Genomic DNA, 124825 nt, shown 5'->3' on the forward strand with positions numbered 1-124825 from the left:
TATGTAGATAGCCTACAACTACTAGATCTTATTATTAGATCTGTCATAAGACTAAACATTATCATAATACCCCATCATAGTTGTTTCAAAAGACTCATAAGATTGTTAGAAACATTAAGACATCCAGATAAGTGTCGTAAGTAAATCTTTAAAGTGGCAGCGATCCATACTTTTTATTTACGCCGTTCCCTTTTCTCCGTCTCGTCAGTCAATGCTGATATTTCTAACATTTTTAACATCATTTCATAGACACCTTGAATCTTCTGACATCGATTTATTTCAACGCATAAACCTTGTATGACATGAAAACTCTGATTTCCATGGTATGGAAATTGTGTTTGATTATGCGAAAACTTAAGAAAACATATAGTTTATGCAAGATTTCAGTTTGGAAATTTCATGTTTACAAGGTTTTACAGAGTTCGTAAACCTAGGCCTTCCCCGATTCCTAGTGGTTTACGCAGCGGGAACTTCCTGAAGCCTAACGTTTCTGCACCATTTCTGCTTTACTGAAACTAGTATCCACCCCAAAACTTTGCAGGGTTTCCGCACATATTAGGCAAGACGTTTATAGGGCTCAGGGCGGATGTGACCGGTCGACAGGGGATGCTTACTCCTCCTAGGCACCTGATCCCACCTCTGGTATATCCAGGGGTCCTTGTTTACCCAGCTCTCTATTTTGTATTGCTTGTAGGAGTTATGAGATTGATCACTGTTCGTTATCTTCGACATTCACTGAAACTACTTCACAACCTATATATAAGCAGTGCGGGATTAACAGTCTAGTTTACGGTCACCATTTCACGAATTATATGTCGTTATAACAACCTAGTTTGCCATAACAATTTATCATTATGTCAAATGCTGTCTCATTTATTTCATGCCGATTCTTCGGCCGTTCTTGGCACACTAATTTTGACTACGGATAACCCCGTCTACCTGATCAAGAGATAGGGCTCACGGCGGGTGTGACCGGTCGACAAGGGAGGCTTATTCCTCCTAGGCACCTGATCCCACATATCGTATATTCAGGAGTCTGTGTTTGCCCAATTCTTTATTTTGCTTATAGGAGTTATGAGATTGATCACTGTTTGTTATCTTCACTTTTCATTTACCAATGTAACCCTCCAAGATATATAAAGATGGCTTATTGTGGCAAGGTACAGTATAATTGTATCACTCATTGTCTATTGTGTTGATCAACTGTACCGACAAAAATAATTTGGGCTGCAAGTAAGGTTTTTACACATATATCAATATACTTAAATTGTAAAATTCAGAAAGTGGCATGACAATCTTGCAAATTTAAATGCTGATCTAAAGTAGTAAAACAAAACAAAGTTGACATAAAAGCATGAGTATAAACACAACAAAGAAAGGTTTTGAGATTTCAAATTTACTAAACGTTCTATAATTTTTTTTTAGAATTCATATTTGATTTACACCACTCCTTGCATATGTTGTGGCATAGTACGTTTGAAGTTTCTCCCGTCAATATTTGCGTCGGGATCTCAGATTTCAAGCGATGCGTCCAGGATTTTTCTGTGCTCCTGCTTTTTGCATCGGTTTGGTTATGATCAATAACAACCACTTGCATGCCTTGCCAAACGTGACTTCTTTGTTAAAGTATACTCATATAGATAGTGTGCAAATGATGGGGTATATACAATTGTTGATTGAACAGGAGAGATGACCATTTATATATGAACAAGTTATACGGTACCAATTTTGATGCACCAGATCCGCATTTCGACAAATAACGTCTCTTCAGTGATGCTCAACCGAAATCTTTGAAATCCGAAATAACAATGAAGTTTTAGAGCTATTATAGGCAAAAACAGTGTGCCAAAAAAGTGGAGTCAAATTCGTCGAAGGATAAGAGCTATGCGTGAGGGAGATAATCCTTAATTTTGAAATGAATTTCTAAATTTTATAACAGCAATTAAATATACATCCGTATTTTCAAGCTAGTAATGAAGTACTTAGCTACTGGGCTGTAGAGACCCTCGGGGACTAACAGTCCACCAACAGAGGCCTCGACCCAGGGGTCATAATGTAAAACTTATACGGTACCATATATGGGTATCCAAATATTCTTTACTTAGGGCAGATATGTTTGTTTAAGAGTCCATTGCTATCTCGGCGCTTTATATAAAGATAATTCAAATGCAATGTGTATATTTTATTATCCTCTTAAATGTACGTTGATTAAATACGTTAATCAACTGTATCCCATTTTCCATTCTCAATGACCGTATAGCGTGCGATAGGGTGGTGAGAATGCCATCGTCATTGAAAGCAAGTTTTTTCGCTTGCCTGGATGGTCGAGAGGTCTAACGCGCTGGTCACATGCTGATAGGAGATTTGGTGTGTGCGTTAAACCCCAAGAAGGGTCGCAATCGGGTATTCAAATAAAATGAAGTGAAATTTCCAGTCCTTTATATTAATCATTTCTGCACTTGGGGCAGTTATGTTTATTTAAGAGTTCATAATATTAAACCTTATAAACCATACTTCGTGACATGATCGTCCCAATTTCTATCCAAAAGAAAGATTTTATAAATCATTGACATTCTCTTAATGCACATTTTACAAATATTTTTAAAGTATTGGCTTAAATCACAACATTGATTGCGTTTACTATTATAAGGAATCATAATTGTGTATGTATATGCATATTCAATCTAAGTGAAAGATATTACACTGATTTGCAAAAGTTACTGCGTTTTTTAAGTACAAAACATCACGTTGAATAGATATTGTTTCTCCCAAAAAAAAACTGACTGTAACACGCTTCCGTACATTTTCTTTTCAGAACGCAAATCGTTTTTATACCACTGTGTGCTAGCCTTTTAAAATTCATCCGTGGATTTTATGATATAATATTTCAACGTAACAATTTAAAAACCATTGTAAGACAAGACCCCTGTAGCAAACAAGGAAGTTATTTAAAATGACAAACTGTACACGCATGATTAAATTGATGGTGATCCCAGGTTATTAACCACCATTTCGACGTGTTGCCGTGACTTTATAGCGAGTAAGTAAGATGTGTATATGTTAACAAAATTGAATATGTAGCACAATTATCAAACATAACGCGACCTCTATAGATTTAGTTTACATTTACAGTGTGTCCCGGAAGAACATAGGAAGAGGATGAAAACGACTAAAAACGTGTGGATTCTTGTCATATGGCTGTCCCTCACAGTTTTGCAGGGTTTGTTTCCTTTTCATCAATTGTTAAGAATGTTCTAAATTAGTTGACAGTTTTATTTTGTGGCAATGCTCATTCAAGCAGATCATTGACTATTGACCTAAAATGTGGCTATGATGAGGCCAAACAAATCATGAACAACGTCCGGGATCATTTTGTATTGATATCAAATGTACTATAAACGTACTTTTTACGCGCGGTACTTATTTCCACTAAGTCTACGGTTACATAAATCTGCGTTATTTCATTCCTAGTGAACTGAGGTATGTAAGCTAATTTCATAAGAGACATATACAACTCAGTGGAATTTTATACCAGCGGACAAAGCTGAAATGATAGTGCGCGAAATTATGACTTCATGAAATTATATCAGTCTACGATACACTAAAACATATCTAAACATTTACGTTACTATATTTTTTATAGATATGATTGTGTGATTTATTTTGGTAAATTGCAGTGTCATTATCATGAACAAGTGAGGATAACGAACAGTCATCAATCTCATATAGAGAATCAGTACGAAATTAGAAGGGCAAACACGGGCCCCTGTATGCGCTTAAGAGTTGTAAGCATCCTCTGCTGACCAGTCAAACCCACCATGAGATCTATCGAGAAATCCTAAGTCAAAATTATATTAAACAACGGTTTAACAATTGGTATGAAATTTGTCAGACAGCTTTCAATCTATTGGTAAATGCATACCTTCACAAAAAGGACCTGCATATATGAATTTATTTATGCTATGTGAAATGATACAAATGATTAATTATTTAAGAACAGAAACTTTTTAATATTATATCTGCAAATCCAGTAAATAATGTCAAAAGTGCAACCAATATAAGCATTAAAACATTAAAACGATTTAATGAAATAAGTTCAAAGCCATTGTCATTATCATGTAACAAATCTCTCATGCACTCGAAGCTTTCATAGACTTCTAAAAAAATAGGTCCTGTGTCTCCTTTATTAAAACACGATTACTCCATCGGTCATCCAACTATCTATTTTGTATTGCTGATAGGAGTTATGAGATTGATCCCTGTTCGTTCTCTTCGCCTTTCACTACAGACCAGTCTTGTTTTAAAGAATAATTCTTAACCATATGCAAGGTGAAGATAACGAACAGTGATCAATCTCATAACTCCTACAAGCAATACAAAATAGATAGTTGGGCAAACACGGACCCCTGGACACACCAGAGGTGGGATCAGGTGCCTAGGAGGAGTAAGCATCCCCTGTTGACCGGTCACACCCGCCGCGAGCCCCATATCCTGATCAGGTAAACGGAGTTTGTAACTACCTTCACTCGAATAACTTTTTTCACAAACACCAGGCAGGATTTCTGACTGGACATTCTACTGTACATCAACTCTTGGAAACATTCTATTGTCTAAAAAGGTATAGATAATGATAGCCACTGTTATATGCTTTTTGTGATATGTCTAAGGCTTTTGGCATAAGGAGTGTGGCACAAAGGTCTTCTGCATAAACTTAAGCCAACATGCATATAATTTCAGGATTTGTTCTCCAATGTTTTGCAAGTTATTAAAAAACCAAACTTCTTTCCGTTCGATATATAAATAATGGAATTCATCAGGTTCCTGTCCTCGGGCTACTACTGTGTTTTTTTGTTTTGTTCTGTTTTTTTTTTTTTTTTGCTCTATGTAAATGAATACTGTTTAAAATATGAGATCAGTGAGCAAACTTTATACTTCTGATAATTAATTGCAACGATACTCAGATAATGTTATTTCATGGAGCAAACTTTAAGTTTTTGATGTCAGATGGCTAATATATGAAAGGTGAAGATAACAAACAGTGATCAATCTCATAACTCCTATAAGCAATACAAAATAGAGAGTTGGGCAAACACGGACCCTTGGACACACCAGAGGTGGGATCAGGTGCTTAGTAGGAGTAGGTATCCCCTGTTATTACAGTTCAATGCAATAAAAAATAAAGCATATCAATTCGGATATCTTTAATTTTGTTCAACTGATCAGCGACTTTACTGGCATAAAACTCTTCAGAAAGTCCTTTCATTGATTGTTTAAATGGGGCATTAATCCCCGAGTCTACGGATTCCAGACGATCAGTAGAGCTAGCAGGCAGAAACACAACATGAATGTTATATACTAGTATATGAAACCGGAACGTTAGAGTTAGATAGATTTATTTATCCGAAATGAAATTGAATAATTCTGGAATACTTTTTTATTCTAATAGACTTATTTATCCGAAATGAAACTGAATAATTCTGGAATGCTTTTTTATTCTAATTTAACATTAAAATATAAAATGTCTTCCGGATATCCTATCTATTTTTCTAAAATGCATTACGAATGTTTTTATATCAATCCATAACCATTATTAGACATTGCTTATATACTAATAAAGTTAAGCCATACTTTACTATCCGTGTCAAACGTTCTTCTTATTTTCCAGTGGAAATCTCGACACAAAACTCATGGAATTGGTTTGAGGCACAGCAACTATGTAAAGAAAACAATGACAGCCTACCTAAACCTAACACATTCAGTTCATGGACACGGCAACACTGGACAAGTCAATATAGACGATATTCATTTTGGATCAAAATTTTAGGTATCATACCACATTTGCATGAATGTCAGTCAAAGATATGTTTTGATAATCAATGATACTGTGGGTGTTTATTTCTTCTTTTTCTTTCCACGTGAGGAACTAAAAGTTATATCCGAGTTAATATCCACGAAGAAGAAGGTAAACCGAAAAGAACAAAAGAAAACACGACCATCAAATAAAGTTCCCATGAACTTGATCAAAATCTTTATCAAAAACAGATTATGCTACATGTACAGCGTTTGAATGCACATTTCAATTGAAGAAAAGAAAAAAACACCATATTACGCTTTCTTATACAGCTCTAAATCAAACAAAAGCTTGTTATGAAAGACGTAAAGATTCCCATTTAATTTCAATACATTTTTAAATCCCAGGGTGTTACAACGATACCGAACCTGATGATACACAGACTTTCCAGATGGATATTCCATCAGCAGGATTCTGTCAAGAGATTTGTGCAACTGTGAACTCGTCTACATTTGGAATCAAAGTATACATAATTGCTACTTTTTAATTATTTCTATTGTGAAAGAAACATAAGATCATTCTGTTGCACACACACATGCATATATATATATATATATATATATATATATATATATATATATATGAAAGGTGAAGATAACGAACAACGACCATTCCATAACTCCTATAAGCAATACCAAATAGATAGCTGCAAACACTGACACCTGTATATAAACACCATATACATGTGATAATGGCATATTGGGACATAACTATGGGAAGTTAACGATGGGGGAGCTGAAATCATCCCTTTTGTCGTAAAGTTGTATTGTTACATATAGTTTGTCGCTAGTACCTACTGTCATTAAAACATCCAAGTATGAAACAGAAGTGGACGACTCTGTGGTGTCTTTTATTTCGAGTTCATAGAGATATATTACGAATCGATATATGAATGAATTTTTTTTTGTTAATAGACAGAACGTCGTCGATATATCTAAATATCTAAATGTTTAATTGAAGGCCACCACAAAAGATTTTTTTCTTCTCAGAAGTTTTCGAATAAATTCTGCTTCATAGGAAGATGAAAACAGGACATGTATTTTCATCAGATTAACTATTCTCAGTGGCCATATTAAAAAGAACACTCCGCTATCATTCCAATTTTCTTTTCTATTGTTATTCCAGGATTTTTATAGATTGAACATTGGTCGTTACCTTCATTTTTCAAATACCCGTATATATATATATATATATATATATATATATATATATATATATATATATATTAGAAGTTGATTCGGCACAGTTGTAAATAAATATTGAAAATCAGAATGACACATTCCATAAAACAATCATTTACTGCTAGCGCTTTCTCCATGTCTACATGGTTCATCAGGCAGTTCAAATATGTATACAAAAATTGTTTAGTAACGTCTTTGTTATGACGTCAATTAAAGGAGTCCTTTATGACGTCATAATAACGTTAACCGGTAGTGTTTGGTAATTGTCTATTTTGTAAAAATATTATGCTGAATTGTAGTTCAATTGTTCAAATAATTATTTTCTATTAAGGCTTGGATTGAAAAGTTTGATAAAATAGTTCTCTTTGGCTTTGCGAGTTATTTCATTTTCAGTCCACATTTTAAAGAACGGGAACACTTTAAATTTACCACCCCCGCATTCCGCAAAATGTTCACTACATGGGGTGTTCCGCACGCTAGGATCTTTTACTTGTTGTTTGTGCACCCTTACTCGCGCATTAAGTTTGTTCGTTTGTCCTATGTAGTTTTCTCCACAAGTTGGGCAAGTGGCACAGTAAATAAGGTTCTCGGATTTACAGTTCATGTTGGCATTGACTTTCAATATTTTCCCGGATTTAAAAGCAATGGAATCACCCTCTTCTTTGTATGCGGACATCCCGCAGCGTGGGTCACCACATTTTTTGACGTATTTGACCTTATTCAGGGAGAAATTGGCTCGAGTTAGTAGTTTTTTAGGCATGGTGCCTGACGTCGGCTGTCATAGGGATATATATATATATAGTGGGATAAATCTCCGATATAATCTTCTAGAGTGGTCGACGTGGCCTCACGGAGCTACATAAATTGATGATCAGATGGAGTTTAATCACATATCATTTATTTCTCTACAGGTTGTTTCGTAAGGGGATAGTTTCCCCTCACTCGTCAGGAGAAAAATGACATCTAACAAAAAACATCTACATGATTGAGTACATGTTACACAGAAACATACTGGAAAGTTGCTAAGCATGATTACACACTTGATTGAGTAAATAGAAATATATATATATATATATATATATATATATATATATATATATATATATATATAGAATGGCTGCTAATTTTGACTAATTATTACTTAACTTGCATAAGCCCCCCTTTTGAAAATTCTGGATCCGCCACTGCTGAGTTGACTATTCGTACATCTCACTGTAATCACATCCAACTCTCTCGCTGTTATTTTTAATTGATTGTTGATTAATTTTTCTTTTTTATTCATTCCGTGGGGATCTGGGTTAGCATAGGTTGTCAATACCCCTTGCTTGTTGTAAAAGGCAACTAAATCGGGCAGTCCTTCGGATGAGACTATAAAAACCGAGGTCCCGTGTCACAGCAGGTGTGGTACGATAAATATCCCTCCCTGCTCAAAGATCGTAAGCGCCAAGCATAGGCCTAAATTTTGCAGCCCTTTACCGGTAATGGTGACGTCTCCATATGAGTGAAATATTCTCGAGAGGGACGTTAAAGCAATATACAATATAAAACCTTTATTCATTTGTATCAGAAAATTGAATTCCACAATACACAGATTGAATTATTAGTCCATTATTATATACATGTTTCATAGCAGTAATCCATGTAAATTCCTTTTATAGTTCTGTAAGTAAACAGTAATATTTAATATATCTCTTGAAGCAGAAAGAATGCAAATGTTTTGGAAACCTCTTTATGGAGCAACCTGTTTCACAGAACCATTGTAATATGGTACATCAGACTACTGGTAGATTTACAGAACTTGGGAGCATCAATGCTTACACGTTATACGAATCAGGTAAAACAAGTACATACGTGCAAACAAAATCAGAGAGAGAATGAAAAACTGAAGTTAGAGGAAGCAAAGATGATAATGCCATAGTTTTTCTCCGTCTTATAACACCCAATTCCTCAGTCTATCTAATCTGGTCTTTTGGTTGTCAACAGAGACCTGAAGAAAAAGATGTAAATAACCACTGCAAATTGTGTTGTGAAAACTTATTTTGTTGGTCAGTTTTCGCGAATCACAGATTTATTCATTTTTGTTATGATTGAACATCGTTTATGGGTTGCCAGTTGGAAAATGTCCATCCTATTGTATTTTCTCTTAGTGTTGTCGTATATATGTTTGATTTTTTTTAGACGTACAATGTGAACCTAAACATTGTTATTTGCGATGCTGAAATTAACCATAAATTTATTTTTTCTTATTCCAGCACATATTCTGTCATGAATTTTTGACCTTGATTGATTGATTGATGTTTTCCGCCACACTCAACAATTTCTCAGTTATCTGGTGGCGCCCAGTTTTTATTGGTGGAAGAGAGAACCCAGAAACAATGTACCTGGGAAGAGACCACTGACCATCCGAAAGTAAACTGAGAAACTTTCTCACTTACCGGCGCAAACGGGATTCGAACCCGCGCAGACAGTGGTGAGAGGCCGTGTGATTTTGAGCGCGGTGCTCTAACCACTCGGCCAGGGACCTTGAAGTCCTTCAGGGAGGATCTATTTGTCCTATGTGAAATTATGATATTCTTATAGGTTGCAATGTTATGAACAATTTACAATAAGAGTGTGTTTAAGATAGTCCTGTCCTGCCGTGCAAATTCACAAAAACCTGCAAACAAATAGGGAACCTGCTTTTTGACAACCTGGTTCATATATATTCCCTAAGTTATTGAAGTTAGCGTAGCCACTGTATACAAAGGATCTTGTTTTTCATGGTTCGAATCCATTCACACCACACATATAATCATTTACATTGTTTTTTTATTTTGCCTTATCAGCATTTTTTGTATATTTTCAGTAAATAACCTAGTTAGAATGAATGATCATTGCATAGACCCTGAGGTTTACGCAGAAAACATACTATCTAGGTTAAACCAGATGCAATGGGGAAAGTCATCTTCCGCATGCACAAGTTTTCACCGGAGCCATTTTGGAACATCGTTCGGCCTTTTCCGTCAAGCTGAGAAGAAACGAGGAGTTTTCTTCTCGACATGACGGAAAAGACCAAGCAATGTTCCGATTGCAACGGAGCTTAATTATGACGCAACGTTTAATTATAGTTTGAAACCTAAGAGGGTAGCACACAAATGTGGGCTCAGCTGTTTCATGCAAAATTGTCAAGGTAATTTTTTTCAAAATGTTTATGGTCTGTGAAAAACATATTTCTGTGTTCTTAATAAAAATGAATGTTATGGAATTTAATCTATTCATTCATATGTGTTGCAAGATTTATATATTTGGATAAAGGTATCTTGTTGTCAGATTTATATAATTTAATTAAGGTATGAAACTCGCTCGTTATTACACAGACCAAATTGTGTCCACTGTTGAATTTGAAATTTAAGGTCAAGATCAAATACAAGGATGACTCTTAATTCTGAAGTTAAAGGTCAAAGATACAAATATGTCATATCATTACAGTTATAAGACTTATAATGACATATTTGCATGTTTCATGATTGAAAATACACATTGATTTCAAAATAGAAGATTTCTGTTAGAGGCGCATTGTTATGGTTCACGTATTTTTCAACGTAGCAGACTTTGTCATTACAGTCTGATACGGGTTTGTAACTTGTACATGCTTTTCTGCGGAATTAACAATTTCTTTTCTTTAGGATCTCCGGAGTTATGTGAGTTTAAGAAACGATAACTCTGGATAGTGATTGTTTTAAGATATTTCCTAAATTAATGTAATTTTTACTTAATTGGGGATCGAAGTTATTTTTAATATCGGCTTTTGAGTTGTATAATTTTTAGAAATAAATCAAGTGCATTAAAATAAAATAGAAATGCAATAAATGTTAGCATTGTCAATTTGCACCACGTTTGTTTTGGGTTCAATTTATTTTCTTTATTGCTTTATATCTATTCAGTCACAGAATACAAAAATATGTGCAGTGTTTTACTTGTGCATTCAAGATAGTTTTTTTTTCAGATTCAAAGCAATATATTCAGGTGGTCTAAAAGTGATAATGGGAGTTGGGTACACACTTCACAATTATCTCTTCGATCTGGATATCGTCAGTGTAGTCATGCCAAATCGTAGTCGCATATATTCTAACAGTTTCATCCTATAGCTATATACAAAAGAAATTGCAATATGTGAAAAACAATTTATTATATGTGTATGGCCTAAAGATAGCTTTTTGTAAAAATTAAAACCAAATTTTCCACAACATACATATATCAGCAGATGAAAAAAAATCGTTTTGAATTTTTTAATGAATTATAGGGAATGAATGTTGCATAACATGGTATTATAATTGCGTTATGAACGTGTCTATACATATCTGTTACCCGTAATAAACAGTAACTCTAAACTGTCCGAAACCAAATTATTTCGTATAAAATGGTCAGAGAGTTTCTTTCTTAGTACCTCACTCTACATCGTCATAATGGTTGACTTCCTTTTAAAAGATGGATGAAAATATAAATATCTGCAATATTTGTCTATTCATTTTAAACATTCTCGCCTAGCTGAGTAGCTCAGTAGCTTAGCACGTCAACTGATGAGCTGTAGACTGCGTGTTCGAGTCCTGCAGGGGCTTTTAATTTTTCTTAATTTGCTTTCAACTAAAACTGCATTTTTTTTTTACTAAATAAAGTAAATTTTAAAGTTTTCATTTTCAAAATATTGTTGTACATATCCTCCACTTTTCATCTATATCAAAATTTGCTGGTGTAGCATACCTCCTTAAATATTAGTCGTTAGTGTTGGAGTATACATGTGTATATATATTATAACCATGAAACCCACAAGAAATTGAACCATATCGAATAATAGCGATGAACTGCATTACATGTGCACTTGTCTATAAAATCATCAGAAAAATATATGAAATTCATAAGAAAAACATGAAAATCATATAATAAAAGTGATATAAACATATGGTAATCATATCTTTAACATGTGATAAACATATGTTAGAAATATGTTTGAAAACATATCGTAAACTTGAGTGCTAGTTTTATATGTTAAACATATGTTACAATTTCACCTGTATACTGAAAGCAGGGAATTCCCATTCATAAACAACATTGAATAATCGAATTTTTAACAGATTTCGACGTCACAAAGAGAGATGAAACTTCCTGTGTCGCAGTACAATGCCAATCACACCAGCGATTCTGCTTTCAACAATCGGCAAATTGCTCATTGTTGTACAAAGTACATTTGTACTTATCTATATCTACTTACTGATAGTGAAGTTTTATTTTTTTCTTATACCAGATTTCAACGTCACAAAGAGAGACAAAATCTACTGTGTTGCAATACAATGTCACAAACACAAGCAATTCTACTTTGTGCCAGATGCCAATTGCTCTTTGTCCTTCGGAGCGGTTTGTCAGAACTCGGGTAAAAGCTCTAGAATATCACATAAAGGAAACAAAAAAAAGGTTTATTAGAAAGAGATAGATTTCAGCACACGTAATTCATGTATGTATTTACTATGATATTCCTATTTCATTTTCCAATTCGGTAATCTTTATAGGATTTATGAGATTGTTCGTTACCTTCATCCTTTTTCATTAAGTTTCAAAAAGTTATCAGAACTGGACATCATCAATGCAGTTATGTAAGAAGGAAAATTCTTCCTATTTGGCGGGTAATATTTCTCTGAATGACATTGACCAGACGTGCGACAGACTCAACGTAACATTGACTGGCCCATCATGGCTAGGTGTAGCGAAAGAACTCTACATGGGATCTGACCGCGGTAAGTATACAACATCCTGTGATATCAGTAAACTTATTCAGCTGTATTTTAAGCTTAATGTAAGACATACTTAAATGATTGTATGCATATTTATATAAAATCATTACTTTTTAAGACTAGCACTATCATCCTTTAAAAGTTAAGCTAAACCATTTAACGTTAATGCTTTAGATCTACTTCATATTCATTTTATACGTAATTCCTTCAAATTCTTAAAGTAAATGTATAATTTGTTAATAATGAAATATTAACGAATGGAATTATGTCCATTTTCAAAAATGTCCCATTCGAACAGTCGATGTCTTAATCACTATACTTACTTTCTCGGCCTATCAGTTTCATCTACATGCATTCTTATTGCGGATATCGAATATTAACAACCATTACTACAATATCAAATGCGTTATATTTCGTGGTCCGTTTCCCATGTAAGAAATATGCGGGTGAGGCTTCCTTGGAGGCTCAAAGTTTTAGTTTCGTACATGCAATGAAAATCTTCAAATAACTAAAAACTGCAAATAACCCAAAGACACATGGAAGCCAATATGTCCTGGCTGTCGGGCGACTATAGACAAGTTCATAACCTTCCAATGATAGCCATACAGATCTTTCTGACATTTTATCAAAATATCACACGTTCAGAACCCGTATGTGAAAATGTACCGATTACAAATTCAAAGATTCGAAATCTATTAAATGAAAAGGTTGAGATAAATGTTAGATGAACGACAACATCCCAAGGGCTCTAACATACATATAAATGGCACAAATCAACGCCAGTAGCAAGCGAAGATAAAGAACAGTGATCAATTAAAAAAATTATAGAATTAAGAGCAGGACAAACACGGACCGCTGAGGTAAGATCAGGTCCTAAGGAGGATTACTAACATCCGTCAAATTCTATCTTGATCAAGGAAACTGAGCAATCCGTAGTCAAAATCAGTGTGTAAACAACGACCTAACAATTGGTACGAAATACGCCAGATAGGTTGCACTAGCAAACAAGACCACCATAGAATTTGCAAAATACTGACTCCAAACCAAGACTCCTGAAACTTGTGAAATCAGCCTTTTTGTTAGTAGCATGCCTTAATTTAATATTGATCATACGCACAACATTCCTCCGTTCATCGGACCGGTCGAGGTAGCTCAGTGGTAGAGCGTTCGTTATGTGACCAGACGACCGTGAGTTCGAGCCTCGTCAAACCTAAGACGTAAACATAGGTAGTCATTTCTCCTTCGTCAAGCCCTCGATATGTAGAACAAAGGTAAAGATAACGAACAGTGATCAATCTCATAACTCCTATAAGCAATATAAAATAGATAGTTGGGCAAACACGGACCCCTGGGAATACCAGAGGTGAGATCAGGTGTCTACGACGAGTAAGTATCATCTGTCGACCGGTCACAACCGTGAATAACGGGTCTTTGGGATATAACCTTAAAACGGACGTCCTGCGTTGGCACGTTAAGAACCCTCATTGCTACGGCAATGAGTGCTAAGCATATGTCTAGATATTTGAGGTACTTCACCTACAGCTGGTGACGTCTCAATATGGGTGACAAACATCACATGCAGGCGTCAATGGAACATTGATACCTGAATGGTAAGTTGATGACGTAGTCATCCCATTTGTCATCAAGCTGAACTGTCAGTCTGCTGCCATCAAAGTAGAATAAAACATTCAAATATGAAGCACAAATGGACGACTCTGTAGTGTCTTTAATTTCGGGTTCACTAGGACACATCAAATCAACACACACATGACTATGAGGATCGTCAATAGATAAAATGTCGTTGATATATACAATTATATAAACGTGGATTGGAAGGTCATAGCAAGATATTTTTTTCACGTACCCGGTTGAAGCTTTTGAATAATTTCTGCCTCGTAAGAATATAAAAACAAGTCATGTATTAAAGCAGTTTTTTAAACATTCGTCAGTTTTCCATTTATGGAAGGAGGATAGACAAAAGTGAAATTTTGCATACTTATTTTACTCGTATTATCAAAACGTAACTCTACTATAAATTCAATAATATGAAATATCCTCTTCCATCAGCACTAATTTATTTGATATATAAAATGTTATACTTTAAAGACTGTTTAGATGACAATCTTATCTTGACATACAACATGTTTGTTCCATCTCTGGTGTGTCCAGGGGTCCGTGGTTGCCCAACTATCTATTTGTATTGCTTATAGGAGTTATGAGATTGATCACTTTTCGTTATCTACACCTTGCATATGATTCATTTTGAAAATAAACATGTTTCTTCATGTACATCGTACATCTGTTTTAACTGTATTTTATTTACCAATTATCAGGTGTGCCTGTCAAAACAGAAGAGATGAAATCATTTTTACAGTGTGTTAAATGCCAAGGTGACTATTGTGGGTACTTTGTCAACTGTACAGAAAGATTAGATACTGTTTACTGTGAAAAGGTATGCTCTTTTACGGTTGCATTTCTCTAACAGACATGATTTATCTATTCTTTGAATGGAATAAGAATATATGTATTAAGAGTAAATCCGCCAGAAAACCATGCAAAATACCACAAATCGTCCAAAAGTGTAGTCGCAAGACAAGAATTTTTCGTTGCTTAATATTTTCTTCATAGGTGTTAAAGTCAAAATATCGTCCTAAAATTGCCCAATCTCGCAACTGTTTTTAGTAACAGCTCATTTGCATAATTAGCAATTCATAACAAATTCATGGGGAATATATGCAAAACGTGGTTGACTGAAATGATTTATTACATTGCATTTATTTGAAATTCCGTTTTTGTTATAAAAATGTGTTATCAACAGCACAATAAATGCTGTAAAAATGAAATCTGGTGATTATATTATTTTTATGAGGCCTCTAGATAGACTTACATCAATAATTTAATAATTTCTCTCAAAAACAGGTAAAAAAAGATGAAAATAAAAACATTCTTTAGACTAATCCTAGTTCCAACATATGTAAATATTGAGCTTGGAAAATAATATCTACATGGCGAAAATTGAATTAGAAACACTATATATAGTTAAAATTTAGTATGTTTTGATTATTAAAGATAAGTGTAAAACTAATGTTTCCTTTGCTAATTATGTTGCTGAAAACATGTTTTTTAAAATCTTATATATTTTTCACATAAAAATATAATTGATTTTTGGATTTTGTAAAGCGCTGGTTTGAAAAATCTACAAAAATGTATTATTGAGATTTTAGCATTGTTATCTCCCCTTGTTAGGACTCTTCAATATTTTCTTGTGAAAAGGTGGTAGTACAAACGATACAAATCTCGATATTGCATGTTATTTTTCAAATTCCTGGAGTTGTTGTAGAACATCGAAAGTGAAAATGGATTGTTAAAGATAGGTGAGTGTTTTCCGAAAGAACCCACAACTCATTTAAGACGCTCAAACAGGTCTAGAAATTTTGGCGACACAGCATTGTGTGTTTACAGTACCAAAATGCAATATTTACGATAGACATTTAGACACTCAGCCTACTTGTTTAAAACTTAGTATTTGCCAAAAGCATCGTGATGAGTTTGGTATTTACTGGAGAGTCAACAAATTAACATGCCAATGTGAAGGTCATTCCAAAACCAGTAAGGCGAAAACGAGCAGAGGTACACAGCCTATTTTAAAACTGGTTGTGGCATGATGTCACTTTTTAAGAATTGATTACCCATTTATGTTTTGCACATTTAATTTTGAATTGTCAGTTTATATAACTTTGAAATACGTTGACAAATTATAAATATAATTGTAGTCAATGAATCAATGTAAATTCAACAATTTTGAAGAATAAAAAAATCTAAGATATCACTTGAAATTTAAAAGCCAAACTTACTAATTGTATCAGTAATATTAAATATATTATTATAAAAGTACTATTTGAAAACTTTATTTCCCAGCTTGCAATCGAAAACAATTGACCCTGTCAATGTGAGGCACAGTCATTGTACAAAATTGCCAATTTTTAAGACTTGTCTGCCCTTTGTATTATATTGTTCCCGAGGGTCTATACAACCCAGTAGCTAACTACAGACCCTGAAACGTGCTACTACACCAGTTACACGGCACGGTTCGGTACGCTTTATGAACGGTACGGTTCGTTTTCTGAACGGTACCGTTCGTTTCTTGAACGGTACGGTTCGTTTCTTGCACGGTACGGTTTGCTAAAATAGCTGCACGCTTTGTGAACGGTTTGCACGTTTTATTAATGAGTTGCGCGTGACCTGAACGCTTTGACTTCGTATAAATTGTACGTTTCGATAGTTTGCTTTCACTCGATCGATCTTATTCGGCTCTTTGATTATCGGCTGCAAGATTTGTGGTTGTGTTAGAATGTGCACATGGGGAAATGAGACGTTATTTTTGATTGCTTCGATGGAATAATTCCATATCGATAACGTACATCAAAGTTATGAATAAAAGTTTTTAGAATTTGCTCAAGTCTAAGTCTTAATGGTTGTTATTACGTTTCAATTTGTTTTTCATTTCTCATCAGACATTTATTAATTTACGATTTTATAAAAAGTTGTTACATGAACTGCTCCCCGACAGGGGCGTGCGTAAGTGTAAAAACAAAGCGTATTAAGTTTCCGGATATAAATTACAGTGCATAAATTGGAAAAGTTTTTAAGAAGAAGTGAATTTTGTTTTGAATACACTAAAGTCGCAAATGACACAATGATTATTTTCTGCATTTATTGTGATTTATCATCGGCATTATGAAAGATCCAGGATATCTGCACGTGAAGTTTGTACGTCCTTTTTTGTCAGCATTCAGTAATTCATAATTAATAATGTTAGATATCTGTTGCATTTGTCTTTGAATCAAATAAAATGATGATAATACATATATATTCCTATCCTTTATCACGCGAAGTCCGATTTTCATTTCCCTGACTTTATTTTTGATCACTGAAAATCAGCTTCGTGATGTTTGAGGATAATGCTTCGAATAGCCAGCGATAGTCTACGACCCCCTTTCCCATCGGGCGCCATTGTGAAAATAATATACTGTGGCTGAAAAAGTGGGTCACGTGACATAAATTGCACGCTTTCTGCACGGTACGGTACGCTTTCGGGCTTTTGGGGGCGGGGTCTGCATAATATTATCCTGCACGCTTTCTGCACGGTACGGTACGCTTTTTGAACGATACGGTTCGTTTTTTGAACGGGACGGTACGTTTCTTGAACGGTACGGTTCATTTTTTGCACGGTACGGTACGTTTCTTGAACGGTACGGTTCGTTTCTTGCACAGAACGGTTCGGTTCGTTTTTAAGGTGTAGTAGCACGTTTCAGGGTCTGTACGTCGTTAATAGCTTGAAAATATGGATGTATATGTAATTGCTCTAATAAAATTTAGAAATTCATTTCAAATTAACGATTATCTCCCTCATGCATATTTCTTATCCTTAGACGAATTTGACTCCACATTTTGGCACTCTGTTTTTCCCTAAAATAGCTCTTACAAGTTCATTGTTATTTCGGATTTCCAACATTTCGGTTGAGCATCACTGAAGAGACATTATTTGTCGAAGTGTGCATCTGGTGCATCAAAACTGGTACTTTATAAGTTTTACATTATGACCCCTGGGTCGAGGCCTCTGCTGGTGGACTGTTAGTCCCCGTAGGTCTCTACAGCCCAGTACTTCGTTACTAGCTTGAAAATACGGATTTATATCTAATTGCTGCGATAAAATTTTGAAATTCATTTCAAAATTAAGGAGTATCCCCCTCTTGCATAGCTCGTATCCTAAGACGAATTTGACTCCACCTTTCGGCACTCCGTTTTCCCCTTAAATAGCTCTCAGAAGTTTATTGTATTTCGGAATTCAAAAAATTTTGGTTGAGCACATTATTTGTCGAAATGCACATCTGGTGCATCAAAATTGGTACCGTATAAGTTTAACATGTTCTTGTATGTTTAATACTGACTAATGTTGCTTTTGGAAGACCATTGTCATTTGTAACTATGAAATTCATTGAATGAAGTATGAATTTAATTTTAGTCCAATAACCAAAATGTATATGTAGATGTTTGTGAAAGAAAAGGCATTATTTAAATCCTTAATATCTCCTTTGATTTTTAAATGCTAAGCTCAATAATATGCTTTAATGATGTTTAGTAGTCTATTTTGACATAAGTGTAAAACAGAATTATTTCCTATCCTGCCCTTGAAAGATTTAACCCTTCCAATATGTATTTTTTCTTCATTTATGAAAGATAGGCATATTGCTAATTTTTAAAAGTTCTCTGCCCTTTGATGTGTTGTACGTTTCATTATGACTTATGTCATTTTGGAAGGCTATTGTCAGTTGTAACTATGAAATTCATTTCATGATGTTTAACTTTCATTTCAGTTTGATATCATAAATGTACACATAACATTTTTGAATACTTTTAATTAAAAAAGGCATTATCTGCAGCCTAATAACTTATTTGATTTTTAAAAGGCAAGCGCAATAATATGCTCTAATGATGTTTAAGAGTATATTTCGACAGTGTAAAAAAAAATTCCTAGCCTGCTCTTGGAAGATTTCATCCTTCAAATATGTATTTTTCTTCATTTCTGAGAAATTGGTAATACCCCAATTTTTAAGAGTTGTCTGTTGATATATTGCATGTTTGAGTATGGCTTGTATCAATTTTGAAAGGCTATTGTCTGACGTTGTTATGTAAATCATTTCATGATGTTTAAATTTAATTTTGGCTTAAAAACATAAATATACATATCACCTTTTTGAAGATTTTTTTTTAAAACAGGCATTATCTAAACCCTAATATCTCATATGATTTCCAAATGCCAAGCTCAATAATATGCTTTAATGATGTTTAGTAGTCATGTTGACATTAGTATGAAAATTGATTATTTCCTAGTCTGCTCTTGAAAGATTTGACCATTCAAATCCGTGCTTTTTCTTCATATCTGATTTTAGAAGTTGTCTGCCCTTTGATGTGTTTCGTGTTTGATTATAATTTATGCCGGTTTTGGAAGAGGAGTGTTTGTTGTAACTTTGAAATACTTTTCAAACAAATAAATCTAATTTTTTAGTGAAATAAATTTTCCTGGATTTTTACATATAATATTGATAAAAAATATACAAAATACAGATGGCGCTGCGTATGGCGGCCATGTTGAAAATAGCAATTTTAGGGGGAATTTTTTCAATTACTATTTTGAATGCCTACCTACCCACAAAATTTTAATCAAGATGTGGTAACCTACGATTTGGATAGTATTGCATGAATGTTTGCTAGACAGGCTCTAAAATACCGAGAAAATAAGCACCACCTTCAAATTTACCTAGTCTGTGAACCCTTCTCAAACAGGAAAAATCAAGCTTCAGATTGGATGCTAGAAATTGATGGACATTTAGTTACTAGTCTTTGTGTATACCTTATCTATCTTAACTGGCGATCGAGGCGTCCATGCAATCATTTGATGCTTACCGCGTAATCCAGCTCGATAGGGAAATGGTTTTGGCTTTTTCACAATAATAGTAGTAAATTTTGCATACAATTACATAAATCATAATAGAAAAATAGTAGGTTTTTAATAATTATTATTGATTGTTGAATATACTTTACACGGACATCGATTTTATGCTAAACAGATTAATTATGAGTAAATACATTGTACGTTAATGAAATCTTGTTTACACTCAGTTGAAAATTTATAAGCATAATTTTCCCCTCGAAACATGGCGACAAAACTTCAACTTATCGGAAGAGAAAATAGCCGCTATAAGGTATCTTTCTTGTAAGGTGTATTATGGTTGGAATTGGGATCCAGAGGAAGAACAAATTCTTCGTCTAGACCAGTTTTGGAACTGTCGGAAAATAGGAATGTCCTGTTTGTGTAGGCCATGCGTTATGGACGAGTCACACAGACAACTTTGGTAGGCAGAGAATTCTGGTGTGCGGTCCAGAAAAACTAATTCAAACAGAATAAAACTCTCTAAGCTGTTTTGGAATATATACATGTAGTCATCATGGGACATGGGACGATGATAGGTACATCAGCTGTACATAGCTAGAAAATCTACCGCAGTACGCAGGAGCTCCCGTCAGAAATTGTATGTTTTGGCAGTCAAACATCGTTGGATACTGGATACCCGACGAACAAAGGCAGTCAAATGGATACAAAAAAAATTCTGCTTAAGTTTTCAATGGCTAACGTTCCCATTTATATAAAATACATTTATCAAGCATTAGTTTTTGCGTTTAATTCATTAGATTTAATTATAAACATTTCGATTAACCGGCACAAGAAAAATCACTACCATGAATTTTTCAATCATACAAAATTGTACAGGTAATGCAGGTAACACAGATAACATCCTTTGTATTTGGGACGGCGGTATATACAAGCTAGTAGGGTTCCCTCGGGCTCGGGGCTTCACACTTAAATTAGCTCCGCCCCTCACTTAACTTACCCGAGGAAAACCGACCGGTTGAAAACCTCGGCCTTAAAGAGAAAAGAAATTTTAAAGAAATAACACGAGATTTTTTTGTTTCGAAGAAAAAAATTCATATTAGTGATGATATAGAATTTACTTTGTGTTTAGACTCCATTACTGGTGTCCACTTTTGCTTCATACTTAGATATTTTATTGAAAATAGATATTAACGGCAAACTAACAACTCAACTTTGTGACAATTGGGATAATTTCAGCTTCTATATCGTCAATTTTCCATATTCATGTAGCAATATTACATTATCACCAGCATATAGTGTTTATATCTCTCATCTGATTCGATATTCAAGAGTTTGTTCTGTGTATGATCAGTTTTTAAATCAAGGCAGACTACTGACAAAGAAGTTGATGGTGCAGGGGTTTCAACAGTCTCGTTTAAAGTCAGCATTACACACATTATATGGTCGTTATAACGATCTAGTTTGCCAATACAACCTATCATTGGATCAAATTCTGTCTGACGTTTTTCATACCGATTGTTAAGCCGTTCTTGGCACACTGACTTTGACAACGGATAAATCCGTTTTCTTGATCAAGATATAGGGCTCACGGCGGGTATGACCAGTCTTATTACAATAGTTATAACGCTATTTTTTGAAAACCACGGACGCGAAATTTTAAACCAATATAAACCTTAAAGTTTTCGCTTCAACACATACTTGTAATTATACCATTTAGATGCTAGTGCTTAAGTTATTGTTAATTTCGTGAATTTTAGGGTTTCAGTACTGCAACTATAAAACCTGCCACAGCCATAGACAAACATGGAACAACCTGGTCCGTTTCACTGACTTCCGATATATCCACACAAACTTCAGAATCTCTCACAGCATCAAGCAAACCTGGAACAACACAGTCTGTTACATATACTTCAGATGCATTCAAGCATACTCCAGAGACTTCTACTAGTAAACAAGGTATAAACAGTATGCAATTCATTATAGCTGTATGTTTGTAGAGTATTGAATGTATATGAAATGTGAAGATAACGAACAGTGATCAATATCATAACTCCTAAAAGCAATACAAAAGAGAGTTAGGCAAACACGGACCCCTTAACACACCAGAGGTGGGATCAGGTGCCTGGGAGGAGTAAACATACCCTGTCGACCGGTCACACCCACCATGAGCCCTATATCTTGCTCAGGTATACGGAGTTATCCAGGGTTGAAATTAGTGTGCCAAGAACGGCCTAACAATCGGTATGAAACACGTAGGACATCATTTGAGCCTTAAGAAATATTTCTATTTGATTCCTTAAAGGTAATAAATAATGTTCTACTTTTTCATGTTCTTTTTAAACACAGAAACATAATGTAGCCAAGTATAATCCCAAATAAGGTTAGGTAGAATGTCATTTTCTATTTTGCGTAAATATTCGACTCTTAGTTCAAACTTTTTATCGGGAATATGTGTTTTAGTATTACATCTTTCCATGACGCTTAACTAAATTCATTCTTTCTGATAAAGAAAAGGTCAAGGTATTTGTAAGAACAGGCCATCTGATAAGGAATAGGAGAGTGAATGTGAACGGGCATTTCTCTGACAGAAGTTGTTTATTCTCGTATATGACAATACCCATACCTACAACGCGCACTGTTGTGGTATTGGTGTTTCCTCTTTTCCTCCCCTTCGCATGTAAATTAAATCAAATCAAGAGTTAGCTATTGGTTGAAAAATGTTTATTGATTAAAGGTTTGATTAACACTTACCATAAAATATATACAAACATAAAAGATAATTGCATTTAAACATCTTTCCAAAATGGTCATGCAACAGAAAATATACAACACATATAACACAATGTTGTAAAATGTGATTTGTTCATTCCAAGTGTAATATTGAAACGGGATGGCGTCGAACTCTGTAAGCCTGATAAAAGCTCATAAAATAAGCACCCTCGAAATATTACAGATTTCGTCATGTTTCAAAGTTTGTAAGCCCTTTTCTCCTTAGCCAAAGCCAGCAAATGACAAAAAAGATGTATTTAGAATAATCATAGATTTATTCTATATAAAATGTCTACATTCATTCAATCTTGGAGATGAGTCTAGGTGAGACGCTTGACTAGATTGTTCAAAGTTATAAGGTGTACTTTCTGAATGTACACTTAACCTAAGTACCTTTATAGGGCAATGTAAAATGTAAATTCAATACACAGTCATGAACAATATGATATCCTGAAAAGGTGACAAATGCGCTGACTAATTCTTCCATCGATAAAAGTGTATAATATATTTTTAAAAGGTGCAGAATCTGAATGAAGGTGCAGGTAACCTATATTGATATTTTATTAGCTGCAATGATGTAGCCCTCTCCGATTTATTTTCTTTGGGGGGGGGGGTCTACAACTCCTTAGAATCTTCGTAATGGTGCAAATGCGGGGGTGATTCACTCCCGCAACATTTTTTATCATTCTAAACATTTGCTGACTTTCTTTACGTAAATGAAATGATATTCTGTGTTTCTTAGTCAATATATAAATTTACAACCCGCAACTTACGATTTGTGAGGCTCTATTCTACCGTTTTCAACAATTTAGATATATTCCAATTTCTCGATTCATATTTGTGCGCCATGTTTGATGTACTGAAGTTTCAACTTCCGATTGTCAATTTATTTGCATATGCCATATAAGGTAGTATTTATATCAATGGACAAGCATGGAGGCGAAAGCTATTTCGTCGAAATTAAAAAGGTTTAGATTTAATATCAAGTTAAAAAACGAACAGCAGAGTGTAAATTATTTCTGCAACAATATGATTTCCCTTTATTTGTCGGTGTTGTTCGAGTAACTACATTTTCATGCAGATTGTCAATGTTTAGGTTTTTTAGTAGATCAACCTACGAGATATCGCGATAACAAGAATGGCGGAGCAGACGAAGAATTTTGCATGCTGTACATGGTGTTTAATGAAAAACAACTTTATTAGAAATGCCCAAGCACAAAGTTGGTACTCCTTTTGGTATAAACAACATTTGGGACTAATACACGGAGCTTATCATCGGTGAATCATAAAATTATTTTGCACCATTACGGAGATCCTATGAAATTGTAGCCCTACCCCGAAAATGTTAGAATTAAAAAAATGAGAGGCTACATTATTGCAGCTAATATTTTATCTACATACTCTGTCCTTAAAGTGTAGAATCAGAGTGTAAATTCCTATACTAATCTATATTCTGGGAAAGGGGATAAAAGTGCTGTGTATCCTCAATGTCTCCTTCTACGAAGTGATGAAGGTGTTGCTTTAAGGTGATTCTTGGGTGATGCAGACATGATGCATAAGGTGAATCTCTAAGAAACATAAATGAACTTTAAGCTCAATATATAATAAGCTTAAGGTTATATAAATAGGTGTACGATATGCACCTCTGCCGCATTGATACTAATATATACTAGTACGTTGTTAGAAATATATATCTGTAGCTTTTAGGCATCATGTGACCGCAATTCATGAAGTAAAAATAGCCATGTGCAGAGTAAACAGTGCAACTATGTTCAGACAAAACAGGTGATATAGATTCTGTACAATATCTAACTTCGCCAAGACAATTAAATGTGTTTTAGACACTTCTTTCTCCTGTCCAGTATACTCTTATTGCATAAGATGTAATTAAAACTGAGTTTCTGGAAGTTGAAGGTGCTTAGTACGTATATTTATGAAGTTCGTAGAAGTATTTAGCTGTCTGGGGTTGTGTAACTTAGCAACTCTTTAAGCTCTTGTAGACTGAAGTTGTAAAATAGTTGAAAGGAAGCTCCAATAGTGTTATCATATTTGTTAGCTAATGTAAATGAATGTATTCTAATTGTATCTGTACAGTACTGTACTAAAGTATTCACAGTATATAAACATCGAAGTGTCACTCAACAAATTGTTATGTAGAGTTACTGTAGTAATGTATATTATAATACACGTATCAACACTTCGCGAAAGTTACGTCCCTTGTCCGCCATCTCCCGGATACAAATCGTATTTCCCTACGTTGGCCTTTGTAATTTTCCTATCTGTAGCTTTGACATCTGTTATTTTTCCATCAATTGCAGTCAACTACAATATGCCCCAGATTGGGGCAACCCATTCATTTGTATGAAAACTTGGTAATTGGCTAAAATTCAAAGTAATAACATCTTACATTCGGTAAGGTAAAGAAGGAAAACTTGGTTTTTCACCGATTGACCTTTGGCTGAACCCTCAAAGGGACGTAACTCGCGGCGAAGTGTTGATAGGTGTATAGTATTATCACAAATGCTACAAAGTCCTTATGATGCATACACAGCTGCACGTATCTTGTAAACAGATTAAACATGAACTTTGTAAAAAAAAAAAAAAAAAAAAAAGGTGGGATGAATTCCAACACCGAATATATTACGACTTGTATAATAAAGAACCTACAAATTACGCAATTTGATTATCTAACCAGGGGAAAAGGAGAGGATATGGCATGTCAAACGCTGCAATATTTTATCTTTTCCATTTGTATTGTATAATTTTCCATTTGTATTCTATATTTTCCATTTGCATTGTATAATTTTTTATATGCGTTGTATAATTTCCATTTGTATTCTATATGTTCCATGTGTATTGCATAAATTTTCATTTGTATTATATAATTCCCATTTGTATTGTATAATTTTTCATTTGTATTCTATATTTTCCAATTATATTGTATAATTTTTCATTTGTATTCTATCCCAGGAATTGTTTATTTTGATTTGTTACGAAGGATTTCATTAGTTAACGTTGCTTTGAGAGTTGTTCACTGATGTACCACAATTGTAAACGTACTTAGAGCTCAGGGCCGTAGCAATGACGGTTCTTTATCGTGCCAACGCCTGTACCGACACGGAATATATGTTTTTAAGGTCATATCGGAAAGACTCGTGATTCTCACTTTTGAATGACGAGTGTTTAGCAAAGGAGCAATCACTGCCTTTGTTTATGTCTAAGGTTTGATGCGGCAATGACAGGAGCGGTTCTCGAACTCACAACCTCCCGCCCACAAACCAAGCGATATATCACTGACCTACCGCGACCAGGTCCATCGAGGACTAGTTATTTTTAAAAATACGTAGCTAGCTCTAACAATGACGACCCCCCCCCCCCCAACATGATCATTTTTTTAATAGAACTGTCCAGAAAAGCAAGTACATTTTGTTTAGTCAGAATTCAGTAGATTCGGTCTTTGCGTCCCCACCAATTGTTAACATCGAGTTTGGTTTGTTACAACTATTCAATGGATTAATCTTTTAAAAGTTATTGTTTATCGAATTTGGTAATGCGCGAGATGTTGAAGAGGTCAAGTTCAGTAGCCACTTTTCGCAGGAATGTACCGTATTTGCTAAATGTAATGGCATAACCCCCTTCCAATTATTATATCGCTTTTATGAGCCTGATGTGATCATCATATTCAAACTAGTCATGTGTTTAACCACTGGCTGATCTAGATAATTCTGAACGAAAGGATGCAATAAACTGTTGGATGTTTGGGGACTTAGTGTGTCCAGGGCAAAGCCTTGGTGGTAGTGGTGATGGTGGTGGGGGTGGGGTTGCAGGGAGAGGGTGAAGTCCCATGAAACAAGTGCGTTTTGACAAAATAAAACGCACATGTATACTTTTTTTCGACATTTCTATACAAAATAAACAAAATATCACATTTGTGAAGGGAGGGGGTCTCCCGGCAAAAGATTTGTCATTGCTTCATGTATGTTCAACTAGTCCTATATGGAACAGGTCGCGGTAGTTCAGTGATATACCCTTTGGTTCGTAACCGTGAGGTCGCATGTTCGAGTTCTACTCGTGTCATGGCTGCATCAAACCTTAGACGTAAATATAGTTAATACTTCCCCATACGCATGGCTATTTAAAATTAAGAATCACGGGTCTTTCGGATAATGTTACCTTAAAAGCAGACATCCTGTGTTGCGACAGGCGTTGGCACGTTAAAGAACCCCCACTGCTACGCCACTGTGCGCCGAGCATAGTAAGTATATTTGTGGTACGTCACCTACAGCTGGTGACGGCTAAATATAAGTGGGAGTTAAACTAATGAAATCCTTCGTAACAAATCAAAATAAACAACCCCTCGGATACAATACAAATGAAAGATTTTGCAATGCAAATGGAAATTAACAATGCAAACGAAAAAAATATATAATACAAATGGAAAATATTGAATACAAATGGAATATCATACAATACAAATGGAAAATATAGAATACAAATGGAATATCATACAATACAAATGGAAAATATAGAATACAAATGGAAAATTGTACAATACAAATAGAAAATTATAGAATACATATGGAAAATATAGAATGCAAATGGAATATTATACAATACAAATGGAAAAGATCAAATATTGCAACATTTGACATGCCATAGGAGGGTACATTAATCTTGCATTGAATCAGAAACGTCCATACCAAATCATATTGTTTTTCTGGAGATGGTATCATACCAATTGACGCTATCTGCCCTCGAATTAAAACACACTAACATGATCAAATGAATAGGGCTTTCTAAGAGTTATTCAAGATCACAACAAATTTACAATATATACTATCCTATTAGCATGACTCGATTGAAAAATGAAACTTAACAATTATCATTCGTCAGCATAAAATCATTAACTATCTAAATTAAATTTTCAACACCAGTTTGTAATGTAAATATACACTTGGTGATCCATGGTTTCTGACAATAGGTTTTTTTATTACTGCATTTTTAGCTTGAATTTCTGACATGAAACGCTTTGAACTATAGACGTCATTTTTGTATGAGTTAGTTCAAGCCAATAGGAATAGAAAGCACTTCGTTGTCGACTCTTTAAATTCGGGAAATTCTGCTTTCAATTTCTGCAGAGCAGCCGCTGGTCCATATTTCGCATTACAGTTCCCAATCTTGACTCGTTCCACGGGAGAGTAAATCGCATATGAACCCATTTTTTGCTTGAAGTTGGACTTGAGGATTTTTATAATACTTTTCAACTATATTCTTATATCGATCTTGGTAACAAACACGCTGCCAACAGACCGTTTGGATTTGGTTAAAAACCACCAAGTTTTAGGCATCTTAAGATTGATATGTTGACGTGTTCTCGGTGAATCAGAAATAAAACTCTACTGCTCTACACCTCTACTACTATAGTGTTTCAAATATATTTTAATATATCTTTGTAAGCATCAGATCTATATAAATAAATTTCTACAGTTAACAGTTATCAATATACGGGAGAAAAATTGGCTGACCAACCGCCTTTGAAAATTTTGTAATTGTAATTTCTGCAGATTTTTCTTACCCATAAAATTCCTTAATATATGGACAACCGCAAAATACTCGTTACAGGGTAATAAAAGTAGAGTGTGCTTCACTAAAAATCTGGTTTTGCCAGAAATGACACTTTTTAATGATTTACTCAAAAATTGACATATTCAGGATGATCGACATCGTGGCCATAGGAATACCACAGTGAAAAGTTAATTTTTCAACAAAAGAATTAACATCAAATATTAATTAAAACACCCCCTCCCACCACCATCACCAAGTCAGCAATGAATGAAAGTATCAAAACAATGTGGATTTAGTTGTTAAGATCCTGGCTACAGTAACTACAAAAGTGGTTCAACGATTTACATTTCTTTTCGCTCTCAGTTCTTTATCATTTACAAGAAAGTATTTACATAAAGCATTCTTTACAATTAGTACATATAACATAATGATTTTAAGTAATAATGCTATATACCTGTATATTTCAGACTCCAGTAACACCTTAAGTATAATTCTCCCCGTGGTGGTGACTGTCGTTTTGATTGGATGTTTTGCTACAGCAGCAGTTTTCTATATACGGTAGTTTTATAATACATACGATGTACTTTATGAATTTCGTTTACTTCAGCTTTTGTTTTACAATCATGCATGCATATATATAGATATATATATATGCACCTCACAAAACAGGAAAGACTCATTTTCAAATTATTCATAGATTTGATATAAATATCTAATAGAAATACCATATCCTAATTCACAGGAGAAAGAGAGGACTAAGAAATCAAAATAACATACAGCTGGATTCCAACGACACAGACAACAACTATACTGACATTGATATTGATGTGAAGAATAAGAATTATTTTGTCCTCGAAACAAATTATAGCAGTTCACATGTCCAGACGGATGAAAGTAACCCTTACAAGGACATTTCAGAGGGAATATATGACCATCTTAGAGACAAAGAATCGAGGAAAAGAAATGAAAAGGATGGTAAAGCCAACGACAGTAACCTGTATAAGGAAACAGATGGGGGACTCTATGACCATTTACGCGACATGGAATTTGGAAAATCCACAGAGGAAAATGACTATGATCACGCACCGCCCGCTCCAGAACAAGACTATTCTGCTCAAGGCAGAATGAATGAACACACTTTTAACACTGAGTACGATCATTCCATGTCGTTCTATGATTACAAACAACATGATCAAGTTATTGAAGAGACAGATGGTGGATATGCTAAAACTGTTAATGTGTCATAAGAGAGGGATGGGTCGTCAGAGCACAATGTAAAGCACTATGTAAATAGAGAAAGTTCTTAAGACAAAAATACTCGCACCCTGGTGTTTGCTGTTTAGCCAAAGACTTTAATGTATTTATCACATGGCGATAGTATAATTGAACGCATTCTAACATGTATCATCCTTGTTAAAATCATTATATGATATAGTTAAGTTTCATTGTATTTGGCCTATACAAATTGACGTCATTCGATTGAATAATATCAGTCACTTGCGACATTTTAATCAAGTATGAATGACGTTATCTATGAAAGCTAAAATGTATGGTTACTAGGGCCCAAATTTAACAAGGTCACTCAACCAAAGGCTATAGGTCAACTATACATATGAAGCAAGGTTACTGAATGTAACATTACACCTTTTATATATGCAAGTTTCATCTAAGTAAAATATAAGTAATACAGTTATAAGTACATGTAACATAATATATAAATAGTATATATGTGAAAGCAATGGAACCTGCGCGCAAAACATAATTTGGTCTCTTATTCAGAAAATGAATGTCCATTGCGCATTTGCTGGAATTTCACATAAACAACATGCCACCATTTGTATGCCAAGTTCCCATTTTTATGTTCAATCATATCAACTTGATCCATTCTTAACATATGATTATTATAATAATGTTGCTTTTATTAACATGAGGTTAACGGTCATTTTCTGAAGGACCTAAACAAGTTACTTGAAAATCTGTAATATCATTTTTGCTTAATAGAGTTAATAAATTCCAGATGCCAATATTTAGATGCTTGTGCCCTTTGTATATTTAGCTATATTTCTTAGAACGTTGAATAAAAACGCATTTTGAAATAGATAGGAACAAGGATTATGTTTCACAAGAGTCAAAGAGACTCCAATACAGAGCTGGTTTATTTGGATCCAACAATGAAAGATCATCACATTTGTAAATTCTTTTTCAAACTCATGAACATCTATAACTAAAACTAGCAAATTCTATATATATTGAGTTGGAGCTCCACAGTGTGAAATTCTTGGTCTCTGTGACAAGAGTTCAGACCCCTAGAATGGGGCTACGTGGATCATATAGTGAAAATAGTTTAACTCATGAAAGTCTCCTTATTTTCATGAAAATGTGAAAATAACGAACAGTGCGACATTTCTGTGATCGATCAGAATATCTAGTAAGCAAATAAATTCATAGTAGTAGCCGCAGCAACCAAAGTTTATGTGATGAAAAAAATGAAAATGTAGAACAGTGATCAATCTCATAATCATTACAGAGAATACAAAATTAAGTGTACAGCATAACAGAAGTGGGGTCATATACCCAGGAGGAGTAAGCATTCCCTGTCGACCGGTCGCACCCGCCGCAATCCCTATATCAGTTGAACGGAGTAATCCGTAGTCAAAATCAATGTTTAAAGAACAAGCACATCAGACAGTATTTCACCCAATAACAATTTGTATTGGTAAATCATATCGTTATGACGAATATAGATTTTAAACGAGACTGTACCATTAACTTATTTGTCATTAGCAGGCCTTCATTTAAAAACTGTTCATGCGCAGAATATGATTTTGTGTATCGTTGTTAGTTTGTTGTTAACATTCATGTTCAATACTACATGTAAGTATGAAGCAGATGTTAAAGATTCTTTGAAGTATTTTATTTCAAGTGCACTGGGATAAAAGATACTTTTTCTTCTCATGTAGAAGATTTTCAATAAATTCTACCTCATCAAAATACAAATGATTTTTTTATTTCACCTTTCATGAGGCAGAATTTGTTCAGATAATAAAGGAGCACAATTCGTGGCCATCTGAATTCCAACATACTGTTGGAAGACTTGATCACACATTGCGAAGACTGCAAAGATATTATTCTCAATGACGAACTCCAGCATCTTTTTAATATCAACTTCAAAGTACTTGTGCGTAGAATAGGTAGTGGTTAACAAAGTAATGTTATTGGATGACAGATCACAAGATACGTATTCAAATAAATAATGATGGTAACCATTTTCTCTATAAACATTTTAATTCCCCTTACCACTCCATCTTGTTCTTGAGGGTAATGATTCTTAAAACACTTACCATCATAATAACAATCCAACCTTAAGTATCCCTTTTTTGAGACAACGAGAAGATCACTGAATCAGGACTCTGTATATTGCATTTCCATACGTATGCAATGAATGTATGTAATGTAGGCAATAAAACTAGTCCACAAAGTAATAACGTGAATGTGATGGGACGTTTTCCAAATACACAAAGACGTAAACGCAGTTATTGACATTGTTCATATAAAATACGTAGTATATACGATGCCACGCTTGATTCAATTTTACCTTCCGTCAACAGGCAATAAGGTCCACACCACAGAGTCGTCCACTTCTGCTTCATACTTAGATATTTTATTGAAAGTAGACATTAACGGCAAACTAACAACTCAACTGTATGACAAACGGGATGATTTCAGCTTCTCCATCGTCAACTTCCCACATCTATGTAGCAATATTCCATTATCACCTGCATATGGTGTTTATATATCTCAACTGATTCGATATGCAAGAGCTTGTTCTGGGTATAGTCAGTTTTTAAATCGAGGTAAGCTACTGACAAACAAGTTGATGGTACAGGGATTTCAACAGTCTCGATTGAAGTCAGCATTTCGCAAATTCTATGGTCGTTATAACGATCTAGTTCGTCAATACAACCTCGCATTGGGTCAAATGCTGTCTGACGTGTTTCATACCGATTGTTAAGCCGTTCTTGGCACACTGATTTGACTGCGGATAACTCCGTTTACCTGATCAGGATATGGGGCTCACGGCGGGTGTGACCGGTCAACAGGGGATGCTTACTCCTCCTAGGCACCTGATCCCACCTCTGGTGTGTCCAGGGGTCCGTGTTTGCCCAACTATCTATTTTGTATTGCTTGTAGGAGTTATGAGATTGATCACTGTTCGTTATCTTCACCTTGCATTCGCACAAAACTTTACTCTATTCCATTGAGAGATTTGAATACGATGTTTGAATAAGCCAATGCCAATCCATACTTGGATTTTTCAACACCAGGATAGAGACTGACTGTTCGTTATCTTCACCTTTCATATCCATTTATGCGCATATCAAATTCATGTGAAAAGTAGTCCATTCATTCACAAAGGTTATATCGTTTTTATAATGCAAGGTGAAGATAACGAACAGTGATCAATCTCATAAAAACCATTATGCTACCTCCAATGAAACTGACAATAATCAGCTTCCGTAGATTTTCTTTTCAGAATGCAATTTTAATTTTACACAACTGCGTGCCAGCCTTTTAAACTTTGTATGTAGATTGTATGGTATAATGCTTCTGTAGTAAACAAGGAAGTTTAATTCAAGTGACAACATTTTACATGCATGGTTGAATTGGCGGTGATACCAGGTTATAAACAATCATACAGACGTGTTCCTGCGATTTTATAGTGAGTATGTACGCTGTGTATATGTTAAACAAGCTAAATTTGTCTCACAATTATCAATCATAATGGGATCTCTATAAATTTTGTTTGTGTTTTAAAAGGTGTACCCCGGAAGAAGATCGAAAGAGAATGAATGCGAATAAAGATGGGGAGATTTTCGTCATATGGTTGTCGCTCACAGTTTTGCATGGTTTGTTTCCTTATTGTATATTGTAAGAGTATTTCAAATTATTCAATACTTATGCATCCAGCATTTTTCCTTCTGCTTTCTGTCGATATCTGACCGACTTGGATCCTGGTAAATAACTATTACTGTTATGTCTTCCATCGGTGAGTATTGCCATTGAAATGTGTAGCTACTGGCAAATCTTTCTTGGTTCTGACAGAGAACCGCTGGTTGCTGATTCGTCTACGAAGGTTTGTTGTTTCTCCTACGTACTGCTTCTGACAAAAATCGCAACTGATGCGATAGATGCAGATTAGTTTGCAGGAAAAGTTTCCCATCATCTTATAACTGCGACTTGTGACAGGACTGCTAAAAACTGTGTCTGAGCTATATTTGCATAATTGACGTCTGAGATCTGAGCATGTTTTGAAACCTCCATTAGGTAAATGGTCATCCAGTTTAGTTCTTACTACCATGTCCTTCTGGTTTCTGGGGCGTCTGAAAGATCGTTTGTTTACATAGAGAATGCGCAGGTATTTACTCAGAATACCGTAGTGACTAATGGAACCCTGTAATTTTGATGTTTTTCTTTGTACTGGAGGAGGGACTGTCGATCCTGTCGTGACCTCTCATCAATTGTAAGCATCATATCCTCTGTTCGTGAAATGGGTTTTGAGGATTTTCCTTGTTCTTGGAGTGGAGCAGATGCGGGTAGCCAAACATTTAGTCCCACATTCAAAAGTGTGGAGTGGATGACAACTAGATGGCATACGGTACAAATGAGAGTCGATGGGTTTAGTGTGGAAATTAAACTCAATTTCACCATTTCTAAATGTGACTGTGGTACCCAAAAAGTGCTATTGGAGGTGGACATTTCCACAGTAGACTTGATGAAATTATGGAAAGAGTTTACCATCTCGATAAAATCGTCCAGGCTTTCTGGACTGTCAACCCACTTCATCTTGATGTCATCTATGAAACGTAGCCAATGAGGGGTTTAACTGGTGAGTAATGTAGAAGTCTATGTTCCAGTCTCCCTATAAAGATGTTGGCATACGATGGTGTCATTTTTGTTTCCATGGATGTGCCCCTTATTTGCAGGTAGTGTTCATCATTGAATGTGAAGTTGTTGAACTTGAGGAGTTGTTCAAGAAACTGAATAAGTGATTTGGATGAAGGACATTGAATTACCCTATTGTTCCAAACCTCTCTACAGGCCTTGATACCCTCATCATGTGGAATGTTAGGGTTAAGTGAAGTAACACACATGGTCACAAGGAGGGTATGGTCTGGCAGACCTGATGAAGGGGTTTTATTAAGGTAATCAGTAGTGTCCTTCAAGTATGACAGTAAATCTTCTACATGCTGACGGAGACGTAAATCAATTAATTGAGAAATTGGGATGTCTGATAGCGCTGACTAAAGGACGGCCTGGCATGTCTTTTGGGGGATTTTAGGCAGTAGATAGAATACTTCTGGTCAACAGTTGTTTGGACAAAGCGCTCCGAAAACAATGTCACCGATCTCGCCCTTATTATACATTTTCTGGAGGGTTTCGCTGATTTTTGTACAGAACTTCGGTGGGGTCAGACTGTAACTTTTTGTAAAAGCGTTCGTCCGTGAGCTGTCTATGAGCCTCTTTTAGGTACTTATCGTTTTCCATGAAAACAACAGTAGAACCTTTGTCTGCCTTTTTGATAACAATATCATCCCGACTTTTCTTATCTTTGCAGTACCGACCTTTCTTTTTTGTTTAGATTGTCCCGGGTTAATTCTGGCTTTGAAAGAAATTTTTTAATTCATGATTTTTATTTTTATCTTACACATGTGCACGTAGTCTGTGGTGTAAATAAGTTTGGTTTTTAGATTTAGTGTAGTTTTAGTGCTAGATGTATTCATATATAGTTTTTGATGTTTTGTTATAATTCTCTGTTACTATTGGTCACATCATGTAATCTTTTCCATTTGTCGTGAAGAAGGGACAGGTCGTCCCGACAATTTGACAATCTGGTTGTTTGCGATGTTGGTCATTATATACAATTAAACATACACTAGTATATGAAACCGGATTTTTAATTTAAATAGATTTCTTTATCCAAAATTATTGGACTATTCTAGGATATATGTACTGTGTTATTCTAGTTTGATATTGTGTTATAAACGTGTTCCAGATTTCTATCTATTGTGTCAGCCCCAATGCTCTAAATGTACGCGCTAAAATGCTTTAAAAAATATTCTAAAGCAATCCATACCCATGATTAAATCTTACTTATATATTAGTAATGGTAATCTGTACTCTACTATGTGTGTTAAACTTTTTCTTATTTTCCAGTGGAATTCTTGTCGGCGCAAAACTCCTGGAATTGGTTTGAGGCACAGCAACTATGTAAAGAAAACAATGACAGCCTACCAAAATCTAACACATTCAGTTCACACACACGGGAACACTGGACAAGCCAATATAGACGATATTCATTTTGGATCAAAATTTTAGGTATCATACCACATTTACCTGAATTCCCGTCAAAAATACGTTTTAATCAATGATACCGTGAAATCATTAATTCCTGTGGCTCTTTAGTTTTTCTTTATCTCTGTATATAAATAAAAACGAGCTAGTATCCACCACGAAAAACTCAAAACGAGAAAAGATATATGCGACCACAAAATTAAATCCCCATGAACATGCGTATTTTCCTTTATGAAAATTTGACTCAAAGAAAACAAATTACGTTACAATGTTTGAATGCAAACTTCGATTGAAGAAAAAATCCCACCGAGATTTCTTATACTACCCTGAATGTTATTAAATCAAAGTTTGTTATGAAAGATGTAAAGATTTCCCTTACCAAATACTATATTCAATACATTTTTAAATCCCAGGTTGTTACAACGATACCAGTCCTAATTATGCACAGAATTTCCAGATGGATATTCTTTCAGCAGGATTCTGTCAAGAGATCTGTGCAACTGTGAACTCGTCTATATTTGGAATCAAAGTATTTATAATTGCTACCGTTTATGTATCTCTATTCTGAACGAACTATAGAACCATTTTGTGGGTACTTGTAAAGTGCAAAACGAAATCGAAACGAAACTTATCAAAACGAAACAAAGGGAAATTTAACGAAAGAGAAGGAAACGAAACTGTGTAACCGAACTCGTTAATAGTAATAAAAAGGATATGGACGGGCATCTCGTGGTCCCTGTAAAAGTTATCACATCTATTCATGTGATTTTTCGGGTTTGACTGATACATCTTTAAGCGGTCCATCGGTTAGCATCAATCATTTTTTGAAGAAGCTGGTGTCTAAGAAAGTTGAAAAGCTGGGAGACATGTAGCATCTTATCTTATCTTTAACTGCTTACGTACGAGTACTTTCAATTATGGAAAAATCATATAGTACCATATTATCGGGGCTGCTCCAGCATTTGAGGCTCCCAGTGCGTCCTTGCACTCGCTTGGGTTCGATTTTACTATTAAAGAGTACACATGTAATTTGAACCCAAGCGATACAACTGCCTGTGGGTCCATGGGGCGAAGCCCTTGGAAGCTCCTGGCATTTTCAGATTTTATCGGGCTTGAAATATGTCTCCTATGTAGTCATTTTCTGTCATTTCTAATTATGTGAAATTATCAAAATGACACATATTTTAAGATTGTTTATTTTTATATCTAAAAAATGCAAGTTCTCCCAATGAAAGTAACTCAATAAAGTAAAGGATCTTGTCATTTATTTCTCTGAGAGTGGGAAAAAATATTGCTTCTTTTATCGGTTTTTTTCCCTGAACTTTACTTTAAATTTGAAGATTTATGGGAAGGGGAGACGCCGGTTGCGCCCCCTTAAATCCACTACTGATTATATGATTACAATTCGGCTAGAAATTATTATTGATATGCAGTAAGTCTAGGAGCAACTCTCTGTATTTCGGATGTTGCTAAAACAAACAACGGAACGGAACACGGAAAATATTTTACGTAATGATGTGAGGGCCTCGTATAGTGACAGGAATCCAGCGTTTTGTAATAATAAAGTAATTTCCTTCTGTTTCGTTAGATTTCCTTTTGTTTCGTTTCAGAGCTATGAGATTCATCACTGCTTGTTATCTTTACCTTTTATACATGTTTCATAACATTGATCCGACCATGAAAATTCGTATTATAGTACTGTAAGTAAAATGTAATGTTTGATATATTTCTTGAAGCAGAAAGAATGCAAATGTTTTGGAAAACTCTTTTTGGGACAACCTCTTTCACAGAACGATTGTAATACGATACCTCAGACTACTGGTGGAATCAGATTTACAGAACATGGAAGCATCAATGCTTACACGTTATACGAATCAGGTAAAACAATACATACGTGCAAACAAAATCAGAGAGAGAATGGAAAATTGAAAATTACGAAAGCCTATTAGCATAATGTAAAAAAAAAATTAATAAATTCACATTCTATTATCTCGTAATTACGACAAAAAATATCATGATTACGACATAATCATCTCGAAATTACGAGAAAAGATCTCGTAATTACGAGAAAATGCTCTCGTAATTACGAGAAAACATATGCATATAAAGCCGAATTGACAACTTATGGATAGTCTTGGAAGCGTTTGATATGGTAAACGGGAAAATGTGCGATGTGAATATATGATTTTATCGAAACGTTATTTTGCCATTTTGGAACATTTTTTAAATGCTCAACTGTTGAAAAGATTACTATTTCCCTCTATGCTGCTTGGTCAGTAAATCAAAATGATCCTATTCAAAGTGTTTGTGACGGTACATAGTGTCGTCCGGTATCGCATAATTTAGTTACAGATAGTTTAGCGTTCCCGCAGGAACGCTAAATACGGTGTACCTATAATTTTCGTTCCGGGTTATAATGTACATTCCCGCCCGCGTAAGTTTAGTTCTGGTCATAACCACAATTTTTGAAATATCAAATGCATATATTTCTTGTGGGTTTTGTTTTGTTTCTTTCACTAGGTTATACAATAATCAAAGCCTAATACATATATCATTAGAGCCGGATTATTTATTATAAGTCTATTTTTGTGTTTTTGAAAAACATAAATTGTCAGATCAACAGGTGTTTATTCTTGTTTTATTATGGAAGTTTGATCTCCAAAGGATTGTAAACTGCAATATGTACCGACACAAACCCTCACCATTATTAAATGTACATGTAGCATCAGGTGTTGATCCACAAATCTCGAGTAGTTTGGATTTTGAAGTTTTACCTTAAAAAAAATTCTTTTACAAATGTAAACTATATACACAAATGTATGCCATTTTTTGCGTTTTTATCGATTAATGTAAAACTTATACAGTACCAATTTTGATGCACCAGATGCGCATTTCGACGAATAATGTCTCTTCAGTGATGCTCAACCGACATGTTTGAAATCCGAAAAGAGCTATGCATGAGGGAGATAATATATTAGAATCACATATCTTTAATGATCAAATCATTCCGTACTGGTTATATAAGATATTGAGAGAGAGAGAGAGAGAGAGAGAGAGAGAGAGAGAGAGAGAGAGAGAGAGAGAGAGAGAGAGAGAGAGAGAGAGAGAGATGGTACTAGTCCTAATACATGCATGCTACTGAGAAAGTAAAAACAAAAGATGCATACACTGTTCGTTATCTTCACTTTTCTTTTCATACACTTAAAGTGCTAGATAATGGTTTGTTAAAATAATGATATTTTCATATTACCTATATTTCAAATTGAAATTTATCAAATTATAAAATGAAACAAGTCAAACATGTAATAATTTAATGAGATTAACAAAAAGGCGATCACGACCTCCATTGAAAATGGTATTGGAATCGTACAAAAATTCCAAATATTTATTCGCATTAAACAATTCGTCATCTAACCACAGCTAGATATTCTCTACAGAAATACCTATAGTTATCTTCCATCCCCACCCAGCCCTACCCCTTTCCATCGATCGCGGCCGGCGACAATATATTACAATGGTCTATTGTCTCCGAATACAGTATGTACCGTGATGCAAAAATTATGCCTTATCTCGGCACATATTATCGTCTGCGACAAAATGTAGTATATGTACCAACAGACAAAATGTACTTAGCATTATGATATTTTAACTTTATTATTAGCTTGTAAAATTTACTTAATTTAATCAATTTATGGTGCAGAAACCTAAAATGATAAATCGTCGTTTTCATTCCTTTATATTTTAAAGGGACTGGTTCACGATTTTTGATAGAAATATTTTTCATTTTTGATGTTAAACATTCGGAATATCACACATTCAATGCTGACAGCCAAAATTTTATCCTTCTGAATGCATGAATGAAAGCAATATTTAGCCTTAGATATGTGTTTTGTAAACAAAGACTCGAGTCTTTTTATGTAAACAAACAAACAAGTGAAATATTAATTTTGTAATATAATGCATTTTAATTTTGCATAGTCTCAAATTCTAACTTTTAGATGACACATTTTACCCCAAAAATGCTTGAAATGTGAAAGATATAATAAACTTAGATCGATATCCATTTCTTTTGAAAATTTCGTAAACAATAGCATACCGCAATCTTTGTTTACAAAACAAAGAATAAACTCTCTAAAATGAGCTTCTGTGATGATATATAACCTTAATTTTCATGTGAAATCTTTATCATTAAAAGTGAAAAACAAAAGTTTGGGTAAAATCGTGAATCAGTCCATTTAAATGCATGAATAAACTTTCACTCATAAAATAACCTTCTAAAATTTCTAATGGTCTTCTTGGCATGCTTTGAATGGAAAATGATTTCTTATATTTAAAACAGCATCCAAAACACACTGACGGAATGAGGAGAGCTCATATAAAGAAATATATGATGTGACCAATATTTATATATTTTCTCGTAATTACGAAATAATTATCTCGTAATTACGAGATAGTGGAAGGTGATTTTTTTTATATATATGATAGTAATAGGCTTTCGTAGAAAATAGAGGAAACAAAGATGACAATGCTATAAGTTTTTTTTCTTCTTGCAGCACCCGTCTTTATGGTGTATTATTGCCCCTTTGGTTGTTAATAGAGCTGAATAAAAACGTTACAAATAGCCAATGCTAATTTTGCTATGAAAATTTATTTGGTAGGGCAATTTTCGAGAATCACACTTTTACCTATTTTTATTATGATTGAACTTTGTTTATGGTTTACCATTTGGAAAGTTTTTTATCCTTGTTCGATCCCATTGTATTTTTTTTTTCTTTTGCTATATAAATGTTTGCTTTTTTCAAAATTAAAACGTGAACCTAATATTTGTTATGAGCGATACTGAAATTAACCATCAATATGTTTTCCTTATCTGAGCACACATATTGGCATGAATTTCGGTCTTGGTGAAAATTCACAACAACCTGCAAAAATTAGGGAACCTGCTTTTTTACACCCTGGTTCATATATATTTCCTCAGTTCTTGAATTAAGTGTAGGTCAGTCACTGTATAGCAAGATTTCTGTTTGTCATGGTTCTAATCCACTTCACACCATAAGTCCCGTGATGATCCGGGTTAGAATAGGTCCTCAGTAATCCTTGCTTGTCGTAAGAGGTGACTAAATAGGCCGGTCCTTCGGATGAGACCTCTAAAACCGAGGTCCCGTGTCACAACAGGTAAAGATAATTAAAGATCCCTCCCTGTTCAAAGGTCATAAGAGCTGATAGGCCAAAATTTACAGCCCTTCACCGGCAATGGTGACCTTCCCATATGAATGAAATATTCACCAGAGGGACGTTAAACAATATCAAATTTATCAATCAATCAACACCTTTCCTGTATAAAAATGTGTATATTGCTCTTCAATAATTTAGTTTCACGCAGAAAATATATAAGCTAGATTAAACCGGAAGCTATGGGGAAAGGCAGTTTGTAGTCTATTGCACATGCACAAGTTTTCACAGGAACCAAGGTGCGTGCGTGCCTGCCTGTGTTGACATAGCAGACTTTCTTCCGACAATAATCATCACATACCGCACCCTTATCTGCGAAATTAATATTTTCTTTTCTGCAGGATTAATATTTTCTTTTCTGCGGGATTTATGTAAATGTTTTATAAAACTCAATCTAGATACAGAGTTATGTGTGGGTAAGGAACAATGAATCTGGGTAGATATTGTTTTGAAATATTTCTTAAATAAACGTAATATGAAAGGTGAAGATAACGAACGGTGATCAATATGTACTTACTTTTATATTGAAGTTATTGTTAAAATCGGTCTTCGAGATGTATAATCTCTAGCATTAAATCAAGCGTATTAATATACAATAAAAATATAGTAAACCTTAGATTTGTCAATTAGTACCGCGTTTGTTTCGGATTCATTTTTTTCCATAAATTACTTTATACCTATGCATTCATTTACAAAACACAAAAAGGCTATGCAATGTTTTAGTTGTGCATTTAAGATATTTTTCAGATTCATACAACTAGCAATATATTTTGAAAGTTGTCTTGAAGTGATAAACTAGGGAGTTGAGTCCAGACAAATGAATACTCTGAACATATATACATTTGTACCATAGCTTGGCGTGTTTTCTTTTGTTAAAAGTGTGGGTTATCTGTACATAGCCCACACTTTTCTTCAAACCCCGCCCACAAACTCGAAAAAACAACATCACTGTCCACTGTATGAAGTTCCTCCAGATCAAAATTGCACATATCAAACACAGATAACTGACTCAGACTAAGTTCTCCAAATAAATATTCGCACTCAATCTCATTTGAAGCTTGAGACAAGATAATATCGTCAATGGTTTCGTCCCAAGACTTTCTATTTCCATATTCTCCTCCATGTGTGCGAACAAGTTGAGAAACACGTGTCAGTAGAAATACGGGTATCATTTCTAAAGATTTTAGAAAAGACCCAGTCACGTGATCGAGTCCGAGAGATAAACTTGTTTTGTGAACAGAGTGAAGTCAATTAGACTTTATGGTTTCGCGCCATATAATTCTTTTTTCTTTTCTTTTTTCGTTTATGTTTCACCGATGTTTTTAAATCAATTGTATATATACATGTATGTAATTGTTTTCCAGTCATTTTAGTCAAAATATGTATTTCAATGAAGAATATCAAATACGATTTTTAAAAGAGTAACTACATGTATCATCATCAATTGAATATGTTGCTAAATTTTTAAACACAGAAATAGACAAATATGGGTTCTTAGAATTTTAATTGTATCTAATTTTAATTTTTTGAAGTAAATACCGGTACTAGAAGTCGGAAAATGAATAAATGTGAAAAAACAAATATCAAAACCAAAAGTCCAAACATTTCTATGCATTCAAAAAAGTTTTTTTTTTTAAATAATCAATGCTCATACCGTTGCATTTTTTGGTGATAGAAAGTCATTTTATAGAAATATATTTTGTACAAAGTGTAATGTAAAGACCAAAAAAAAAATGGCACCATATATTGTAAACAGGCGATCGCGCTCACGAAAGCTATAATAAAATATAATGAATAATAGTAAACTATGGTACAAGTCACTTACCCCATATAATATTGTTGATTATGTTCAGATACCCGATGGTCGTGGTCATAATGACACGAGGGAGCGTAGCTCCCGAGTGTCATTATGACCACGCCCATCGGGTATCTGCACATAACCAACAATATTATATGGGGTAACTACTACGTATACGAGGACTGTTCGATATGTAATGTGTATTGTAAGATTTCATAAAACATTAGACTCAAATAGTGAAATAATAATTTAAATCCCTGAATCCATTTCAGAAATGCGTCACGGTACGCTGATTTAGGTAGACCTCTGAGGCACTGGCTGATGGCTGAGACAAGGGCTTGTCGGGACTTGTAACGACGACCAGATAAGAATTTTTTTTTAAGTTTTGGAAAAAGGAAAAAGTCGCATGGGGTTAGATCTGGAGAATATGCTTGGTGTGGCAAGACGGTAGCCTTCTCCGACTTCAAAATTTGCTTCACAAGCTCAGATGTATGTGATGGAGCATTATCATAAAGTAGACGAACGTGCCTAAATCCTGACACAGGGTGTCGTTTATGATAATATTTCTTGAGCTTTTTTGGTATAACATCTCGGTAATACCGACATGTAACACTTTTGCCCTTCGGCACCGAAATGTGTACGGCTACATCATCACATGAGAAGAATAGGCAATAAAGAACCTTCTTTGTGCTTATGGTTCTTTTGGCCACTACATACCTTCTACCGTGTTTAGTTAACAATATTCCGTTTCCACTTTTTCTTACTGGTTCGAAATAGTGAACCCATGTGTCCTCATCAGTAACAATGTTTGCAAATTATCGTTACATCCAAGGTGAATATAACGAACAGTGATCAATCTCATAACTCCTACAAGCAATACAAAATAGATACTTGGGCAAACACCGACCCCTGGACACACCAGAGGTGGGATCAGGTGCCTAGGAGGAGTAAGCATCCCCTGTTGACCGGTCACACCCGCCGTGAGCTCCATATCCTGATCAGGTAAACGGAGTTATCCGCAGTCAAATCAGTGTACATGTAATTGAATTTGGGAAACATTTTATGGATTTGCTTAACGGTTTGTATTCGTACTCGTTTTGATCATCTGTCTACATATGCGGTATACATCTGGCAGAAATCTTTCGTACTTTCAAATTACGCTTCAAAATGAAATGCACCCGTGATAGCGATATGCCAACAGCTTTGGCAATATCATGAATCCTGTATCTGCCATCTCTTTCAATTATTTCCCTGACTTTTGAGACATTTGTCTTGCCTGTTACAGTCACAGTTTGGTCAGATTTTGCTGCATCTATGACGGACTTTGTGTCAGTTCGAAATTTCTTTCTCCACCTACGAACTGTCTCATAAGATACCTTATCAGACCCATAAACTTCCCCCAATTCAGTACAAATCTGCATTACCGAATGACTGAGTTTTGCGAACTTTTATATCAGCTCTAATTTCTTCAATATTTTCAACCCGTTTCCCAACCATTTTTACAACAGTGGTCAACGATTGGCTCTATTGAAATGACTATAAGTTTAAAACTATGTGGAGCTGAAGACTCTTGTGTGTACCGTTGGAAAGGTATTGGATAGAGCTATTCAAGAGTACCATCATCCAGGAAATCGTGCAAAGTGTTATTGCGCTGTGGTACAATACACATTACATATCGAACAACTCTCGTATATATGGCATATTCCTTATTCCTTCTGTGTAAATTTTTCTTACTATAGCAATTAAAGTATCGTAAGTAAAGACTTCATAACTAACTCTTTATGATGTACAATATGCATACTGTCAGTAGTACATGCACGAGATCTATTAAACATTTTTTCCTATTGAAATATGTGAAAAACAACTTATTGCATTTGTTTGGCCTAAAGATAAGCTTTTTCTAAAGACTAAAACCAAATACTGCCCAATCATTATTTGTGTTTCTTTTGTTACCCTGAATCGATTTTTTCCTATATGTTGGTCCCGTGGGGATCCGGGTTAGAATAGGTCCTCAGTACCCCTTGCTTGCCGTAGAAGGCGACTAAATGGGGCGGTTCTTCGGATGAGACCGCAAAAACTGAGGCCCTTTGTCACAGCAGGTGTGGCACGATAAAGATCCATCCCTGCTCAAAGGCCATAAGCGCCGAGCATAGGCCTAGATTTTGCAGCCCTTCACCGGCAGTGGTGACGTCTCCATATGAGTGAAGTATTCCCGAGAGGGACGTTAAACAATATTCAATCAATCACTCCAATATGTTGCTATAAATGCAATTTTTCACCACATACATAGTAGTATATCAACAACATGAAATGAATTGCTTCAAAAGTTTTAATGGATTAAACGGAATTAATGTTTTATAAAATGTTAATATGATTGCATTTAGAACGTATTTACACATATTTGTAAACCGTAATGATATGTGGTTTATCAAACGTAAACTATCCGAAACCAAGCAATATTATATAAAATGGTCAGAGAGCTTCTCTCCTTAAATACTAGTTAATGTGAGAGCATCCATGTACATACACTGTAACCATGAAACCCGGAAGAAATTGAATCATATCGAATAATAACGATTAGCTCCATTACATGTGCACCTATCTATGTTTACTTACTGAAAGTGAATATTTAACTTTTTTCTTGTGTCAGATTTCAACGTCACAAAGAGAGATGAAATTTCCTGTGTTGCAGTACAATGTCACACATACAACCGATTCTACTTTGTGTCGTTTATCAATTGTTCAGTGCCGTATAGAGCGGTTTGTCAGAACTCAGGTAGAAGCTCTAGAATATCACGTATTGGAAACAAAAACAAATAATTAAAAAAACGTTTGATTAGAAAGAGATAGAGATATCGGAACATGTATTTCCAGCATGTCTTTAGTATCTCATTCCTATTTCATTTTCTAATTTGATAATCTTTATAGGATTTATGAGATTGGTAATTGTTTATTATCTCAATTTTTTCATAAAGTTTCAAACATACATCAGAACTGGACGTCATCAATGGAGATGTGTAAAAAGGAACATTCTTCCTATATGACGGGTAATGTATCTTTGAATGACGTAATATTGACCGGTCCATCATGGCTTGGCGTAGCGAAAGAACTCTGCATAGGATATGACCGCGGTAAGTACAACAACCTGTCGCATAAGTAAACTTATTCAGATTTATTTAAAGCTTATTGTAAGTCATACTTTAATGGTTGTATACATATTTGTTATTTAAGACTAGTAATTTCATTCCTGTCAAACGTTAAGGTCGAACACCTTATATTTACTTCATATTCATTTTATACGTAAATCATTTAATAACTTTTAAAGTGATGACTTAACAACTATGCTGATTAGATGAAAAATTCGTTTGATTTCTTTGTCCAAAAAGAATTCGTCCGGAGTTCATCTCCACTAAGCACGTGGGACTACTTTTCTCTGGAATGCGTCTTCCCCGTTAACGGCTGTTCCAATTTTAGCGCTATTTATAGAACGGGAATTTCCATACATGCATTGTAAACGAAATGTATTCGTTTGATGCTACCAAAAATAAACACAACCAAAGATGTGAATAAAATACAAATTAATTTAAAGAAACAACACACATAGGCCAAGTGATGCAGTGGCGTAGCTTCCATTGAGGCAACCGAGGCAGCTGCCTCGGTAAAAAAAAAAAAAAACACCTTTTACGTTGTCAAAATGTCGATAGCTTCTGGGGGGCGCAGACCCCTGCCTCGGTAATATTCGAACCCAAGCTACGCCGATGTGATGATGTGACAGAACAGTAAACTTGATGGCGTAGGTCACTGACTGGTAGAAGTAGACATATTACGGTATGTATCGTCTGCTTTACGACTTCGATGACATGACGGAGCAAGCAGCCACAGGCACTCGACGTTTTAGATATCTATAATAAAAAAAATGTTTTCCTGTAAACATAATATTCAGGAAGACACTTTTTTATTACTGATATTTAAAACGTCGAGTGCCTGTGCAAGCAGCGACTTTTGATCTGGTAAATATTAATGAAATTGAACTGCGTTATATGGGGCGCAGTCAATGAGGGCAATTTAGATGAAGAGGTGTTGAGCTTTTTACATGATATTGAAATGGAGCCGAGTCGTCGCATTCTACCGTTCCTACGATACAACCAGTGTTCAACCTTGACAAAGGCGAAGATAACAAACAGTGATCAATCTTATAATTCCTACAAGGAATACAAAATAGAGAGTTTGGCAATCACATACCCCTAGATATACCAGAGGTGGGATCAGGTGCCTATGGAAAGCACATATTAGAATGCTAGTATATTTCATCATGAAAACGATGGTATAAATACATTTTTTTATTCATCATAATAAGATTTATAGAATTAACTATAAATCCATTTATTTTAGCCAGACTTAAATATATTTTATTTCTGAGGATTTTTTCGGAAACACTATTCCGGAATCCTACCGGAAATAAGTTGGCAAATAGGATATCATTTCCTTTTATGACGAGGCATTTTCGGGAGAACGGTGAGATAACAGTCGAGACAACATTTTAATTTCCCTTCCCACCCATCCCAAAAAGTTGTAAGAATATGTACTGCGGAAAATGTTTTCAATTTTTCAGCTGAGCTCGATTCTTGGATATAGTGCTGGTTATGGGAAAAGAAACAACTACAATGGAGTGTGTTTGAATAGACTGTCTTGGCAACTTGGGGCCAGATAAAGTACATTTTTGAGTACAGAACACAAGAAGAATGCGCGTCTGGTTCCTGTGATTGGACATTGAATGATTTGATTGGACAATATTGTATGTATTGAATTATTTGGTGACAATTTGATCACATATATATATGATACACTTTGATTGCCGCTCACCGGAATCATAGTCATATGGTTTTTTGTTTAATTGAAAATTGACATTTTAATGATTGATGTTTGGGGTGATTGCAAATCGTCTCATTGCCGTCAACCGGAATGAGAAGATCTGCTAAATTTGTTGCTTGATTTTATGATATAACATTAGGCAATGATGTGTTTTTGGCCTGTACCATTTGGGTGTCAATACACAGGTGTAATTTAGATGGTAAAATTTTACTCATTGCCTAGTTGCCAAGACCAACAACAGCCACAATGGGGAGGGGGTGTTGTTATAAAATACAATAAGTGCAAAAACTAAACTTGTATATAGGTAAACATAATGTTATGTCTTTATTTCCATCCCAGGACAAGGTCACCTTACAAGTACAATGTACACTACAAACTGCTATCATTTTGAAGTTTTGCAAGGCTGGTCTATAATAAAAAGTATATTAGATAATGATTTAATTAAATACATATATATTAGATATTTATCGAAATATAAATAATTGTTCATGTACGAAATACAAAATGGAATACAAATCTTAGTAGTCGGTGACTACAGTTTAAAAATGTCAGCGATCAGCAGGTATCAACATAAACTTTTTTGTCAAAGTGCTCCAATGACAAGGCATTTGAGAATGTTCTTTTGTCCGCCTCCATCTTGGGTCTAATGCGACGACTGCTTTCACGTCGATCAGCATTTCCTCTAGATGAGTGGTAGCGTAGTTAGTTTCAAATGTTTTGATACAATGATAGATGAAGATAGACCCAACGTCTCTTTGACGATAAGCCTTGTATCCTGAAAGTAGAAACTGTATGCATGTAGACTGATACTTCAAATGTTCTTCAATCTGTAAATTTGATGACACTGAAAACTATACACATGAAAGGCGAAGAAAACGAACAGTGATCAATCTCATAACTCCTATAAGCAATAAAAATAGATAGTTGGGCAAACACATCTATACTTACTTTAAGCAGAAAGAAATTACTTAATTAGATGTGAAAGATTTAAGAATCGATCAAGTGAATAAAAAGTCCTTATGCTGAAAAGGGCATTAATGAAACCGAGGCGGTGAGTTACCTTCTGTGGTGGCGTGAGCGATGAGGATATCTCCATCGGCTGGCACTCTCAGTTTACCACTGTCCTCGTCATCACTGTCAGGCTGTACCACTGTATCCTGCTGTAACTCGCCTCGACAACATTGGAGGAAGAATACTTTAGGTTTACCTGTCGTACAAAAGATCAAGGTGCAATAGACTGTCAGCAAATTTGTGATAACTGTATTTCGTTTAGGTCGGGACAGTAAAAAAGAACATATTTATTCCAGCATCAAAATCACCAACTAAGATACGTCTGTGTTTTTCTTTTAAATGTTATTTTCTTGAGCTTAACCCTTACCTTTAAAATTGGACACTTTATCGTTCTTAAAGTAGTCTAAAATTTCTTCGACGGTTATTGTCATTTTCTTGTTTTCTTTGTCAGCAGTTCTCACTCCAAACTACAATAGAACATTTTCTTTATTATAAAAACACATTTTGTTTACAAATTTTTTTCAATATTTAAATATTCAACTTACTGATATTTGACTTTTTTTTTTATCTTTAAAAGGTAATATTTTCCCTCCGTTTCGCTACCCAATATATTTCAATAATACATATTTATAAAGTATATCGTTTAATTAATACCATTAAACAACCAGTAAAAACATTCTATCAATTAAAATACTAACCTGACTTCCGTGGCCCATCAGAAAAAATGTGAAACAGTAATAGGCATTTGCATGATCGTTCAGATGCCTCGAGGTCGATTCCAGTACTTCAGTTAGCTTCCCTTTTGTTGGATCTTTAAGCACATCACATTCAAATTTTAACTTGCTTTCCATGAATCCTTTGATATTATTTACATCAATATCTGCCCCTGTTTGAAATGGTACATAGCATCAGTATTTTTGTTATTATTGTTATTTATTCTGTGCTTGATTTACCACAGATATTTTACAGTATTGATGATTTGACCAACTTTAAGATAACAATTCAAAAGTAAAATCATTGTCCTTATTCAAAGAATGAATTTGATATCAATGTATGTTATGTGCAAAAGTGCACATCATACTAATCAAATGTGAAGCTGTTTATAAAAAGCGTAATCTGAACTAAGGTGTGTTATAAACTTCACAATCAAATTCATTCCATAAAATCAAATTGATTTTTATATGTCTTAGAATTAATTTTAAACAAAAATGTCGAGCATTAATGACGTCATAATCTTGCACATAGCAAGTTATTGAAGAATAAATTGATTTGTTCAGACATTTCGAATTAGGGATAGAGCTAGAATAGGTTGTGTCTGTGAATAAATGTTGCTCAAATCAACCAATCAAACTGCATGTTACAAACGAAATTACATTATTACTTCTGTTGTGCTTATCCTTATATTTGTGAATGAAATACATGTATTGTATAAATGATACTCACAGTCTCTGTCTCTGCTGAAATACACAACGAGAACGTAACCAGTCTGTTTGGGCTTACACTCATAACATCGCCCTTCTGTCGGAATACCTGGTCCTTAGAAAAAATACAAGACAGGCATCAAAATACTATGTTCAAGGTTTATTTTATCATGATGTAATTCATGTATATTAAAGTGAGGACGGAACGGGCAGTAGCAGGAAGGACACAAAGAAATAATCATATGACTGTTCTAAATGATCTTTTAATGGGAATATGTTCTATAGAATGAAAGGTGAAGATAACGAATAGTGATCAAACCCATAACTCCTATAAGCAATACAAAATAAGACAGTTGGGCAAATGCAGATTCCTTGATATACCAGAGGTGGGATCAGGTGCCTAGGAGGAGTAAGCTTCCCCTGTCAACCGGTTACACCCGCTGTGAACCCTATATCTTGATCAGGTAAACGGAGCTATCCGTAGTCAAACTCAGTGTACCAGAAACGGCCTAACAATCGGCATGAAACAAGTCAGACAGCATTTGACCAAATGATAGGTTGTATTGGCAAACTAGACTGTTATGATGACAACATAATTTGCGAAATGCGAACATTGCAACACTTCTGAATTATGCTGTGTACTATTTGCACTGAATTGACCAAGGTTGTTCTAGATGGTTATGTTTGCGCTATATCAAGGGTTTGTTCTGGCCTATAACAATGAACAGGGCAACATTTGACAATAAGCACACCTCTTGTAAAACGCTGAAGTATGTGACTCCTCTGTAGACCGCAGGAGGCAGCATTTTATTTGGCTTCTTTTTTCGATCTCCCCCTCCCTATATGTTCTTCCATATTTTCTCCATTGTCCAGGGTCATTACAAGTTTGCACACAAAATCACCTCCATCCTTTTCAAGTTCCTCATATCTCTTTGTTATCTGCAAAAGACACCCTCATTACTTGCTTACTCCATCAGTGTGAGATTTCTACATTATCGTAGATTAAGGATTTATTACAAACAAAAAACTTAATATATTTCGTGCAACAGCTACAATTGTCATCATCCAGCTTTGTACTTTGTCAAATATTCTTACAGGTTCATCATTCTAAATTCCCTATGTATTGCAGGAGCCATTCACTATTCGCAAAATTAAAAAATCCAGCGATCATTGAAGATTAAAGAAAAAATACTGCCAAACTGCATATAAGTTGAAAGAATATGTTGCAGATAGAAACAAAATTTACTTTTTATCTTAATAAAGTAGAACTTTATCTGAACGTACAATGTGTCTATGCAACACAGGAAAAAATGTTCAAAATCCAACTGATCTAAATGCGTATTGCGGTCACTAAAATATTTCCGAATTTCAAATGATTTGGATTAAGCTAACTCGAGTTACCAATGCAAATCAAAAGATTTGCTACATCCACAAAATCAACGGAAATGACTTGAAACGTGAATTCCGTTAACTTCGAATCAGGGACTCTAAAACATTTAAAAAATGTTTAGATAATCAGAATTATTGCGAGCGTTAATTGAATTGTTGATAGCATTAATTATTCTGCTGAATTGATGCGCGCAATAATTAAGATGGTGCTCTCTTCAAATGAATTAATGATATCAAAAATTGAATTGATGCACGCTACAAATCAATTGAAGAGGACAACAATCCAAAAAATAGTTGAACTCTTTTTCTATTTAATTTAATTATAGCGTGCATCAATTCAATTAATGTGCGCAATATTATTGAATTATTGCTCTCTTCAATCGAATTAATGATTTCATTAATTCAATTGATGTGCGCAATGTGTCTTTTAGAGAGATGAATTATTTGAATAGGGATATCTTCAATTCAATGGAATTATATGATCTCTTTACAAAATTGTTATACATAATTAATTATTATATCTCCAATTAAAGTGACCATCAAATGATTTATACCGAGCTCTAAATTAATTTTTTCGACCAATAATTCCCCCATATTGATGCTCGCATAAATTCAGTTGATGAAAGCAATGATTGAATTGATACGTGCTTCAATTTCAATGAGGAGAGCAGTAATTTATTTGATATGTACTTCAAACTGAATTATTGTGCACAATAATTGAATTGATGTGCGCATCAAATAAACCATTGCACTCATGAGAGGTGAAGACAACGAACAGTGATCAATCTCATAACTCCTATAGGCAATACAAAATAGAGAGTTGGGCAAACAAGGACCCCTGGATACACCAGAGATGGGATCAGGTACCAAGGAAGAGTAAGCATCCCCTGTCATAAATTCAATTCATGTGCTCATCTCTTCAGTTGATAAAAGCAGTACACGTAATTGATTTGGTGCGTGCATCAATTGAAATATTGCGCGCATCATTTGAATTATTGCGCGCATCCCACCTCTGGTGTGTCCAGGGATCCGTGTTTACCCAACTATCTATTTTGTATTGCTTGTAGGAGTTATGAGATTGATCACTGTTCGTTATCTTCACCTTGCATGAAATAGTTTTCCAACAGCCGTGAAATTCGGTAAGTCACTGGTTTAACGTACGGGCAATTATATCACTTGGGTTTGAATTTACTACTCAATAGTACATCATAATTCGAACCCAAACGATATAACTGCTAGTGGTTTAAAGAAACCATGATAATCCTGAAATGATTCTAAATGTCAAACCATTTGTTTTCGCACGGCCATCCAACGTACCCTTCTCAAACGCACTAGTCTTCTATTAACTAAAAACTTTGTTAAACTCTAGACTTTTAAAAATATCTGACAAATTTATAAAAATATGAACAAGACACCCCATTCCTTCAAACCATTTACACACATTTTTAAGGATTTAATAATGTCTACTGACAGACCTCGATGTTTTGTTGACATAGTTCGTTGATTCTTGTGGCGGGTGTTTTCTCCACTTTCTTCTCTGGGGTTGCTTTGTCTTTCCATTCTTCTAAGGCCTCCGCCGCCGCCTTGTCCTTAGCTTAAGTTTTATTACTTCCGATTCCAGTGTATTTAACGTCTCCTAACGTCAAAGTGGCTAAAAATCCCTCCGAATGTGACTCGATTTGAATTAGGATCTGTAAGGATGTGATTCAACTGTATGCTTTCTATCCCTTATTAATATTCATCAATTATTTACATTACTAACAGTGCTTGGTTGAATGTTCGTAAATACATGTATAAGAACAGGCTCTTGCATATCGAATCAGTTGAGAGATATAAACACCATATGCAGTTGATAATGGAATATTGCTACATAAATATGGGAACTTGACGATTGAGAAGCTGAAATCATCCAGTTTGTCATAAACATACTGTACCAAAGAAATAAAGATGTCGCAAAATACAACTACAGTGTACTTTTATAGTTAGTCAACTTTTCAAAGTTTATACTAAAGTAAATAAAAGTTTCCCAGATTTTCCTACATAGTTTGTAAGATATTACGTTACTGAATCTATCAAACCATCACTACCGTATATCAACACTATTCATTTTTATTTACTGGGGGGGGGAGAGAAGGGGGGGGGGGTCAAAGTACTCCCATTAATTATAATTATTATGCTATATGCTAATTTCCATTTATATATTTGTATAATTAGTTACTGGACTGGGATTCTATATAGATACTTCTATAGATAATTGTTTATTTTGCAAGTTTAAACAACAAATTCTTCTACCAAGTTAAATTTCATGTATATTTTTTTTTTCACTGTATTCGATCTATTCAGTCAAAAATAATTGTGAAGATTTCCAGTGTGTTGCCCGCGTTTATTACTCGATGAATCATAATGACATGAATTTACTAAAATCTAGTAAATGTGTGGTAGAGCATCCTTACCCGTCTGAAATAATAAAATGCTTAATTTAATATATTACTATATGCGTTCAGTGGTTTGTTCTTTTTTTTTTTTTTTTAATTTTACGATAAATAATATCAGCTTAATATGTGCAATGAATACACAAACAGGTTTCCATAGTTGGTATTTAACAATTTTAATATTGGAGTATTTCCCTTATGGCCAGCTATAGTTTAGGTTGGTTACAGATTGTTTTTTATGGTTCATCGGTTCGTTTCTTAATTATTGGTCACTTGAGAGTTCTTGGTCAGTGTAAGATTCAGTTTGAATTTAGAAATTGAATTGGGCAGTTGTGTTATACTTTTATTAAAAACTTTGGACATTTGGATTTACAGACTACAATCTAAGAATCAGGTCAGTTACTAATTATGTTATGGATTGTATGCATAGAGTGAGAGTAAGAGTAGTATGATTATTTTATTTCTGTTTATTTCATAATGAGTCATATATATGTTAGTATTAATTGATAATTAAAGCCACTGTACCCGCCCTATGCACCCCATGGGACGAAGTGGATTAATGATGATGAATGATTAATATATAGATATACTCCAGACCAACATGTTACTTAGATCCATCCGGATTCTAATACCACATATTTGGTAAGAGTGTTTTATGTATTGTTTAGGTGGTGTTTGATATGTTTGTCTAGCCATTATGTGTTCTGGACGGGTTCTTAGTTTTAAATGCAGAATATTAAGTAAATTTGATTAATTATGATTTTATATTAATGATGTGATCTTATGAAGAAAAGACAATTCTATTTATGTGATTAATGGAACTTAATATGGAAGTATTTCTTTGTCATGTCTGTCCGTGATTTTATGTCGTGTCATATGTAATGTGTGCATGTTTAATATTTGTTATTACTTGTTCTAGAATCTTTTGGATGATTTATTGGATAACATTTGGATGATCTGTGAATGATGTTATTCTGATTGGTTGTGATGAAATAAACCTTGTGACCGGTATGCTTGTTTGAGTTATCACCCGGTAACAAATGCACAAAATCCTCCAATTAATATGTGTAATTACGGGATCTACTTTAATCCTCATTTTACAGACGGACAGTGACGGACAGTTCATAATCAAAGTAATCCTGGCTTGAATAGCCCGGAAAATAAGCAGTGAATTATATTAAACAGTTTTAAAATTACACACTTCAAATCTTAAATATAAACCCGTCTCTCATTAAAATCCTCTTCTGTTCATCATCCATTTACAATAGCAATTTATGTCATTATAAACATAAAATTAACTGCAAAACAAATGTTTAAAAGCCGTCATTTAGACGATTGTTTCCATTTCATTTATTTGTTTCGATTATTTCCAGAACAAAATTAAACTAAAATTGACCACACTATGAAAGTTTCCCTGTACCATGACAAATTTGTTACAAGGTCAAGTTTCAAGGAAAATTTCAACCAACATCATTGGCGGACAAATCTGGTCCTGTTTTTCCTTGACTAAACTCGTGTAGACTGTCCGAGCAATCTCTACCCAGAGTTGTCGTTCCTTGCTCTCACTTACAAAGGTAGGGTAACCCGTTGAACCTCCTTCGTGCTAGGGATTGGGGCGTGTAATTATCCCCATGAACGAGGAAATCCCAGTAAGCACGAGTCATAAGCTCGCGTTGATTACGTCCCTACCCAAAGTGAGTGTAAGGAACGATAACTCTGTGTAGAGATTGACTGAGGAGTGGACCAATCCACACTAGAGTTCAGAAACGATGCAATTTCTTCACAAAAACACAAAGTTAAGAACGGGTGACCTCCACTAGTCCTAAAGGTTACAGGAAACACGTCTGTAACGACTGCTGAAAATTGCGACTTCATTTACCTGCGTCTGCCTTCAATACCACACTATATGTATATCTTTATATCAACTATACTTAATTGCCATGCATTTATAAAATAGGCCTAAGTGGAAAAATCTGAAAAATTATCCGAATCCCTGCTTAAACATCGTCGACTCCATCAATAGTCCACAAACAATCAGTAATGTATACATGTATACGTACCGCTACCCGGTTTTTCTGTGCTATTTCATGTAGCTGCTGGTAGCTGCTCTTTGGGGTCTTAAATAATGAATCGGATCTCTCTGTCATAGTTCAACGTTTCGCTAAAATATACATAGAAATGATTTTTTCCCATTGATGTCACTTTTTGGGAGTTGAACTATGTTCAATCTCCCTTGGTCATCACGCACTTTTCTGCGTAGTAATTTGTATTGATTTGTATAGTGGTCGTCAACTGTGTCAGCTGATTTACTCCTAGGTAAATCAACATAAACTTTTATAAACATCCGCCATTAAATAATCCATGTAACTTTTCTGAATTAATCTAATTTTGATAATTGACATGTAAGTAAATGCAATGATATTGTATTCAAATCAATTTGAATACAAGATTTCGATCAAATTGATACTGATATACATAGAAAAATAAAAGATAAGGTTGAAAATTGTCGTTTGTAGCTCAGCGTCACCTATAAACATTGATAGGGAAACGAACGACAACTGCACACAAGACCTATTGACACCGTGGCGCGAAATATCGAATATGGTGCGAAACCTCAGAAAATTTACAAGAAATAACTCTACAACATTGTGTATGTGTATATATTTGGGTTTTTTTTAATGTGATATAAAAAATGCTTGATGTTACATGTATATTGAATTAAAACACGTCATTCCCAGTCAACAACTTTCGATCGGGATCGGAATACGAAATAAAATTTCTTATATCCGGTTGCAAAGTGAAACTGCTTCATGCTTCAAGTTATTGAATTACGTAGTAATTGCACGTTACACATTACAGAACTGTTCCTTTTAATAAAGAAAGTCACAAAATAGATACAAAATGAGTGTACCTTATTCATTACTGTTACCGAGCTTTCGTCGGCGAAAATCTCGAAATGGCGTGTTTCACTGCGCTTGATGACGGTAAGGTCCACATTTTCTACGTGAGTATTTTGATATTTGTTTATGAATTTTTTGCGCATACATGGTATGTCTCGGCTAGGAATAATGGAAACTTTCTCACCTATGTATGTAAAGACATATTAATCTCTATTTTTAAAAATGTAGAACACTTTTATCAAATGACAATGTTTGAAAACGCTTAGAGCCCCGATGTCAGAATTTCCTTTTCCAAGACATCAATATGTCAAATTCATTATCCTTTTCGAATAGTATGTACCATATTTTGTACCAGTTATCCATTTTGAATCCCCTATTACAATGGGATTTTGCTGCACTCTGTAATGTTTGAGTGGATGTCATGAGTGTGTGTCAAACAGAAATTTTAAGAGCATGGGATAAGGTGCTGGCATGTATTACTTCACTATCAAAGTTTAACCCAGTTGCCACAATGTTGAATTTATGCTGCAAAAAGGATTGGAAATTGCTCTGGTCAAACACATTGTTTATTTGTCTACAGTTTATTTGTCTACAGATGAAAGAAACATGAGGATTCTCCCTCATAAACTGAAAAAAAATAGTTATGGATCTTGTACATGTATAGTTTATTAATCACTATAGATTTCCAGCATCACAAGTCTGATTCCACTATATGCTTCCCATACTGTCAGGTTCATTCACCCCCTGTTTGAGCCACAGTATAATATCCCAAATACCTTGGCAATGAATAACATTATTTGACTAGTGTTTCATTTTTAGTGGAGTTGCGATGAAGTCGAACTCGGCTTACGATCTGATGAAGTGCCTTTGGGCGGGCACACATCAACATTTCATTTCCGCACCATAGCTCTTGAGCAAATTATAGGATCTCATTCAAACTTAGATGGATTGTCACCCTCAGTAAGATGAGGAAGCCTATCGATTTTGGGGTCACTAGGTCAAAGGCCAAGGTCACAGTGGCTATAAATAGACTGAAATTTGGAGAAAATTTTGTTTTCCGCACCATAGCTCTTGAACGAATCATACGATCTCAATCAAACTTAGATGGTTTGTCACCCTCAGTAAGACCAGGAAGTCTATCGATTCTGGGGTCACTACGTCAAAGGTCAAGGTCACTGGCTATAAATACACTGAAATTTGGAGAAAATTTTGTTTTCCACACCATAGCTCTTGAACGAATTATAGGATCTCAATCAAACTTAGATCGATTGTCACCCTCAGTAAGACAAGAAGCCTATCGATTCCGGGGTCACAAGGTCAAAGTCACAGTGGCTATAAATAGACTGAAATTGGAGAAAATTTTGTTTTCTGCACTATAATTTTTTAACAAATTATAGGATCTCAATTAAACTTAGATGGATTATCGCCCTTGATGAGACAAAGAAGCCCTTAGCCTATTGATTTTGGTCAAGGGTTAAAGGTCAAGGTCAAAGGATTTAAGTCGGCTGAAATTTATGTACGCAAAATTTTGCTCCTTGCTTGATAATTCTTGCAAACTTTTCTGCCGGTTTCCTTTATGCCCATTCCTTGCTCAACTCGGTTTGTGCATCTCCGATGCCGGACGATTTTTAATTTTTTTGCATTTCATTTATTTTGAGATATTATACAATTATTTACCATTCCATTGATCCTCTACAGGACTGTAGTATACTCAGGTGACAGTTTAGCATATTGGACTCTTGAATGTATATATACAGGGGAAAAAACTTCTTCATAACTGCAAGGCATTGATAACCATATTGATTTGAATGTTTGGGCCATAATATGTGGTCACATTTATCATGAGAATATAAAGGGGTGAAATTCTAGAAAACAACAACACACCTTCAGTTACTCGAGGAGCGTTGTGGCCCATGGGCCTTCCATTATCCATGTTTGCTGTTGTAACGCTTTGAAAAACAACAACAGTTGATTTGTATCTAAAATCCTGATAATATTCAGTCATTTATCCCCCTATCCTTCCAGTGCTATCTGTTCTAACTGAATTTCCACAATGTTCAACTCCCATGAGTACTTTCAGTACTTTGATTTGAGTTTGTTTTTATTATCAGTAAAGTTGTATGATAGTGGGCCTATTATCAGTGGCGGATTTAAGGGGGGCACAGCGGGGTTAAGGCGTCCCGAGTAATATTACAAGTAATAACAGCACATTCAAATTAAAGTAAAATTCTTCCAAGCGTCGCATATTTTTAGCAAACAGCGTGTCACATGGGGAAATCCTTCGCTTAACTATTACGTCGTCATACAAGTGACTACATCCGCTAGCCTTTTAGTTGTTTATTACCTCGGCACAGGTGAACGTTACACTCAAATCATTTGCAGTTTGGGCTTGATATGTCAACATTGATACGGTAAATTTAAAAAGTGATACGGATCGGTACAATATCCTCTCAAATATAGCAATTTCCATAATCTCAACTCAAATGTTGGGCATTTCCCACATTCGCAGCCAAATCTTATCTAAACGAGGCAAAATATTATACCTTTCGTATCAAAACCCTAAATCTGCAACTAGTTACCTTTAAGAATATGCCTTGGTCGAAATAAAATATCGTACGTCATCTTTCACCTGTGCCGCGTCGATATGTACACACGTTGGTCACATCGGGGCGATTTCAAGGTCACAAAGTAATATAAAGATTACTTTACAGTTTTTAATGCACAATATATATAAAAATATGAGACATATAGTATCAAAGAAAACTTGGGGGAGGGGGGTCATAAGACAAACAGATTTAAACATAAACAGCTTGAACACTAGTGCCTCGTTCACACGAAGAATTTAATTCGCATTAAACGTAAGTTAATGCGAATTAAATCTGAACCGCGTTCACACGGAGATTTTAATGCGCATTAGTTTACTTCGCATTAAATATTACCGCCGTGTGAACGCTATTTAATTCGAGTTAATTTAATGCGCATTATTTTACTTCGCATCAAATTCGATGCGAAGTAAAATTTAATGCGCATCCGTGTGAACGAGGCATAGATAACGGTAGTAAATAGCGAGAAAACATGACATTTTCCTAGTCTGGTTTGTGTATACGCCGACTCCCCACAAACGTCTGGACTCTTTCTTCTATATTTTTTTACACTCAAAGTGAGGCTTATCGAAATTCTGATAAAGTCACTGATTGGCTAATTAAAACGAGTAATGGCTGCGCCCTGTAGAAGGTAATAATCAGTGTAAACAAAATGTCAAATTTAGTGTATAAAACCTCTTATCGCCGATAAAGATGTTTTTCTAATCTTTCCAAGGGAAACTTCCAAAAGTCGAGCATTTATTTCATATTGTCGTCAAATCTATGGCGATATTTCGAGACCAAAATCGTTATAGGGATAATCTGATCATGTCCTACGGACCCGGTTTTGTGGTGAGAGACACGGATATATTATTCTAACTAGGTGTGGACTCAATTTACCTCTGGGACTGTCACGGGGAAGATTTTTGTACATCATTGCTAACATGGTTTTGAGTTTAGGGGAATAATTGTGGGCGACTGATCTTGATATGAGAGGAGGGTCCCGGGGATTTTTCTCTCAACAGGGCCTACCCAAGTTTTTATTGTTTATTGACCAAGGCCTACCCAAGTAAAATGTCAGCTGTCATAAAATGGTGTCATCAGCTTGTGTCATGATATTATATAATTAAATACTAAGTACTGTACATCATGAATGTAAACATTGATAAAAAAAAAAAAAGCATTACATCTCTTGTAACACCTGAAAATCTTTCTTTGGTGTATTTTATTACGATTAGCAGAGCTAAAACTATGATAAAAGGGGGTATGGCCAGGTTAAACATCAAATTACCACATTGTGATTTCTAGATTTATGTTTACCACATGTACACTAATTAAAATCAGACTTGTATACTTCGTTCTTCTAGGATACACTTTAATATGTAGATAGATTGGTTGATTTTATGTTCTTTAACATCCCTCTTGAGAATATTTCACTCATATGGAGACGTCACCACTGCTGGTGAAGGGTTGCAAAATTTAGGTTTATGCTTGGCGCTTACAGCCTTTGAACAGGGAGGGGTCTTTATCGTGCCACACCTGCTGTGACACGGGACCTCGGTTTTTGCTGTCTCATCCGAAGGACTGCCCCATTTAGTCGCCTCTTACGACAAGCAAGGGATACCGAGGATCTATTCTAACCCGGATTCCCATGGAATTTTTTTATATGTATGTAGAGGATCTGAATATATATACATGTCTAATTTTAATTATATTGTGTGTATATATATATATATATATATATATATATATATATATATATATATATACAAATTTCCTATATACATGTATATCAGCTAAATTCTAATATTCAGCAGCAGTATTTACAATTAAGGAAGATGTGAATCCCCTCCCCCTCCCCCTTGAAAGTGCCCATATTGATGAAAGACTTGACCTACAAATGTAATATGATGTGTTATATTAAAACTATGCTATCTTGGATCCACCCTAGAGTCTCTGGGTTGCAAAATTCACTATTTTGGTACTCCTTTTCCTAAATATGCATTTAATTTTTTTTTTATCAGCAAAATTAAAGAAGTCGTCCTGAATCAAATGATGAAGGCAATAATCGATATAATTTTGGCCCCACCCTTTGGGATCCTGAAATTTACAGTTATGCCAGGTATATGACTACCTGCTCCTTTTAAATATTTATTTAGTTTCAATTGAATATCAATGGCTTTAAAGAAGATGCTATCTAATAACCGTGTTTCGAGTTCCTCCGGAACGCAGTGTTTATTCTATGTTTAGTCACGCCACATCAAAAATGTTCCACAGGGTTACTTCCGGTTTATCGTTGTTTACCAACAGTCGACACTTTGTGTATTAGGCCTAGTAGGGTGCAGATAGCCTTAATTTTGTCGATCATCATGAAATTGAAATACACATGTAATAGTTTGAGGTGTATGCGGTACACATTTCTTTATGAGCATTTGATAAGCTACTATTGATCTACGAAATACAACGAAGGACTTGGTCAAGAACAGAAGAAGACGATGTTGTCGTGTAACTCACACAAGGCCCAGCTGTCTTGTAACAGGAGGGGGAAAGGAAAAGAACGTATTAGACTCAGTGAAACCTGTCAAACAGGTAAAATGAACATTATGACGATATTTTATATATAATTAAACAAAACACAATGTGCACTGCTTCATAAAGCAGACATTAGCCTTAGGTCCAGTATAGTGTAGAGCCTATGTGAAATAGAATTTACGTTACCAAATCAGGGCCAAAATGGGTATAAACATGTAGATCTAACATATATAATTATTGATATAAGACATAAATAATGACAATACACAGTGAAGAGTAATATATAAGCTATAACATTATAGGTATTTGAAATAGCTTTATTATTTAAAGCTAGTTTAGATTGAATTAGACTGAGTTTCTAAGTGCAATGGTATAGCCATAGGTGGGTGAGGATAAAATTATCTACTTGGGTATAGTCAATATGCTGTCTAATTTAAAAATAATTATTTATCAACTAATATTAGTGTCACAATTAAATCTTTGAAGTTCGATTTCTAATGATAGCGTATAAGTTTTACATTATGACCCCTGGGTCGAGGCCTCTGCTGGTGGACTGTTAGTCCCCGAGGGTCTCTACAGCCCAGTAGCTAAGTACTTCGTTATTAGCTTGAAAATACGGATGTATATTTAATTGCTGTTATAAAATTTAGAAATTCATTTCAAAATTAAGGATTATCTCCCTCATGCATAGCTCTTATCCTTGGACGAATTTGGCTTCACTTGTTTGGCACGCTGTTTTTGGCTATATTTAGATCTAAAACTTCAAAGTTATTTCGGATTTCAAACATTTCGGTTGAGCATCACTGAAGAGACATTATTTGTCGAAATGCGCATCTGGTGCATCAAAATTGGTAGCGTATAAGTTTTACATATACTCATGTGATTGGAAGAATTTTTAGCATGACTGTATTGATTATTGTAGTCATTTTATTGACTTTTCACAATCCAGTAGGTATTTGTGATTACTGCTCATATTTATATCATTTAACAAAATATATATCTGATCATGATTAAGGTAATATTATTCCTTTCAGCAAAATAATTCCAATTATGTGCTCATAGACTGGTCCAGCACAATCTCTAGAATAATTGGCCATGTATATGATTATGCTTAATCAAGCTATATACCCTTTTAAAGCTAATTGAAATAGCTATATATAACTATTTTAAATCTTCTATCAAATATATTTCTAAAGCATAAGAATTGAATTTCCAAGTGAAAATATTTCATCCTTGTACTCGAAATAACACACTGTAAACAATAAATGCTTATTAAACTATGTACCTTAGGAAGAATTTTGATTCAAAATTGTCAAATGTTTAGGATTATTACGTTGTTATTAAAGCAACATTTAACCGTTGAGGATCAATAGAATGATATATTGGCAATTATATTCCACATTGTAAAGCCATCATATACTTATCTAAGCTTCGACACACACAAGGTAGTGGACAGTTATCAATACAAAAGAAATTCTCTTTTCATAAAAATTCTTAAAATAGCATATGATCTATAACTAGAATAGTGTTGTGGTTAGTTCAAAGTACATGTATATTGTTATGTGCCATTGCACTTAGAAATTTAATCGAAACTAGCTTAATGAAGCTATTTGAAATAGCTTTATAAAACTATATAGCTAAATATAGAGATTGTGCTGGGCCTGATAGATATAGCAATACAGAGGATATCCCATCATATGCATCAAAAGTTTGAAAAAGGTGAATTGACTTTAATATTTATAAACTAAATTGAAATAAGAAAAAAAAAAGAAGGACCTTTTGTGTTCGTTTAAAACATGTTGGGTAGATTTTGAAGTTGTTTAACTAGGTTTATACATGATATATGTTAAGCGCTCAAATGACTCTTGTGATGAAATATGCATATTTTTTAGATTGATGTCAGAACTCTGAATGCAAGCAAGCTCCCATATGACTACAATGTATAAGGGAAATTAGATATATGTACAATAAATATGGTAAGCTTGATTGATAAAAGTCATGAAAGCTCATACATTCAGTTTTAATATGAATTGCTTCATATATTTTTAGATAAGTTAAAAAAAAAATATACATGTATGTGCAGTGAACAGTATTTTTAACAAATACATAAATTATAATTTCTGCATTTTTTTAAACATCTTTGCTTCTCAAATTGACAAAAATCTATTATCAATATTGTGCCATCTCTACTCTTTTTCAGGTATATGGGAACTGGATAATTGTCCATGCCTTTCACTATTCGGTCTTTCCTATCCCCCTCGTTTCTGTCCAAGCCTTCATAAAGTATGTGGGAAATCAGTCGCCCTTCGGTTTGAATTTATTTCAGCTTACATTTGATGTGAATCGTTCGAAAACTTACATAAATCAATTTATGAATGATTTTGCCGCAAGGGAATACAAAGTGAAACCATTCAATTCCACACTAAAGCAACGATAATCGTCGTCATTTCAAACACTACATCCTTTCGCTATCAAATTGGCCTCCATGATAAACAATGTATTCAGCGCATGCGTCGATAGTTGGTAAAAAGGGTAGTAAAAACCGGGTCGGGCCGGGTCAGATCACCTTCGTAATCCGAATTTTTTAGTTTTCTTCGTTGATATGTCATTGTTTCTTTTGAAACTTACGGAATATATTCTCAATGATACATTTAGTCTTCGCCACAAATTTTAGCACATAATATTACCTATAGGTAAGGAATTCAATGATTGTATGAAATCTGTTTGGTAAAATGGGTAGCGAGACCAAAACACACATTATTGCATATTTTCTGTATAATATGCATCTGCTGCTGAAAACATAGCATTTTTTCAATTCACATAGAGTTGAATTTGATACTTAATGCATTATTTGACCATTTAAATGCCTTTTATCTTAATTATCGGCGATTTTTCCAAACCCGGGCCAAAAGGAAACCGGATGCGGTCGACCCGGGACGGCGTTATTTATTCCGATTTATTAATTAACCAATAATAATGGTCCTAAAAAAATATCACCGACTGATAAATTATGCCTGCTTTATGAATATTTAAATTGAAGATAGAGTTTAAAGAGGATTATATGGAGAGCAATTAATTACTATGGATACCCTGCCTGATTAAAATAAAAAAAAAATAAAAAATGGTAATTTATTCAAAATTAAAAACATTTTAAGCATAATAATTATGATCTGTATAATAATGACTTAAAATATTGTATTTATAGTGCTAGTATTCATTTCTTCCATTAATAAAAGATATATAATTTAAAAATGATGATCTTAAAACGTCAAGATATGAAGTGTGCATAATCATAATATAAAATGATGGTATTATATATCTAATTTTTAAATGAAACAATTAACAATACAGTATATGTACATAAATTTTATTTTCAAAATGGCACTCAAGTAAGTCTGCATATGCTTGTCAAATTTTAAGTTAAATTTGAGGATCATGAAATTGCAATTTTGGTAGGCCTCCCTGCTTTACATCACTATGCATTTAGTTTTTCTTACATGTATGTGGTGGTAGAGAAGAAGATTGTTGAAAATTATTCAATTTTGTGGCAGTTTTTGCCCTGCCTTTAAGGCTCAAGGGATGTAGGAGTCCTGTAATTTATCATTTATGTCCCCTTTGTCCCAAAGATGCTTCATACCAAATTTGAAAGGAATTGGAATGATCATACTTATCAAGAAGTTAAAAATGTTCAATTGTTAACGCACGATGACAGACGACAAGCAATTGCAATGTCACCCGAGACCTAAAAATCGTAGAAACGACTTTTTAAATCGTTTCTACGATTTTCTAAATTGTAGAAACGACTTTTTAAATCGTTTCTACGATTTTCTAAATCGTAGAAACGACTTTCTAAATCGTAGAGACGACTTTTTAAATCGTAGAAACGACTTTTTAAATCGTAGGAACGATTTTCAAAATCGTAGAAACGACTTTCTAAATCGTAGAAATGACTTTCAAAATCGTAGAAACGACTTTCTAAATCGTAGAAATCACTTTCTAAATCGTAGAAACGACTTTCTAAATCGTAAATCGTAGAAACGATTTAATAAATCGTAGAAACGACTTTTTACATCGTTTTTACCATTTTATAAATTGTAGGAACGATTATTTCTATTTTTTCTGCTAGGTTAAATTAACACGAATACGCCGTCGTAAGTAACTTAATGATAGTTAGGTTAAAATTTAAATTAAAAAGATGGTTCTTATGAGGACACCCCCAAGTGGTAAGAACCTTGCAATGTCACGTTTCATGAGATCGTGCACGTGATACCTAACATCCTCATTTTATTCGGAATTTTAATATCTGGCCCGGGTTATCGTATCCGGTTTCCTTTTGGCCCGGGTTTTAATAAATCGTGAATATTAAATATACAAGACTCGCATAGCAAGTGCTACAGCATTTTGGTGATAAATTATCATAATATTTATCTAAATCATGTGTAGTTTCATTGTTATGTCACATAGTTCAATCGTAATCGCAGAAAAATGTGTATTTTTCCTCGCTACCCATTTTACCAACCTGGAATAAACAAACGTTGATTTTTTCACAGTGAAGCAAAATTATGCCGTAATTTTTGTAGCGAAGATCCAATGTATCATCCAGATTATGATTAAGAAGTTTCACACCAAACGAAAATAAAATAACGAAGAAAACAAAAAAAAAATCGGATTACGAAGGTGATCTGACCCGGCCCGGCCCGGTTTTTACTACCCATTTTACCAACTATCGCATGCGTCACTTCATTTTGTAAAACACCTAGAGGCCCAAAAGGGGTGAAATACCTTACTTTAGTCAATCGCATAAAAATCTAACTTTTTCAGTTCATTTTTTATCACACGCATCGTATTTTTGTGAATGGACATATTTTTCTGAATATGAAAATACAGAAAACAATAAAGATAAAAAGGAAGTTGTTACATAAATTATTCTAGGCTAAGTGTTTGGTGGAATGAAAAATAAAAGAAAATGTAAATTAAATGTAATCGCATGTATGGAAAGCCGTAGGGTACCCCCACTATGGAAAGCCGTAGGGTACCCCTACATTATTATTATTTTTCCCTATATAAAATACCAAAATTATAATCTCTTCCAAAAATAAAAATTTCCCCCTATTTGCCCGATATTATTATTATATCGCAGCGATAATAATAATATGTCCCGATTCTCAGATACCAAATTATAATATCATCCCCAAAATCAAAATATTCTTCATTTATGACATTATTATAATTATAAATACTGCCGCAATAATTATAAAAACTGACCCGATTTAAAGTCACACTTTATCTTTATAAATATAATATTTCCACTACAATAATAATTACTGAACATCACCAACAATAATTATCTTTTTTTATTTGAACGCTACAAAATATAATCTGTACTGACAATAATAATTTTGGACCAGCCAAAAAGACAAGATTATCATTGTTGGTGGAAAAGATTTGGACGCTTGAAACAGAAAACGTTTGTCTGAATCGGATTCGCAATAATAATCTCCGACTTCAGATTGGCAGATATTATATGAAGCGTGAAGGCAGATATTATTTCATGCGTGACTGTGCAAGCGGTTGGTCGAGAGGGAAATCACGTGACATAGTTTCACTTTGACTTTATTATGGAAATGATTGTTTGTCGAAAAGGTATCCTGGTATGTGTTTCTTTTGGAGGATGATAAATGTGAATGATTCAATGAATAAATCTTTGTTGGAGCCGGAGTATAACATTTTATGTCTTTGTGACATGATAGATAGAAAGGGAATTTTATCAAACACACTGGCCAGCTGCACAGGCAGTTTTTTTTTTCGTAACACAGGCCACCCTAGGGCTTAATTACGCAAAAATGATATAGGGCTCACGGCGGGTGTGACCGGTCGACAGGGGATGCTTACTCCTTCTAGGCACCTGGTCCCACCTCTGGTATATCCAGGGGTCCGTGTTTGCCCAACTTTCTCTATTTTGTATTGCTTATAGGAGTTATGAGATTGATCACTGTTCGTTATCTTCACCTTTCATGGATCTCTTTAATCTGTGTCTTATGTTGATTTCTTAATGTACTGAATAGGGTGTCATCACATGAGGTGTCCATTTCTGGTAGAGGAACAACTTATCCGGGGAGTGGGCGTGTCAGTACTAAGTAGCACCTCCACCGCTAAATCCCACATCATTTTGTATACATGACCACCCTTCTGCTTAGATAATTCACAAAGGTGGTACTAACTACACATACGTCATGCAGTTAATTGTTTCCCAGCTATTCACACAACCATCTAAGGGTGCATACAATGTATAATTAAGGAGGTACCTTACATCGTCATAATGACTGATTTCCTTTTAAAACATGGATGAAAAAATCAGTATCGGCAACATTTATCTATTCCTTTCTTATTTAACTACCTAGCCAAGTAGCTCAGTAGGTTAGCAAACTGACTGGTTGTGCGTTCGAGTCTCCAGATTTCTACTAAAACCTCATTTTTGACATTGAAATGAAGTAAATTTGAAAATTTTCAATTTCAAAATATTGTTGTACATATCCTTAGAATTACAAGGAGAAAGCTTTTTAAAAGAACCCTGGCTTATATTTGTCATGATTGTCATGCAATAAATTTGTGCACGATTCAGTTATTGCTTTTTTAATAATCTAATTGATGTGTATATCAATGTGGTGGAGATACTGCTCACATTCAAATTTGGAGCTCAGTATAAATATATCTAATTATTTTAATCTGTGTTTGTATAAGAATTAATGCACAGAAGAGAGCTATAATTCAATAAGATCATTAATTCAATTATAGAAATGTTGAATTGATGATTAGTTGCTCTCTCTAAAAGAATTATTGCATACATCTGCAGTCAATTAATGTTATATTTAATCCAATTGTAGAGAGCAATACATCAATTACAGTGCACATTAAATGAATTATTGCTCTCTACAATTGAATTGTAGCTTGCACCAATTCAGTTGTTGATATCATCAATTCATTTGAAGAGAGCAACAATTCAATCATAGCGCACATCAATTCAGCAGAATAATTACTGCTATCACCAATTCAATTAATGTATGCAAAAATTCTGAAATGAAAATATGTTAAAATTATTTGAAGAGATCATTGACTTGTTGCATGCTTCAAATGAATTGATAGTATCTTCAAAATAATTAAAGATGCCTTAAATTATTTGAGTTTATATTGATTTGGCACTCCATACAACTGAGCCAAAGACCTCAATAAGCTTGTCTGATCAGAATGTCATTGTTGCAAGTCCTCTTTCAATTTTTCATTTGGCATTTCAATGAAACTTAGTAGAAAGTATCTTTGAGTAAAGAACTTTTAAGTTTGTTCATTTCAGGTTCCATGCCACCCCCAAAAGGGAAATGGACCTTATATCAATTCATGAAATATAATAAAAACCAAAACATGTTAAAGCATCTGCCATATTCAAGTGGTCTAGTGTTTCTTAACAAAGAATGACTACCAGAAAACCATCCATATAAGAAGGTTAAACATATTTTTTTTCCATTGAGACGTACCGGTAGTACATACACAAGAAAGATATTTCATTGAACTGAGAATCAATTCCAAAATACTTTTAAATAATTGTTATAATGAGGGTTTTAGGAGAAATCAACACCAATCATGGTTCAAAGAGTTATATTGTCTTAATCACATTAACCCTAAAATATTTAAACAATGTCACATGGCATAGTGTCTAAAACATATATATACAAGTATGTGGATGCATACTGTAATTTACATTATAGCAACCAACATGACTATTTTAGATCAGAACCTTGCTTTGGCAACCATAGTCTATTAAAGCACAAACACTTTAAGTATCAAAGACAATTCAATAAATACATGTATATAATTTATTACACAATCATACATATCTGACATTAATAATACATATCAGAAGGTGCTAAACATTTTGAATATATAAATGCATAGTAAATAAAAAAAAATTCTGTAAACTTCTCCTGTGGTTAGCAAGTTTAACAGTACAAAGGTATGGCTTGGACAAAATTCATGGGTGTTTTTGTAGGGGATGGTGGAGTGGGATGGGAGAGTTCAAAGAACAAATTCTGTTCATGAAAAGCCTTTAGCATTCATACCAAATGAAATTCTGTAAAGCTCCACATTTAAAATATTTCAAGGATAAAAAAAACACCCCCAGAAAATGTGAATACATGAAAATGTATCTGATTAGTTAAATACATAAAACTATGGAACAGAAATCAGCTGGCAATAAAAGCAAGTGTACAAAGTCATGGAAACAAATGTATATTCTACAACATCTCGTGATGTTAAAGAATCATCAAATGCATCATGCACTCCCTCAGATATATGTAGAGATGATGCGCAGAGGTCCAGTCTCTCAAGGTGTCAGGCAAAGGCAGATCATGCTGATGCAAAATAGATGTTGCCACACATGTAAAATCTTCATCAATATCTTGGAAATTGTTTAAATATGAGTCTCTGTAAATGAGGCACTATATTTTGTTGAACTGCATAGAAGTATTGTGAAGCACCTAAAATAGAAAAAAAATCTATTATAATTGCACAATGAATCTCTAGACATATTCAACATACCCAGTATATAAATTGAACAAGAGGCCCACAGGCCTAAATTTATCGGTCACCTGAGTACTAGTGAAAAATTATCACTACTCCCAAGGGCTATGGAATCTAGAAATAATTTCCTGTTCTGAAATCTGATCTAAATTTTAACATTCAGCAAAAGTATAAAACAAGATGTGTTCTTACAACTTCAATGCCCTCATAAGTGGATACATTGATGAAAGGCTTCACAAAATACAAGAGATGTTTGTAAAACACATATGCCCCCAGGGTGCAAAATTGAAAAGAGTTATACACACACATCATTTAATTGATAGTAGTATCATCACTGCAAAATATTGAGCAGACAATATCTTCCTATGTCAAGAGTGGATTGACCATGTGACCTCAAAATCAATAGGGGTCATCTTCTTCTGAAGATATACCAGTGTACCAAGTTTGATGTCTGTCAAGCAAAGGGTTCTCTAGACATTAAGTAGTCAGTGTATTCCTATGTCCAGTTTGACCTTTGACCATTTGACCTCAAAATCAAAAGGGGTCATCTACTCCTTAGGATGTACCAGTGTACCAAGTTTGATGTCTGTCAAGCAAAGGGTTCTCAAGATATTGAGCGGACAGTCTATTCCTATGTCCAGAATAGACTGACCTTTGACCTGAAAAACAATATGGGTCCTCTTCTCATAACCAACCCACATATGAAATATCATTATGATCAAGTGAATGGTTCGCAAGATATTGAGCAGACATGTGGTCTACCGACCGAATGACAGGTGCAAAGCAAAATACCCCTCTTCTTTGAAGGGGGGGGGGGGAGGGGGGGGGGCATAATAGGTATATCAACATTAAAAGATTATACTAATTTGGACCCATCCTAGAGTCAAAACCCTGGGTTGTGAAATTCACCATTTTTTGTACATCTTTTTCTGCTATTCCTTGGTATAAATGCATTTAGATTTTCTACAGTATCAGCAAACTTGCACATAAACACTATATTCTAAGTTTGGCCCCACCCTGGGGTCAGAACCCCTACCCCAGGGACCATGAAATTTACAATTGTGGTAAAGACTTCCTGCTGCACATCTTAATGCTTTAATTTTTCCTAAACGTGCGGTTCTAGAGAAGAAGATTTTTGAAAATGGGTCAATTTTGGACAGTTTTTGCCCCACCTCTAAGGTCCTAGGGGTGCAGGAATCCTAAAATTTACAATTTATGTCCCCCTTGTCCCAAAGATGCTTCATACTAAATTTGAAAAGAATTGGACAGGTAGTTATCAAGAAGAAGTTAAAAATGTTCAATTGTTAACCCATGACAGCAGATGACAACCAATTTAGTATCAGGGGTCCGTGTTTGCCCAACTTTCTAATTTGTATTACTTATATGAGTTATGAGATTGATCACTGTTCGTTCATCACCTTTCATTGTAATCCCAACCTAAGGGTCATGACATAACCTAACTTCAATTCACATACTCTATACCATCTTCTATTCATGACGATTAGTTGACAATTTAGCAATTTACAACTGGTTCTCGGTGACCAATATTCGCGACCAAGATATCTTAAACAAATACAAAATACACTAATGATAGAGTTCTCGCAAACTTCACGAAAATTTCTCACATGCGAATAAAAGTTGGTTTACAGTATCATGGGTATGCCCCAATATCAATATCACAAACATGACCTTGCTATTCCGGAAAAGAACCTTTTTAAAAGATATTCCTTTCTGAATGCATAAACCTACTTCATGGGCCACAATTTGACTAAATTTGAATCTACACTATGTCGTCAAGCTTTCATGAACATTTCAACTTGTCTAGCCAGTCGTTCTCAAGATAAAGATTTTTAAATGACCCCACTTATTTTTGCCTTTTCTTGATTATCTCCCCTTTGAATGATGGGTGACCCTCCATTTAAACATCCCAATTATCCAACTTTGAAGGACTATTTGTGCCAAGTTTAATTGAACTTGGCCAGGTGGTTCTAGAGAAGATAAAATGCAGTTTACAAACAGACAGATAACAGACAAGAGGTGGTCAGAAAAGCTCACTTGATCTACTAATAATAAATATATCATGTCACTGCGTGCGTAAAATCTCAAATAGATATATACATGTAGCACTATTTTATTTGTGTTACCTTGATTTGCTCCAGATTTTCCCTAAGTAACTGAATTGCCATTTCCTTCTAAACAGGATTCAATGAAATGCTGCAACGATTCCATTCTCCGTTCCAGGATCCACACAGATCTTTTGAGGACACCCTTAAAAAAATATGACAAAATCTCAAACTTTAAACTTCCATGCATGGAATTTTAACATCAGAGCAGATTCTGTCTCATTTCATACATTTTATATCCAGGTCCAAAAGCAAAACAAGTTCTCAGTGTTTAGAAATAATTATATTCTGTTGTAGTTGAACATATATGTTATAGATATAAAACATTATCTTATGAAATCCAAGGGCAGTGGTGGATTTAAGGGGGGGGGGGGGGGGGGGGGTTGCAGCCCCCCCCCCCCCCCCCCCCCATAAATTTTCAAATTTAAGGTAAATCGTGGTATCTTGTTTAGAAAAGTATACTAAACGATAAAATTGATACTTATTTCACCTTATTAAAAATAGAAAATAGTACAAATGACTTAAATAGGAGATGTATTTCAAGCCCTATGAAATCTGTAAAAATCCAGGAGATTCCGGGTGCTTTGCCCTCTGGGTCCCCATCAGGGCTTTGCTGTGGACCCCCTGGAGGCCTCAAGGCAGCCCCCAGACCGCCTGCGTAATAAAGTGGCGACATTAATATTTAGTAATTATTGTTGATTGAAACTGAAGCAATTTTTTGCCATTGGTGTAACATGAGGTTAAAGATTAATATGATACTTTATCAAATTATCAGGAACTGAAGTTCTCTGATTGGTCCAGACTCTCTTTCCAAATGGGTGTAACTCAGAGTGAGTTCACCTCAAATGAAGTTCCAGGAGGTTTATTCGGGTTCCCCTCTTAAGAAACTGTAGATTTGCTTACAATTTTATCAACCAATCAAATTGCACATTTTAACGGATGTGTCGTTGTGAAGATACACAATGGCAGACGCCAAGTATCAAAGAGACAAAACACCTTTATTACTTATTGATGGAATATTTATTGTTATAATACTCTTTTCCACTTTTTAAAAACAGTTTTGATTCAGAAACTGTTTACATATACCCAGTAATTATGGTGGGTTTTTATTTTACAAAACACATCTTCTTTTGTGTTTATATTTGCTGGAGGCGGGAACTATATAGTCTGTAGTGTCAAAAATGTTGTAAAATTCCTGATTATTCAATAAAATGTTTATTGACTTTTGAATTCAGTCTACTCTGTCTTGGTCAACCAATACCCGACTAGTTCCATATAGTTACGAGTAGACCTCATTAAAAGTCAATAATTGTATAATGTGATCAAGTCACTACGAATAGGAGAGAGCAATATCAGTTACATACAACAAATGAATTCTACAGTATATCTACAATTGAATTTAACTTTCCTAAATATTTATCACCATAGAACATTACAGACCAAAGGGGGGGGGGGGGGATAGTGGTATTATTTGGTGAACAAAAGTTATTTTCCTTCCATTTAACATGACTGCATTTCAATTCACTTCCAGGGGGGGGGGGGGGGGGGGAATTGTTCCATGAACATTTTCATAGTATTGTAAGTTAAACTTTATGTTAAAAAAAATAATAGGAGGGTCCCATCCCCCAATACTATGTGCCTGGGACTGTACAATTTAATTACATTCTAAAATATCATTATTGTGTCTTCATAATATACTATATAGATCTACAGAGAGACAATTGTACTGAGATGTTTGGCACCCCCCCCCCCCCCCCACCCCATTCTTCGACCCCACCGAAAGCAACTGGATGACTGCGACAGTCTGAATACCCTTGCCTTATCTTATTTTGAGGACAACAGGCTACTACTACTAGCGACTAAGTTGTGTCACTTATACTTCCGTCAGTGATAGGGTCATAATATACATGTACATGTAGTGATTCATACATATTTATCTATCGGAGCATTTTCAAGCTACAAATAAATGATGGGGCTACAATGGCTTGAACACTCTTTCAAGAGGAAGATGCTGGTGACATCAGTTGTAACAGGGAATTTAGAATGAATTCATTAAAACCCACTGACCCTATGACCCTAGTCTGAGAATATGGCCAATGTTAAGCTTTTTAGAGCTCCTAACAGATGATGAGGTACCTGACCGTTGCACATAATCACACATGTATGTTATTGTAGCCTTACCTCTATCCATGAGTCAATAAGTTGAATAACGGTTAGGCCTGTCAGACAAAAGTACTGTAATCATACGTGCCGCTTGCGTCACGTTCTAATCACTCTCAATGGGGTGCTTCTTTTCGTCACGCTTCAAATAATATCTGCCTTCACGCTTCATATAATATCTGCCAATCTGAAGTCGGAGATTATTATTGTGAATCCGAGTCAGACAAACGTTTTCTGTTTCAAGCGTCCAAATAATAATCTTGTCTTTTTGGCTGGTCCAGAATTATTATTGTCAGTACAGATTATATTCTGTAGCGTTCAAATAAAAAAGATAATTATTGTTGGCGATGTTCAGTAATTATTATTGTGGTGGAAAGATTATATTTATAAAGATAAAGTGTGACTTTAAATCGGGTCAGTTTTTATAATTATTGCGGCAGTATTTATAATTATAATAATGTCATAAATGAAGAATATTTTGATTTTGGGGATGATATTATAATTTGGTAACTGAGAATCGGAACATATTATTATTATCGCTGCGATATAATAATAATATCGGGCAAATAGGGGGAAATTTTTATTTTTGGAAGAGATTATAATTTTGGTATTTTATATAGGGAAAAATAATAATAATGTGGGGGTACCCTACGGCTTTCCATATGTTGGCGATGTTCAGTAATTATTATTGTAGTGGAAATATTATATTTATAAAGATAAAGTGTGACTTTAAATCGGGTCAGTTTTTATTATTATTGCGGCAGTATTTATAATTATAATAATGTCATAAATTAAGAATATTTTTATTTTGGGGATGAAATTATAATTTGGTATCTGAGAATCGGGACAGATTGTTATTATCGCTGCGATATAATAATAATATCGGCAAATAGGGGGAAATTTTTATTTTAGGAAGAGATTATAATTTTGGTATTTTATATAGGGAAAAATAATAATAATGTGGGGGTACCCTACGGCTTTCCATACTATGATGTGCATATGCTAAAATCTTGAATCTTAAAATCCCGCAAGATTATGTTTAGTTTTTCTTTTCATTGTGACAGTGTTGAATACGTGTGCAGTACCTTCTCAATCCCAATGTGATGTTTTGGATTTCAAAACATTTTAATATTTCTTCTCACATTACTTTGAATGAATTTCATGTTCTTTTCACTGTATCCAATGTAGCATTGTTTAGTGTCTTCGCTGAATACACCTTTAGTGTTCTTTGGGGGAAAATTTAATATGCATGGTGTATATATACACATAAGCATAGTTTCATTTACCCACGCACCATATATATAATTAATACTCATTTAATTCATATTTAAACAATGCAATTTAATCCAAATGTAAAGACACAAACCAAATGCTGAATGGTAAAATTAATTGAATATGGGTTACTCTACAATTACTAAATGCAGTTACACAAATCGCCGTTCAAATTGTAGCATCCGCCACATTGAATCATTTACAATTCATGAAAACTTTCAGAGTGAGTCAATTAAACTTTTTAAATAATAATCACAGTGCACTGATACGGCACCCTATGTCACAACAAGACGGTCCCGGTGTTGTAGCACAGACTTTTTCCCTGCATAGACTTTTCCCCCGGAAAAACGGGCCCGGGATAGATCTTCCCCCATAGGGGGAAAACCGCCCCAGGATATAATTTTCCCCTATGCACAAAGTAAGTATAGAATTTCCCCCTGGGCGGAAAAACCGCCTTGGTATAGACCCCCCCCCCCCACCCCCCCCCCCCCTCCTGTTTCCGGATTTCATCGACCGCAATCTTTTTCTTCTCATGTAGAAGTTTTTGAATGAATATAGAATGAAGCAAACCCATGCAATTGAAGATAATAATCAATGAAATTTGTTATAATTGCTATAAAGAGGTGCATGTTATAAAAAAAAAGTTACAAAAAGAAACAAATATGTGTTGTTAAATTGTTATAGTTTAATGAAATAGATATGCGCTCATTGATATCACGATATTCATAAAATAAAGGATTTTTTTTTTTTAGATGTTGAAGTTGGGTTTACACACAAATAACTTTGAATTGCGTATAGTAAATACAATATGCTTCCCAAAAGACTTTAACGTGGTCAATATCATTGGGCTTTTTCGTAAAATGTCGACTAAAACATATATAATTAAAATATCTAAAAAGTAAATTAGATGTACTGTATAAATAAAAGTAACCGTTTATTTAAATTCGAAATTTTAAACTAAAAAGACATTAACTTCTTCCCAATTTCACTATTTCAGATGTTAGATACTGGTGGATAACAGCAAAAACTTGAGATGTATGAATGAATTTTGATATACCATTACGCGATTTGAATAATTTCCTTTTTAAAAAACAAACATAAGATGATGATTGTGATACACAAGACCCTGCTCAAAATAAAATGAAAATAATAAGAATTCCTGGGTGTAGATAAGCAAGAGAATTCTAGTAATAGAACTGGAAAGGGATATATAGCTAAAATGTAAGAAGGGGGGGGGGGGGGGGGCGTACTGTCATTTAAGGGGAAATTCTATACTGGGACGGTTTTCCTAGGGGGAATATTGGGCCCGGGTTAATTCTTCCTAGGGGAAAATTCTATGCCAGGCCTATCTTTTCGTGGGGAATGTCTATCCCGGGCCCGTTTTTCCGGGGGGGGTCTATGCGGGGGGGGGGGGGGGATTCTATGCTACAACACCGGAATCGGCCTAAAAAGGTGCAGTCCCGAAATCGGCCGATAAAGGTGCAGTCCCCGCCGTGATGTAAGAATTGGTTGCAAAGCGTTTCACGGATGACGACGATATGTACCACAAAAATATTGTTACACTGTACATACCTTCGCCATTTCTGCCACTGTATGTAACATACCCTCTCGTTATTACATACTGTGCCGTATCAGTGCACTTTTATTTTTGTCAAAATAATAATAAGACACAGCCTTCTTGTTCAAGAGGTCGCATAACGTAACGTCAAAATGGCACAACGTTATCGTAAACTATACTGTATTTACGTGTGTATTATATGGAAATAAAGTTTCTTACGGACATGCGATAGTCATTTTATAAAAACATATACCTTATCAAAGAACTTTGAGGGATATCTTTTAATTTGAACACGGGGCCGAATTTGGCCCCAAACGCATTGAGTTTTGTAGGGCAATTTTCGCGAATTACAGATTTATTTATTTATTTGTGTAATGACTGTATTTCGTTTATGAACTACCAGTTGGAAAGTTTTTATCCTTTAACTATTGATCGAAAATATTGTATTTCATTTTTAATCTCTTTTTGTCATATGTCTTCAAAAGTGAAGATAACGAACAGTGATTAATCTCATAACTCCTATAAGCAATACAGAATAGAGTTTGGCAAACACAGACCTCCCCTGGATATAGTACAAGTGGAATCTGGTGTCTAGGAGGAGTAATCCTCCTCATGACACTGTATACCAAGGTTTCTATTTGTCATGCTTCGAATCCACTTCACGCTACAAATTTGCGTTTTAATTTTTTCTTCTTTTTTTTTTCTTTTTGGCTTTTCAACACTTTTTTTTTTTATTCTAAATAAAAATTACGGTATTGTCCTTCAATAACCTAGTCAGAATCCATGTCCATTGCTTGAACCCTGAGGTCCATGCAGAAAATATATAAGCTAAGTTAAACCGGATGCTATGGGTGAAAGTCAGCTTGCGCATGCACAAGATTTCATCAGAGTCAATTGAAACATTGTTCGGCCTTTTTCCTCAAATCGAGAAAAAACGAATGTTTTTCTTCTCGATATGACGGAAAAGAATTAGTAATGTTCCGATTGCACCGGAGTTTTATTATGACCAGACGCCACATTTACAGTGTAGCACACATTGAGGGAGTCAGCTGTTTCATATAGAATATTCAAGAGAATTTTAGAAAATGTTTATGATTTGTGAAAATCAGATTTCAGAGTTATAGATTTATTGATGTTGCCAGATCCATGTCATTGGATATGGGTATTTTGTTGCCAGATGAAAGGTGAAGATAATGAACATTTATCAATCTCATACATGTGTAACTCTTATAAGGAGAACAAAATAGAAAATTGGACAAACACGGACCACTGGACACACCAGATGTGGGATCAGGTGCCTAGGAGGAGAAAACATTCCCTGTGGACCGGTCACACCCACCGTGAGCCCTAAATCTTGATCAGATAAATGGAGCAATCCGTATTCAAAATCAGTCTGCAAAGAATGGCTTAACATTTCGTATGAAATACGTTAGACAGCATTTGACCCAATGATAGGTTGTATTATCTTCTTCCATTTGTTTGACCAAGTGATAAGCTTTTTAAAGACTAAAATCAAATCCGACCCAACAGAATTGGGTTGTTTGGTTTTTTTTTTTTGGTTTTTTTTTTTGTTACCCTGAATTGATCCTTTCCAATATGTTGCTATAATTGCAATTTTCTACCACATACATATATCAACAGAATGAAATAAGTTGCTTCAAAACTTTCAGTGAATTATAAGGAATGAATATTTTTAAAAAAAATCCATTTATACATTTGTAATGGCGTTTAGAACGTATTTACGCATATTTGTAAACTGTAATAAACTGTGGTTTATCAAACGTAAACTATCATAAACAAAGTTGTTTCACACACAATGGTCAGAGAGCTTTCCTTAATTAATCGTTGTTAATGTGGGAGCATACATATGCATATAATTTAACCCCGAAAACAAAGAAATTGAACCTTCTCGAATAATAACGATTAACTGCATTACATATGTACTTATCTATATCTACTTACTGATAGTGAATTTTTAACTTTTTCTTATACCAGATTTCAACGTCACAAAGAGAGACGAAATCTACTGTGTTGCTGTACAATGTAATACAGACAATCGATTCTACTTTGAGCCAGCTGCCAATTGCTCTTTGTCCTTCACAGCGATTTGTCAGAACTCGGATAAAAGCTCTAGAATATCACATAATGGAAACAAAAAAAGTTTGATTAGAAAGAGATAGAGATATCAGCACACGTAATTCCTGTATGTATTTACTATGCCATTCCTATTTCATTTTCCAATTTGGTAATCTTTATAGTATTTATGAGATTGGTGATTCTTCATTATCTTAACTTTTTTCATAAAGTTTTAAACATACATCAGAACTGGACGTCATCAATGGAGATGTGTAAAAAGGAACATTCTTCCTATTTGGTGGGTAATGTATCTTTGAATGACGTTGACCAGACGTGCGACAGGCTTAACGTAACATTGACGGGTCCATCATGGCTTGGCGTAGCGAAAAAACACTACATAGGATCTGACCGTGGTAAGTACAACAACCTGCCATATCAGTAAACGTATTCAGATTTATCTTCAGCTTATACTTAAATGGTTGTTTAAATATTTATCATTTAAGACTAGTAGTTTCATTCCTGTCAAAAGTTAAGGTGGAACACCTTCACACCGTCACACCTCATATTCATTTTATACGTAACTCCTTCAAATTCTCAAAACAGATGTATGATTGGTTAATATACATTTATTGCATGATAGTGAGGGAAATATTAATATGTATTCACCCAAGAAAAATCCTATTTCCCAAGGGGCTTATGATTTTCCTCATTTTCTTCATATCTACCATACATTCATGTAATAAACTGCTTATTATACCGAAACAAAGCAAAACTTTAAAAAGTCCACTCATTTATACATTGTATGTAGCTGAGATCGCTCTAACGGTAACACCGCACCGTCAACGTATTAGAAGGTACAAACAATGAAATAGGTAGTGACATGATAATTATATCTTGTATTTCCATTCTCCTCGAATGCTGATTTACTTGCTTGTTTTTATATCAACGAAAACCGGGCGATTTAACCGTGTATCAGAAACCCGCTTATTGTGCTTGACGAATTATGAAAGTAATGACTCGGGCTTATTGTGACGTCACAATAAACTATGTTTACTTTGACCAGAGACATATAACAGAGGGACCGCTGACTTCTTTCGAGATTCTCGGATTTTTTCCCCCATTGCGTCAGAGTCCGAGTGTTCCGAACGAGCTCGATGTTAAATTTTTCGCAGCGCCCTCACCGGGAGTCATGGTAAATAAACAAATATAATGGCGGATTGAAGTTTTTACTATATTTTGGGCAATGGGTGGTAAGCATTGCTGCGTGGTCGGCTGCCACAACTCAAATGAAAAGACGAAAAACAATTTAACGCGCATCAGTTATTTTTCTTTCCCCCAGGACAAAGAATGGCGATCAAAATTGATAGCAGCTGTCAATCGCAGTGATAGATTTTTTAATCCGAACACTTCGCATATTTGTTCGGTGCATTTTGAGGAAAAGAATTTATTGTTTCACGGTAAGTTATTTCAATAAATTACATATACATATTTGAATTGAACAATATATTTATGCTTTTTAATGAAAACTATAAATTTTGAAGGCAAAGGTTTCAAACTAATTCCTGGGAGTTTGCCCACATTATATATGCCAAAGAAAACTATAGAAACACCCTGTCCTCCGCCCAGACATCCACCGGTATATGAGCAAAAGATTGGTTTCTCTTTCAGTTTAGACATTTGCAAATTTGAAAAATAAAGATGATTTATTTATTCACAAGTTATGAGAAAATGATTTGTCAAAAGATGTTGAACTCTTTGAGAATTAATTAATGATTTTTAAAAAAAAAGGGGGGGGGTAAAAATATTTGAAAAAGGGTACAGTATATGATAAATGCTCATTTATAGAATTGTGACAAACATCTTATGGCAGATCATTTTTATAGAGGTAAACAATCCTGTTTACCAATGAAATTAATGGATTTTTTAAAACTTTATTTTACTGTTACATTTTCATTGTTTTCACTTTTACTTTACAAGTTACATATCATTTTATTGTGTTTGTTTTAATCATCAAAATATTATATTATTGATAACTTATGAGTAACTCAATTTTGATGGATTTCTTTTTATATAGTCAGACTTGTTGTAATGTTGTTTTAAAAACTCTCAAAATGATAATTTGTAATTTATATCATTTATACAACAAATTTTGACCAACTTTGATTCCTTTTAAAGAGCAATAAGTATTGCTTGCCATAAAAAGCATTTAGAAATTACTATGTATTTTCATACTCATTTTGTGATCTTTATATTTTATAGACGAAACGTCCATCACCACCTGTCCCTGAGAGAGTGACCTATTTATCTCTGTCTGATCTACAGAAAAGTATTCATGTTAAGGACCTTCATGGCTGGAGTATTCTGAAGACAGATGACAACATCCTTGTTTTTGGAATGTATGACCAGACATCAAGATCACTGGAAAAGACAATTACAGTAGACATTAACTTAAATGTCATTGTCCGATTTGGGGGTAAAAACAAGTTGATAAACAATTAATCCAAATTACCAACACTACTAACATGAAATATATTTATTTTCTAGGAATGCAATGTATGAATAGTAATATCCAGCAAATGGATTGTATATTGCATGAACATTTTACATCACATCATTTAATTTACTTTAACTTACATTGAATTATTTTAATGCAGAGGTACTTTTGAAGAATAAGGAAACAAATTTAAGGAAGATTTCCATCAGTAAATTCCTCCAAGAAATTGACAACATCAGAAAGTGTGCAGGGTTACCTGATGGTAGTTATAAGGAAAAATGTTTTAGATTTGTTTCTACTGTTGTGAGGAATGTTAAACCTGAAGTGGAAACTGTTAGGTAAAATTCATTCAATATTGAATAAGAAATTGAAAATTAAAGCATGTGGTGATCTATATGCTGATTTTAAATGACAGATTATATACATGTACATGTATTATTAATAGATCTCAAAGATGTTCTGGAGGTTTGATCTCAGATGAATCCACACCCGTCTGCTCAGCCTGCACTAGTTTACGTGGGAGCGCTAGTGATGGAAAATCATCGACTATGCAGATCACAGTTCACCCCAAAACACCACTCTCTCGCCTGTCCAAAGAGGACTTGATTAAGGAAGTCAAGGCATCCAGATATAGTTTCAGAGAAATTCAAGCTCAAGTACAATCCCTGACAAATGGTACTTATAAACCTGTCTATCTTAATTGTTAATGGGAAAATATTACATATACAGATTTCAAAACATTATGATGATTTGCAATTAGCTTCATTACTTAATTTAATACTTCAAGTGTTAGTTTAGTGCTCAATTGGTCAGTGTCTGTTGTCATTTTAACAATTGAACATTTTACTACGTATTCTTTTCAAATTGGGTATGAAACATCTTTGGGATAGGTGGATATTAATTGTAAGTATCAGGATTCCTGCATCCCTGGTGCCATAAGGGTGCATGGGGCAATAATTGACCAGTAGTAAAAAAAAAAAAAAATTCTATAATCACACAATCTTTTAGAAAAATCAAATGCATTAATGTGGAGCAGAAATGCCTCTTCCAAATTGTGAATTTCATGATCCCAGTGGTAAGGGTTTTAATTGTAGGGTGGTGCCAAAATTATACTGAATATTGTCTTGATTTAGCTTACATGTATGCAGATTACAGTATATGTGTTTGATAAATTTTTTTAAACCTTTAATGAAATTTCTTCTTTTGTTCATTTAATGTAGGTATGACGGAGACAGTAACAAATGAAGTGGGAGAGGGACTTTATTCTTCAATAGAAAACAATCCTCCAGAAGACAACTTTTTGGAATTGTTTTGGAAGGAGCAGAAAAAGGCATTTCAATCCAATCCAAAGGGTATGAGGTGGCATCCCATGATGATACGATTTGCCATTTTCTTGCAGTATCAAAGTTCTCGAGCATATGAGGCCATTAAAGAATCTGGTGTTTTAAAACTACCAAACAAATCAACATTGAGGGACTATACCAATGTTATAACACCAGCAACTGGCTTTCAACCACATGTGTTTGAGGTATGTTTTGAGCTAGTAGATCTGACACTAAATCAATGATTTGGGTTATTTTCACTTGATTTATTTGAAATATGATTTATTCTCATATTGATTTTACAAATTAAAAACTATAAGAACTCAATTAGATCACCGATTTTTGAAGGAATATTTTGTAAACAGGGGGCATTTGATTTATTTTCTAATATGAAATACAGTCAACATATATACTTTACAGGAACTAAGAAAGATCGCAGCAGACCTTCCCTCCGAGAAGAGATTTGTTGCTCTCCTTCATGACGAAATGAAAATAAAGTCCGACCTGGTGTATGACAGACGGAGTGGCCAAGTCATCGGATTCACAAATCCAGATACTTGGACATTCAACGAGGTAAATATCATACATAATATATAAATGTATATAAAGTACGGGTATAAGTTGAAAGTAAGATATGGGGAAAAAATCTTAATTTTTTTTTCATCTTCTCCTATTAATACATATTTAAATTAATTTCCATTCTCCCTTTCATTGAATTTTTTTGTATATTGTAGGATGAGTCAATGAAAATTGCAACCCATGTGCTGGTTTTCATGGTTGTTGGCATTAATTCCCACATATAATAATAATAATAATAAGACCTTTATTTAACCAGGATTACATATTTAGCGATAACGCTAGTTTTCAATATGGTCCTGCATATAACATACATACAGACAGATATTAGTAAAATAAACACAGATTAAAAGAAGTAGAATACATATAAACTTAAGAAATAATTATGAATGTAAGATAAATAGAATACAAAATGAAGCTTAAAAAGTATGGTGATAATCTCTAAGATAATTTCTCTTAAAACACGCAACACTCGTGACATAAAAATGAGTATTGGCCATTTTCCTACCAGAACTTCCACTGCCGATGAATTATATCCTCTCTTTTGGAGTGCTGTGGCATACTTAGAAATGACATGTGAACTGAAAGTATGGAATTTTGCATATTTGTACTTTGATTTAAATAAGACTATCAATTTAAATACCAGACCAATATAATAACTATTAGCTGAAGATCATTGCTGCAATAATGATACAGTTTATATTTCATTAGTTTTCATCCCACTAAAAATGTGTCTCATAATACACCAGATATCTGAGGATGGTTTATTTTTTATCATATTCAGGTCATAACATCAACTAGTGATAAAGCCTCTGCCAATCAGAGGTTGTATCGAATACACAAAGTAGGAAATGAACCAGTTGTCTTCAAAACAAAGAATGTATTCACTGAGGAGGACAGATATATTTATTTTATCTCTGATGCTCCCCACCTTGTGAAGACAATAAGAAACAATGTCTACAGATCAAAGACAGGTGGATCAAGGTACCTCTGGGTAAGTAGAAATACCTTTTAAGTGCTTAAACATCATACAAGTTTTTGAATGTCCACACAATTTACCTACATGCAGTTGTGCATTTATGTCCTGTGTATACATTTTTAAACAGAATAATGGTCGGTTCATTCTGTGGTCTCATGTGATGGATATATATAATGATGACACAAGGGGCCAGTTGTACAGAACAAAACTAACCCATGATCATGTGTACCTGACACCATCTTCCACCATGTCTGTCAAACTGGCAGTTCAGGTAATGATTCAATATAGTAAAGTGCATATCATTTAATATTTTTGAGTTTTAAAACTTTTTAGAAGTATGCAAATGTAAGATGTCCATTGCATATTTTAAAAAGAAATCCCCAAACAAATATTTCCTAAGCATTTGCATAATGACAATTGAAAATACATGTACATGCATAATGTCTTGGTTTTGAATTCAAAATTGTTATATTCATGCGCAAAATGTATGGAAAAAACCCCAAATTGAATGCAGATACAAGTTATCAATGTTTCCATTTTCATACTGTAATCTGTACAATTTTGTTATTAGGTTTTAAGTAACTCTGTGGCACAGGTCATGCGTGCTTATTATGGCCCAGAGGTGTCAGAGACAGCTAGGTTGTTCAGTTTGGTGAACCGATTTTTTGATTGCCTGAATGTGCGGTCATTGAGGGAGTCTGTGTTCCAGAGAAAACCAGATGTAGCACCCTACACTTCACAAAATGACCCAAGATTTCAGGTAATAATAACTCAATCAGTGGAAGTTACTGCCAGAAATATGAAGGGACCTTGAATAATGCATTTATATTGATAATACAGTGATCCCCCGTTATAATGCCACCCCCGCATATCGCCAAAAAAGTTCAAAGTCCTGTTTTCCTCACTATGTAAAACCTCCTTATATTGTCATCCCCTGCATACCGCCAACCTATTTACAGGTACGATTTGGTCAATTACCATTATAATCACCCCCGCTAATTATCGCCAATCAACGGCAGGACAATTTCAGTGAGCAGGCTTAGGCAATTATCCGCTATTAGTCCCCAAGGTATCAAAGTTTGGAGCAGATTATAAGTTATGTAAATTATAATCTACTGAGTTCAAAAACGCAGTATTGTTTTTGAAATCGGAGTATGGCAGATACACCGAAGTCTAAGCGTGTTGGACGTAAAACAAAAACTGGATATCATTAAATACCCCTACCATTACTAGTCATTTACGACCACTGGACGCTGGGATTATCCAGGCATTCAAAGCACGATGTAGTAGATAAAATTTGTTTGATTTCTTATGACACCTGTACACATACCCCCTCCCCCGATATAATGCCAAAATTGCCGAGGTACAATTTTGGCATTATAACGGGGGATCACTGTATATGTATCAATTTTGCAGTTCCTCGAGGATGAAGTCTTAGAATATTTCAATCAGTGGATCATTTCTGTGAGGTCCCGACCAGGCTATAAGAAGACGGAGCAGAACAAAATGTTCATTTCGTATCAAACTCATGAGGGCATTATCATGACAGGTAAGTTATAGGATTAGTTTAATTATGTTACACTATTACATGTAGTTGCGCACATAACCTAATTTATGTGCAATTATCTATTTCAGTGAAATCCTTCATTGAGGCAACAAGATACCTGCTTCAACAGGGGGTGCCATATGTTTTGAGCAATGTCTTCTGTCAGGACCCACTTGAAGAGCACTTTGGTCGCCACAGAGGATTGGGTACTCGTCATGACAACCCAACAATTCACCAGTTCGGGTATTTTGCAATTCTTATTTTTAACTTTCTAATCTGTAATTGAGATAAAAGTAAAAATCAATGTTAAATAGTCAATTTATTTGCATAGTGCTTTTTGTTTACTAGCAGTTTCTTGTAAATATTTTAAAAAGTTATTGTTGAACTTTGACATACCTACTATTTATTTTACAGTTACCAAGAAAACCAACTTCGAATTCAGAGGAGCTTAGCCTTCAACTTTGTGCCCAAAGGAAACACTGCAGGAAGGGCAGGAGAAAAAAGACCCATTGTCATAACAAACAGTCCCTTAAAACGCTTAAAACATAACTAAAAGAAGCTTACTTAACAAAGTTGTATATATATCCAATTCTGTATTTGAAAATCAATGTTAATTATGTCTCCCCTCTTCTGGGGGAAGACATTGTTTTTGTACTTTCTGTCCGTCTGTCTGAAAATCTTGAAAATGCTTCTCCTCCTGTATGACTTGTTAGATACACTTGAAAATCTCTGCAATGCTTCATTGTCATTTGTAGATGTGCACATTGTCGGAAAATGAGGATCCAATCATTTTCGAAAAAGTTATGGTGGATCTAAGATGGGTAGAGGGTTGAAAATTCTTGTATATGTTTACATTATTTTGACCCAAGTGTTCAGTAATTTCTTCAATTTACAGTGGATCAAAGAAAACTGTTTTATAGCTCATTATTTTTATTTAATGCACGACATTGGTCACATCAATGTTGAATGCAGTACATTAAAGGGGGTGGGTAGGTGTAGTTTAGAGCACTTTTAAATTGGGGAAGAAAAACAAATCATAATATCTGGTCAACATATACATGTAGTGCTTTTGCTTGTTAGCAGTTTTTGTATATTAGTAGTTGTTACTGTTGAACTTTGAAACATTTGCTGTTTTGTTTTGTTTTCTGTTTTATAGTTACCAAGAAAACCAACTTCAGTTCAGAGGAGCTTAGCCTTCAACTTTGTGCCCAAAGAAAATACTGCAAAAAGGACGGGAGAAAAAAAGACTCATTGTTATAACAAACAGTCCATGAAAACTTAGCTGTAATAAACACACTGACAAAATTGCATGATTATTTTTGAATTTGAAAATCAGTCAATACATTTGCGTAGAGCTTTTTGCTTGCTAGCAGATTTTGTTCTTAAGTAGTAAATTTCCATGAGTTGTCTGCACCTAGCATGACATCTTACTCTGTGAAATATTGATAGCATTGTGAAAAATAATTTCTCTTGCATTACCACATCTGATTCTGAATGATAAGTGCAATCATAGAACATGGACATAGCGTCATTTTCTCGACAAATTGTATTGGTGAACTGTTGAAGTGTTGGAACTGACACTGCTGTGCATGAATTTCTAAACACAAGTTCTAAAACTACAAAGAAATTTATCGCTTCAGAAGAGGGCTGGGTTAGACCACCTCTGGATTTTATGGAAATTAATTTAGTGTTTCCGTCTGTGTCAATGAGTTTGCTCATATATTTTTTGACATCAAAAGAAGAGGACAATTTTTGTTTGCATCGAAACAATACGAAGCCTGCAATGTATGCAATAATATCTCTCTCCCCAATTCTCAGGACATTTTTTGTGTCTAATTTTACAGAAGAATTCGAAGATAGTGTATTCTCTCTAATAATTTCTTCAGCTGTTCTAATCGATATGAAAGCTGACAATTGTTGCTTGTTTACAACTTTTTGAAGTTTCTGCACAACATCTGCCTGTATGAGATGGAAATTATGCCAGGCCTTTTCCTTGGCTGCACTAGAGAATACTTCTGCCTTCATGATGGTGTCTAACTGCTGAAGAGCTGGAACCAAGTCAGCAGCTGTAAAGGACAGTTGTTATGTTAATTTCATACAATAACAACAAAGTTTTAACATATGAGTTATTAACTGTTTGACATTTCCATGAATTATTTGTAAAATATTTACATCCATATTGTATATAAATCATATAAGTATAACAAGAAAGATTTTAGTGTTTTTAATTATTTCAACTTGTAAAAAGGATACAGACTTGTCATTTCCTGAATGTTATTATTCACATTCCCTTGGACCAGACTATGTAGATCATTCAAATTTGTAACCATTCCTCATCATGAAGTATAAAAATTGCAGTCAGTGATCAAAGGACAAAATTGACAATTTAAATATGAAGTCAATTTGTGTACTTTTCTCAGCTACCACATATAAAGAACAAAAACAAAGTTAAGATGAAACCTGGAAGAAGAAAATAAAAACACCAAATAATAACACAACAGAAATCTCGCAATATCAACAAATAGACACAATAAATGCAAATTACCACTTATAGATTCAAGAGGTCGTTTAACTTCGGCGGGCAAAATCATGTCATTTTTAATCTGGATAATGACCTTGTTGATCAAGTCTTCTGATAAACATGTAATTTTTATTTTCTCTGGAGCTGTTGGCATGTCAAGTTCCTCAAAAGTATCATCTCCTATATCCTGAGCCAATGAAAATAATGTAAAAAGAACAATTTAATACAAATTAACGCCGGCAGGCTTCTGAAGTTTTGCATACCCCCCCCCCCCCTCCCCACACACACGGAGTGACATGATATTGCGTCTTGTATTCATAGATATATCGTTCTGTATATGTGCATGGTTAAAATATAGACTGGCTACTTAGACATACTGTGTAATTATGATTACGATACCAGGGATGCCTTGTATTACCTATAGCCCGGTATACCGGTAATTAACTTTTCAACTGGGCCAGGCCTACTTAGGTACCATCTCAAAATACTTTCTATTGGCATATCATGGTATGGTTGATCGTTGCAATTTCTATTATTCTTTTGCTTCTGTGAAATTGAAATATACAGGTTATGATAATGATTTTAGTTATGTTTTTACCTTGAAAACATCAACCAGATTTTCGTCACTACAAGCCATTTCTGTAACAGGAAGTTTCGCTTATGACTCCCGGTGAGGGCGCTGTGAAAACAGGAAGATAATTTGGCGCGAAAGGAAGTCAGCGGTCCCTCTGTTATATGTCTATGCTTTGACGCAAATTTAATATTTTAAAAAATGCTCGAGGTTGCAGAAGGGGTGAAATATAATGGAGATATATGATGTTTGAGGGACATTCCAGGGGCGGATCCAGGAATTGCGGTTACGGGGGTCGCCACTTTATGAGGCAGTGGGTCCCGTGCGAAGCCCTGGTGGGGGTCCAGGGACCGAAGCTCCTGGATTTTACAGATTTTATCGGGCTTGAATTATTTCTCCTATTTAGTCATTTGTACTATTTTTATCATTTTGATAAGGTGAAATTAATAAAATGACCCAAATTTTAAGGGTTTTTGGAAAAAATTAAGTTCTCCCAATAAAGTAATACAAGAAATCAAGAGATTTTGTCATTTATTTCTCCAGAAGTGGAAGAAATTATTGCTTCTTATGTCGTTTAGTACATTTTCCGAAACAAGATACCGCGATTTACGTTAAATTTGAAAATTTATGGTGGGGGGGGGGGCGCCCCCCTCTAAATCCGCCACTGCATTCGCCAAACTTCGGCAGATTCCGGTACCCTGCATTTAACCTCGGATGTGTGACGTGAGTTGATATGTAGCTACGCCTAACATTTGTAATGCGTTCGTCTATTTACTCTCCCGGGAACAAACTGCCGCTAGGCGACACCAATAAAATTTCTTGTTCTTCGGACAAATGACCCCAAAAAATTGGGGCGAGCGAGCGATTTACTATTTATAATATTAAAATTTATTTTTAACATAATTTTCAGGCGGTATGGTAAAAGAACAAAGCGAGCGATTATATTTTTTTCTTAAACTTTTGTATTGTAAAACAATGAAAAGTATATTCAAAATCACCTGAACATGTAAAATAACCAATATTCTAATTTTTTTTTAAAGGGACATTTAGCTGTGAAAGTAATGGTATTTGTTTTACTCAAAATTTCTTAATGGCATAGGAATATATAAAAATGACTAATAAAAACATTTATTTTGCACAAAAACAAGAGAAACCCTAATAAGACTAAACCACTTTTTGGTGTAAAGAAATATATATGGAAGAATAATTGCCTTTCAAGACTTTAATTATTTAATTATCAAAAATTATGTACATAATTCATGTTGTGCCTGCTTTTGGAGGTAAAAAGTGTTTGAAATAATCAAATCGTGCAGTTATTGCTGAAATATATAATATTGAGCAATTTTCATTGAATTAAATTTTTTGTGACAAAATGACAGCACATATTGATAATTCAGTATATGCAAATTTACAGGCGGTGTTTCTGTAAGACATTTTGTTTATACCCCAAATGTGATAATTGCTTAGTTTACGTGTTCAAAGCATTGTGTATAGAAGTTCATTATTTGATGAAGAAATGAATAACAAAATTCAGTGAATGCATTTAAAATTGCATTTGTACATGTACATACATTTCAAGACTAAATATACTGTCCCCAGTTCCGGATCACATTTTCATTCACGATTGCTGACGGTACCACGAAGATAATTTAGGTTTCAATCTTCTTGTGAGAAATACAGAAGTTTCTCAAATGAAAAAAAATATCTGAAAATTGCTGTAAATGTCACAGGTCTTTACATTTTCCAAACCCAAGTTCATAGGTCCGTTCTGCATCACACCGCGAGTTCCGAATCATGAAGATGTTTGAAACGACTGGCCGATTCGAACATTGACTGATCCGATCCGACATTCAATCGGTCTCATACTTTAAATCAGTATGTCTGTATGTTTATTCCGTTTAAGATATACCTGGTTTTTGTAGAAATAAAATTAAATCAGACACTAGTTAAATTTGAACAATATTCAAAGCTTCACATTTAGACATAGCCAAAAGGCGGCATTCAAAATTCTCTTAATTAGCTTTCATAATTATCTTTCTCTAAGGCTGTTCATAATATAACATTAAATCTACACGGAATAAACGTTTCTCGCCATTTTCCTGCGGTTTTGGTATGGGTGGGAAACTTGGGATGAAAAAAAAAGTTCTAAAATCAAATATGCTAAAGTTGAATAAACTACAGTATACATTTTAAATATTAATTTCAAGAAGTAAATCTAGACGCAATGCTTAGTATATGGACAGTTTCAATTTTCTAATTTAAAAAAAGTTTGTTGCGTTTATTAAAAACTGTGATTTTTTATATCTGACACTACTTGTATAAATCCAAGAGTGTCATTAATATGAACTGAAATATTGCCCAAAGTTTAAAACTAAGTTCAATATTACGCGTGAGACACGACTGATCCAAAATTGGTTCAGTAGATGGTATTTCTTTGGTAAGACATCTTGACTACAATACACTTAATAAAGAAATATTTATTGATGCTATTGCTGAAAGATATATCAATTAAATGCATTAATGTTTTGTGCAAGAAACGTGGTTATACTTTAGCTACAGACTTTTCCCCACAACGCGATTTTTCCCACGCGTGAAAATTACCAAGATGTCGAAGTCATTGTGTATTATAGAAGTATGACAAGTAATAAAGCTGGATTGAATAAAAATTGCATAAGTTTTGTATCCCTCAGTAATCATTTCAAACGTGATTTACCTTTCTAAGTAGAAATCATTTCAATAATTAGTACAGTAGTTTTAGAAAATAATTACAAAGTGATTCGGAACTGGCAATGATCCCAAACTGGGTAAAAGACTAATTTTTTTTTTTTTTGTTAAAAACTGTCTTTCCAACTGTTTACCACTAAAGTTCATGGTTGTGTTTGTAAGATCTACACCTCCGTTCTTTTCGGTTATTATTACAACTAATACCGGCATAGTTGTCCTTGTCTCGAGTGTGCTTCGAGTGTCTCCGCGTGTTTTAAAAAATATTCGATGTTGTTCAGGTTTTTGCTGACAAAGTCGAAATACCATTATTTCTAAGCGCAGTCATGGTTTTGTTAAAAACTAAAATAAAAAATGGAGCGGAAAATTAACCGAAAAATCCGGAAGCGGAAAATTTAAATTAATATTATTTCTTACGTTCTATTTAAATATGAGCGCTCGGATCCGACGAACAAAAAAAAAATATTGGTGTTGCCCTATTAGAAAGTAGTGATCAAAATGGCTTTTTTGAATGAATTTATTGAGTTTGAAAACTGCCCTCCATTTCGAGAAAAAACATACTTCTCAAAGAGAAATCGTTACAAACATTGAGAGTGTTGTATCATGGAAAGGATTGTATTTTGCGGGAACTGTTGGTAGTTCCAGTTAATCAGGGACGTTAGAATGTTGTTATACGTCACTGGTACACATACTATGGAGGAAAACATCATACATCCGAGGTGAGATGGCGTCGGCCAGGGTGATCCGAGTGTTTTGAGGGAGATATGAAGTCTTGTTATCCTCCCTTGCACGTGACTGTCTAGATCAATCAGATTACGCGTTACATAGAATTTTCATACAGAGGTATAATAATGATGAAATATTAACGAATAAAATTATTATTCATTTTTATGAATGAAAAGTGAAGATAGCGAAGAGTGATCAATCTAAAAACTCCTATAAGCAATACAAAATAGAGAGTTGGGCAAACACGGACCCCTGGACATACCAAAGGTGGGATCAGGTGCCTAGGAGGAGTAAGCATCCCCTGTCGACCGGTCACACCCGCCATGAGCCCAATAACTTGGTAAGGGAAACAGACTTATCTGTCACACTCGAGTAGTCGAGTTCTAATTCACTATACTAACTATATCGGCCTATCAGCTTTATCTACTTACATTTCTTATGCGGGTAGCCAATGTGAACAACCATTACTATGATACCAAATGTGCTATATTTCGTGTTCCATTTCCCACATAAGAAATAAGCAGGTGAGGCCTGCAGGGGGTTCAAAGTTTTAGCTTCGTACATGCAAGGAAAATCTTCTAGTTATGAGATTGATCACTATTCGTTATATTCGCCTTTCATGGTATAAACATTGATACGTTGATTGTTACGAGCGAATACGTAATATCCGACTTGATATGCATTTTTTCATGTGTTATGGGTTTTTGTGCCGGTCGTTGATATCGACTATTGTGACGTCATTCGTATCGCAATCTAATTAATATTAGGCTCTTAGATCCGCGCTGTATACTTTGCGTAAGAAGATCTGACATCAAACTCCCCGTCGAGGCCTCATTACGTCACCTACGAATAGACCTCTCCTATGTGACGCAGCACAATATACAGATTTGTATATTGTGAGTCCGCGATTATCACGCAGGCAAATAACACTAAAGAAGTAGTTCGCAGTTAAAAGTTTGAAGATATTGATATTAAGAGCATTAATATAAAAGTATGGATTTTATTTTAAACATAAAATGATCAAAAGATCATTAAAAAGTAGGGAGACTCTGTTCAAATTATTGTGTAAAGTAATGAACTTGATGTTTACGTTCTTGTTTTGAAAGTTGTTTACGTTTGACGTTATGTATTTTCGTCATTCTACAGTGACGTCACAGTATACGCGGCCTAAGAAATCGCTATCCCATAATGTCTAAGTGGAAGAGTTTGGTTGTGAGCAAACGAACTCTGGTGGAAGTTTGGATCTGACATAACACGATTAGGGGTCATGTTCATGTGAACTTTATGTTAGCCAATCAGCGCGTCTCCTATGAAGTCGTCGGTGTTCATAATTCAAGGAAAATGACTGCGATTGTTTGGTTTGGAAAAAACATTGCAGCTAGAGGTGACGTCACAATGCACCGTTTACGTCGACTGGCGTTATATTCCTCGCGTTAATTAAGTAAACCATCTTGAAACAATCTAATTAAAATCAGACTTCTTAGATCCGCGTCGTATACTCTGCGTAAGTAGATCTGACATAACCCGATTAGGGGTCATGTTCAGATGAACTTTATGTCAGCCAATCAGCGTGTCGGCTTTGAAATCGTCGGTGTTCACAATTGAAGGAAAATGGCTGCGATTGTTTGGTTTGAAAGGAAACATATCGCAGCTAGATGCGACGTCACCATGCACCGTTTACGTCGACTGACGTTATATTCCTCGCGTTATTTAAGTAAAACTATTCAAGTCGTACCTATCCCTATTCATACATAAATCGGAAGTCCCAATTAATTTAAATTTGGGTGTATTTCATATCGTACGTTTTGTTGTTTGTATGAACGGAATAGATTAGGCATTATTGCGAAAGTTTAAAATACTTTATGCGAGAATATATAATTTTACAGTGTGGAATAAACTTCGCGGGGGAGATTACAGCACTTTGTTTACGAATTGCCAGGAACCGCCTAAATAGCCATCATTGTCTGTATGGCGCAATATGACTGGCTGATAGTTCTCATGAATAATCCAAGCGAAAGGTCATGCAGACATGACCCCCTATGGGGTTATGTCAGATCCTATTATAGCGATTGTGAGCGTATCCTAGGATCTGATTTTAATTAGATTGTATCTTGAAAACTATTCAAATCATACCCATCCCTATTCATACATAAATCGCAATTCACAATTAATTTAATTTGTGTATATTTTATATCGTACGTTTTGTTGTTTGTATGAATGGAATAGATTCAGCATTATTGCGAAAATTTATAATTCCTTATGTGAGAACAATTTTATAGTGTACAATAAACTTCGTGGGAAAGCGATTACTACAACTTGTTTACGAATTGCCGGGAACCGCCTAAATAGCCATAATTGTCTGTATGGCGCAATCTGACTGGCTGATAGTTTTCATGAATATTCCAAGCAAAAGGTCATGTAGACATGACCGCCAATGGGGTTATGTCAGATCCTATTATAGTGATTGTGAGCATATCCTAGGATCTGATTTCAATTAGATTGTTCGTATCGCACAGTGCAGAATCGGCCTAATCCTTACCACTTATATGATAAAACATAATATTTGTGACATATACTACATTTTGACGATAAACTGATCGTACATTAATTTCAAGTGTGTTTGATTTCTCAATCTTCAGGTGTGCCTGTAAACGAAATAGAGAGAAAATCATTCTCACAGTGTGTTAAATGTTATGGTAACGATTGTGGGTACTATGGCGAATGTACAGAAAGATTAGATACTGTTTACTGTGAAAAGGTAGGATATATTTTGGTTGCAATTTTCAAACACATTAGTGATAACTATTCTGCGAATGGAATGAGAATATGCGTATTAAGAGTAAAGATATTTTTTTTAAAACATAGAGATGATTTTGTTTCGAAGAATTAAAATTCATAAGTGACACAAGTAATTTACCTTGTCTTTAGACTCCATTACTGATATCTGATAGAGTGAATTTCAGTACAAACATTGATACGAAAAGGTGAAAGTAGTGAAGAGTACACACACACACACACACACACACACACACACATATATATATATATATATATATATATATATATATATATATATATAACAAAACTTCCTTTTTAGGGAAGTCGTTGTGGCCGAGTTGACTTACGCACTGGTTTGACAATCTTGCTAGGCGGTGGGTGCCGTACGTCGCTAGTTCGACCCCGGGCTGGGGCGAAAATGTTCAGTACCTAGTTGTGATTATTTAGTGCTTTATATATATATATATATATATAGTTTGTAAAAAGAATTCAGTATTTGATACAGAAAATACATTCAATAATAAAAGTCAAGAAACACAAAACTCGAATAACATTTCACAGTTAGCACTTAAGAGGCATTAAAACGCTACTTATACGTCTATACTGTTATTACAGTGGCTTGTACGCACTAGAAACTAGACTGCTAACAATTAGAAATTGTTAATTGCATTTCAAGGTTAGGGTTACATTTCAACACGTACTTGTAAATATGCCATGTAGATACTAGTGCTTAATATATCGTTAATTTGGTGAATTTTAGGGTTTCAGTACTCTAACCTCAGATCCTGTCACAGACAACCCTGGAACAACCCAGTCCGTTACATATACTTCAGAAGCTTCCAAGCATGCTTCAGAGACATCCACCAATTTCACCATGTCTATTTCCACAAAGTCCTCAGTCCATCATACCAGTAAACAAGATGTAACTGGTAAGCAATTCATCATAACTATATGTTTGTAGTGTAAACATTATTGGATTACTGTATATCAGTGATATAGGTTCACATTTCGAGATAAATTCGATAACTAATGAGTTTGCAATGTCTGTCTACACTTCAATTGTGTCTTGTAAATCCAGTGCCGTTACCTTTTCACATTTCGACTTAATCAATGCATCATATGTGACATATTTTCAACCATACAGGGTCGAAATCATACGAGTTAGGGGATGTTCTACTGATAATAAAAGAATATTGTATAACTGGTATTTTCTGCAATTTGTTGTAATTTGGTAAACAAGGAAACGATAATGTAGCCAAGTATAATCCCAAATAAGGTAAGATGGAACGTCAATTTCTGAAACAGCAGTTCTATCTTTGCGTTAACCTCCTGCTCATAGTTCAAACTGTTCATCAGGAATATGGAGTGTAGCAGTTCAGCTTTCCATAATGCTTAACTAAGTCAATTCTTTATGATGCATAATATGTCATTGTATTGATTATCTGACAGAAGTTGCTTATCCTCCAACATGATAATACCCATACCTACAACGCACACTATTGTAGTATTTATGCTCCCTCTTTCCCTCCCCTTAGTATCTAAATTAGAGATTTAGCGATTGGGTTGAAAAATGTTCATTGATTAAAAGTTTTATTAATACTTAGTCATATATACACTAATCAATATTCTGAAAAAGGTGAGAAAGGTACTGTGCATCCTCATTGTCTCATTCTACGAAGGTGATGATGGTGTTTGATTTAAGATGATTGTGGAACTTGAAACTCTAAAAAGAATGAATGAACTTTAAGCTTAACTTACAATAAAGTTACATAAGAAGGTGAAAAATATGCACCTGCGTCGCATGGTCTGGCCTGAACTAAATTGCTACTGGTTTATACTGATGCGTTGACCGAAGCTGAATTATTTTCTCCTTCAGTGCCCTCGTCCGAAAATAAATATTTCTTGACTATTTGATAATAAAACAAAACAGAAAAGGTGAATAGGTTGGTTGAGTTCGTTACAAGATCGCTTTTAATAAGCAAACATGAAATCGACAAAGCTGAAAAATTACCAATGAAAACAGATGAATTCAAAACTGAAAATGGACTGGGTGGGAGGGAAGGCTAAGGCATAAAAATACAAAAGCGACCCTTGTTGCTTGTAACGAACCTCGCATTGCCCGAACACTGACCAGTATCAATATATATACTAAACGCAAAACGCTTGTGCATGAGCTCAAAAACTCGCGAAATGTCTTTACGGAAAATAACGAAAAATGACGAAATGTAAAACGTAAAGAAATGAATTTCCTATTTGCTTTGACATATATAGATTTAGCGATTTAGGTATGATGTGACCCCAATTCATCGCAATTTTTCATGAAATAAAAATGGTTGTCTGCCTAATAAACAGTGCAGCTATATTCCGCAGACAAAACCGATGATTTAGATTCCGTACAATATTCAACTTCGCCAAGAGAGTAAATGTGTTTTGTACACCTAGATGTAACTAAAACTTAATTCTTGCTAGAAGTTGAAGGTGCTAACCATGTCTATTTATTAAGTTTGTAGAAGGATTTAGCAAACAGGGATTGTGTAACTTAGCTACTTTTCAAGATCTAGTAGATTGAAGTTGTATGATAATTCAAAGGAACCTCAAGTATTGTAATCATATTCTTTAGCTAATGTAGAGGATTTATAACTTACTTTGTATGATGATACAAATAGAGAACTGTGCTAAAGTATTCACCGTATATAAACAAACAAATCGTCGTGTAGAGATATAACTATAGTAATATATAATATCATAATATTATTACCACAAATGCTATAAAATCTGTAAAATCCTAAAAGAGTGAATATCTTTGATGCATACATAGTTGCACGTATATTGTAAACAGATTAAACATGAACTTTCTAGGTGGCAAAAAGGTGGGATAAATTCCAACACCCAATATATTACGACTTGAATGATAAAGAGCCTGTACATTAAGCCATTTAACCATGTGAAAAAGGGAGGAGGGAGGGTAAATTAATCTCGCATTGAATCAAAAACTTCCGTAACAAAATGCTGTTATTTTTCTAAAGAGGATAGTTTATCAAGTGACGTTATCTGCCCTCGAATTAAACACGTTAACAAGATGAAATGAATAGGGCACCATAAGAGTTTCTCAAGATTCCAACAAATTTACAATATATACTATTGATTAACGTGACTCGATTAAAATGCTTAGGTTGAGAATGAAGCTTAACAATTATCAGCATAAAATCATTTACTACCTAACTTACATTTACAACACCAGTTTGTAATGTAAATATACACTTGGTGATTCGTGTATTCCGACAACAGGGTTTTACGACAGAATATTTACCTTGATATGAAAAACTTTGAATTATGTTAGTGAAGTTGTTGGTTTTTTTCTATCTGTTAGTTGAAGCCACTAGGACTCTCGGAAATCCCTTGTTGTGGACTCTTTTAATTCGGAACATTCCGAGTTCAATTTTCGCAGAGCAGCTTTTTGTCCATGTTTTGCAGCATATTTCCCAATCTTGGCTCGTTTCAGGGGAGAATGAATTGCATATCGACCCACGTTTTTGCTAGAAGTTGCATTTGGGGATTTCTCTAATGCTTCCAATATCCTTGAACTATATTCTTCTATCGGTCTTAATGACAAACACGCTGATGACAGACCGTTTGAATTTTGCTGAACACTACCATGTTTTACGCATGAAGGCGAAGATAACGAAGAGTGACCAATCTCATAACTCCTATAAGCATCTTAAGATTGATATGTCGACCGTGTTCACGGTGAATCAGATTTAAAACTCTACTTCTCTGTAACTCTACTACTGTTTTGAACTCAAATATGTTTAAGTCATATTTCTGTAAGCATCTGCAGCTGATCTTCATAGGTAAACGTATTCAGTCACCAGTTATTAAGATACTAGTTGAATCAGGCGAAAATTGGCTGACCAACCGCGATTGAAAATAAAAGACGATAAACTTTGAAAATATTTAAATGTTATATTTTAGAATTTTTGCATTTTCAATTTTAGCGGATTTTTCTTATCCATAAATTCCGCAAAAATACCCGTTATAGGGTGATAAAAGTAGAGTGGCGTTCATTCACAAAAAAATCTCTCAATGAACTGGTTTTGCCAATTTTTTTAATGATGTACTCAAATTATATTATATTTAGGATGATCGGCATGGTGGCCAATGCGATGCCACATTAAAAACAAATTTTCGTATAAAAAATGATATAAAATATTGATTAAAATATCCTTCTCCAAGTTAGCAGTGAATGAAAGTATTAAAACAATGTGGATTCGGTTGTTCACATCCTAGCTACAGTAACCACAAAAGTGATTCAACTGTTTACATTGGAATATATCTCACTTTCTCTCTCATTTCATTTACAAGAAAGTATTTACATAAAGCATTCTTTACAATTAGTACATGTGACATAATGATTTTAAATAATAATGTTATATGCCTGTATTTTTCAGACTCCAATAATACTTTAAGTATAATTCTCCCTGTGGTGATGACTGCTGTTTTTATCGGATGTTTTGCTACAGCTGCAGTTTTTTATAAACGGTATAGTTTTATAGCTATATATCTATATATTATTATATTAATCATATCATATTTGCATCTCAAAAATCAAGAAAGACTCATATTAAAATTATTGATTTAGCTTGATAGAAATATTGTATCCTAATTCACAGAAGAAAGAGAGGACTAAGAAATCAGAACAACAAACAGGTGGATTTAAAAGACACTGACAACAGCTATGCCATCATTGATGTTGACGTGAATAATGCGAATTATGTTGTCCTCCAACCACAATCCGAAACAAATTATGACAGATTACATGTCGGGCTATCAGATGAAAGTAATCCTTACAGGAACACTGCAGACGGAATCTATGATCAAGTTAGAGATAGATAAGCGAGGAAACGGAATGTGGAGGATGGAAAAGCCGAAAAAGTAACCCTTATAAGGAAACAGCGGGGGACTCTCTGACCATTTACAACACACACTCATTGGGAAATACACAATGGAAAATAATCATTATAATGTATTGGTCGCTGTACGACTATTGTACTCAAGGCAGAATGAATGAACACACTTCTGACACTTAGTGCGATCATGCTATTTCGTTCTATGATTACAAACAACATCATCAAGTTATTGAAGAGGTAGATGGTGGTTATACTAAAATTCTTAATGTGTCATAGGAGAGGGATGGGTCGTCAGAACACTATGTAAACAGATGAAATCCTTAGGACAGTAGTACTCACACCCTGGTGATTGTTTTTAAGCGTAACACATTCACACATGAAGCTTATCATAATGAACGCACTTTAAAATGCATACCCTGTTAAAATCACTATCATTTAATGTATGGTCAAATTCATCTGTACTTGGCCCAAGCAATTTACCGTCACTACTTTGAAAAGTATCGGTCTGTTGCATTTTAGTCAAGCATGAATGAAGTTATTCCTAATTTATATTTCATGCAAGTTTCATCATTTAAACTGCATAATTATAAGGACTTGATCCCGTTTCCTCAAATTCCACAAGGCCTTTGAAGCAAAGATGTAGGTCAACTGTAGCCAGTTTGACTGACAGTAACATTACAGTAACATTACATTACAGCTATCGCACAGACGAGGTTCCTCATTGTGCAATATATAGGTACATGTAAAACGAATGGAATCTGCGCGAAAAAATAACTTGGTCACTTACTCTGAAAAAACTGGTATATTGAGTGTTGCTGGGACTTCATACACACGAGCACGTATTGATTTTTTTTTTCGTCTCATTCTATTAACTTCATTGACTTCTCTTGATCTGATTATAATAATGTTGCACTTATCAAGATAAGGTTAATAGTTATTTTCTGAAGAATCTTGAAGTTACTTGAAACTTTGTAATATCATTTTGCTCATCATTATTAATGTGTTCCAGATTTCACGATTTAGATGGTTATGCTATTTGTATATTTAACTATGTTTCTTAACACAGGAAATAAAAACGCGTTTTGAAATAAACAGAAATAGGGATCATTTTGATAAGAGTTTCAGAGATTCTAATCCAGAACTAGGCTATGTAGATCATACAATAAAAGAGCATTACATATTTACAATCTGCTTTAAACTATTGAACATATTAGTAGCGTAGAATATTGCATTGTTGAATTACTTATACCTATGACAAGACTTCAGACCCCTAGAATAGGACATTGTGAGTCATGTAGTGAATAATCAAAATCATGAAGGTTTCCTGTTGTACTTCTGATCATCTAGCAAACAATTAAAATGTTCCAAGTATGATCAGTGTTTTAAAGGAGACGGCCTGCTGACAAATAAGTTGATGTTACAAGGGTTTCATTAGTCAGCATTTAGCAAATTATATGGTCGTTATAATGACTGTCATGAGCCCTGTATCTTGATCAGGTAAACGGAGCAATCCGCAGCCAAAATCAGTGTGTCAAGAACTGTCTACCAATCGGTATGAAACAAGTGAAACAGCATTTGACCCAAAGATAAATTGTACTAGCAAACTAGATCATCATAACGACGATAGCTTTGCGAAATGTCGGCTTTAAACGATACTTTTAAAATCCCTGTATTATGACCTTGTTTGTCAGTAGCCTGCCCCGATTTCAAAACTGATCATACGCAAAACAAGCTCTTGCATACCAAATCAGTTGAGAGATATAAACACCAAATGCAGGTAGAATAACATAAATCAAATTCTACATTATTTATATACAAGTTGATTTTCCGTTTGTTTTATCAGCGATGGACAAGTTTTGGCATATTCTGATAAGATTAACGTTTATATAATTAAATGTCATCGTACATAATTGTATATTTTAGAAATTGTTCTTTAAAAAAACAGTTTAGTGTAATATATTATGTAAACAATTAACTTGTTATTTATATTAATCATAATATCATTATCAATTAAATGAATGGAAAACGTTTTCTATTTAATCTAAATAAAATTTCCTTTTAATGCTGTACACATGTGTTCTTATTTCTAAAATATTCTTTTCATGAAAGGTGAAGATAACGAACAGTGATCAATCTCATAACTCATATAAGGAATACAAAATATAGAATCGGGCAAACACGGACCCCTGGACATACCAGAGGTGGGATCAGGTGCTTAGGAGGAGTAAGCATTTCCTGTGGAACGGTCACATCCGCTGTGAGGCCTATGTCTCGATCTGGTAAAAGGAGTAATCCGTAGTCAAAATCAGTGTGCCAAACGCGGCTTAACAATTTGTATGATATTATGTCAAACAGCATTTGATCGATCACATGTTGTTTTTGCAAAAACAATATTTATAATTACCAAAGAATTTTCGAAATGCTGACTTGAAACGAAACTATCAAAACATCTGTAACATCAACTTGCTTGTCAATAGTCTGCTTCGATTTAAAAACTGACCATAAGCGGAGCAAGCTCTTGCTATCAAATCAGTTGAGAGATATAAACTCCATATGCAAGTGATAATGAATATTGCTACATAAATATGAGAAGTTGACGATGGAGAAGCTGAAATCATCCCGTTTGTCATAAATATTAATTGCTAATTTGTCATTAAATATCTATTTTCAATAAAATATAACAGTACGAAGCAGGATCTGCAGTGTCATATTTCTACATCAAATCGAGATATGAATGAAAATCTTATTGTTAATACATGTATATAAAACGTCGTCGATATATCTACATGTTGAAGGCCACATCAAGATATTTTTTCCTTTCATGTAGAAGCTTTTGAATAAATTCTGCCTGATGATACTTTTTTTAAAGCATAAAGGAGCACAATTCGTGACGACGGATATGTCAACCGACTGTTGGAAGACCAGACCACAAAGACTACAAAGATATTCTCTATAACGAATCCCAACATATTTTCAATTTCAACTTCCGAGTGCCTTTGCGTGGATTCAGTGTGTTATTTCACAAAGCAATTTTTTGAACGACCAATCACTAGATATGAACATTTCCTTTCTCCATTTTTGATGACGAAGAAACTGTTAATGATGTCAAAAAGTCTAGTCTTTAACTTCTCGTGAGAATGGTCCTATGTAAAGTGTTGAAAAGTCATACGTTTTGATGTTGTTGATTTGTATAAATAAGCAAAAGAACATTCTGCGATTTCATATTTACTAAAAGTTCTTTTTTTTAAAATCCATATTTGGTTTACACTACTTCTGACATGAGTTACGGCATATTACGTTTGAAGTTTCTTCCTCACAGCTTTTGAGTTTCATGAGAAGCAAACATAGGGGCTCGGTAGAATACTTACCGGATCCAGCAATGTATCTTTGTATGGGTTTTATGAAGTTTAGAAATCCCGTATAGGTACGGTAACTGATATCCCTCTAACCCATTGACTTGGAAATTAAATGCGTCTAAAATTGAAGCATGTTTTTGAAGAAGTTCATCTTTTGAAAGGGCAGTTGGATTACAAGCACGGAATGCCAGATTCGTGTAAAATAAATTGGCAACTTAGGGAAAACATTGGAAAATTGAATTCCTTCCACAAAAATGTGCAGTTAATTCTTACAATCTCTCAAAAAATACAATCAATTACATATAACTACACTCTTCAGAACCATATACGAGCTCGTGAAATATCAACACAATATTTAGGCTGAGTTATAACGTCTGATTTCAACTAGGGAACCCACATTAAGAACATCTCTACTAAGTCTAACAGAATACTAGGGTGTTTAAGGTAATCCCCATACCACATCTTGATAGTGAAAAACCGATATATTTCTATCAAAATTTACATGTATTTTGTCGAGGATGTATATTGACTAAATACACGAAGAAGAATATGTTTAGCGGCCTTTCCCAGAGTGTAGCCGCTTCTAAAAATAGAACACATTACTTTAAAACAAGTAGTGTTAATATACATTGATTTTAAGGCACTGTATTTATCTAAACGATAGAAATATGTTTCTTTCATATGAATTGAAGAAAATGCATTGTATTTTACTGTTCTCAATAATTTTTCATCTACTGAATCATGATCTTGGTTTCAAAGTTATCAAAATCCACGTACAGTAGTAAAATTTGACTAATCATAGCCTACCATATCCGGAAAATTATATTTTCAAAAACCTTCAGATTTTTTAAACATTTCAATATGGTTTACCTTTACACTCCAGCAATTATTTGACATCAGAGGTAAATAGGGTATCGGATAATTTGAGAGTCCAATGACCCCTCTCGGTTAAAAACTTTGAAAAAACGCACATTGGAAAATAGTGTCTAAAATTCCTGTCTCTGCAAATATGTTTCATTCATCTTTTACATTACTAAATTACCCTTTCAAGAATTATTACAGGGTGGGTTTTGAAAAACAGTTTAAAACATTAAAGCTTTAAATAACTAAAAACCACTTTCTTTGATTGTTGTAAGCTTTAGGGATCGGGCTGAAAGTTAGGAAAATCTTAACTTTACTATAGAGCTTACTAAATTAATTTCCTACGTCCTATGAACACTGACGTCGACATGACGTCACAATGGATGAAAATATAAAATTATATCCTTAGATCTAGTTGAACAAACGAAGTGATGTAGATCAGAATTACTTTTACATTTTTAACGTTCATTCAGAGAATGCTAACCTATGCTCACGTTGCAAATTTTAGGAAAATCAAATATTGTTTTAAAACATCCGAATTCTGCACTCCTCGCCCCCTTAGTAATTTCTAATTCCTGGTAGTATTTTAAAATATGATACAACCATGCGCTGTGAGTGTTAACGACATGTAGTACCGCGTACATTCCGAGACGTTCTAATTAAAACATCAGTGAAGGTCATGTCCGGCCAGAACAGTGTTTTAAATAAATTAAAAAAAATTACGTGTAATACCCATGATCCATATTGTACTCACAAGAACACAAACGTACGACACCTAGAGATAAATATGTGACAAAATGTCAGCGTATAGAAAAAACAGAGATATGCACATACATGTATATGCACATTTATTATGGATTGGGGGGGGGGGGGGCTCAAAAGCGATTTTTGTCGTGTAAATAAATATAAAATTTTGCAATGTCATGTAGCTTTAGATTATGCATATATATTTTTACGTCGTGACGAAAAAAAATTGAGACTGACAGTACATGTAGCACACAAACATTTGAATTTTGTTGTAGGAGATTCGATATTTCTACCCGTCATTAATGATCAGAAATCACAAAAAAAAAATGGCCTACAATAGATATATTGAAGGTTGACAACACGATTTAACATCATAATCTGTATTATTTGCAGAAATCTCACGGGAATTACTAAAGCGACTGTGTGTCATAACGCAATGTGTATGGAGAGTTTACGACTTCGCGATGTATATAACTATAAGCATTTTCTCTCCCGAGCGTTGTTTTGTATATAACGGGTTTGTATGTAATATTGCGATTCGTATGTTGTTGTTTTGTAATTCTAAATCTGTGTTGTTTCCTTTCAAACAATCAGTCCTAAAACGGTCTAAAATTCACCAAAATGGCATTGGGTTCGTTGAATGTGTGGTAACGTTTGTGACCCGTGAATAACGTTTCTAACGTCATTTGACGTGATATGGGGAATTACCTTAAGACGGAATATAAAATTAATATATCATCTCGCACGAAGGCATAAAAATTACTAGTAAGACCACAGTTAGAATATTCAACCACTGTATGGGACCTATACCAACAGGTTCACATAGACCAATTAGAAAAAGTTCAGAGAAGATTAGCTAGACGTCAACTATCAAAACAGATCAAGTGTAAGATCGATGTTAGACCAACTGGAGTGGCCAAGCTTTACAAAATCCAGGATAAGAAGACTGTTGATGGTATACAAGATCACTACCAACAAATCGTGGAATCACAAAATTTATTCTAGCTAATGAACAGACAAACACACATTTAACAACATCATGTCTTTGCAATCCAACTACATGTAGCAATTTATGACTGTAGGAAATGGCCATTCTTCGTAAATTCAGTGCAAGGTTGGAATGCTTTACCACATAGCCAGCTCCAAATTGTTTGAGATTTTAAATTTCAAGTGAACAGCCTCCTCAGATAATGATATTGCGATTTGTATTCACCAGTTAAACATTTCTAAACCTTTTGCACAAACTGAAACAATATTCGAAATCAAGAAGTTCAGAAATCATAAAACATGGGAACAAAATGTTTGCGCGTGATGATAAATAATGAATAAATAAATGCTACATAATAGAAATAACCAGTAATTGACCGATGCTAATAGAGCAGAAAACATGTTCAAAGAACTCGCACATCCATTGTTGTCAAACTTCATGTGGCAATCTGAAAAACCGTAATAATCCTACGAATGCAATTTATGCAAAGTAGCACTTGAAAGTGATCGAAGTAAATCATTGCAAATATATAATGCACTGATCTATGAAAAATATGTTGCACAAAATTAAAAAATGAGTGAACAATGTTCGTATAGCAGATTCTGATGCGCTAAATTTCCAACACCAAAAAATGGCAAAAATCTTTGCTAAAAAATTATACAAAACATAAAAGCCAGAAAGTACTATCAAAAATTAATAAACGATAGCTAAATAATATACCTGTATGATCTTTTCTAAAATAGCATGGTCAGCATGTTCAAGAAAAGCGAGAAGCTCGCATCGCTATCGTTGTAAAACATTTTGTGAGTTGTTTGACATATTCCTAACTTAGAAATTACTTCAAAGTAGTTGTTATAAGTTAATAAGTAGCTTTTTTTTTTAAAGATTTGCTCATAATTGTAGTGATTTTATTTACAATTCATTCTTACATGTATATTAGTAACCAGACTATATGATTGACCTTTTTGTGGCTGTTGTTGCATCAGCAAATTATTTTTTTTACCCGTTTTTCACCAACAAACGTCCATTCTTGACTTTGGGTTTCTGACAGTTTTTTGTTTCGCTTTTATACATACATGTGTGAGGTGATAAAGTTTATCATGAGAAGAACCCAAAATAGAATAAGTAAGTGCCAAGAGATCTTGAATGTAATTTGAGTTTCTTCCCTAATAACGGAATTACTTAGATCAGTTTCCAGAGGTCCTCCATAGATAATCAAACTGCACGCAGGAAGTGAGTATTTCGATCATCCCTAAAGTTGTATTATTTTCGCCGACATCAATTAGTTTTCTTCTTCATTGACTCTCCAGCGGTAAGTCAAATCAATGTTTATTTTTGTTGAAAATAATATTGTAAACTTCCGTTTATTTCTGAGTCTCAGACACCTAGTTATTGTAGTCACTGACGTTCCTGATATTTTCTAAAATTGTTTTACATCTCAACATGAAGAGTTCTTGTATAATTTATGAAATGGGTTTAGATTTTGTACTGTGGTAATCTTCATATATCAGCCTGGCTAACGCAGTGGTTACATCATTTGAGTAGCAATGCTAAGGTCCCGGGTATGATCCCCGTTGCTCCAATGATTTGTCTCCCCCTGTTTACAACAAGAGATGACTTCACATATTTGCTTAACACAGCTCGCTATCAAAATTTGCTCCAAAACAAATCTGGTAGACTACCCAACCTTTCTTGTAGAAACAAAATAGGATGCAAGTGAATAACTCCTAAAATGTCACGAAAAGTTATATATATATACTTGAGAAATGTTCGATACATTTCAACGTGTTGACTGACACGTACGTATAGTTCGCGAAATGGGGTATCACTCCGACATTTCTAAAAATCACATTTAAAATAATGTGAACATAAGCGTTAAAATAATTGGATTGTTTTATATATTTATCTGACAACGCGCATTATTCAATTTGTCCGTACATCGTCGCATAAATGTTAAAGAAAAGAATAAACACTTATTGATTAAGAATACAAGGAAAAGTTTCATCAATTTAAAATCCAATTCAAAAACTAGGGCGCTGATTGGTACGAAAGCCGATTAATATCAAGGAATAATTTTCTCCCATATATACGAGACAGCAATCTCGTGTTTTGAAAAACACTGAATTCCGTTATAGATTTCTTGGATAAATAATCCACACACAATCCTGATACTCGTTAAAGATTGTTTGGGTAGATAATCCACACACAATAATGATACTCGTTATAGATTGTTTGGGTAAATAATCAACACAATAATTACACTCGTTACAGATTGCTCAGGTAGATAATCCACATACAATAATTATACTCGCTATAGATTGATTGAGTAAATAATCAACACACAATAATGATACTCGCTATAGATTGCTTGGGTAAATAATCAACACACAATAATTATACTTGTTATAGGGCAGATCCTGTTTTATATGTCCGTCCTTAGATATTACTGTGCTACGATATGTATCCATCCGTCCTTCCACCACCACCCCGCCCATCCGTTTGGGGTTCCTTTTCCATATTATGTTCTCCGTCACATCTTAAACTGAAACTTGTATTGTAGTAATCTTGTGAGTCAATCTAGATCATGTTGTAATTTTTTTCCAATTCGATCTCTCTTGCGGGAGTTACCACTTGGTTTCAAATTGAATGAAAGGTGAAGATAACGAACAGTGATCAATCTCGTAACTCCTATAAGCAATACAAAATGAATAGTTGGGCAAACACCGACACCCGGACACACCAGAGATTGGATCAGGTGCATAGGAGGAGTAAGCATCCCCTGTCGACCTGTCACACCAGCCGTGAGCCCTATATATCATGTGAAAGTACATGCTTTGTCCGTCTACATGTTATTCTTATCGCAGTTTTTAGGAGAGGATCATCCTGTTTTATAGATTCTTCTACTTATCATTTTAATGGGAATTGAAGATCACCAAGTGGCAAGGATGTTGATTTTCTTCAATTCTTGAAAAAAATAACTGGTGATTAAATTTAGTCACTTTTGAGCTAAAACGAACGGTATATTATTTGTTTATTTCACTTCTCTCAAATTTTTTAAGTTATGAGGCCTTTGTAAACAATTTCAAGTTGATGTGTTTCGTATTGATTTAGATTCCCAACATTTTTTTTCCTTTGATGTTTGAAACGAAATTACCGATTGTTGAACTTAAGTCAACTTTTCATAGATGATTTACACACAAGGCTCCTTGCCTGTTTATCTACCTTTTGGGCAAAGTTTTCATCTACAAGTAGGATCCTTTATCCATACGATGTAAAAGGAAGTACTTCACATCTTGATTATGATTAATAATGTCTGAAGTAAAGGTCGTGGAATTTTTCTCGTGTTTGTTAATCAATTTCCTAGAAAACAAACTCCTTAAGAAAAATCTTAGATTACCTCTTAATGCTGTCTGATATGTTTATTACCAATTATTAGGCCGTTCTTGGCACACTGATTTTGACTGCGGGTTGCACCATTTACCTGATCAAGAAATATAGTTGATGGCGGGTGTTGCCGGTCGGCAGGGGATGCTTACATTTCCTAGGCACCTGATCTCACCTCTGGTATATCCAGGGGTCAGTGTTTGCCCAACGCTTTATTTTGTATTCCATATAGGAGTTATTGTTCATTATCTTCACATTTTCAAAAAGCTTCTGACTGTTTCCGGTACTCTTGTTCAAGAAATATCAAGTCTTTTGTCTACAGTATTAAATGGCATCAATACAATATGCATGCGTTGGTATATAGTTCAAATTATCAAACAAATATAGGCAATTATCTCGAAATTTCCATTGTCCTTTTTTCTAGTAATTTCGAGATTTTTTCTCGTGATAACGAGATCATTATGAGCATTAATTACCTGTTGAGGTTTTTTTCAAACGAATTTTAGATAAATGTCGACTTCAAACACATGGCATGAACTTCAAATACATGGCTTGAACATCAATCTAGCAGCTTGGTGCGACGTGAATTAGAACCTGTAAAAAGTTTGTCTTCTCCCGAAGACTAAAGATATGTCGACTTCCACTTATAGTTTATCATTACGAAAACTTTATATGTTCATTTGTAAGATTAATAACATTGTCATTTACTCCTAGTTTTGCCTTTATGTTAATGTATATTTAGAGAGTGTTTGTACCTCCTGTAGTATTTCATGGCTTTCATGCAAGGTGAAGATAACGAACAGTGATCAATCTCATAACTCCTGCAAGCAATACAAAATAGATAGTTGGGCAAACACGGACCCCTGGACACACCAATTGAACTGAATTTTCCCCACCCTATATCCCATCGTACAGGTTCCTAATCGGCGTGATTAAAATATGGTACTATTTCTCCCAAACTTAAGTTTCAAAACAAATTATAGAATTGTTGTAACATATTACTAACCATTTCTACTCGAAACGCGCAGCAATTATATACGCCTTTGGTTTATTCAGGGTTCTGTGTTTACCCAACTCTTAATTTTGTATTCCTTATAGGATTTATGAGATTGATCACTGTTCGTTATCTTCACATTTTCATGAATCGCATGTTTTTATTTATTTCGCATTTATTGAACCAATTGGTAGATATTACATTTAGATGCAAGGGAATATGAAATTGTGAAACTCGAGAGTTTTGTATGTAAATTTGGAGAAGTCATGACCTTCTTCATTCTCATTAAGTATATGCAAATCTATCTTTCACTTACTAAATTACGCTGTCAAAGCTTTTAAAAACTTATAATCTACATGTGATGCAAAAGAGCGCCAAAAAATGACCAGAAAAACTACACTTCCTCTCAAAATTTTATGTTATATATTTTTGTCCAAATTGGAACATGACGTCTGAAGATAATATTCTCTTAATTCAAAAGGTGATATGTAATAAAATGGATATTCATTTTGTAGTGAATGGAATGGAGAACACAATTAATCGTCAAATACTATACCTTTATGTATGGAATTTCCAGACAACCAGACTACTGATATCGATAGGTATATATAATTCTGTTTTACAAATCTTATTCCAATGTAACGAAAATAAAATTGTAGATTTACATTATTAAAAGAAGCACAAGACATTACAGATACATAAAGATAAATTTATATTCTTTCGGTGACTAAATCTTTTTGTATTTAAAGCTCTTTTATTTGGGGTATGCGGTTTCACGTGGTTTGAGGCACAAAATAAATGTCCTTTAGTAGGACAAACTCTTGTCTCAAGACCTCGTACGACCCAACCTTCCTGGACCAGCCTTCATGAACGTCGATATTCATGGATGCAAAATCTTGGTAACAGATTTTTCTATTTAAAGTACGGATTGTATTTTATGTATTTTTCAATCTTTGCTTTGCGACAGCAAAGTTCTCTATTGTAGTCATAGCATGATCAAAATAATCCAATACATTTAATTTAAATGATATACACACCTTGACAAATCTACATACTATCAGTTCGTACCATGTATTTCCTTAATTTGTTGTATATCAATGTATTGTTGTCATCTTCTTAGATCTCGTTCAAACAAGATATGTGTGATTAAGAATAATGCTAATGGCATCAATTACCGTCAACCAATTATGTAAATTTTTCGCTTAATATGACACATTCAGACAAGCATATGCAAAATGCACACAAAGATGTAAAACTTATATGGTACCAATTTTGATGCACCAGATGCGCATTTCGACAAATAATGTCTCTTCAGTGATGCTCAACCGAAATCTTTGAAATCCGAAATAACTATGAAGTTTTAGAGCTAAATATAGCCAAAAACAGCGTGCCAAAAAAGTGGAGACAAATTCGTCCAAGGATAAGAGCTATGCATGAGGGAGATAATCCTTAATTTTGAAATGAATTTCTAAATTTTATAACAGCAATTAAATATACATCCGTATTTTCAAGTTAGTAACGAAGTACTTAGCTACTGGGCTGTAGAGACCCTCGGGGACTAACAGTCCACCAGCAGAGGCCTCGACCCAGGGGTCATAATGTAAAACTTATACGGTACCAATTTTGATGCACCAGATGAGCAAATTGGATTTTCATAAGATAACATATATTCATCTTATTATGTTATTCTAAATATCGGTTTAATTCGTGTTTTCTTAATTTGGTGGTATTTTAGGATGCTACAAATACTCTGATCAGGATCCTGCTCTGAGAGACGATGCTGTCCTTCATATGTCACATTATCCTTCTGCTGGTCTATGCCAAGAGCTTTGTATGGGAAAAAGCAAAAAGTTTTCATTTTTATTTGGTACTAAGGTATTCAAATAATATGTGAATGCTGTATGCATGTAGGATAGATTTTACGCATTTTAAAAAGAGTATCATTGTTTATTGAGACAGTAGAACATTACGTGGCAAGATTGGAAAAAGTACAGGGTTCGTGATTGTGATCTGTTACAGTCAAAATATTCGGCGTCACATTGATCATAATTAATGATTATTTACTGGTAGTAAATTGTGATACAATGAATTTACTGATAATATTTGTTATGATACAGGATTGAAATTCACATCGAAAACTACAATTTAAGTTCAATGTTTTTACGATCGTCCACACTGTTCAAATCATGCCTACTCTTTTTATTTGTGACGTCATTTTACTGTAACAGATCACAATTCCCCAGATCCCGTGGGGATCCGGGTTAGAATAGGTCCTCAATACCCCTTTGCTTGTTGTAAGAGGCGACTAAATGCGGCAGTCTTTCGGATGAGACCGCAAAAACCGAGGTCCAGTGTCGCAACAGGTGTGGCACGATAAAGATCCCTCCCTGCTCAATGGTCATAAGCGCCGAGCATAGGCCTAAATTTTGCAGCCTTTCACCGGCAATGGTGATGTCTCCATACGAGTGAAATATCCTCGAGAGGGACGTTAAACAATATTCAATCAATCAATCACAATCCCCCAGTATCTCTAGTTTTGAGAGTTCATGTTTCGCGGTCTGGGAGTATCATTTAATGGGACAATTGTCAATGATAAGTTGATTAAAAAGATGATATTTTTGCAGACACTAAATCTTTCATTGATTATACTCTCTAATTCATTTTTCAAGAAAGAAATATCTGTTTAATCTATCATACTGTATGTATCTTTCACGTATATCAGGTAACCCAAAATGTAAAATCAAAGATGGAGATCTACGTTTGGATAAGGCCGCATCTAGTCTCTGGAACTCTCTGCCTTTTAAACTCAGACAATGTACTTCACTGTCTAGTTTTAAAGCGGACCTCAAAACGCATCTTTAATTTGTGATTTCTTTTATATACTTAGTGCTTTTACATTACAGCTCTTACTGTGCTGTTACATTTTTTAAACAAAAAAACCTTCAATAGTTGATATTTGAACTGTAATTTGTTATTATACCCATGTCTTTTCTATGTATTTAATTATTCATAAGGGTTGTTTTATATGTTATTATGGTAATTATATCGTTGCATTAGGCGCTATATATTAATAATGACAATTATGCATCTTAATTCTGACATTATGAATATCTTATTCACTTGTATGTGCACATTGATTTTATATTATTTTTTTCTCTCACATTTGTAAAGCACGTTAGAGAACTAATGTTGATAGAGCGCTATATAATAATTGCATTTACAATGTTTCCTCGCAGTATATTATGGACCAAAATCAAAATTTAATCCAGAATCATAACAAATGCACAAAATTCATTTCGAAAATACATGTATTTCCTTTGTAGGATCAAAACTGTTTTTGCTTGAAACACAAGATATTACCTCTCCTGAACAACTGCAATAGTCGGTGTAAGGGAACCTGCAGTTCTGGGAATGGATCAAATTGTTCCAAATATCGCACATATTTGTCTGGTATTTTCACTTCCATTTTACTATCAACAAATGTTTGTGCATGCACTAAACTTCCCCGAGCGTTTAACTAAGGTCACTCTTGTATCATGCATTCGTAATTGAAATATTGTCTTGAAAGAAAGCAAGTATTCTACTTTTTAAAATAAAAGATGTTGCTGGGATTGAAACATCGTTATCTCATTGTAATTTTCATGATAGATTAAAACGGGTTATAATGCATACCCATAAAACTCTCTTGCCAATTACAGCTCACATTGCTATAAATCTTCTTTATAATATTTGCTTAACATTCCCTGTACCATAATTTCAAGACTCCAGTGGAACATTTAGCGTTCTGACACTAAACTTCACATTACATTCATGTTTTACAACAGTTGGAAGACAAAGGGATGACAGATTTCCAGCTGCCTATCCATGCTGTATTGTCATACAGTGCACTGGTTATACAAGTTACGAGGTTTTTCATTGTGATTCGAATTTTGCTACGCGTACAGCTTGTGAAATACAAGGTAACATCTCTCATTTCTGTCCCTTTCATAATATTTTTTTCCAATGTCATTACAATTTCTGACAATTTCTGATAACGTTTTCCACCCCACGTCTCTATATGGGTGAAACATTTTCGAAAGGGACGTTAAACAATAAACAATCAATTAATCCACCCCACCTTAATATAAAAAATTGCATGTAGCTCAAGCGAGCTTTTTCCCTAAAATCATTGCAGTTTTCAAACCGAAAGGCTCAGCATCCCTCCTCGATGGTTAAACACAAGCAAATATCGTTTAGAAATCATCTAGAGAAACGTCATGCCAGAACTTCATTGAATGTGTACGTAAATAATGCAGATCCGAAGCTTTTTGAAAAATTCCGAAGTGTCAGGGTAGTCTATGACATAAATCTATACTATGTTTAGCATAGATATATATATGGAAACTATATTTTGAAATTTTCTCAATAGGAATAAGGCTGAACTATTTAAAAATGCTATGCAAGCATATTGTCCTTAAAGTCAGGATGATGTAACATTAAGTAGGGCATAAAAAGAGCAAGATTTACATCATTAAATCATCTCTAATATGCAATAACATAGTTCTTTATATAAAAGCACTGGCTGATATAGAGGGGACTTGGGCGCACCACCCCCCTAAAATTTACAAAGTTTAGGTTACAAATCAGTGCGTACATTTGTACTATAAAAAGAGGGAAAGTCAAATCAAATCTATAATTATTAATTCTAAAAGGTGAATATCTAAATACATATGGTGGGATCAGGTGCCTAGGAGAAGTATCTTCTGTCGACGCGTCAACGACCAAACAACCAACCGAATCTATGTCATTTTAGTAACACTTCATTTATGATGTCATGGTTCTGAACCTATGTCATTTTGAGAACAACAGACGAATTGTGTTGTGTTTTTTGTACAAAACGCATTTAATTTTAACATATGTGGACCGCTGTCAATTTTGGTAGGGAAGTAGAACCCTTGTCTTATATACTGCCGATTCCATTACTGTTTTTCACATTTTACATCGATGGAAAATTGATAGATTGATTCTTATTATTATTCGTTAATGTGATCAAGATATAGGGCTCAGGGCGGTTGTGGCTGTATATTGTTTAATGTCCCGATCGAGAATATTTCACTGATATATATACGGCACCATTGCCGTTAAGTGGCTGCAAAATTTAGTCATATGCTCGGCGCTTAATACCTTTGAGTAGGGTGGGATTGTTATCGTGCTACACCTGCTGTGACACGTAACCTCGATGTTTACAGTCTCATCCGAAGGATCGCCCCATTTAGTCACCTCTTACGACAAGCAAGGGGTACATATTCTAACCCGGATCGCGACAGGATTACATTCGAAATTTATGACATCATCAATAACGTTTTTCTAAAAGGACATAGATTTGGAATTTCGAGTAGCAGCGCAGGCTTCAACAAACTTTACCATTATGCCATCAGTTAAAAGATTGAAAGTTCAACGAAAGCCCAAACATTTTTCATTCACCTATTGGCTTTCCAGACTAAATAAAGTGTTATCAAATATTTAGGCTTCCTTGAGTTTACAATTGGTATATGACAGGATTTCTGTATTTTTGGATGCCCTTTTCCTAGAGGTTGTCTTTCATGAGATTCACTCCAAAATACATCACTTAGGAGTAGAAACATTAGCTCCTTTCATCAGCACTAGTAAATAATCCCATTTGATGATTGAAATCAACTGGTATTTTCTTTTCATTTTAGATTCCATCAATCAAGTTTATCATTTAAATCCGATAAATTTCATTTTAAAATACAAATTGATGCAAAATCCTTCTAACTACTTTGGAAAAGACGTTGAAACGTTTTTCAAGAATACATGTAAATCAAGCATTAAAAACAATTTAGAGCCAGTGTGGATTGCATTCTCGAGGGAGAGTTACACTCGTTTTGATAAAGGTTTGTATCATTATTCCGTTTGATTCTCCTTTGTATTTGTATGTTTTGCCCTTATTATATTGCTTACTTTTCTTTGGTTTAATCAGGGGGAATGTTATCCGATGTCGACAAACGAAACACCATGGCCTGTCAGCTTTGTAAAGATGGTTGCCGATTCGGTGATTGCAATCTTGAGGTAGACGAAGCAGTGTGTTCGGAGGTAATTTGAATTATGAATATAATCGTAGAATGTAACCCTGTGTTTAATACATTATTTGTTTGGGTTTTGTCATAAACAATGTATTTGGTATTTTTACGACATTTACAAAGGAAGAAAAGTTGAAGATAACGAACAGTGGTCAATCTCATAATTCCTATAAGGAATTCTCTGTCATGACACGGGACCTCCGTTTGATGGTCATATCTGAAAGATCAGTGATTCTCACTTTTAAATGCCAAGAGTTTGGCGAAGGAGCAATCACTACCTATGTTTACGTCTTAGGTTTGACGCGGCCATGGCACGAGTGGGGCTTGAATTCATGACCTCCCGGTTACGAAGCAAATGCTTTGGGCCATCCGACCGGTCAATAGGACGGAGAATCCCAAAGACAAAATTAAAATGATGAGATTTTATAGAAAATAACATGATCATTTTTTTTTATTTTGGTTGGTTTCAACTGTCGACGTATAGACGAAAATCAATTCTGTGGTATTGTTGTTGTTGTTGTTGTTGTTGTTGTTGTTGTTGTTGTTATTGTTGTTTGTATGAGGTACATTCATTGTAATTCATTTATCAATTTATATATGTTTATATAAATGATTTCTAGAATAAATCAAACGATTTATTTACAGCATTCTGTTCAAATGTTAATTAATTGACATTTTGTTTAGTAAATTTATCGATAAAATTTTGTTTAGATAAACATGCAGCTTTGTTTAGATTATAGTGACTAAGGAGACTAGCACGAAAACAGCTCTGAAGATGACAGTCACAAAACCTAGCTTTTCCAATACCGGTGTTATCTCAAGGGAGACGACTGAAGAAGGTATTAACTTTAGAAACTGCAAATTGGTCTTTTGAATCTCCAGATTGTATTTTGAATCTATAATTATTAGCATTTTATATTCACTGATAATGGTAAATATTCAGCTTGTATTCATGATCAAAACATGTTGTAGAAACGCACGCTGCATAATATAGTGAATTTTGTTTTGAGAATACTGGGCTTCGTTAAGTTTTTTTTTTCTTTAACATATCAACATTTGGAATTCTGTCATCGTTGACTTTGCCACAATCTGCCTCATAATAACAGAACGTTACATCGCTATACATTTTTGATTTGTTGCAGTGTCACGGCTTCCCCGTAATTATTCTGACCATACATTGTCCTACATATTGGAGACAACGACATTAACAAACAACGGTAACTATTTTTACAAGCTTTAGGAAAAAATGGATAATTTTGTAATAGTAAAAATATTTAGAACACAGTAATATCCGAAATGAAAAAAATACATTTAGGCAAATTTGCTGCCATTCATTATTTGTTGGTTTTAATCAGATGATGTGAAAATCCCAAATTTTATGCATATATCTTCAGAGAAAACTTGTACTCCAGGAGTACATAATCCCATAAAGTCATCATTCGGGGATCATCAGTTTTAATTTGGTTCGCGTGTATTGAATTTCGCTGTGAGTTGCATATGGCTGACATGAAAATAGCTTGCATAATTTAAGTCTACTGGTATAAAATTACGCGGAACATGTGTTACAACAGACTTAGCGGAAATGAGTATCGTGAGTACAAAGTAAGTTCACAGTAAATAAATCGTAATTGATGTATTTCGCTTATCAAATGAACCACAAAGACAGCAAATGCATTCTACTATGTCCTACTATGTTCTTCGGTGTTCTTGAGCTGTGCTCAGTAGTTGCAACGGATTTTGGTGTGCTTAGGATTGACAGTCTTCTGCATAAGGTATGAATACATGCATTGAATACAATGAGATTGCAATATATTTTACATCATCTCAAATTTATCATGGTTTCCACTTCTTATATATTATATAGTTACATAAGTATGTATTGATTCATTACATTTCAGTGTGAAGAAAGCTGCGTTGCAATACGCTTTCCTATTTTATGTGTCAATTACCGTTTTCTATACCTCTATTGTACTTAATGTATTTTTTAGCAGACGGAAACGAACATCAGCTAAAACTGAAAGAACAGAAAGACACAAAGCACCATCATCCGGACAAATAAAGCCAATCCCTATAAAGGATTCAAAGATGGACACGTTAAAAAGTCTAAGATTATTCTAAACTTCCGCATATTTGCTCGATGAAAATGGTACATTTGAAGAAAATTGTGCTTATGACATGGCAGACAATAGAAAACTTCAAGAAGAAAGTCCCTATCTTGAAGGAGAGAGATATTATGACCACCTCAGTGACACGGCTTTTAGAAGACAAATAAGACGAAAATATATATAATCATCTAACTACTAAAGGACACACCAACATCTCCAAATACGACATGATGCAGAAACAAAGAATCACCGATGCGGTCAATCAGATTTTCAAACTAACAATCACGCAAATGCTTATGTAGAAATATATAAATATTCGAAACCACAGAACAGGTTTAAATACATACAGAAATTGGGTGAAAACATTATTCTGACAGTCGCGAAAGGATGAAAGCTATTTTGGAAATTGAATACTTGAAGACAGGATACACTCAACTATACTTGTAAGCACCCTTCGTTTTAATAAGTGTCCTTCGAAACATTATTTGATATAATTGACTTGCACACAAAGAAATAAATACATGTCATATTGCAATCTGATAACTATTAGAGTTGCAAACTTCTAGTATGTAACTGGCAGACAGATTAAAGATGGCAAATGAATGCAATAGATAAGATATATTGTTTGTTATTCTATATTAAATTACAGTAATGAAATATTTCATACATGTTTATGTATTGTACTAGGGAAGCGTTTGGTAGCTCCCCAAACTCTCATATCTCTGACTATATACAGGATTTCCCAATGTTTGTGGTTTTATGTGATTTATATTCAACGAGTTGTGTGTTTTTTGTCCCCAAGCCTTGTCGAGGGAATAGAAATCACACAATTAGTTGAATATAAATCATATAAAACCACAAAAAATGGTATGTTCTTTTTATCACATGTTTACCCCCATCCAGTTCTTCATTTACCGTACTGTATTGTCTGGAATTTTACTTCCTGACATTTTGTAAACAACCTACGTAAAATTGTTACGTCGCAAACGGCGTAGGAAAACATAGTGTAATAATTAAAATTTATGTAATGGGTGATACCCATTAGATAAAGGAGTAAACATGTGATAAACTACATTACTTAGTTATTTAATGTTACAGAATATCACAAGCTTTACGTGACGTACCATAAAGAGCATATCAGTGAAGATTCTCTATTGTACCAACACTTAACGTGACACAGGTCTCAAACTTTAACAGCAGTGAAGATTCTCTATTGTACCAAGACTTAACGTGACACAGGTCTCAAACTTTAACCGGATTGCAACGAAATGGATCTCAACTTATCATATGGTAGATGACATTCGGGTGGCAAAATTTCCCTTTTTCGTTGCCATATCTCAATTCTGTCACAGAAAGTTTACATGATAAACAAGTCACGGTAACGAACAGTGATCAATCTTATGAATACTATAAAGAATACAAATTTATGATGGGCAAATATGGATGCCTGGACTCACCAGAGGTGTGATCAGGTACCAAGGAGCAGTACGCCTCCTCTGCTGATCGGTCACACCTGCAGTGAGCTCTATATTTTGATCAGGTAACTGGAATAATCTGCAGTATTTCGGTTAATTTACTCAAAAGACAAAACATCCTGTGGCTTTCAATCCGACATTTACATGTAGATATAACGACGATATTTTACCTATTAACAATGCTCATTTTCATTCAGAAGTCGATTCGAATTCTCCCAGTATCCTAGTGAACTCGAAATAGAAGACACCACAGAGTTAACAGCAAATTAACAACTGAATTTTATGACAAACGAAATGACTTCAGCTTCTACATCGTCAGCTTCCCATATCTATGTAGCAATATTCAATCATCACCTGTTTATGGTGTGCATCTCTGTACACTGATTCGATATACACGTACTCGAGCATGTTCTGAAAATGATCAGGATGCTTACAAATAAGTTGATGTCACAGGAGTTTTAACAGTCTCATTTAAACTTATCATTTCCCAAATTATGTGGTCGTTATAATGATTTACTTTGACAAATATCAGCTATCACTGGACCAAATACTGTTTAAAGTGTTTGGTACTTCCGTATAGCGGGTTTTTCCGCGGGGTGATACATTTGGCTTAATTTAGCGGTTAGATAGCTTTCCGGCAAAATTTCACTCGCCGAATATGCACCCAATGTGACTTCAGTATTTCCAAGAGAGATAACTCTTTCTTGTCCCGCCAAAATCTATTTCGCTAAAATTATTAGCATACCTTTGAGCCAGCAAATCACTAAATTTTAGACCGACGGAAAAAACACGATATACGGTAATTGATAGGGCGTTTATTTACATAATGATATTGACTACGGGTTACTCCGTTTACCTGATCAGTGACGGGTCAACAGAGGATGCTTCCTCTTCCTAAGTACTTGATTTACTAATGGTGCGCCCAGGATCCGTGTTTACCTTACTCTTTAAATAGCTTTAAAGGAATCGTGAGATTGATCATTGTTATTTTCCTTTTTCATTCATCATAATTCGTTATCTTCACTTTTTCATAACTAGCTCACTATTAGAGATACTTACCAACTGTTGTGGAATGAAGACGAGAACCGGTTGTGAGCGCATTTATTGTTCATAATCCATGGAAATTTGACAATAACATGTCACATATTTATATTACATCTGGTATAATTTCAATCATATAGATTAAGCAAATAATAATCTTTCTTATAGTATGGAGAAGTAATTGAACGCAACACTATATTAATGGGACAGTCTTCACAATACCGTTGGCACTGATTCCGTATCTCTCCAGGAGTTCACCCCTCTTGCCATCGCGGAACTTTCGGGATGGTAAGCTTCTTGATGGTGATCTAACGATAGCAAGCGACGGCTGAGCAAGCTTTTTACACCCTCCACCCCTCTTAGATCCACTATAACTTTAAGAAAAATAATTGGATCCTCATGCAAGATTTAAGTCTATCTGTAGAAGAAGTGTTTACATGGTTTGTGATGGAAGGACTGACAGAAAGTTTTTTTTTTAAATTGTCTCAATATAATTTGCTTATAATACTGTATGCATGGGTTTTCATTTTCGGCTTTGTCTTCCCATTTAGAAGCTTTTGAATAAACTCATAAGAATGCGAAAATAGGTCAACTAACAAAAGAGCACAATTCGTTCCTATGGGAATTTCAACAGACTGTTGGAAGGCCTGACCTACAAAGACTACGAAGATATTATCTATGAGGAACTCCAGTATATTTTTCATTTCAACTTCAGAGTACTTGTGTGTGGTTCATAATGTTGTTTAAGAAAGTATTTTTGGGATGGTTGATCACTAAAGATTTGAAAATTTCCTTTTTCCGTGTTTGTTGAAGAAGCAACTGTCTATGATGTCAAAATGTTAAGTCGTTCATTTATCGTGATAAAAGGCCGTGTAAAGTGTTGACATGTCATACGTTTTGATGTTGTTGATATGAGAAAAGTTTTGCAATTTCAAATTTACTAAGTTCTTTAGAATTTTTTAGAATCCAAATTTGATTTACTCCATTTATGACATATGTTGCGACACGGTATGTTTGAAGTTTCTCCTTCACCACTGTTAATATTTTCGTGAAGACCAAAGGTAGGGGCTTGGTAAAACATTTCCTGGATCCAGATATGCATCTATGTTATTAAGCGTTTAGGAATCCAGTACAGTTCTTACAATATCGCAAAAACAACCATTTTATAATGCTACAATATTCACAAATGCATCCTGGCTCATGAAACATTAATACAATCCTTAGGCTGTGCGACAACATCTGGCCTGGAGGTTATAAAACTTTTACCGTACCCATACTCAAACTCAGCCATTTTTGTTTTGAGTGCAACTCTAAGTAAGCTTCGAAAAATCTTGAGCATGTACTCCAATTGAGTGTGAAAATGATTTTAGAAAAGTTTCATAACTTTCACTTTTGAGTATGAGTACACTTTAAAGCACATAGTTCGAGTTCAAAAACTCAAACGTTTTCTATCCTCCAGGTCTGATTTAAACTAGGGAATCCGTATTAACAACATCTCTACTATGCCTAACAACACTAGGATGTTTAAGATGCAATCTAAACATCTCATATCGTAGAAAAGACATACAAATCTCTAGTAACACCGCAGTTAGAATATTTAACTACGGTATGGGTCCAATACCAACAGGAACATATACACCAATTACGAAAACGCTCAGAGAAGAGAACCTAGATACGTGACGGGAATTATAGAAACAGATCAAGTGTAGAAGAAATGTTAGACCATCTGGAGTAATCAACACTAAAACACAAAGACAGGAAGACTGTCGATGATATACAAGATCAGTACAAATATAGAACAACCTTGATACTTAGACCCAACGGACATACAGACATGGCATTCACAACACCATGCTTTTACAATACCACGAGTGAATGAGGACTGTAGACAATGATCAATCTTTATACATACAATGAGAGGCTGAAATGCTTTTCCATCGAACATTACCAGCTCCAAATCCCTTCAGATTTTAAATTTCAAGTGAACAGCTTCCTCAAATCAGATACCAAGGTTTGTTTCAGCCAGTTTTAATATTTATTTATACATTTCTAAACTATGCCAACACACAAACTGACAGAATATTCATAGTCACGAAGGATGCAAGAAACTAAAACAAGAACAATCTCTTTTAAAAATGCGAAAAAACGCTCACACGTTAGGATAAAAAATGATAAAAACAGCCAGTAATTAACCGATGTTGATATAGCAGAAAATACGTTCCAAGAACTCGCAGTGCCATTGTTGTCTCACGTGCTGTGGCAATCTCACAAACCGTAATAATAATGTCATGGAAGTACATAATTGCAAAAATATAATGCACTAAAGATCAATGAAAAATCTCTACCACAAAATACAAAAATGAATGAGCAATGTATATATAGTAGGTACCGAAGATCGAACACAAAAAATGGCAAAATTATATACAAATATTAGAAGCCAGAAAAAACTACGCAAAAATAATAAACAATAGCAAATTTCAAAATAATACATGAAATGTGAAGATATCGAAAAGTGATCAATCTCATAACTCCTATATGCAATACAAAATAAACAGTTGGGCAAAAACGGACCCATGGATATACCAGGGGTGAGATGAGGTGCCAAGGAGAAGTAAGCATCCCCTGTCGAACGGTCACACCCGCTGTGAGCCCTATATCTTGATCAGGTAAATGGAGATATTCGTAGACAAAATCAGTGTGCCAAGGACATTCTGACAATCGGTATGAAACAATTTAGAGAAAATTTGACCCAATGATAGGTTATATTGGCAAACTAGATCGTTA

General features: G+C 34.5%; 4 protein-coding genes and 1 long non-coding RNA gene across 9 annotated transcripts; 4 read left to right on the top strand and 1 right to left on the bottom strand.

The window, feature by feature from the left end:
- Positions 1-2901: 2901 nt before the first annotated feature.
- Positions 2902-30615, top strand: LOC125663540 (uncharacterized). Of its 3 annotated transcripts, none has more exons than XM_056143522.1 (11): positions 2902-3040; positions 3133-3220; positions 5666-5824; positions 6199-6314; positions 8731-8866; positions 12314-12439; positions 12618-12800; positions 15131-15249; positions 22011-22218; positions 29055-29145; positions 29330-30615. In XM_056143522.1, exons 2-11 carry the CDS (start codon positions 3160-3162, stop codon positions 29832-29834), a joined length of 1704 nt encoding a protein of 567 aa, XP_055999497.1. In that variant the 5' UTR covers positions 2902-3040; positions 3133-3159; the 3' UTR covers positions 29835-30615. The 3 variants fall into 3 exon arrangements, with proteins under 3 accessions (XP_055999497.1, XP_055999499.1, XP_055999498.1); XM_056143524.1 differs by having other exon boundaries at positions 22011-22209; XM_056143523.1 differs by having other exon boundaries at positions 8734-8866.
- Positions 30616-33216: 2601 nt separating this feature from the next.
- Positions 33217-103079, top strand: LOC125655771 (uncharacterized). Its single transcript, XM_056143534.1, has 11 exons — positions 33217-33307; positions 33406-33494; positions 35803-35964; positions 36354-36469; positions 37677-37818; positions 45621-45746; positions 80100-80282; positions 95965-96083; positions 96864-97032; positions 100552-100642; positions 100774-103079. Exons 2-11 carry the CDS (start codon positions 33434-33436, stop codon positions 100994-100996), a joined length of 1392 nt encoding a protein of 463 aa, XP_055999509.1. The 5' UTR covers positions 33217-33307; positions 33406-33433; the 3' UTR covers positions 100997-103079.
- Positions 69964-75084, bottom strand: LOC125664704 (uncharacterized). Its single transcript, XR_007366035.2, has 3 exons — positions 74985-75084; positions 72825-72948; positions 69964-70637 (listed from the first exon to the last, which is right to left on the bottom strand). It is a non-coding gene; the product is annotated as an uncharacterized LOC125664704 (long non-coding RNA).
- On the top strand, positions 80934-88997 carry LOC125665939 (uncharacterized). Of its 3 annotated transcripts, none has more exons than XR_008796691.1 (14): positions 80934-81326; positions 82129-82342; positions 82809-83038; positions 83584-83891; positions 84106-84258; positions 84420-84480; positions 84739-84848; positions 85046-85255; positions 85368-85511; positions 85812-86000; positions 86657-86789; positions 86876-87029; positions 87201-87607; positions 87943-88997. XR_008796691.1 is itself a non-coding variant. In XM_056143520.1 (14 exons), exons 4-14 carry the CDS (start codon positions 82912-82914, stop codon positions 87337-87339), a joined length of 1728 nt encoding a protein of 575 aa, XP_055999495.1. In that variant the 5' UTR covers positions 80934-81326; positions 81411-81505; positions 82129-82342; positions 82809-82911; the 3' UTR covers positions 87340-88997. The 3 variants fall into 3 exon arrangements, 2 of the variants coding, with proteins under 2 accessions (XP_055999495.1, XP_055999496.1); XM_056143520.1 differs by adding an exon at positions 81411-81505 and having other exon boundaries at positions 87201-88997; XM_056143521.1 differs by having other exon boundaries at positions 80934-81119; positions 81209-81326; positions 87201-88997.
- Positions 103080-107667: 4588 nt separating the features above from the next.
- LOC130047877 (uncharacterized) lies at positions 107668-120121 on the top strand. The gene is made up of 11 exons (XM_056143536.1): positions 107668-108274; positions 111856-111942; positions 112090-112239; positions 113076-113171; positions 114664-114790; positions 115165-115299; positions 117040-117234; positions 117321-117433; positions 118154-118259; positions 118563-118637; positions 119409-120121. Exons 4-11 carry the CDS (start codon positions 113118-113120, stop codon positions 119477-119479), a joined length of 876 nt encoding a protein of 291 aa, XP_055999511.1. The 5' UTR covers positions 107668-108274; positions 111856-111942; positions 112090-112239; positions 113076-113117; the 3' UTR covers positions 119480-120121.
- Positions 120122-124825: the final 4704 nt, after the last annotated feature.

The sequence above is a fragment of the Ostrea edulis genome, chromosome 7 (genome assembly GCF_947568905.1).
Source record: "Ostrea edulis chromosome 7, xbOstEdul1.1, whole genome shotgun sequence".
NCBI classification, from domain to species: Eukaryota; Metazoa; Mollusca; class Bivalvia; order Ostreida; family Ostreidae; genus Ostrea; species Ostrea edulis.

Coding starts and splice junctions, on each gene's coding strand:
- LOC125663540 (XM_056143522.1), top strand. CDS start 3,160: ATGAAAACGACTAAAAACGTGTGGATTCTTGTCATATGGCTGTCCCTC. Junction 8,867..12,313: donor TTACACGTTATACGAATCAG/GTAAAACAAGTA, acceptor TTCTTATACCAG/ATTTCAACGTCACAAAGAGA. Junction 29,146..29,329: donor GCAGCAGTTTTCTATATACG/GTAGTTTTATAA, acceptor CCTAATTCACAG/GAGAAAGAGAGGACTAAGAA.
- LOC125655771 (XM_056143534.1), top strand. CDS start 33,434: ATGAATGCGAATAAAGATGGGGAGATTTTCGTCATATGGTTGTCGCTC. Junction 36,470..37,676: donor CGTCTATATTTGGAATCAAA/GTATTTATAATT, acceptor TATTTCTTGAAG/CAGAAAGAATGCAAATGTTT. Junction 96,084..96,863: donor ATACTGTTTACTGTGAAAAG/GTAGGATATATT, acceptor GGTGAATTTTAG/GGTTTCAGTACTCTAACCTC.
- LOC125665939 (XM_056143520.1), top strand. CDS start 82,912: ATGCAGATCACAGTTCACCCCAAAACACCACTCTCTCGCCTGTCCAAA. Junction 85,256..85,367: donor GTGGATCAAGGTACCTCTGG/GTAAGTAGAAAT, acceptor ATTTTTAAACAG/AATAATGGTCGGTTCATTCT. Junction 86,790..86,875: donor TGAGGGCATTATCATGACAG/GTAAGTTATAGG, acceptor TATCTATTTCAG/TGAAATCCTTCATTGAGGCA.
- LOC130047877 (XM_056143536.1), top strand. CDS start 113,118: ATGCTGTCCTTCATATGTCACATTATCCTTCTGCTGGTCTATGCCAAG. Junction 113,172..114,663: donor TGGTCTATGCCAAGAGCTTT/GTATGGGAAAAA, acceptor TTTCCTTTGTAG/GATCAAAACTGTTTTTGCTT. Junction 118,638..119,408: donor AACGACATTAACAAACAACG/GTAACTATTTTT, acceptor TGTATTTTTTAG/CAGACGGAAACGAACATCAG.